The sequence below is a fragment of the Puntigrus tetrazona genome, chromosome 14, assembly GCF_018831695.1.
Source record: "Puntigrus tetrazona isolate hp1 chromosome 14, ASM1883169v1, whole genome shotgun sequence".
Lineage (NCBI taxonomy): Eukaryota > Metazoa > Chordata > Actinopteri > Cypriniformes > Cyprinidae > Puntigrus > Puntigrus tetrazona.
Genome location: NC_056712.1, coordinates 15788147 through 15930519, shown reverse-complemented (window position 1 = coordinate 15930519; position 142373 = coordinate 15788147). Strand labels below are relative to the sequence as shown.

The window sequence follows — 142373 nt, the reverse complement described above, 5'->3', positions numbered from 1 at the left end:
TGCTACAAGAACATAAAAATATTTTAAGAATTGTATAAAACATTTTTTTAAGCTGATATTATATAGACAAAGTTTTATGATTTTTTTATGAAAACGATAAAAAATAATAAAAAATGACAAAGGAAATGTTTGTATCGCTGTGTTATTTTATATATGATTTATACAGATTTACACATTACTGTTCAAAAGTGTTGGGTCAGTTATTTTTAAATTTTTTAAGAAAATATTTTTAGTCAGCAAGGATGCATTGCATGAATTAAATGACATTTAAACACCTTTAAAAGATCTTTGAACATTCTATATTAAAAGAATCCTAAGTATATGAATCATTAAAAAAAGTTAAGCAGCGCAACTAATTTATTAATGCATTTTAAAGTGTATTGAACTGTAATCATATTTCACAATATTGATTAAATAGTCTTGTTGAGTAAGAGGGGGAAAAACGCAAACTTTTTAATGGTAGTTTATGTCTTCAATGCTGATGTTTTGCACGGCACACACTTAGTTTCTGGAATGAACTATGCTTTGGTTAAATTATATAAAAGCTGCTTAGAAGACTTTGGGATTTTATATTGTTTTTGGTTCTCTGTCTTCTAAGTCACTGGACTCATTTTTCTCATCCCTTTAGAAAATTCCAAAAACACTAGAAGCACCCTGTAAGCAGCTGAAGTCTTCCATCTTGTCATATTTTTGTACCGAAGCGGCGCTCCTGCATTTGATTGCCTTGTCTCTTCTAACACCTGTATCTCTCACGTTATTAATAGACCTGATCGTCTATTATAGGGTCCACCACATGTTGCCGTCTCCTGAGCTTACACATTTTCCCATCACAGCAGATGGTGGAATCTGGTATACACCGCGTAACGTCACAGTACTTTTTATCAGCCTCACAATGGCGTTGCTGTATTGTAACATCACACCCTACGGTTAAAAAAACAGCATTATCAAAACACAACTACAACTATAGAAACGGTAGACACGATCAAACATTTGACCAATTACAGATACCAGTCTAAAACGTTGCGTTTCATTCATGTTCATGTCAAAGCAATGCATTTACTCTAAAGTCGTACTAACAACAAACAGACATCATCCCACAAAAGAAATATGATCTCCGTGCTTAAAACAATGTCACACAAGCAGCAATTAATGCCAGGAGAGGAGACTAAACAGTGCTAGGATAAGGGGGTTGCCATTGCTTGTACTTAGCAGGTCTCCTCTAGCAAAAAAAAGTGGCTTAGTGAAGGATTAGTATAATTACAGGCTTAAATCGGACCATTTCAACTGCCCATTCTCTGCTCACAGAAAACAATGGGTAACCAGGTTGACGTACCGTGCCCATATATGTCCGTGAATCCAAGCATAAAACTGTTTATAGCACAACATAAAAATGTTTTGGCCAGTTAGCAGGTCTCAGCATTGCATAACAATGAGATAGTAGAATTTCAACATGTTTAGTCAAACAATCCGAATACACTGTACTTACAAAATAAAAGACTTCATCCAAATTGCAAATTCGTCAATAAAATTTCAATTTTATTAAGGTAAAAATAAGGAGTTGTGTCTCAACACATAAATCAGAAAACATTGCCCCCTTCCCCCTCCTTTCTCAAAAAAAAAAAAAAAAAAAAGTACCATTCATTCCCACTGAGTGTTCACAGTATTGTTAGAATTGCTATTAATCTACATAATCTATTATGGCCTTGTACAGACGCGTTTTAAAGAGTTTCATTTTTTTTATTATTTTTTTTAGTTGTATGAGCTCAAATCTGAAGTTCGGTTATCAGAGCTACTGCTTCTGAACACTAATACAATTTATGGTCCACAACATTGACCTCAATTCAGACGGGGGGACAGGGAAGAACCGGTTGCAGTTAGGGTCGGTTCGGCCAAAAACCTGGCAAGCCGACATTGTACACGGTAGGATCGGTGCCCTGTGTGCGACAGCCAAGCGGAGGGCTACGGCCGTAACCGACAGACTTAAGACTCCCAAGCAATAACAAGTATTTACAAACATATCAGCTGGAAAAGGAGTTGGCACAGTCCATTGACAAAATAGTAACCACGAGAGATGCATGTTTGTACAGCATATTCACATATACAACAAGACGGGAAAATGTGCTTATTTTCCCTTTCAACCGAGGAGCTAACAAATAAATCGAAGAAAGAAACAAATGAAACCGGGCGAAGGCAGCCCACTGAAGGCCAGTCTCAATGATAGTTCTCCAGCTTGCGTAACCGCAGGGGATTGGAGGGCAAGGCCTGGGCGCTGGGGGTGGAGGGCTCCTGCTCAGGAGGGCAGAAGAGTACTCGGCCTCGGTGATTGAACAGGTAGAACGACGGGTGATTTCTCAACGTGTCGAACGTCCTGTGAGAGCGAGAGAGAGAGCTCATTAAAACGCATCGTCGGGAACAGCCAGGTGTTACTTTACGATCTGCGTGTGCTTACTTGTTTTTGAGCTCTGAAGAAGCATCCATGTCTTTGAATTCGCCCGAGATGTGAACTATGCCGTAACACGTGATCACGAACGACAGCAGAGTCTGTAACACTATCTGAAAACACAACGCAAGACAAGCTGTATCGAGGGAAACAAATGCATGCGATTCGATACGATTCCGGTCTTGTACATGATTGCGACTCACATCTATAGGTAATGTTTCGTTCTCTTTCTCTGTCAGTCGCATGTAGGACCGGTCTGGAAAAAGAAAGGAAAATGCATTTATGTGGGCATTAAATCATTCCTTCTAAGCGCCATAGTTACGTGTACTTACTATGAGACCTTTAGTAAATTATGCATAATTTCAAAATGCTAATCCTAAACCAAAAGCACGATGCTTTTTATTCATATAGCACACACAAAGTAAGACCACTCTTGCATATTAAAAATTCTTTAGTAGCTTCTTAACATTTGCATGCTCGCACAGGTTTCTAGATTTATGTGCTTAGCATTTAACGCAAAGCTTTTTGCAAGTGACGTCCAAAAGAATCACTTGTCATGGAAAGCAGGAGCTGATTCTGTGGATCAGTTCTTATGAACAGTCTGTGTCGAGGAATCAGTTGACAGCAACAAATCACATCAGCCAAGTTTTGCATTATATGCCAAGCACATAGAATTATAAACCTGACCAAACATACAATTTTTTGGTCCTTGACATTGCAGCCACATTAGGAACACACTTTAAGTATGCTTTTTGATTTAGGTTTTATTTTTTTTAAAAGCATTTATTGCGATTGTCCCAGTTCGGTGAAGCAATTATTTAATTCATACCATTAGTTAATTAGTCAATAAAACTTGGTGTTTTTATGCAAAACAAAGGTTAAAGTTCTGTATAATATTTTATATTTAGAAATCAGTTTTATTTACACACATTTTGAATAGTTAAAGCCCAAATTTTGTTATATTTAAACTTGGAAATTCCTTCAATTTGCTCTTATTTTCTTTAGAAAATAATTATACATAAAGCAAAATATAATAAAGTTAGGCCTATATTTAAAGTTAACTACACTTACTTAATTTTAATATATCGATGGATTTATTGTTTAATAATAATAATGTTTGAGATGTTTTAACAAAAGGTTTTTAAACAATTTGTCGGTTGTCCGTTCAGTAAGAGTCAGCATGTTCAGAGGAGACGATTCTCGGTTCAGTGAGTCGAAAACTGCGAAATCGGTTCAGTCGAACAGGTTCCAGAAACGATTAGTGAACGAATCAAAAAAGATCCGGCTCAAACGAACCAAACGGACATCACCACGACAGAAATAGCGGATGAATTTGTGTATTTCTCTGCTCTATTTGCTCGGCTACGAGCTATTTTTCAGCACATAATCGTTTAGCTCCTTACTAAAATGTTACACACTGTCTTTGGAGAAAGTTTGAATTCGTAACGTTCACGGAGTACATAGAATTAGTGCCCAAAAAAACCAAGCACGCCGCGTTACATAAAAGCCCCGAAAAACTCCACACAAACACTGATCTTTCCTAAGTCTCAGTCAGACTGCCCGGACCAGTGAGTGATTCATGACAGAAAACAACTTCTTAACCGTGCGTGCTGCCGTTACAACGGCCCCGTCTCAAATCCTAGCGAGCCGCCTACATGTATCGCATTTCAGAACGTAAGATGATGTTCGAAATCTCTCCGGAAGGCAATCTAGATAGTTAGCTGAGCAGGGTTTGAGCGCCGCTGAAGCTGTCATGTTCACTGAGCTCCGCAGAGAGGCCGCACTCACTGGACCGCAATCGGCTCCTGCTTACTGAACAACAGCGCGTCTGTCCGTTACCTCCCGCTCCCGGATCAACGATACTTACGCTGCGCCGCGGAAAAAGCAGCGTGTGCCAAGGCGAAAAGGCCCACACCGACAACACCTTTCCAGAAGGACGAGGCCATTTTCACTTGAGCACAACCGATCGAGCCACTGCCGAAGCGCGTGAAGCACTCTTCAATGAGCGCTGCGTCACCGCCGCCGCACTAATCGCACTTCCGGTTTCCTCTGCCTTTTTAAACATACATTTAAAGAGACAATAGCCTTTAAAACGATTAAATTGTGTTTTTTAATGTATTTATATTTTTTTTACTGGATTTTATATTATTATTAGTATTGTTGTTTTTTACTTTCGTTTTTTTTTACCGCTTTGAACAAACACAGGGTATTGATTATTTATCATATTATGTATTGCGTTATTTAGATCATAATTTAGTGGTTTTAACCTGCCATTTTTGTTTTTTGTAATAATTATTAATTTTCTGCAATATTGTATTTGCTGATCCATTAGTTAATAAAAAAGGCGCAGCAACATGAAAAAGAACAGAATCGTATTTACAGAAATAATGTGAACAGTGAGGTTTGGATTTCAACACAAAAGTCTCACAATAAAATCTAAAATTACAAAAACTCAAGGCTCAGTTTTCCAAAATGTTAACTGTTCATAAATTATTTTCGTCGTTGCACCCATAATACATACATATTACTTTAATTAACTGACAAAATATTTTTAATTAAAAATTAATCTCAATACCTGTAGCCAATTTAAAATAAGAGACAATGAGAGGAAAAAAATCTGCTAGTTTAAACCTAGTTTAGGCCTAAATTAAAAACCTCGAAATCTATCTATCTATCTATCTATCTATCTATCTATCTATCTATCTATCTATCTATCTATCTATCTATCTATCTATCTATCTATCTATCTATCTATCATCAAATAATATATACACTGTATAAAACAAACTAAGGATCGAAATACTGGCTGTTTCTCTGATTGTGTGTGGTTCATATATATATATATATATATATATATATATATATATATATATATATATATATATATATATATATATATATATATATATATATATAAATGTGTGTGTGTGTGTGTGTGTGTGTGTGTGTGTATTGAATGAAATATGAGGGTTTTACTAAAAACAAAAAAACGTGAAATCATGGTTGCTTGAACTTTTAGTGTTAATTAAATCATAATATCACTTAATAATGTACACGCCGATGTACGACGATGACGATGCAGAATAAATGAAAACATCGCCAGTTCTGCGCAGCGCTCGCGCATCACGAGCAGCACGAGCACGCCGCGAGCTTGGCCACGTGACGTCACGCGCGGTGGGCGGGGCGTCGCCAGGAATCAGGAACAATCCACAGCAGCCTGTGATCGTATCCGCTAATGCTCAGCGATCCTGGGCATAGTGCGTTCCTCTTCATATACATTTCCACCCAAAAGAAATGCCGACATGGGCTCTGCGTGTGAGATGAACGCCGCGATGAGTTTTTGGAGAAGGCTGTCTCTGTTTGTTTTGGTGAGCTGCCTCTGCTCCTGCCCGTGCAGAGCTGAAGATAGTGCGATGGAGAACATCGTGACAGAGAAGAAGGCTGAAGAAAGCCACAGACAAGACAGTGCCGACCTGCTGGTGTTTATCCTGCTCCTCACCCTGACGATCTTGACCATATGGTTGTTCAAGCACCGCCGCTTCAGGTTTCTGCACGAGACGGGGCTGGCTATGATATATGGTAAGGATAGGCGTGATCGGAGATCATTAGCTGCTTTGATCGCACATATGAACTGTGTGGTCAGGTGCATGCCTACCGCAGTAAAGTCTACAAGTGCATGGGATGTGTGAATTAAAGTAGGCCGTGCATGATCATGTTCAAAGGCCAGTGTGGGAGTTTTAGCACTGGAGAACAGGGCCTGTCCAGCAGGAGTTAATCTGCCTCCCTGTTTTTCGTGTATGTTGTTGTCATCTCACAATTAGGGCCTCAAGCGAAGGAAACCCTTTTTAATTGTAAGAGGATTAATACTGTGTTTTCCTAACTTAAAAGTTATTAGCAATTAGCTACAACTGGAAATACTACTAATAGGTTATTCAGGAGCTTATTTACACTAGAGTTATTGTACATTTTTTAGATATTATGTTATAGTTTTAACCGTGTTTGAGTGAATTTTTTTGAATGAGCATTTATTTCTATTTTCACAAAACATTATTTGTCATTTAAGTTTCTTATTGTGTGGTTTTTGTCATATTTTTAAATAATAATATTACTCTTTTGGTGTGATATTTAGTTTTTTTTTGTGCATGAACTGAAACTCATTTCAGGTCTGTTTGGTTTATTTATTTTTGTTATTGCAGCTTCATTTCAGTTAACACAAATGTTTAAAAGTTTATTATGCACCAGTAAAATTAACCATAGTAGACCAACAGATGCGCCTCAGTAGTCTGTTGAGGGTTGAATCACTTCAGCTGTTGTGATTCAAAAAAATCTAAGGATGCAGCTCATTCCATTTCGGAATTTTTTGTGTTGAATAATAATTTTAAAAAATGAATAATTAGAAATATGTCTAATTTTAATAAAACGTTATAATGTCCTGTTTCTGTCTCTCATCAGGGTTGCTTGTGGGAGTTGTCCTGCGTTATGCTATTCACGTTCCCAGTGACTTGAACAATGTGACGCTGAGCTGTAACGTCAACGCCAGTCCAGCTACGCTGCTGGTGAACGTCAGCGGTAAGTTCTATGAGTACACCCTGAAAGGAGAGGTCAGTGCCAGTGAAGTCGATGACATTCAGGACAACGAGATGCTCCGCAAGGTAAACGATCACGTCACAACAATCACACTGCAGACGCAACACAGATTCAGATAAACTCAATCGAAAGCTGGACTTAAACCGCAAATGTTATGGGGAACTTATCTGAATATGACTCATACTTGCACCTGTCTGTTTTGCTGAACTCGCTTGGCATTTCAACCAAATTCCTGGTTTCACTTTGTACCAATAATTTAATTTCAGCGCACTACTAATTAAATGTCTGACAAACTAATTCCGTTAGAGCATGCCCTTCACGTAACAGATGCATGAAACCCTTTCTGTGTTTGTCAGAATGTTTAAGAGTTGTCTAACATTCAGCTTTGCATCAAATGGAATACATTTTTAAACTATCTCAAAATAGAAAAGTTATTTTAAATGTTACCGTTTACTGTATTCATCAAATAAATGCTGCCTTGCTAAGCATTAGACATTTATTTCTAAATATCCAAAAATATTACTTAACCCAAAATTTTGAACATTAGTGCCATTTTTTAAAATCATAGAACCGTTTGATCAAAGGCAAATGAAGCGCTAATATCTGAATCATTCCAACTCTGTTTCAGGTGACCTTTGACCCAGAGGTCTTCTTCAATATTCTCTTGCCTCCTATCATATTTCATGCTGGATACAGTTTAAAAAGAGTAAGAGCTGCTTTTTAAATCATTCATACAGACCAGATGTTCCGTGCATAAGACGATGTGCTGCTCAGTGTAGATAAATCAAAGCTCATTATTAATTTAAATGCCTCTGTCTGTGTTTTAGCGACATTTTTTTAGGAACTTGGGCTCCATTCTTGCCTATGCGTTTGTGGGAACTGTGGTGTCTTGTTTCATCATTGGGTCAGTGTATATAATATATTTTGTCAGTGCTTTTTTGAGTGGTTCCTCCAGTGATGATGGTAAGAACCAGCATATAGAGGTGTGTGCTTTATTTTTTTTAGGTTGTTTATGTACGGCTGTGTGATGCTGATGAAGCAGATTGGACAACTGGGTGGTGATTTCTTCTTCACCGATTGCCTTTTCTTTGGTGCCATTGTCTCTGCCACAGACCCAGGTACTACAGTCAGTGCCTAAATGCAGTCCTTAGTTGTTTTAAAGTGTATTAATCAAGCATTACTTTCGAAAAATTAGGCATGTGGACTTGCCTTTTTTACTTTTTTGCAAGAAGGGTGTGTCATGGAGTAGCTAAACAAGGCCTAGTTTTCTTCCTACCACAATTCATCTGCACTTTCTGAAGTCTAGTGCCATGTCTGTTTTAGAAAATAGTTATAATTAAGTTGCATATCAAAGCATTTGTTGTCTTGAATTATCCCATTTAAAAAAAACCCTCAGTCCTCATTGGTTCCCTGTACAGGAATAAATCTAAAAATGATGGTATCAACACAAATTACACAAAAAAAAAAACAAAAAACATCTTTGGTACCTTGTGTCACGATTCTTATGCCCTGGAAACATTTTAACATTTTTAATTATTAAATTTGAGTTTGAAACTATCCAGATACTCCAGACTTCCCTTATAAATTGCATTAGAAAAGCACATCCAGTGAACAGGTTTTAATGCAGAATTGGTCGGTAATGCTTTTAAGGCGGGGCGGGGCTTGATTTGTATTTTGTTTTGCAGTGACGGTTCTGGCCATCTTCAATGAGCTGCAGGTGGATGCTGACCTGTACGCTCTGCTGTTTGGAGAAAGTGTTCTGAACGACGCTGTCGCCGTAGTACTGTCCTCGTAAGTCCTCTGCTTTTCATGTTTGTACGCTGCTGTATTTACAAAATGCCTTTGTCATGCACTAATATTATCTGACTGTTTTGGTTTTTTTATATGCACAATGTGGAATGAATAATTAACACTTTTCGTTTGACATCCGATTCTTTCTCTGCTGGACCTTTCATCTGCTCCAGCATGCTGCTTTATTACGGGAGGCAAAGTGGGGCGGGGCATCACAGCCCTAGAGGTGTGGCTTATGCAGAGGGCGGGAACCAGACTCTGAGAACGCCCCTCAATGGGTGTGCTGCACATGTAGCTTTGAGCCTGCCGAGTGGATTTTTAGTGTGTGCATTGACTGGTCTGTACCAGAATATGCAGAGTAAATGACCCACAGTTATGCTTCACACTAGCACCTGTAACAAAGCTAAAGAAAACTCTGAGTAGCGCATCATTCCTCAAAGAAGAAGAATATATTTCTACTGCCATTTTAACTATGTGTAGGAGAATTCTGCAGTTCCTTATTAAGGAAGGTGTGGATGGGGCAGAGCTGTGGGTATTTGCCGAGTGGATGATAGCCATTTGCTTCATAGTTTGAAGTGATTATGTGGTCTTCTAGAAAGTTTTCTCCTCTTCCTGCCTGTCCTAAATACAAGAAATGTCATTTATTAATTTGAGCTTATCATTTGGACATCAGGTACATTTTACAAAGCGGTTAAAGGGGTCATATCATAAGGAAGTACATGGAAAAATACATATTTAAATGAAGATGAAAAGCAATAAGTTCACTAAAACTCTACAAGGGGAAGTGAAGCGCATAGGGTTCGGTGAATACCAACATTAGTTTTATTTTCAGTAAGGTTCACAATCATTTTAGTCTGAACTTAACCAGTTCTGTGGTATTTTTTAGTAGCAGGTATTTTCTGAATTAATTGTGAAGTTAAAATCTACATTAAGCACAACCAGCCTTTGTTTTAGTAAACAAAAGAGTTGATTTTACATTTACAATCTAAGGATGAGAGATGGGTTGGAAAAGCTAAATTACACAGGGGCTGATATTACACACCTCAAGGAAAAATTAGATGAAATAAATCAATAATATGACCTCTTTAAGAGAACAGGGGAAATGAGAAATGGTAGAAAATAAATTGACTATCTCTGCAGAGCACACCTTATCTGAATCTAATGTGTCTAGATGCTACCGTGTTAAAGTCGATGTTTGTTATGGGTTTCCAGTAGCAAATGGAACTGTTGCATTTTTGTAAAAAGAAGAGGAATCTCTTTCTTTAAAATTCTAAAACTCTTTTAGATATCTGCTGATTTGAGAATAGGTTTACTCTCATGTGTTAATATCCTACGATCTATGTGTTTGTGTGGATGTATCTGTGCTGTTTTTCCAGGTCAATTGTAGCATATCAGCCTGAGGGAGACAACACTCACACATTTGAAGTCATGGCCATGCTGAAGTCCTTTGGCATCTTCCTGGGGGTCTTCAGTGGGTCTTTTGCTCTTGGAGTGGCAACTGGAATCGTAACTGCATTGATATCCTTTAATGGTTCAATGTTGTGTGTCACTCATTTTAGCTTTAACACATCTGACTGTGGTGATTACTATGATAAAGAAAGCAGACCATTTCTATTTTGTCACTATTAATGTTGAAGTTGCTGCATCCCATGGATATTTTCGTTGACTCCTTTCCACGTTACTAAGTTCACCAAGCTTCGGGATTTGCCGCTGCTGGAGACGGCGCTGTTCTTCCTCATGTCCTGGAGCACATTCCTGCTGGCCGAGGCCTGTGGCTTTACAGGTGAGCTTGAGCTGAGTCTTATGAAAACGACATAAAACTGTATAAATGATTGCTGTTTATACTCTTTTTGTTGCGTGTCTCAGGTGTGGTGGCGGTTCTGTTCTGTGGAATGACACAGGCCCATTACACTTTTAACAATCTGTCTCCTGAATCTCAGGACAGGACAAAACAAGTAAGTATTTTAGGCTGTTTCTCATTCCACTCACTATTGTGTATGATAATTAGTAAGATTGCTTCAGTGTCCCAGTGCTTACTTGATCTAGTAAGCACTGGGAAACTGAAGACTGAAGAACCTTATTAATGCATTAACTATAGTAACTGCTCAGCAGCTTTGGTGAACCGAAGTTAATATAAAGAATATGGAATATACGTCATATAAAACATCTCACTAATGTTTCTCATCATTGTGTTTTCTTTCAGTTATTTGAGCTTCTGAATTTTCTGGCTGAGAACTTCATATTTTCCTACATGGGCTTGACATTGTTTACCTTCCATAACCATGTCTTCAACCCGATCTTCATAGTGGGAGCGTTCGTATCCTAAAACTAAAATGAAATGATTGAGCAGAAAACAAAAAGGTAGAATAGTCAAAATGCTCCTAGCAAATGCAAAACAAGTGGAAAATGATGGATTACTACTATTTAAAAAAGCATGTGTGTGTTTATGTTGGGAGGCAGTACTTTGCTTAATGTCATCAAGGAAGTGACAGGCTGTTATTGTTGAGTGATATGTCCAGGGAGTTACGGCTCATTGTGTTTCCCAGAAATCAATGGCTCAGAACCACTTTTTCAAGAACCGAACCCTCTGAAGGCCTCAGGAAGGACAAAATGTCACTGTTTTAAAGAGGGTGTAGACGCTGTCAGTGCAGCAGTAGCTAATTTTTTACAGTCGTGCCTTGACACCTTTTGCCCCAGCTTGCTGTGTTTCTGGGCAGAGCAGCGAACATCTACCCTCTCTCCTTCCTGCTGAACTTGGGCCGTAGAAACAAGATAAGCCCCAACTTCCAGCACATGATGATGTTTGCAGGTTCGTGCATCGAGACTCCTTTAGTCAGCCAAGATCCAAACTATGAAGAATAACATGCCAAACCCGAAAATCCCATTAAGGTTAAAGTGATAAGAAGTCGTTGTTTGTTTATTTATTTATTTTTAAATGTACTTTGTGGGTTTATACTGTGAAATACTCAATCCAAACCAATAGGGTTTGAAATTTATGGCTTGTTCCACTCCTCACCAGGTCTTCGTGGTGCCATGACCTTTGCCTTGTCAATCAGGGACACGGCCACATATGCACGGCAGATGATGTTCTCCACCACGCTGCTGGTTGTCTTCTTCACCGTTTGGATCTGCGGTGGAGGCACAACTCAGATGCTGTCCTGTCAGAAAATCCGGTCAGTTCGAACCTCATTTTTTTTTTTTTGTGACCTTTTTGTGTCACACAAGTAGACTATGGGTATGGGTAACTCATTAAACATGGCTTTTGTTCTTATTTGCATCCTTTTCATTACTGCCTGGAGGAAATAATGTGTAAATGCCATGAGCCATTTAAAGCCTAAAAGGCTGGACTTAAATTAGACAGTATGAAATTGTGACCAACTGTGTTTTTTTGACCTTTTCTGTAATGCTGTTTTGTGTTTGGCAGTGTTGGAGTGGACACGGATCAGGAGAACTCTGTAAGTGTTCTGTAAGACAGAAGTACAGTGGCTTATTTAAATAGAGCTGTTTAATGATGGATTTCCTCTGTGTCCGTCTGCAGATCGGCCCTGATGGAGTGGAGAGGAGGAGCACTAAACAGGAAAGCGCCTGGCTCTTCAGGATCTGGTACAACTTTGATCACAAGTATCCTTTTCTGTGTAGCTTTTATTAGTAAGCTGCATAAAAAACAAAGAAGGGAGTAAAACGCCTTTAAAGGTAATATGCTTAGTAGTGCTAGAATAGGTGTGTCTGCATGCACAGATTTCAGATTTAAGATTCTGTCTCAGTTGTGTTTATATGAAAGCTAAATGTCTGCACATGTGCATCTTGACATTATCACTTAAAATGATAAATTGTGAAAAAACCTTAACCCTGTTGACTTGCAGTTATCTAAAGCCCATTTTGACACACAGCGGCCCACCGCTCACTGCCACGCTTCCAGCTTGTTGTGGCCCTTTGGCACGCTGCCTCACCAGCCCACAGGCGTATGAGGTTTGTACTTCACATGCACACTGTGAGCTAATAATTATCCGTATTTCTGGATTTTCCACTTTGTTTTAGCTAGATTTGGCAGATAACGCTGAAGGGACCAGTCGTTTATGTCTGCGTTTTACCAGATGGCGGCAGACAGAATCTGTGTTTATAGGGACGGACCCCTCACATTCACTCTTAATTGCCATTTAATAGGCTGAAGCAGCTGACTCAAATTACCCCCCTCCTAGAGCTGATTATTCAGTGAGGTGTGAACAGAGAGTGAATGTGGATTGATACAGTCAACAAGAGACGAAAAACCATCTGTTATTGCTGTGTTTATAAGGATAATCAAAAGTTTTCCATCTATTGCAGTAATTACGTTTTGATAGTTGTATGCTTTTTCTATAAATGTAACAAATAATGCCAGATGCATAAATCATATCACTAAAGTCTGTTTTGTATAAATAGTACAGATGAGCAGATCTATGTATTACATATGTATTTTTAATTGTAATTATTACTTTACAGGGTTGTTTCAAAAACCCAGCACTCATGACTTGAGACTCTGTAAACTGGCATTGTCTCCATGTGCAGCATTTTATATAATTAGTTTTTTTATTGCTCATAGCGGCTAGTGAGTTTGTTACACAAGTGTTTTAAAGAAGTTAGAAATCTAAAAGCTTCTCAAAGTTTGTGCGTTTTGTATTACTTCCATGCAAAATATTAGTTAAGTGAAATACCTGAGAATAAATTCACTGTTCATCCTTTCTAAATGACTATTTCTGAGGCTCCACGAGTAAATAGTTATAACTGGCAAATGATCCTCATTCCAGAGTCCACTCTTCATGAAACGTATTTTATTGGACTGTGATGGTTTGAATTCCTAGTGCAGATTGTTTTATTTGGCTGATAAAAAAGCATTTTATTAGAGATGTTACATATAAAAGATATGTTGCATGTTGTTAAATAACCTTCATATACACTACAGTCCAAAGGTCTGAGCTCTGTAAAATGTTTTTAAAAGAAGGCATACGAAGGGCTTTATTTATTTGATCCAAAATATATAAAAACGTATCCCTTCAATCCCCTTTAAAATAACAGTTTTGTATTTGAATATAGTTATTCTTGCGAGGCAAATCTGGGTTTTAAGCAGCATTAGTTGTCTTGAATGTCACATGATCCTTCTTAAATCATGCTTGTGTGCTAAACGGAGCTCGAGAAACATTTATTAATAATATCAGTGTTGAAAACTGTTGTGCTGCTTAATATTTTTAAAGATTAAAAAAACTGCATTCATTTAAAACTTGACTATCGTTACTATCAGTTTTAACCAATATAATGTTCCCTTGCTGAATAAAAATATTTCCAAATGGACAAAAAACTGAACATTGTCTTCTTATCATTGGTTTAGTTGAAGACAATTTGAAGCAATAACGTCTAAATTTAGTTTAACAGGGGTGAAGGGTTACACCACTAAAATTGCTGTCTTTAGTGCCACACACACTTCAGAAATCACTCTATGCTGCTTTTTTGTTGCTCAAGAAACATTTATCATTCTTATCTGTGTTGAAAATAGCTGCTTAATATATTTGTGGAAACCGTGACGCGTTATTTTCAGGATCTGATGAATTAAAAGTGCAAAGGATAAACGATTATAGTCTTTACTGTCACGTTTAATGTGTTTTTGATGAATACAAATGACTCAAAGGAAATCACCACTGTGTGTTTTCTCTCAGAACGAGGGTCAGCTGAAAGACAGCGACTCGGACCTGATCCTGAACGACGGCGACATCACGCTGTCGTACGGTGACATCACTGTGAGCACAGACGCTACGGGCGCTCACACGAGCGGGACGCCCATCGGAGGAGTGGCCGTGAACTCTGACGAGGCTCTGGACCGAGAGCTGGCCTTCGGCGACCACGAGCTGGTGATCCGAGGCACCCGGCTGGTCCTGCCCATGGATGATTCAGAGCCCCCGCTGCCTCTGGACTCCCACCGGCATCGGCACAAGAACGAAACCATGAGTTGAACGGGAAGAGTCTCTTCTCTCCATCACGTCTCATCCAGAGCGATCTCTCTCAGCACCTCTCCTGTCTCTGAAGTGGCTGGTTTGATGTCTCTACCTCATTCGTCACTCTTTTCTTTTAGGCCACCGCAGAAATGTAAATTATTTATTCACTTCTCATCCGCGAGGCTTTTTTACTTTGTACGGCCGCTAACCAGAACACTTAGCATCTGACATCCCGGATCGGAAGCATGTTTCTCTGAGGTTATCATGACAGCAGAATAAGCATACTTTTATTGTCTGTAAAGCAAGGCGTAAAATTGCTGTGGCCTGGCCTGCATGCTTATTTGTGACGTGCGAGCGCTTGTTTAGGAGATGCGAAGAGTCCGTGGCACATTCCCGATGCTTTCTTTTCTTGCCTTCTCTCTTCAGAGGCGTGCTGATTTGTGGCTCTGCGTTTGCTGTGCAGTTACAATCAAGTGCCTGTCGAATGTATCCCCCCCCTTTAGAGCAAAATGACACTCTTTGCCGTCCACTAGAGGGAGGCCTTGTGTTTTGATACGGTTTCGTTCGTCTGAGCTGTGCGGGCAGACAACATTCACTCCGAGTGATTGTGATTGGCTGTAGAGATGTGCTTGGATCTTATATTGTGACCTTTGACTGTGAATCTGTGAAGGTTTTTTACGCCTTGTTTTTTTTTTTGTTCCGCCCAGTCAGAAAATAGAGAGCCATTCATACAGTGCAATGTCTTTTTTTTTGTTGTTGTCGTCGCTGTAACATTTTTCTAAAATGACTAAGAAAAGAGATTATTTTCTTCTTTATGTCCATGTAGTTCAAATCTTTTAAAGAACTAAATGTGATGTTTAATTAAGAATGTCTAGAATAAAACACGTTTACCATTGGGATTACAAACCCCAAAAAATGAAGTAAAAATTGCCCGTACTTTTTGTAGTAGGGCCATCTAAAAAAAAAATATTTTTATTCCAATATTATTATTTTTTTGCATGTTATGTGGAGAATCATAACCCTCCATGTTCCCTCCCAAAGTCTTTTTTGTGTGGTAGCGGTTTCTAACAAATCAAAAACTCTTTTTCTGTCTAGATGAGTGTATAGAGTTGCACCGATCCTTGTGATTTTTTTTTTTTTTTTTTTTTTTTTTTTTTAGAAGAGCTACAGTAATTCTGTAGCTCTTCGGATTTTAGACTCCTTTTTAAGAGGGCTGAATAAATAAAAGAAATTTTAACTTTAACTTTCACACCCACAGAAAGAAAAAAAAAAAAACATTTGTATTGTTTAGACTAATGGTTTCAAGTTGGACAGGCATCTGAAAAAAACGGAGTTGGATGTGTATGCAGTTATGAACGCAGTGAATTCATTGGCATTAGAGCAAGATCTTTATATTTAGAACTGCATCCAAAATAGAACATGAGGATTAGAATAGGTGCCTCAAAAATGTTGAACTTTTTTCATAACTTGACTTTTATTTCAGAATATGTAAGGTGTTATTTTAGATTTGACGAGAGAAACGGCTCCAAAAACTGATACTAAAGTACACCGATTCGTGAAAGTGAAAGATTACATATCCGCGGTTCATTATATTGTTGGCCTCATTGATTCAGCTGTGAAATATAAATATACATTGTGAATTGGGATGCAGCTGCCGACTTGTTCTTAATTTTAAGATGAAGTGAGAGCCATAATAATGAAGGAACACTTGTAGAGGAGCAAACCGATCTTTTCTGAAATCCAATCCGTGTGTTCGTAGTTTCTCTATTGCTTTCTGTCTGTTCGTGGACATTGTGAGAACCGCTGTTGTGTGGATGTTTTCCGGCCAGGGTGGCATCATTAACTGCGGAGCAGGAAGTGTTGATTAGACCCCACCCAGCCAGCAGTGTCCGTGTGCTGGAAAATAACCCGCTGTGGTACGAGAGTGGCGTCAGAGGCCTTCAACACAGATATGTCCTGCTGGGCAGGATCGTGTGAGAGGAGGCCACAGTATTGTAATGCACAGGGACAGTTTGTATGTTTTAATAGATGTGATAGTTAAGCATTATCAGCAGATTTGCACTTTCATTTTTTTTTTTCTTTATTTTGCTTTAAGAAAAAATACCTGATGAATACCTACTGTTTTTTTTTTTTTTTTTGTCAGAGCATTATGAGATGAGCGAATGAACTCTAGTACGGATTATGTGCTTTTTTTTTTTTTGGTCTTTTAAATAAGAAACTCACACATCCTGCAAAATTCTGCTTTTGAGACGTCGAGGAAAAAGTATTTAATGTCTGCAGCAGAATTTCTTCGATATTTGTATTTGTTTGTATTAGCAAATGAGCTTATTGGTACGCGAATCTACGAGGTTAACGAAAAGGTACAGAATAAACTGTAAAGGATTCTGTGCATTGTAAAGATATTGTTACAGTACAAAAAACAAAAAACAAAATCTCATTTATTCGGGGGTGTGATTACTTTGAATAAACCTTTCTTCTTTTTTAACACTTGTGAAATCTACGCTCCTCCAGAATTACTTAAAACACGAACAATGAGAGTTTGAGTGTACGACTAAACAGACCTGTGCGAAGTAGCAGAATCAAGTTGGATGGGCTTTAATGGTGGTAAATGTGCTGTTTGTTCTGGTACGTAGCTGTGTGTTAGTCACACTATGTGCAGCTCTACTCTAATGTGTTGCAGGTACTGACTGTTTACATCTGTGTACATATTCTCATCTGTTCATGTGCGTGCAATGGTCAATAAAAAGAAGCCTGTGCTTTCAATTAAATGATCTTGTATGGCTGTTTTAATCTTCATGTTCCCAGACTGTATTCACAAAAGCCAATTTACAGCCGGAGCTCTTTTCTTGACATCATTCTTAAAGCAGCCGTTTGGAAGCTGTGTGAATGAAATATGTCTGATACAACGGGGTTAATGGCCCCTAGATAAAAGGCCCTTTTGATTTATTTTCTTCTAATGCACTAAATAGCAACAAGCACCATGACAGTGCCTTTCTAAACATGCTTGCCCTTAAGCACTGTGAAAATATCTTGATCCATGTGATCATTGCGCACAAAGACGAAAGGTTCAGTCTGAGGTAATTTGATCTAATGTTTCACACTCACTCATATTTTTTATTTTATTTATTTATTTTTAAATTTTGCCAATCCATGTAGCTTATGAGCATCACTATCACACATAAACTGCAGTTCAAAGGTATGTTTTTAAGTTTTGTTTTTTCTCATTAGGTGTGTATGTATATATAGCGTATATATATATATATATATATATATATATATATATATATAGATATATACAGACGTGGACAAAATTGTTGGTACCCTTTGGTCAATGAAAGAAAAACTCACAATGGTCACAGAAATAACTTTAATCTGACAAAAGTAATAATAAATAAAATTCTATAAATGTTAACCAATGAAAGTCAGACATTGTTTTTCAACCATGCTTCAACAGAATTATTAAAAAAAGTAAACTCATGAAACAGACCTGGACAAAAATGATGGTACCCTAACTTAATATTTTGTTGCGCAACCTTTTGAGGCAATCACTGCAATCAAACGCTTCCTGTAACTGTCAATGAGACTTCTGCACCTCTCAGCAGGTGTTTTGGCCCACTCCTCATGAGCAAACTGCTCCAGTTGTGTCCGGTTTGAAGGGTGCCTTTTCCAGACTGCATGTTTCAGCTCCTTCCAAAGATGCTCAATAGGATTGAGGTCAGGGCTCATAGAAGGCCACTTTACAATAGTCCAATTTTTCCTCTTAGCCATTCTTGGGTGTTTTTAGCGGTGTGTTTTGGGTCATTGTCCTGTTGCAAGACCCATGACCTGCGACTGAGACCAAGCTTTCTGACACTGGCTAGTACATTTCTCTCTAGAATTCCTTGATAGTCTTGAGATTTCATTGTACCCTGCACAGATTCAAGACACCCTGTGCCAGACGCAGCAAAGCAGCCCCAGAACATAACAGAGCCTCCTCCATGTTTCACAGTAGGGACAGTGTTCTTTTCTTGATATGCTTCATTTTTTCGTCTGTGAACATACAGCTGATGTGCCTTGGCAAAACTTCGATTTTTGTCTCATCTGTCCACAGGACATTCTCCCAGAAGCTTTGTGGCTTGTCAACATGTAGTTTGGCATATTCCAGTCTTGCTTTTTTATGATTCGTTTTCAACAATGGTGTCCTCCTTGGTCGTCTCCCATGTAGTCCACTTTGGCTCAAACAACGACGGATGGTGCGATCTGACACTGATGTTCCTTGAGCATGAAGTTCACCTTGAATCTCTTTAGAAGTCTTTCTAGGCTCTTTTGTTACCATTCGGATTATCCATCTCTTAGATTTGTCATCAATTTTCCTCCTGTGCCACGTCCAGGAGGTTGGCTACAGTCCCATGGATCTTAAACTTCTGAATAATATGTGCAACTGTAGTCACAGGAACATCTAGTTGCTTGGAGATGGTCTTATAGCCTTTACCTTTAACATGCTTGTCTATAATTTTCTTTCTGATCTCTTGAGACAACTCTTTCCTTTGCTTCCTCTGGTCCATGTCGAGTGTGGTACACACCATATCACCAAACAACACAGTGATTACCTGGAGCCATATATATAGGCCCAATGGCTGATTACAAGGTTGTAGACACCTGTGATGCTAATTAGTGGACACACCTTGAATTAACATGTCCCTTTGGTCACATTATTTTCAGTGTTTTCTAGGGGTACCATCATTTTTGTCCATGCCTGTTTCGTGAGTTTATTTTTTTAAATAATTCTGTTGAAGCATGGTTGAAAAACAATGTCTGACTTTCATTGGTTAACATTTATAGAATTTTTATTTATTATTACTTTTGTCAGATAACAGTTATTTCTGTGACCATTGTGACTTTTTCTTTCATTGACCAAAGGGTACCAACAATTTTGTCCACGTCTATATATATATATATATATATATATATATATATATATATATATATATATATATATATATATATATATATATATATATATATATATATATATATATATAGATATAGATATATATATATATATATAGATATAGATATAGATATATATATATATATATATATAGATAGATAGATAGATAGATATATCTATCTATGTATATATATCTATCTATGTATATATAGATATGTATATATCGATAGATATAGATATAAGTTTTGTTTTTACCTAGGTACCATTTGGCTTCTCTGACTTTATATTTAATACAATTTCTTAATTTAAAACAATTCTCATTCAAAATCTTTTGTTGGATAAATATTATATACATTATTTTAATATTCGAAGTACGTGAGGGTGAGCGATTTTCATTTTTGTGGGTCTTTTACCATGTACCCTTTTACTTTAATGTGTTAATCATTCTTGCTCTGTCTCTCATTCAGTCGTACAGAGGAGAGGTCAGGCTGAAGAAGGATCAGGTAACATCTTCCTTATACGGTCAGAACTCTTAACAAGAGCACATCTTCACTGGAATCACACACAGTCCAACATTTGCATCACAGGCTAACAACAATGCAGAAAAACATATACATAAACATTTATAAAGCCACTCTGTAATGAACCAGACATGCTTGGGAACATCTCCGAGCTGAGAACAAAGACTCTCTTTAACTCTATTTAACTCATTTCAGTTTGAGGCGAAATAAAGGGTAAAAGCCTCTCTGCTTCACAAGTGCTTTGTGTTTTCTCAGACTTTAACAGCAGAGACAAATATTTTGACATGGTAATGGACTAATGGATGGAAAAATCCATATTCACTCCAATTCTAAACTATTATTTAATCGAATAGAGGCAGAGACTGTTCTGAGAACACAATTCAACAGTTAAAATCATCTAATTATATATCTCAGTGCTTGTCTTTTTTTACTCAACGGCCATTATAAAAACATGCTTGTTTGGAGGATAGAGTTGGCTAGAATTTCCGACTCAGTTTTGCTGATATGTAGCACTTTTAACAACAAGCTCCCCGTCCTGCGTTTTGGAGATTACTAAACAAAATATTATTACGGGGCAAAAGGGAATTGTTTGTCTCCGTGTCGGCTGCCAGGACATAAATAAGCATAGATGTGCTGCTGCTGCCAGGCGTCCCTGTCACTGATGTCTTTAACCGTTTGGAGGCTCTCCAGGAACCGATGACAAGCTGGAGGTTGTTTAAAGGTGATGATATCTGTGCCCTCGGTAGTGCTCCATTAACCACAACACTGTATATATCACACAAGTGTTCAGGATCTGACACTGAACCGTTTATAGCTCCCCAAAAATCCTTCAGTGCGAAGAACAATCTACAAAACTTTTCCTTGATAAGGACACCTTTTGTGGAATGTAAAGATTGTCTTTTACGTATCCTCCTCTGAACCATCAATGCCATTAAGGGATTTTTAAGAATGCACACTAAAACTCATCAAAGCTATGAAATGTTTGTGTTTTCTCTTTTCAGCAAGCATGAACGAAATGTTTTTTTTTTACTAGAGTAAAGCACCTGAAGTGACGCATTAGCAGTTACGAGCTGTAAAAATATTAAAGACTATAAACGCATTCATATTCTGAATGGATCTCTAAACATACAGAATGATTATTTATCACGACTCGCTTGAATATCTGTTTTCCCTAGGCTTTTATACACAGTTGGTTAAGCACAAAGAGCGAATTCCAGTCTGATGTCGTTGTTGATATGAACTATGAGTGTTTGGATAGTATCCTGATTTTTTTTTTCACTCCCCCTTGTGGATGTTTTTAAGCCCAGGGATCCTGCAGACGAGGAGGAGACCGTCTCTCATCTCCGCTGCAGACAGCCGCGACTCACACTGCTCACTGGTAAGTGTGATCTAGGGATTTTGGAAGATAGATGCAGATCTTCTTTCTCTGTGGAATTCTTTAATAGAAATGCATGTATTTTTTTAAAGTAATATAGTAATTGACTGTATGACATGTCTGAACACTAATTTACCTTGTATATACCAAAGTGTTTTTCTACTAAAATATGTAACAGGTAGACTTCACAAACTTCAGCATTTGTGTTTTTATGCAAAATCAATATAAATCGAATGTTTAGTTTTGTGTGTTTTTTTTTGTTTTGTTTTGTTATTTATGAGTTTATGAGTGCAAAAGACAACAAACTTAATGTTAAAGTTAAGGAAAGTGCTTATATCAAGATCTGCTCTACAGGTTATTTTCCCGAGCCACACCTGTAGAGTTTTATACTGTGAAGAAATTATTGCATTTGGAATTTTTAAAACATTTTTTTAATCTAAGATGTAATTTATGACAATGCAATCTGTCCCATGAAAGTCAGGAATGTTATTGGAATTTTTACTCCTTCAGGAAAGAACACTGCTTTACAAAAGTGACGAGATCCTGCTGAATAGACAAATTAATATTATTGTTATTTTATTTAGAATCGCATTATATCCAGCAGGAAATCATTATATTTTAACCACATAGGTTTTTTTTAAAGATTGTACCAAATACGGATTAAAGTAACACCACTTAATTTTTTTATTAATTGTTTTTTATTATTATGATTATTATGAATATTATTATTATTATTTAAAGATACCGTTGCAGTTTTTTCTTTTGGAAGCATTTCTTATTTCCATCCGATTCACGTCCTGTGTATCTTATCGACTTCATGCACATAGTGCCTCTGTTCATGGGGCTTTTTTAACCTAAGAGCATCAGAAGTAAAGTGGCTTTACAGAATGTTTGTTTCGGTAAAAAAAAAAAAAAAACGTCCTGCCATATAAGGGCAAATATTGTTTTGTATCCCACACGCTTATACACTGAAACACTTCAGTCTCAGTCTCATCTTTGTAATCCACTAGGTGGTGTGTATATGTCTAAAACACAACATTTTCTGTAGAGGTCCTAATTAGGAAATGTGTGGCTCTTAGAGAGCGCAGCTTCATTCTGTCCACTAGAGGAGCCACATCTCTCCTGTCCTCTGCTGCTCTCTCTTATCTTCACTGGTGACTGGTGACACACACTTCAAGTTAAACTGTAAACATATATCAACCCCACTGTATGTACATATATGCAACGACCTCTAAATTATCAACATGCTGAAAAGTTTGATGTCTGCTTCATGTCTTTTCTGCTGTCTGATTGATAGCTTATAGGCTACTTTGTCTAGCGAGTAAAAGTCCTTTTAGTATGATAAATGTTAGAATGAATTTGACATTGTTAGTGAGCTTTCAAAAGAAACATTTACTGGGCTGAAACTACCTAGGTCTATACGTTTTCACAATCTCACAAAAATATATAAATTGCTGCATTTTATGTATGTATTCTGTTATAAAGATCTTAATGACATTTACATTGTGATATACGCTATCAAAATGCCATCTATCTATCTATCTATCTATCTATCTATCTATCTATCTATCTATCTATCTATCTATCTCTTCTATAGATAACAGAATGTAGCAGAGCTATGTGTTCTGTATTAGACTACTCAAATCTTGTCAAACCACTTATATATTTGTATTTTATATTTTTACTATATTTTATTTAATTCACTTTGGATAAAAATGTCTTCTAAATGTGATGTGTGTGTATATATATATGTGTATATATATATATATATATATATATATATATATATATATATATATATATATATATATATATGTGTGTGTGTGTGTGTGTGTATATATATATATATATATATATATATATATATATATATATATATATATATATATATTGTGTGTGTGTGTGTGTGTGAGAGAGAGCCCCTTTCTCCAAAGGGACTAAAATTGTAAAAATATATTTATTTTATTATTATTTTTTTACAGTGAGGTTGTTGTCTGGTTTTAGTTCTATCTATTCTAACAAACATGTATAACCACTTACAAAGTCGTCAAATTTATGATGCCTATTGTTTTGAAACCTGTTCAGATTTTGAGTTGTGAATTGTAGCCTTCATTTAGATTTTAAGAAAACAGAACATTGATCCAATTTATACATTTACATGACACTCACATAATCAGATTATGAACAATTTCTGCTGTTAATCAGATTGTCCACGTCCTGTTATCATGGCCAAAGGTTAAAATGACTGTGTTTCTGTGTTTTTCACCACAGAACCACAAATGTGTAAATCTCCGTCCGGTCACAACATTCTTTCTAATAATAATCTGTTATGTAGCACATCGCCATTTTCTCCAGAACCGTAGGGGACCAAATTGTGGATGTGACCCGAAAACGTGTCTGTCAGCAAAACTAATTTGCACCCTAAAGTTCAAGATCGCATGTATTTACACGTAAGCAAAGATCTGCCTAAACTACTTCTTTGAAAATGTTCCAGCGATCTTTAATAAGTGCTAGCCCTCGGTCAACGAGATGGAAAACCCTGGCACGCTGACCTACCGCACACATGTTGTCATGTTCCTGACTGTGTGAGCTCTGGGCGCTCATCAGATGAGTCACTCGTCTGTGAATAGGATTGTGATAAATTGGCTGGATTTATTATCGTAACCGAGAGGCTTTTAAGACACATTCCTGGAAAATCTGAAAGCGGAGCTGCCTGTTGAGGTTATTTGGTTGGTTCCAAATGGAATAGATTTAATACATAGAATCTAAATAACACCGTTAACCTAAGATGCACAATTAATTGTTTACACGTTTGGAAGGACCGGCTCATTCACTTTTATGAGCCCTAATAGTGCTGTTGTTTTCCAGACTGCCCCAGGCTTCCAATTTATTGGTACCTCGCATTCTTCAATGGATGCATCATATCCAGATGAACAAGAGCCTACAAAAAATGTTTTCCTTCACATCAACACCAACCCTCTCTTATGTTAGCATCTTCCGCATCCTCTTGTTGATCGTTCAGGTCGTAGGTCTAACCAGTTCGCTTAAATCTTTAACTCGGAAACGTGCTTAGAGGCACGACAGGGTCCGAGCAGACATATACGCGCTTTTTATTGTCGGGATTATTGCAGGTTTTTGAAAATGTAAGCTGTATTTGCCGCTCACTGTTGTAAGTTACGTCTGGGGATATTTTATTTGTTAATTACATGAATTAGGAGTCGTTTACGAGGCAGAGAGCTGAAACCTTTCATTCGCTACCAGCAACCGAGAGCGTCTTTTGTTGCTATAGCAACAACCACAACAGTAGCCTAGCAGAAATGTCGAGAAAGCGAAAAACGTTTGCTCTTGCGTTGGCTTTTGAAGTTAACGGGGAATAAAATTCACAACGGCGTTTGTGAGTGCACGACATTATATGGAGGAGGAATCATTGCGCTCCGAGACTACTACTAGTTTATCTATCGGCAGCTTCTCCATTTTTTTTCTTGTTGTTATGGAAACGACAGACCTCTACTCGCCTGGTCATTGGTCAACTGTCAAAAGGGCGCCTGACGTAAAAAGGATTTTTTTTTTATTTATTATTATTTTTTTTAAGCTAAACCTTTTAGACTCGAAAAGACGAGCTGAGCTGCAGAAAAAGACGCCGTAGGTGGCATTTTAAAAAACGCTGACTTTTTTTTGAAAACACGGCTTACTCCATCCGTTCATTTTATAAATCGCACTCACATCAGAAAAAAACGATCGTACGATCAAGTTTAGGATGGTTTCCGCTCAACATTTTCTAGACGAGGCCCCTGGAGCCGTCCTTCAGCTGTGATCTGCTCTCTAGCAGGGTTTAGATAAGAGATGAGAGGGGGTTGTTTTAGTGCATGATGCCAGGTTGCTATTTCAAGCCTCCCGCGAGACAGGACTTTAGTAGAAGACAGGTGGATCTGTTTCCATTGTCCGCACTGAGTCAACACCGTCCACCGATTAGTCATTTCTTCAACATTTCGTCTAGACGCACAAAAACACATTTCTCTACACCATCATACACGTTCTAAAACATAAAGAGCTTCTAAAAATATCTGGACGGAACATAAAATATGAAACAAACAAATGAGAGAATCACCGTTCTCAGGACTTATTGCTTTTCGAAAATATTTTAATTAGAAGTATGAAGGCTGTTATATGTACTAGTAGTAAAAATAAACAGTAGTTTGGTGTGAATAATGAAGTGTTGATCTTTCAGATGAGATGTTTGTGGATGAGTCCAGATGGCTTCGATCCTTTCATGAAAACCATTTGTTCCTGTAGCCTTTACTCAAAACTCTGCGAAATGAGTCGTCTGTAATCATAAGTGTGTTTCTGGCTAACGTCACACATATTTGTAAGTCACTTCAGGAATCTTGTCTGGGTCCAAATGAAGCATAGTTTTCTTTATACGTCACAAGCAACCTGGAAAGTTTTCGAAATGAGAACAGAGCTCAGATTTATTACGAACACGGTTTAGCTCGAATGGTCCAGGTCACAGTGAGCATCGAAGGTATCGGAGGCGTTTGTAACGGTGTCCTCTTAAAACCACTGAGACGTGGCATTTGAGAAGCGATGAATTTTTTAGTGTCCCCGTTTCTTTACAACTATCGTTTAGACCGACGAGCCAAAAGCAATGCAAACTTTATTTCTCATTACGAGCACTGATAAACAAAGTAATTCCAGCCGAACTCACGAAGTTATGGACCGTAATTTACTAGTCCAGTTCAGAACAAGCACAAAGCCACCAGATCCAATGAAAGGCCGTGAAAACTCCTTTATTCTGTTCTCTGATATCACAAGCAAGGAATTCAGATGAATTCAGTTCCCTCTCTCGGACTCCCTCCCCTTCACTTATCTTTTGCAGCATAGCCTAACATGGAGAGGGCAGCTGATGCTTTGCTTGGGATTGTTGGGTTTGGGAGGACAGGCCATGGGTGTGGTGGGCAGCCGGGGGCAGGTTTTAAAGGGCAGCTGGGGTCGTATATATGACAAATAACTCAAAGACAAGAGCGGAGTTCCCCGGTAACTCTTTGGCTGTTTGGTGCTTTCCATCCATCTCTTTGGTTTCCTCAAGGATTTCCTGTATTTCCTGAAAGCAGATATGACTTTCTACAAGCACTCAGGTAAAGATGCGCAGTCAAGCTTTTTGTGGATCGGCCCATGGATTTTCCTCATGTGCATCCACTGGCTCTTTTTTTCTGGATATGGTTTTATATAACTAAACTTACACTATTATGGTTTCAATATTTTTTTTTACAGTGACGATAAGAAATGTTGCTTGATCACCAGAGCAGCACATTAAAATGGCGAAACTGAAAACTGGAATAATAATCAATAGAAAACGTATTTTAAATAGTAATGTTACAACTGATATTACTGCATCGAATAAAAGCAGATTTGCATTTCAAATTGAAACATTTTAATGATTTCAAACTTTTGGTAGTGTATATGTTGTTTTTTATGGACATTTAGTATATGCGATTTGTATACGAAAATGCATCGGTTTTGCAGTCTGTGAAGGACTTTCCTGTATAGTTTGTTTGATATTTGCAAGATAGATCAATATTAATCTTATTTGAAGGCCTGTGCAATATCAGTATCATACAGCCTTAGCTAGCCAGGTATAACCCAGTGTAGAAAACCTTGCTTTATTGTGATGGTGAGCTCAAGTATCACCTGGGTTCTTCAGTGTAACTGAATGCGATCTTCTAGACCACTTTAGTCTAAGTCAAGATCAAGTCGTGCGACTACATTCGTTAGTGTCAAATATAGGTGCATCAATCAATGCTTTAATGCGGACATGCTCTCTTTGGTTGCTCTTCTCTTCATGGCTGAATTTGATCTCACACTGACCTTTTGAGCAGCGTTTGCTCTTCGCTTTGGGACAAAGTGGTCCATTTGATAACGCCCTGACAGAGCTAGTTAAAAATGAACAGCTGATGGACGGTATCCCAAAAGGCTTAAGGATTAAAGCATACTGCTCAGGTCACAAAGATATTTCAGAGCACAGAAGGCCTGTGTTCATCTGAAGCCAGAGGAGAGAATGCAGGAAACTGCCTAAATCTAGATACCTTTTCCACCAGGATTATCTTCTCCAAGGCAGTATTTTGTTCTATGTCAGGATGTACTGTAATGTTTTAGATCAAGGCTTATTCTGTCCCACCATTTGCTAATATTAACGAAACGTTAGAACAAATCTTTGATGTTTAGATTTCTTTTTTTTGCCCACCTCCACATTGGATTTCTGACTCGTTTTGTTTCGAGAATCATGTTGTCGTTTCGATTCAATTAGTAAAATTGAATGAATGTAACCATAGCGACGGCTATATTTACGTAAGGGCTAACAATAGGACGTTGACGGAGACAAACCCCGCTGGTAAGAATGAGTCTGCACTCCAAAAATACAGCTTCACCTATCAACAGCCAGAAAATTCAGCTTTGGCACTATCGGAGGTGAAGTGTTGGTGGCCACATCTGTGGGGAGATTTGGCCTCTGGCTTTTCAAGCAGACTTTTCTAAGTTGTTTGGCATGCGGTTGCTAAGCTGCGTTTACAACAGACGTGCAGACAAAACATGCTAACAATATCTTGCAACCCAAGGGCCGCTGTTTGAAGGAAATATCAGTTGAGTCTGAACTATATGTGCTGATCAACGCTGAGCGCAACGCTTTTTGTGACCTCTGCAAAAGAGCAGCTGTCCATGTGGCCTCTTCATTTCCCCAAGAGTATTTAGAAAACACAATCATTGTAATCGAAACAGGAAATTCCTGAAGTTCATTTAAGTCTTTAAGAGCGCCTCTCAGACGAATCGCTCTCTATAGACCCCACGGATTCTTGTTATTGCGTTATACTGGCCTCTTGTGGTGACTTGAAGTATTAAAAAAAATCACTATTTGCCAAAAGCATGAGACACTTAAGAACAAGTAGCACTGAATATAGTAGTCTCTAATCGATCAGCACTGTGTAATATTAATAGTCACACTATTAGCACTATTTTACACTTATTAGATGCTTATCAACAGGCATATTTCTACAATATTAGCCATTTATTAGTGCTAATTAATCGCATAGTAACGCCTTATTCAACATCCCTACAAGTTGTAGTTAATAGTTAACAAGTGGTACCTATTCTAAAGTGTTACCATATTAATTAGCTACATGCACTTACTATATTGTTGGGTTTGGGGTATTACTTGCATATAATTATGCATTATTCATTATTAAAATAGTAAGTACATGTAACGTATAACAAGGACATATAAAGTGTTATTCTAATCTGACTAGTTTTATGGTTTGCCATTGCTTTGTCCCTGCAGGCCCTCGCAGCTACCTGAGCTCCACCATGACCGAGCGTTTCGACTGCTTCTACTGCAGAGATAACCTGCAGGGCAAGAAGTACGTCAAGAAAGACGACAAGCCCGTGTGCGTGCGCTGCTTCGACAAGCTCTGCGCCAACACCTGCGCCGAGTGTCGCAAACCCATCGGAGCTGACGCAAAGGTGGGTGCGGAGCGAAATAAAAAAAAACAGCGTAGCACTTCGCGCAGAGCTCACGGTGCTTTCTGTCCAGGAGCTGACCCACAAAAACCGCCACTGGCACGAGGGCTGCTTCCGCTGTGCCAAGTGCTACAAGCCGCTGGCCAATGAGTCTTTTGCCGCCAAGGACGACGGGAAGATCATGTGTGGGAAGTGTGGAGACCGGGACGGGTCGCCTCGCTGCCAGGGCTGCTACAAAGTGATTACGCCAGGTGTGTGCACGTAAACGCCACCAAAAAAATAAAATAAAATAGAATGTCGCGGGCAGAGCGTTGCAAATGACAGCAAAGTTCTGGCGCTTCTCCGCAGGCTCCAAGAACGTGGAGTACAAGCATAAAGTCTGGCACGAAGAGTGTTTCACCTGCTTTGAGTGCAAGCAGCCAATCCGCTCCCAGAGCTTCCTGACCAAGGGCGATGATATGTACTGCACTGCCTGCCACGAGAAGAAGTTTGCCAAGATCTGTGTCCGCTGCAAAGAGGTCAGGACTTCATAGATGTGACTTCAGTGTTTGTGGCTATTATTACAGTTCAGTACAAGTTCAGGCATAATGCAGGACATTATTGCAAAATAAATGTTTTTAAACAAAAAATATGCATTTATAACAAATATAAAATGACAGAAATATTGTGGTACAAAAACAGTTTTAGCAAATATTTTTGCGTATTTCATAATTTAAGAATGTTTTATTTCATTTATTTTTTGCTGAGTGGGGATGAGTGATCATTTAAGCACCTAATTGTTCAAACTGTTTAGAGGAAAGTCGTGTCTTACCTCTTCGCAAAACCATTAATGCTCTCATCTAAACAATTCAGTTTAAGGTGTCCTTGTTATAGTGCAATTATACATTTAAGTATTGAGTAAAATTAATTAACTACATGCACTTATGGTTAGGATTAGGGTTTGGCTTAAGATTTCTTGCATGTAATTATTATCCATAATTCTGAAGTAAACTAGTATACAGGTACTTTGGCAAAAAAACTAATTAAATTTTTGGGTTTGATGAGATCTCTCATCAAGCCTGCCTTTATTTGATCAAAAATACAATAAAAACAGTACTACTGTGAAATATTTTTTTCATTCATGTGATGCATAGCTGATTTTTTAGCACTATTACTCCAGTCTTTAGTGTCACTTAATCCTTCAGAAATCATTATGCCAGTTTGAACGAACATTTAATGTATGTTTTTTTTTAATTTTTTTTATCATGGTTGTGCTTCAAATTTATATGAAAATCTTGATACATTTTGGTTTTCAGAAATCTTTGAATGCAGTAAAAAATAAATATAATAAATAATAATAATTTATATATATATATATATATATGGATCAAAGCATAATAACACCTCATTGAACAAACGTTCACTATTACAATCTATTACTAAACGTCACAACTATTTACTGAGAAACACCAAGCAACATGTTTATAGTAGCCTTCCATGGTATACACAGAACTCATCTTATGTTGTTTGAATGAATGACTCTTGAAACGAACCAGCTATTCTGAACCCTCTGTACTTTTATCTGATCTTTCCTAATAATCAGGCCATTAGCAGTGGTGGAATCACCTATCAGGACCAGCCCTGGCACTCTGAATGCTTTGTGTGTAACACGTGCAAGAAACCTCTGGCCGGAGCTCGCTTCACGGCCCATGAAGATCAGTTCTACTGTGTGAACTGCTATAAGGCTGACGTGGCCAAGAAGTGCTCTGGATGTCAAAATCCCATTACAGGTATAATCCGCAAACATGCATCCGTCCTAGTAAATATCTTTTCTTTTTCCACCACAATTACAGAACACTCCATATTTACCCCCGTTGTCCTCCTGTGTTCAGGATTCGGCAGAGGGACCAACGTGGTAAACTACGAGGACAAAACCTGGCACGAATACTGCTTTAATTGCAAAAAATGCTCCCTCTCCATGGCCCACAAGCGCTTTGTCATTAACGGAAATGACATCTACTGCCCTGACTGCGCCAAAAAGCTGTGAGGGCCTGATACAGCTGATTCATGAGTTAACATAGAAATCAAGAAATGTGTTGAAATCTCGCAATGCTTTGAGCGCTCAAGTTAAGAGAAACCAGTGAGGGTGTTTGCATGAATAAATCACTGAGATCACCTTCTTAGAGCAAATAAAAAGCGCTTTTCTTATGCAAAACATAACTGCAAATATAAATGCAATCGCTGCATTTACAAACCTAACAATGCTTTTAAGCTTCAGTTGTTGCAAAGTTACGATGAAACAGTGTGATGTTAAAGTAGGATACAACATGCAATATTTTAATAAACTCGTATTGCTTTGTGGGAAAAATGTTTGATTCTTTTCTGAATAATTCCTTTGAAATGTTTCTATGCAAGTCAGTAAGAGAGACAAACTAATGATTCAAAACACTGCACGTGAAACAATAAACGACTCCAAACATTTATCTTCCAAAACTTTATTTTAACAATTTATATTTTCCCAGTACACTTTAGATATATTTACAAATATAATTTGTGGTCAGGGCTATTTCAAGACGGGAAACTGCTCTAACAAAAGCAGATCCCATTCATGACCCTGGTCGAGGAGAGAGTGATTGTCATGGCCGAGGTAAGCTCACGTGACACGTTAAGGTATTAATATATGAAAATAAAATACAGCCCATTCTGCATCTAAGGCACCGTCCTATTCTACCCCTGTATTGAGTCCTCAACATTAAAGAGCAGTTTTATTTCTGATGTATAAAGCGCAAAGGGCTCTAAAGGTCCTGTTAGTGGAAACATCTGCATTGGAGTAAACTCATCTGAAAGTGGCTGTGTTAGTGTATTACGAAAGCAAACGCAACTAACACGTACACACACACACACTCACACCCCTCAGTGATTGAGTCTGCAGCAGCTACACCACAACATGAAGCAATTTTGGAAATGTAAAGTGTTACAGGTATAAAAGGCCAAAACTGAGGGAATCACAATGATCTCAATGAATCGCAACGGTCACTTCTAGCCTCCACAAACACTTTATCCACTGGAGCCTGAGTCCAAAAGCAAGAAAGTGACTATCATACAACAAAAGATAAAATTCACAGAAAGCAGTTGCATATATAAAAAATAAGAAAACAACGTTAAATATATAGTGAGGGATCTACAGTATTTCTAACCGTGGATGGAATGATACAAATAAAGAAATTTAACCACAAACGCAACGGTTTCTTTAAGCTTTGTGGCGTTTTAAACTGGTCTGTGAATAATATTTCAAAAAGAAACTCAACCTTTGACACAACTACAGTACACGAAGCCAGCTAAACTCTTCAAGCATATGGAGACCAATCAGTCTGGGCATTTTAAATCAACAGTCAATGCCAAATCAAGCTTAGTGCATAAATCACTTGAACTTCCCCCGAATCCTCTAGCTGCAGACGTAAATCGCAATTTTCAACCTGCTCAATAGATCCTCAGCAAAGATCCCCCGTTCAAACTCAAAGCAGCTTCATAATCGACTAGCCCTCAGTTCACATTCTTCTTCCCATCTCACTTCACACTCCGCTCAAAAAACGCAAGCTAGTGCTGTGTACGCTTCATTACATCTGGCCTGTCAGACGAGCAACCGCGTTTCTTCCAGTACAGTGCTGTACCATGCTTTACAGTACACTAACCTGCCGCCTAATTCTTATTCCAAACCTCGAGCGTAGCCAGACCGCCTAATACTGATTACATAATACTTAGAAGAGTTTTAAATATATATTTATGCATTTTTAAAGAGAGAACTAAATTTATTGTGATAATTTAGGCCATGAATGGATGCGAGAACTAACAGTAACCGTATATACACGAGGAAACATCAGGACCTGATAGTACAGTACAACCCTGAGGGGACTTTGGGCATTAGAGAATTTGAAGTCATTCAAGTTTAGCCACTGGAACACGTTTCTTCAAACTCCAGGGAACAGAAACATGCAGAAAGTGTGCAAGTAAGAGTTACAGTAATTCTCTGTGTTATGTTACGCAATATAGTATCAGGTAAGATTCATGCAGACATATTGAGGGTCACTTAAATTAGATATTCGCTAACTAGTCATATTTATGTACAGATAGAACAGGATATCAACAATACAGGTATTTACTACAGATCAGGAACGAAGATAAAAACATCGATAAACAAAAGTGTTACGTCGGTCTGCATTGAGCCCTATCCTTCAAGCTCAGAGCTCAAGGCAGTATGAACATGTTTGCACTCCATTTTAATTAGAATCAGTCTGGTAAACGGTTTTAATGAGACTTCTCGAGTGAGATTTGCTATCTACAAGTGTTACACAGTAGGAATGCTCAAGTTGTTGCACAGGGGATATAGTGTTAAACACTATACAGTGGTGATGTTTATGCCTTTGGAGAGGAGAAACATAAGCTTAGAGGAAAATATCCTGAGGTCACATTAATAGCACATCAGAACAGGACTAGCAGCCCGTCTAACCTCATGTTTCTACGTCGGCTCACATTCCTGAGCTGTGCTCAACGGTTCAGACGCAGGGTTTTAATTAGTACGTCTGTGACTAGAACGGATGTCAGCTGAAGATATGCGAGAGTTTCCTTTTTTTAAGAATGCTTCACACCGACGCGACCGACCAGATTATTTGACAAAACGCTATAACGAATTCAATTGTGCCACGTGAACACCTGGAATTTATCGAAGAAAAAAAAAAGTGCACGTGGTAATCGTCAAGAGACCGCAGCTTTTTAAATGTGAAGAAGCCGCGTGAATAAATAAGTTGTCTCCACATTTAAAAGACAAACAAACAACAAAAACATTAAGAAATGCATGAAAAAACAAATCCTGATGTCAATATTATAAAGATGTAGAGCTGATAAACGAAGCAAGCACACTGAAGGAATCTAGCATTTTCCCTGAAGCATTTCTTTAGCTTGTTACTTCCAACTTGTCTTTATTTTCTCTTGCCTTATCCGTCTATTATCTGCAGAGGCTGTGCGGCACTGTGCGCTTTCCCTGGCTGTCCAGACGAGTCTGAGCGCTGACACTCTGAGGCTCAGCTGGACGTGACTCATGGAGTGCAATAATCAGCAGGCCTTAAACAGACCTGCGCATTCACATCTCTGAGAGAACAAGAGAAAACATGAGATCAATCCTGTGAGGTCAAATCAAGATAAACGCCATTTAGATGACTTAAGAGTAAAAAACCCTTACCAGACAGGGCTTCAAAGGGCTGGGCTGGATGAATTGAGCTGGTTTTCTCTTCGAAGGCCACTCTAGGCCCTTCAGGGCCCCCATCGTCCATCAGGGGTTTGCTCTTCGCATGAACACCCAGATCGATCAGCTCCTCGAAGCTCCAGGATCCTCCTTTACCATTCAGCCCTTGCACCAGGTTCACTTTAGAGTCCTCGTTCACAAACTCTGAGTCCTCCATCAGACAGGACTTGGGAGGTGGGCTGCTGGAGATTAAAGCACAAATGTAAAAGAGGAAGTATGCACTAGCGTTATCCAGATGAAACTGGATCGTAAATAATGAAGTAAATAAAGTGAATTTTGTACCTGTCCACTGAGGGATCCTCTGTGCTGGGTCCATTGTTGTTCTCTTTATTGTCCACATCTGTTTGCGTGTTCATACTAACATCTGGCCCATCTTGCTCTGTGTCTGGCTCGTCCACAGATAAGCGACGCTCCTGAGAGTCTGATGGATCGGTCTCGGCATTCTGCTCTGACTCAACAGCCTCATTCTCTAAATTTGAACGAGACATGAATTTTACAGACCTTCATTAAGGGATGCACAATATACTGAAATAAAATTGATATGCCTTAGAGTGATTACCAAACTGTGTGCATTGAGCAAAATATTATGCATGTTTCTTTATCCGTAATAAAATAGCACGTCTATCTGTGAAAAAAGTGCATAATGTTTACAGGATGTTTAATGTTTATAGGATTCCTCTAGCTTTTTATCAAAATGACAGCTTAATAGTTTGTTTTATTAAATGATAAAAAATTTTTATAAAATAATTATAATTATTATTTTAAAGCAAAAGTGTTTTAGCAATATATGTAATATATAATATTGCAAGGTCAATTGTTTTCTGTATCGTGCAGCTGTGTTATATATAAATATAGTCTTACATATAGTGACATATCTTGAGACGTTCGCCACTGGTTGACTTTTTGAATTTGCTTAGTAAATTTTTTGTAAATACTGTGTAAAGCAGGTGTTCGGTTTCATTTTAGCAATACTCCTATAACTTATCAGTGAACCGTCGGTCATCTGCTACAACAGAAACTCACTGTTTTTGCCAACAAAACAATATTCTTCCATTGCTGGCTTATACTGACCCTTATTTTCACAGTTTATTTGGTCCTCGGCCTCCTCTCCGTTTTCATCAGGCATGTCCCTTTCATCATTACTCTGAGCAAACAAGCAGACACAACGTAAGTAACTGGGAGTTGAAATAATGCATCATGCCTCAGTTCTACATAAGCCATAAGCTATCAAATTAAAGCTGGTAAACTTGCCTTAAAATCGATTTGGTCTGTTTTTCTGGTTCTTTTCATAATTTCTTCAATTCTCTGCAGATGGGAGACAGAACATTGAAGCAACTTATATGATTCTTTAAAATACAGCTGCTACTTCGAATACAAATTGTGTTAATGTCAGGGTCATGTGATGGAGCTGGCGTTAACCTTCTTTCTCTCCATGCGCTCCTGTTGGTTCTGCTGCATAATGCGTGCTCTCTCCTGACGCTGCCTTTCTGCTTCCTCTTGAGCCTTTGCTTCAGCCTCCTCACGCTGCCATTGAATGAGCAAGAATCAATTATTCAGAGCAGCTCTACTGGGGTTTGTGTGCAAGGGGACTGTCAACTCACCTCTTTCTGTAGCTCAGCCTGTCTTAGCTGCTCCTCCAGCTCCATTTGCTGTCTCTCCTCCTCTGCTATCCGAGCCTGCTCCTCCTCTTCCCTCTTCCTCTCCTCCGTAAGCCTCTTCTCCTCCTCTGCACGCCTCAAGCGCTCCTCCTCTGCCAGCCGCTTCTCCTCCTCTTTTCTCAGCCTGTTGAGACATGATACCTCAGGGCCCCTGGCACTCCAAAGGTAAATAGTTTTAACACACCAAAGCTGAGGATCACTTCAGCTAACAAACCTGCTCCTACAAGAAAAACAAGACTATGACTACAAGCTAATGCCAGAGTTTTTGTTGTGATTCTTCTGATTAATTAAGGCCCCGTTTACTAGTATGTTTTAGTTTTAAAACGCATGCCACATGACCGCTCCTGCTAGTAACTTGCTAGCAACATACTAGTTACTTGCTAATCATGTTAAGAACAAGCTAATTATAAGCTAATCATGTATAAAAACATGCTAATTAGAAGTTAGAAACATACTAGCAACATGCTGGTAACACGCTAATCATGTTAGTAACTTCAAGTCAAGTAAACCTCGATTAGGTTTAACATCAGTAAATTATTATTTACAATTTGTCTAGTATATTCAGAAGTAGTCAAAGCAGAATGGTGTGCATGGTATAGTGTCAAAGCAGGTTCCTGAGGCTGAAACAACACTGAAGTTTAATAAATAAACACACCTCTCTTCTTCTTCTTTCTGTATGCGGAGTTGCTCCTCTTTCTCTTTCTGCTCGCGTGCTAGACGTCGGTTCTCCGCCAGGATCTTAGACGCCTCTGCAGCCGAATTAGTTCCTGCAATAGCTTTGGAACTAGATTCTGTAAAAATAAAATTGTTACACATATTATCATTACCTTTGCTATTATTTACAGTTAATGAAGAACGTTCTGTAATGATAAACAAAATGCAATGAAAGACAGGGAAAGTCTCTTTCACCAAGTAAAATTATAATAGATTTATCTTTCCAGCAGAGGGCACTGTGTCTCAAGGATAACCCTGCACACTGTGTGAAAACTCAGTTATCCCCAGCAGCATCTGACCTTCTTAGTAGATATCAAAAGTTCGTTACACAAACGTTGCTGGTTTGGTGTAATAGCTAAAAGGTATTGGTTTGGTCAGACATTTAGCAAACCAAGAAGCAGAAATTTCATTTAAAAAAAAAAATCACTTTCAAAGCTTATTATTATTATTATCTGCTATTAAACATTAGAAATAACTTGCTTTATCATGACTGAAGCACTTAATAATCTTATATGTGCTGTAAGCTACATTTAGGGGAGCCTGAAATGCAGTACCCTACTGCTTCACATCATGCTTCATCTTCACCAAAATTGCTAAAAAAAAACTTTAATTGAGTTCACTCACCCTCTTTGGTTTTGGGTGCAGGTGTCGGGCTGGGTGTGCTGGTTTCTGGAGACTGTGGGGTGACGGGCATCATGGGAGACATATCCTTTGGCTTTGAGTCCCTCTTGCGAAGGGTAGGTGGGCCGGTAGGGGTGAGAGAAGGTTTCTGGATGGGTGGAGGTTTGGATGTGGCAGAGGGCTGAGGGGATGGAGGCCGCTGTTTCAAACCACTAGGGGAAGGAGGGCGGAAACGTGGACTCTGCCTGAAGGACACAAACATAGAAGAGAAGTTAGAAGATGGCTTTACACACATTCGTACTACAGACAATGGGAGATGCAATCCGAGCAGCAGATTGTAAAGGTCTGAAATCAAACTATCAATTTAGTGTGAAACCACTGCAGGCTAAACCTGATATCAGGGGTCTTACTTGGCTGCTCCAGGTGAGGGCGCTCTTGTGGTGGTGTTAGCAGCGGGAGAAGGAGACGGGGATCGGTGACGACTGGAGGGTGAGGCAGGGCGTTTTCCTACTGGTGACGTGAAACGCTTCTCCGTCTCACCTTTCTGCTTTTACAAACGCATAAAAGAAAAAAAAATAAGAGCGATCAAACTTCATCCACTCCGTGAACCAATGAGCAAAACACAAACTGATTTTAAATCCCAGATTTTCTCAGTGATCTCTTTTTTTTTGATCCAGAAGTCTAATGTAGTGATAATCACTGTTCGGTGTAATCAAAGCAATTTATCACTCCATTGGAGCTGGGATTTTACGGCTGTCATCAATCGGAAAAAGGCAGTGGTAAACATGTCCTTTCAATCTATTTTTAATCCTCCGTCCACATGCTCAGGGTGTCAATGGGACAAATGAAGTGAATGCAGGACAGGCAGATAAATGCGGAGACGTCTTTCACAGGAAACCCTCCCGACCTGATCACAGCAAAGCAGCGAGCACACCGTGTTTTCTTCTCTAGCAATAGATATCCCAACGACTATCAGGCAGATCAGATATAGAGAGCTGTAAGTTAAGGCCACTGGTGAAGCTAGTGTACAGTATGACCATCAGAAGTAAACATGTCAGATTTAATTACATTCCTCCAGTTACAGTAAGATGCAAGCTCTCGGTCGCCTTCTCCTTGAGACACACTCAAGCTCAGTTAGCATTCATTTATATGTAGGGCAATGTTTCAAATTAACCGTGTCTGAATGAATCACTGAAGTGGGCATTTATAACCCTCTATATGAGGGATCATTCTGTCACATGTAGTTAAGATCTGATTATGTAAAAAAAAAAAAAAAAAAAAAGTTATGAACCTAAATGACCCTAAAAACTCCAAAGATAACCATAGTTTGGGATCTGACTAGCACAGTGTAATAAAGACAGTAAAGATATTTAAAATAAATACAATTATATAAGAACTATATAATCATTTATTAAAATACTAATTCTATTTCTATAATAAATGCAGTTTAATAATAAGAAATGTTTCTCAAGCAGCAAATCAGCACATTGGAATGATTTCTAAAAGATCATGTGACACTGATGTCTGGATTTATGATGCTGAATTCAGCTTCATCACAGGAATAAATTACATCCAAAAATTCACTATAACACAAAAATATTGTAAATGGAAATATTTCACAATTTTTGATAATACAAATTTTAAATAGTGCTGTAAATGAACATTTCCCTGTTTTGCTAAGCTAACGTCACAATGAAAAACAGACAAGCACAGCATGTGCAAATATTATGGTTAAACTAAAGAGTATCCAGCTACAGTGTCACTGTATGTTGTTGTAATGTGCTTAAATGCCACCATTTGTACTCTGATTTCTTATGAAAAGAACAGTCAAAAAGTGATTGATGCAACCCAGTTCCCTGTCTCTCCAGCTCACATTGCTGCTGAAGCGGATTTAAGCCTGGATCAGATAGTGTTATTCAGAACGAACAGCTCACTGATTAACGTCAGGGATAAATCCAAGCTGTTTTGCAAAGCAAACCATAATATACAGACATATAAATATCTGAATGAGCACATATTGTTTTAAGGCTTTTCAACCAAGGAAAACACACAGGGGATTAGACACAGGACAATGTAGTTCTGTTAAATTTAGATGGTGGATGCTCTGGAAACTAAATTATGTTTCAAATTATATATTAATCAAATCAAATTATATACATATACCAAGCTACTCTAGTTTTTGAAGAGTAAGATACAAAAAAATGAATCACAGCAGAAATTAAAATATTTAAATTGAAAACTGTTATCGTAAATGGGGAAAATATTAGACAATATTACTGCTTTTGCTGTATTTTGGAACAAATGAATTTAGGCTTGGTGAAGAGAGGGGACTTCTTTAAAAAACAACAATAAAAAAACCCCGGGTAGCATAGGTGTTCCTTATATATGAAAAAAATGGCACATCAATTTTTTGGGATAAAATTATGTGAAAACATCACTAAAATGCATGTATTTAGCATTTTTCTGATTTTCATAAAATTAGAAAGGAATTTAAACATTTTAAATAAATTAACTTTCTATTAATAAAAAAGCCCTTAAAAGACGCAGCACGTTTCAAACTAAAATATTTGAAGCGGAAAAAAAAAAAATCCATTTAAGCACCAAATCAGCACATTAGAATAATTTCTGAAGGATCGTGTGACACTATTCACATTTTCCATTTTAAAGTGGAAGTTGCCATGCATCATCTGCTCACCTGTGTCATACTGGAAATGGCATCTGCAGACACAGAAGTAGGCGGTCCTTTCTTTCGATCGCTGCTGCGACTGCGTAGTGGTCCACGAGCCGAGGGCTGCATGGGGCTGGCAGATGCTGAACGAGGACACAGGTGAGACTCTGGTAAAGGACACAGTCAGTGGTGCACAGCCAGGGACAGCAGGGAAGAGACGTCACAAGCAGCCGAGTGGGTGAGCAAAGCAAAGGTATAGGAAGGGACAGAAAGAGAGAGATATAAAGAGGAAGGGAGAAGGGGAAAGGGATGATAAAAAGCACAAAACATTGGTGGATGTTAGATCATTCATACGGGCTGATGGGGAACTGTTGCTGATAGCACTGATGGCCTCAGGTAGATTGGGTTTGATGGGTGTGAGACAGAGAGAGACATGGCAAGGGACAGACAGCATCCTGGGGAGACTCTGGTCACCAATAAGCTAAACCACACCATCTGCACCAAGCAAGCACCTTAGACTGCTTACTCATTCTCAGCTTATATCCACATCAGGGACACCAAACAGCATAAAATGTACTCTGAGCCAAGTCTGAAACTTTTTCACCATCTCTGACATTTGTTTATGACTGTTGGATTTCATTGCATTTATTGGCAGTTGTGCTGGACTTTTTAAATTGGTTATTAAGAAGCCATTATATTATCCACTTAATGAATGATAAATGGAAGAACATATATCTAAAACAAATCAGTGCCAACAATTCTTTAAAAAACAAAACAAAAAAACCCCCACAAAAACACATAAAAATAATGAATTACTTTGAACGTAATTTGTCATAACCACCCATTTTTTTTTAATAGTGGTTAAGTTTTTGACAAGTTTCAGATATTTTCTTTGCTTCAAATGAAAGTTTGTAATGTGCATTATCTTAAAGCTGATTGTTTCACTTTATGATTTAAAAAGAAAAATCCCTAAGAAGAAAATGAATGGGAAAAATACTTGAGCCAATGCCAATGAACATGTGGCCATCAATTTTGTGCTCTATAGAGATGGCATCTGATCAAGGGTTGCCCAGTATCTTCTGGCAGAGGTTAGGTGAAGTGAGGTGAGCAGTAAGAGCTGACCTAAGGATTGGGTCTGCTATGACAGTGGGATTTCTGTGCTAATCTCAACACACTATAATTAACTCTGACTGTTATCATCATGGAAAGCCTATAAATGTAATCGATCCATAAGCTGATGATTCATAATTCTCTTGTCTATTTTAAGAAACCAATAAGACAGTCCAGATACAATCAGACTCAGTTATGCTGAAAACATCATGTCAGCATCAAACTCTGCTAAACAAGTCACATATATGGTATGCACTTCGTTGTTTGCTGGGAACCTTAACTGAGTTTGGTAGCTTTGGGAACTGAAGATGTGTTTAGGGTGAGCCTGCTGGTCTGCAGGGGCCGTGAGCTGCTCTGTGTGGATCAGCTGGGGATTGAAGTAGCAACAGCAGGGCGCAGATTCACACCACTCATTCCCTCTCACGCACAGAACCGCTTGGCTAATCAGCTTACAAAAGATCCCTCAGCAATAGCCCTTGAACACCTTGCATATGTGTGCATGTGTATTGTAAAGAATGACAGCAGGATGAAGACTAGTGATGCACTGAAATTAAAATGTAAAATATAACGGTGTGGGATGGTGAAAAATGATTTGGGTGCATTTCTGCAAGTGACCCGAGGCATCAAATGCTTGAAAAGATATACATAATGCTATAAGGTATATGCAAATTATATTTCGCACAGCATTTTGCTGGTTTTCCATTCAAGGAGAAAGCATACTAAAGTTTAGTTCTGTATAAAAGGTAATCTTGCATTCCATCAGCACTTTTTTTTTAACTGATCTAGGTTCACATGTACAGACGTATCTGTCCATTCAATCACAGGACTTCTCCATGTGAGTCACACAGAGATACACAAGAGGTACACGTGCCGAATGGAAAGTAATGCAAGCTAATTTCTGAAAATATCATCAGATGACACCTACATATTAAACCAATTAAAACTGGAATAATTCAAATGCACTTTGCTTTGGTTTATTTTTTGTTATATTTGTCATGAAGAAGAAGAACAAAAAAAAAAAAAAAAAAAAAAAAAAAAAAAAAAAAAGACTGTGTCTGTGCATCCCTAGAAAGTTAAGCTAAGCAAACATTGCTAAACTTAATAAATGTGATTCAAGCCACATGAAAGCATTCCAGCTTGCCCAATACAACACGCCAACCAAGCACCCCCGCAGAGCGCCTTTAATCTACACACAAGTGGAAGGTTCCGGTACGAGCTGGGCCTCCCTTTCTCTCTAGTGTTACCTTGGGTGTCGCCTCCTTCGGCGGACAGGGCCGCAGCACTCTTGCTTCTAGCTAGCGAGGCCTGGGTAGGTGTGAGCAGCCGACTGAGGACACTGCTATCCACGGGAGCAGCCAACGTGCGGCGAGCTATAGACACGGTGTGCCCGTACAGACACGAAAAACAGAGCAGACAAAAGGGAAAAGAAAAGAGATAGGTTGAGGAATAACACAAAAGAGGAAGGAGTGGGGAATGACACCATTGTGATTTCAAATGCAAGTACCAACAAAAACCAAGGAGAAAAGTGCTTTAAATGCAAACAGTGGATTGTCGATTGAGACTCTCAATGCTGGTGAGACAAAAAGAATTAGTGAGATAAAAGGAAGGTGATTGGGAGCAGGACCAGGGCTGTGGGAGTGGAGGTGAAAACAAAAGGGAAACATAAAGCCAGGACTAAAGAGTAACTTGAAGAGCTTTTTGAGATCCGTCACATAGAAGTCAAATGCTTTAAGACAGGCACTTTTAATTTGAGGTATAGATCGAATTTATGTGTATGTATTAAGTGTTAGATTAAGAAACGGACTACTTGTCAGCATTTAATTCAGTCTGGTCTCTACTGCAGTTTTGCAGAATCTAAAAAAAATATGAAAATCAGTTCATTTGATGCTGCTTGTACACTGCAAAACTGCAGCAGGTCTAGCTAAGAGGGTGCAAAAAGCTCTTGCGGTCATGAGATCTGTGTTTGTAATCAGAGTTACAAATCAACAGTGGGGAAAACTGAAAAAAAAAAATGGAGGAGTAAAAATGTATTTTCTTTTCCCCCTTGGCACTGTATTGCCAAGTTGTGAGGAGGGGCTGAGGCTGTGAAGCTCTTGATGACCTGACTAAGGGTGCTGAATAATAAGGAAGTACTCTAAGCACAGAAATCAGTGGTGTCTATCTGAATGTGAACTGTGGTGAAGAAATTTTCTAAAGATTCTAAAGACGTGCTGCAAACGTAAGACCTAGAAATAAATACACACTGTTCCTGTAGAACCATTCAGAATTTTGCACATTTGAACCTAGAATGACAACAGAAACGCGCGCACATCGAAAACAGCCACGGCACCAAGGGCCAAACTCCTTGGTTAATGTCATAAGGAAAGAAAAACAGCATAATGTTCACACAAACAAAAACACATTGTATTTACATACACAAAGAGCTCATTCCTGGTGAGTAGGTCAGTTAGAGAGAACTCCCTGAGAGAATGAAAAAGCAACAAGGAGAGGTTAAGATGAATTGATAGCTCAAGGCAGCAGCACACAGCAACCAACAGTTGGACGAAGTAGCATAGACATTAGAGGATTGTTATGTTTCTGGTTGCATGATGATTTGATGCACGAGTCGAGGGACGTGGCAAGCAAAGAACACAGGGAAAAAGACACTGCGTGTTTATAACCACAAACCAACACAGTAAACCCCATGCTCCCTCAAACATCCCTTATTACCCAAATATCATGTTTTGTTGGCTGTGGATTAAACAAGAGCAGGGCGGACCACAGACGCGAAGACAATTTGGGCTTATTTATTAGTAAACGGCGAACAGGCATGTCCCAGTTGGGATTTAAGCACCTGATTCATCTGCTGTGGATTTCTCTGGTTTGGTGGTGGGCTGTGTTTTAGCCCCTACTCGAGAGAGGGAGGAGCTTCGCTTCTTCAGGATTGGGCCTACAGACAAAGTGGACAGGGAGGCGTTAAAATAATTCAGGAAGCAAGGCCTTTTCTGTGCCTAAGCTTACACATGCAGTAAATGAGGAAATGGATATTTTGATGAGAACAATGCAGCTTGTAGGCTGTATTTATAACAGTTTTCAGTTTCATTACAATGTGGAGGATTGCATTTGTAAAGGTTTAGGAGGTGTGTGTTGCCTGTGTAAGCTCCCTGCATACGCCTGTTTAAATGCTTATTTACACTAAAACTAGATTTTCAGAAAGACAATGTGCAAACTGCTGAGCTAAAATAGGCAAATAAAGGCTCACACCCTTAATTAAATAAAAATATTTTATGAGACCTTATGATTGCTCATCATTATTCTTAGAAATAAAGTAAAGGGGATAGCTTATGCAAAAAATTCTGTCATCATTTTACTCACTGCTCCTAACCTATGACTTCTTTGGAACACAAAAGAAGAAATTAAAAGAAATTGCTGATACTTTTATGAAGCTATTGTTCTTTTCTTTCGAAGTTTAAAAGCTTCAGTCAGCAAATGAATGGGAAATAACAACTAGTCCATTACTGAAAATACTTTCTTTTGTTTCAAAGAAGAAAATCATACAGGTTGGGCACAACATGAGGGTGAGTAAATGAAGACAGAATTTTCATTTTTGAATAAATCCTTCAAAAGAGGAGCAGCACTGGTAGTTTGGCACCTGTCTTTTCCACCTGAGGCTGCTTATTCACTTCTTTAGAGGCCTGAGGAGCATTGCTAGGCAACCGGTTCAAAGACGAACTTCTCCGCTTTGCACCTGAGGGATAAAAGAGAGCTCAGCTCCTGAATCGAGAACATGGGTTTTACTCAAGAGGGACTGAAGACAGACTTCAAAGATAAAACCACAAACACAAAAGTGATCTAAAATCTACAACTTTTGTGGAACCACACTAAAATGTGCCTGCAGAGAAGGAAACGAAGAGGAGACTCCAACACAAACAGTGTCTGGTGTGAAACTGTCTGAGTCATGGCTGGCTGCTCCTGTTAGAGGAAAAGGAAACTGTGGATAGAAACAGCATGTCTGCAAAAAAATCATAAGCTGCCAAGATGGCAAAAACACTTACGGCCCATTTAAATAAACACAATGCTGAATTTGCATTTAAATAGCATTGTAAAACGAAGCTCATCAAGCAAACCACAGGGAGAGGCACCTGTGTGAGACATGACTTGTGATTGATTTCTGCTTGGATCACATGACCAACATTAAAAAGTATTTACTCATGCTCATGTATCAAAAGAACTCATGCTGTATGGGTCAGAAAAGGGCAGGAGAGGGCAGGGAGGGCACTTACTTTTATCGGGAGAATTAAGGAGGGTGGCTGAGGATGAGGAGAGGCGCTTGCTGATGACTGAGTCAGTCTGTTTCAGGTTCGTAGTAGAGGAAGAGCGCTTGTCTACAGGTGAGGGTGAATACGCACACACAGAGACAGACAGGGAGTGGAATTAGAGTTACAGGGGTTTGCACGTGCTAAGCTACTGTTAATGACACTGATACAAGCTGGTTTATCTACATTTTAAAGACAGGGAAACAACTGCATATCAATTTAAGTAAACTCAACAGCTAAAAAATTGTGAAACTGTGATACTAGCTTTATGTCTATCTTACATTCTAATTTTTTTTTCAAAACATTGTGTGTTATATATACATATACATATACATACATATATAGACACATACACTATATATATATATATATATATATATATATATATATATATATATATATATATATATATATATATATATATATATATATATATATATATATATATATATATATATATATATACACACACACACACACACACACACATACATATATATTTCATTTTGATTAAGTAATTAATATTAATAAAACAATAAATATTCAGTATTTTGATAAACTTTCAGCTACAGCAAACTCTAAAACATACAAACATCAAACATAACACTGTTAGTACACAGTCAAAGGGTAATTAATCTTGATAGAAAAGTAAAAAAAAATCTGTTAAAACTCAAAGCATCATGCATCCCCATCCCCACGGTGCTTCGAAGAACACATTCCCTGGCAGGTGAAGAAATTGTATTATTATAAACAACAGTGAGTGAATGAGAAACAGCCAGGACAGGCCCAGTCAGATTAGTGCACGTATGAGCGAAAAGGAGGAGTGGGCAGTTTGTGTCAAGTCACGCCGTGAGCAGGCGAACTGTATAAACCACCTTGTGACGTCTGATTCCTGGGTGGCTTGGAGGCTGGAGAAGCAGGGGAGATTACTATAGCAACCGGGGAGGAGGTGGAGCCACTGTCACTTTGTCCTGTGGGAGGGGCAGGGACAGACAGGTCGCTATTGGAAACACTCTCCCACGATAAGGTGAGAGGTGGAAAAACGCAGCCGACAACAAGAGATTTCCATCCCTGGGGTGTTGCACATAACCACCAACAAACAAACATGACTTGTTAAAGGTGAAGTGTATCATTTTTTTTGGATGTTTGGGAAATACTTTCTGCTACCTCAGTTCAAAATCCTGTGGCCAATGGCATATGTGGGTTCCAGGAGACTGCGATAACAATCATACATGAGTCCACAAATTACACACTTCACCTTCAACAACAAATCACTGTAATCAGGATTGTCAAAAGATTTTGATTATTCATTGCTTTCTAACTCTGACTGCAGGACAGTCAGTGAAAGAAGGCTGTTTTAAGTTTAATGAAGAAAACGTGCTTTTGATGTTTTACCATTTAGGAAAATTAAGCATACCATTTTTGTTGTCAGAATCTGAAAGTCCACCCCAGGACCATCTCTTCTGTCTCTGCTCTACTCGCTGGCTGCGCTCCAGGGTACGTCTCATCACAGCTTCATAGTGCTCCTACACACACGCACGCACGCAGACACACTTTGTTAGACAAATAGAGCCATGATACCTCCTGTGAGCTGTACACCAGTGGACCATGGAAAAGGTGTGGGTGTCAATACTGAAACAAAGTCCATCATTCCAGGCTATTTTGCATGTTAGATACTGAACAGAACACACGACTCCTGCTGTATGACTGTAAGACTAACAAAACCATCCTTTTCAGTTCATCCATTTTCTCATGCTAATGATGATATGGATAAAAGAGTCTTAATGATGAAACCCAAAAATAAACAGGAAAAGTCAGGGAAGAGGCAGTGAGGCCAGCTGACTGTATGGACATGCCAAAACACACATTTCCAGAAATAGACTGGGTGGTGGGTTGTCTAAAAACCTAGTTAAAAGAGTAGTTCACAAAATTTTTTAATTCTGTCATCATTTACTGACTCTTGAGAAGTTCCAAATCTGTATAAATTAAAACAAAAGGATATAATATAAACAAAGGATACATTTATTTAAACATTCAGTAAAATATTAAAATTGTTAAATATTACATACATTTTAAATTATTATTCTATTTGGAATTTAGATTTTTAAATCCAACTTTTTCCTATCATGGAAAGCTGAATTTACATTATTACTTTTGTCTTCAGTGTATTAATTATGTTGAAGACAGCTGTGCTGCTTTAATTTTTTGTGAAAACCATGATTTTTTTTTTTTTTACAAAGTCAAAAAGAATTTAATGAATTTCTGATTAATAAAGTTGAGCGGTAGTGTTTTATAAACGGTGAGGTCCAAGACCCTATAATAATAATAAAAAAAAAAAAAGCAGTTCACCTTTTCTTCTTCTAATTTCTGTTTCCTTTTTTCCTCCACCGCAGCCCTCCTCTGGTCCTCTTTCCTGCGTTGCTCTTCCAGCTTCTTCTGTCTCTCCTCCACCTGTTTCTCTACCTGCAACCGGGCCTTGCGCTCTCGCTCCAGGAGCTGAGTCTCACGGGCCGCTAAATGGGCCAAACCGAGTAAATTAGCAGATGTGATTGTATTAGTAGTTTCAACAGAGAGAAGGAATTATGTCTAGCTCTGTTCAGGGGTTGGCAAACTTTTTGACATCGATGGCTTTTTTTCTTTTTTTAATCACTTTATGTCACATCGCCACCCAAAAATAATACAGTACGGTTTTTAAAGGAAGCTGAACTCTTGCTTCCGAGCATCCACCTCAGCATGAATAAAACATGCAATTGACCAACTCACGGTTTTGTAAACAGTGTTAATATTCTGTCTGAGTTATGTTTTATTTCTCTTGTGCTTATCACCTGTGTGGCCAAGATTACTTATCTGCAAGTTAACCGTCACAGGCACATCAAAAGTTGCCAACACCTGTTGTGTGAAATTTTTTGCTTTGTCACCATGTTGCTTTTCCTGCTCTTCTCTCCTCTCTTTGGCCACTCGGAGTTTGTCATCTATCCTCAGGGCTGCCCCATCAATGACTGCGGCACATAACAGAACACAACATCACTAACTAGTATATCAGGTGAAATCGGAACACTTCCTGGGCCTTTAAAAGTCTCTAGGCAGATTGCACTAGTATCCGTTGCACAGATAATCCTTTTGCATGGTCTTACATAAGGCTCAGGTTACAGATTCAACTATGAGCTCACCGCACCTGATACAGTATTGACACTAAGTCATGGGCGTTTGTGAGGACATGCTACAGGAAGTGCTAATGGCCCTAATGAGTATACAGGCGGTCATGTGGCAGCATGTTAATCAATTAACAAAGCAAGACTGCGGGAAAAACACAATAATAATAATAATAAAAAAAATGAAGGAAAACTGTTCTCTCCTTAAAAATACATTCCTTTTTGTTTCAAGTTTGTAGAAAAGTTTGTTTCAGTTTAACGTTCTGAAAAAAAAAAAATCCTTAAGGATCCCTGCAGTGACAGACAGACTGAGACCTGAGACCATCGTTTGTTACCTGGCCTGGTCTGGCTCTTCACTGTGCTGGCTGGAGCTGGTGGTGTTGGGCTGTTCCCCGCCTGGCTGCGCCGTTCCTCTGCCTGCGCCTGCGCAACTGCAGCTGGAAATGAAACAAGACAAATTGCACATTAAAAAACGGTATCACTACTGTTTAAACAGGGGAAAAAAGGAGAAATGAGGAAACAAGCAAGATCTAGGGCATTAAGATTTAATTATAAACATACTTGTTATATGTTTGTTTGATTCTGTCAAACAGATTTAAAATTCTAGCATAAATACCTAGAGTTTACAAAATTCAGGCAGTTGCTGTTCCAATGTACTAAAAAAATTTAAGTAGCCAAAAAAAAAAAGGAAAAATGTCAATCAAAACATTTTCAATACACAAATATCCTAGAAAGGACATTTCTTTTATTATTTACAGGGTAAAAAAATTAAGGCATTTTATGACCCTTTTTAAGGATTGCACAAATAAAATTAACAATGTATGAATATGGTAACATTTTAAGCCACACATTAAATATGTGCTTGAACACTTACAAAATGAATTTAAGCTTTTAAAAATTCTTATAAAAAGGGACATGTCAAGCATATTATACTAATTTAAAACAAATATTACTGCCTAAATGTTTTTTTAGAAAATGCATTCACTTTCAAATTTACAACTCTGTTTGCTCTGCATTAAAATGAGTCGATATTCACATTGATCCTAACAAAAGATAGGCACAAATGAATTCCAAATTCACTCTCTGCTCCGAGCAAATACAGTGGCTTACGGTAACAGGTGAACATAAAGCAGCACGGCGCTCATATACGCTGCTCTATCCTTTCTGACGATAGTAAGTTCTGTTCAGAGACACATTCACAAACACATCTGTGCCAGGTTTTGCCTTTAAAATGTCCAGCGTTCATATTTATTAATTTTGTCATTTGTCTTTAGCTGTATCACGGTTCTTGACTTTTCGTCTCTAACTGTAAGAGCCCGTCAGGCAAGGCGCTGTTATATTTCGTTAATTCGACTGGAAAACTCAATATCCCTGGGACGTCGTGATTTAGTGAGCCCTAATTAATGTGTTCCACTCGCTTCTCTGCTCAAAACAATAACCTTTCAAATGCTCTTCAGCAGTCCTGTGGCAGGCAGGAGAGAGGAGGAAGGAAGGATATAGAAAAAACGTGGCTAACAAGTCTGTGTGCCTTTGTAGCGGTTCTTTCCCTCCAAACAGAGTGAGAGGGGAAAAGAGAGGGTGTTTGTTGTTCTGGCGATTAAGGAGCATGTGATGTCTGTATGGTGAAAATCAAGATGCTGCTGATAGACCGTCAGCTGAAGAGAGGGCACCACTTGGCACATTTCACTGGCTGAGAAAAAGCCTGTTCTAACTTCTGCTCAAGCCCACGGATTCATGCTCATTAAGAATGTGTTTTGATTTGTTGGTGATCATGTGGTCCACTGTGAGACTGAGACATTTTGAATAAGACATCAGGCTTTCCGATGGGATGTTTGTGCCGAGAGGCTGGCATGTGCTGCAGTGTGAGCATCTATAAAAGCCACAGCAGAAAACATGATGAAAACAAACTCCACCGGAAGTCTGACTACTATAAAACAGATGGGGGTATTAGCTGAGCAAGCATGCAGTATAGAGGGCACAAAAACACATCAACAAACCATCAATGGACATGTTCAAGGACTAACTAGTTGAGTAAAGAACAAAGAGAGCCACTTGTGAGAACCTATTCTGTCATTTTGAGATAATATTGATGATACTAATGAAGCTCACAGCAGAAATCACATTTGCTTGGCTGATTAACGGAAGTATTAGCTTCCCCTTTAGTCAATTCCTAAATATACTAACCACACTGACAACATATAAAGTAAATTTTGAAATTGTATTACTGTTATTATCATTTGTTGTTAAATTATATTATGTATGATGACTTTTTAACAAAAAGCTGCCGCAACTGTGGTAACACTGATGAGAAGTTAGTAAAACGGCTTTAAAATTGTATTTCTACTGATTACGGTTGTGCCAATAGACAATAGTATTGTGTATCGATGATAGTCAGAGATACTGACAACAACAGATGTCTTTATGGATAGGCAAGACGATATAAGGCTCATTCTCCTATTACTGTATAAAACTATTATTATTATTATTATTATGATCTCACAGGCTGGTGACGATATGAAAAATTACCATATAATCACACTTTTTTTTTTTTATCCAATCATGACACAAGCTTCTTCCTTAAATTTCAGATGGCATTCATCAGATGACTCTTTATCTCGATATTAATCAATTGTCATTTTTACGGAACAATATTGATTCTTAAATCCCAAAAATTGATTAATCTGGCCTGTTATCAGTTATTGGACGAAACATTGAAGGGCATTTCCTTTCGAATATAATCACAACAAGCATTGTGCTTTGATTCTTTTATAATGAAAAAAAGTCTCCGATTTCAAATTCTATCCATTGTATTGCAGTATTAAAACAATACATGCTGTTTTGGTGCGGTGTAATATGGAGTGACAGATCGCTGTAGTGCCTCAGTTCAACAAATGAGGCACACGTAAACCATTCATCTCCTCCACATTAATACCAGTTTCAGCACAAAATAAACATGACTCATCCGAAGCTAAGCTAAAATAAAGAGTACAACTTCACAATCCGTATCCATGTTTCAAAGACGTCAATATATCGTCTTGTTATATTCACATTCAGTCTACCTCAGAAAAAAACAAAAAACACATTTTGTGACCCTAAACTCATTAGTCAGATAGAAATAACTGATATATCCAAAATAATACATACCACACCTGATATCCAAAATAACTGATATCGAACCAAATGGCAAGCTTGTGAATAAGAATGGAATTGAATTGTGAAATTTGTGTCAAAATCCAGCCCCAAAAATACATATAAAAAAAAATAACAACAAGAACCTGTTGCAGGTCGGGCTCTGCCTAATGAGCACTGCAGACTGCAGCATTATGATTGTTCAGGAGAAACACAGGAGGATGTTATGTCTGAGCTGTCAGACTGTAGGCTTCTAAATAAAGACCAGCAATTCACCTCTTGCCAAAAAAACTAAATCAAAAAACAAAAACATCATAAAATGAGTAAGACATGTTTCAACGCTTTAATAAAAATGTAAGAGCCTGCCTGAGTCCTTCTCGTGTGGAAATTGCATAGCAACTGTTGCTGAGTGACGTAAGACAAGACATAACATGCATCGTTGTCCTGTATTACAACAATAAGAGCACTTCAATCAATATTTTACATTTACACAGGCCGGGAAGGAAGATTATTTAAGTTTGGATATCAGCTGGTACTGAATTATGACCTGATATGCAACATCAATGTATGTTTTATTAAAGTAAAAAAAAAGAAGAAATAACGGTACAAATAGCATAACATAACTGTCTTGCAGACAGACTAGTTTACCAGTTCTTTAATGTTTGCTTGACCTTTAACACTTTTTATGTGCATTAACAATATTATCATCAAAATCATCTTGGCTATTATATAAATATGACCATTGAGTAATTGTTCAGACAACCCACGAAGCAGCCAATTGTTTAAAAAGTGCAGTTTTGCACATCCCTATATTAAAATAGCTTAAGCATTTCTACTGCAGCTACTGACAGATGCAAACAGACGAGACTGGGTAATTCCTGCTGAAGTGAAAGTACCATATTCACCTGCACAAAGTGCATCATTAAAGCACATGGTTACATTTAAAGAAAGTTGCTTTGAAATGAATTTAGCATTGTACGTTTGTCGTCCTTTTTTAATGTCTCATCTAAAGCTCAGAATGACCAAAGAGGAGGAGAAATGTGTCGAATGAGCAGTCAGGCTGTAGTCCGTCAGACTTATTGAATATGCAAACGCCATCTGAGTCATACTCTGAACCTCACACTGTGGGCTCTGCGACACGCGGCATGCAAATGAACACCGGCCCTACATTGTATAAAAACAATGGAGACATTGTCTAGACCGTGCACATACATTCATGATGTAAAGACAATGAAGCCAAGCCCAAGCTGACCTCATATTGTTTCTTTCTCTTTCTGCAACTCTAATAAGTCTGCATGTTCTTTACGGGCCACTAAACCACAACGTTTCAATAGAAAAAAAAATGAACATCTGTTGAACTACAAGCAGCAACTAAGACCTATGGTACTTACAGAGGTAATAAGACCGAAATCAATGAGCACAAAGCAAACAGTTCATCATCGTGGACCACCAATTACTTGGTGAGATTTAACATTACACTTGCTCACTGATGGATCCTCTGAAGTGAATGGGTGCCGTCAGAATGAGAGTTCAACCTAGGGGTCAACTGATTATCGGGGTCGATATTAAGCATTTTTATGATTATCGGTCATTTTCAAAAACAATTTGCTGATTAAAATAGTTTGATTTTGAAATGCGCTAGTTGGCACTAACTGGAGTTGCTTCAGTGACCAGCTTTCTCTCAAAGAAAGCAGCAGAATCACAATTCACTACAACGAAGTTGCAAGACACATCAGTATTACCTGTTTAAGGTTTCAGCGGTGGGGAAAACATGGACAGAATCACAGAATCCAGCCCTATGAATGGAATTTACTGTATAACACGAAATGTCACAGAATTTGTCAAAGTTTGGATGAATTAATCAAAAGTAGGTCAGTACACTTGAATCGACTAACACTATGGACCACTATTAAATCTCTCTTTATTGTAGATGGATGCAAGTAGGAAGACAAGAGTAAAAGGTGCAACCAACCAACAACAGGGTTATTCGTAAATTTTTAAACCAGACATACATTCCGCAGAAATGCAGTTTCATGCTTTCAGAGTTGGACAAAGTTTCAAAAAACAATCAGACATGACATGACACATAAGTAATGTGTCAAAAATCAAAAAAGTTTCAGAAGGTTTTTTTTTTTTTTTTTTTTTTTTTTTTTTCTCGACCATTGGTCTTCATGATGTAGACAATGGCGGAAACTCTTTATATAGGCATTTCTCCCGGAAGAGAGAAAGAGTGAGAAACAGAGAGAGAGAGCATCAACACACTTCATTTGGCTGCACTGCATGGGAGTCGCACAGGAAGCAGGCCTAGTTTTTCCAAAAAAAGTATGCACTTTTTGGTTGTAAGGTGCAAAGGCTCGGTTTTTAATCAGCTGTTTGGACTCTCACTCTAACAGCACCCATTCATTGTCATTGGTGAGCAAGTGATGCAATGCTAAATTGTTTTAAATCTGTTCTGACAAAAAAAACTCATTTGCGGTTATTTGTCAGAAAATTTGAATATCAAGGGAAAAATCTATTTAAAAATGAAATGTGTATGTTATATTAGTATAAGTAATATTTCAAGCCATTATGTGTTTCAATTTTAATGGTTATAGATTAAAGATAATGGACTTACCCTTGATATTTTAATTTTTTGGCACCTACCTGTATATCCTTAAAGTGAATTTCCAGCAAATTTGTATTTATTGGTGAACTAGCACTTTAATCTGTACCAGGAGGACACAATGCATTGTGTCACAATGTGTGATTAAGGTACTCCAGATCTAGTTGTCAAAACACAGTTATCATATGGTTGGCTATCAGATCCTTCATTATTTCCTTATGTCATGGCCAAAGACAAAATCAAACGCCAAACTGCATTGTCCCCAATATAATAAACAACTATGACTGCTGATTATTGAGCTTTAAATAAAACCAGACTAGGTTTGCATCATGCCTCCTGATAACAGCTGCCCAGTTCAAACTGTCAGATGACAAGTGGGGCTGTTCAACAAACCCTCATTCACTCAGTCTGACAGTACACAAAGAACGGTTATACAAATAGCAACACTATGCTCTCTATGTCCTGCCATGCACATCCAAGGAGAGCCAGCAGTCAGGGAGAGTCAGTGCTCAGTGGGTCAGTGGGGTCCTGTTACCATCCACTGTTTGACTCACTCTCTTTCTCTTTTTGCTGCAGTGGCAGCCCGTTATTGGGACAACAGGAAGTCTCTAGGGCAGATGCCTGGGGAGAAACGTGCCTGCATTTTCCAATTATTCAGGCCTCAACAGAACGCACAGCTGTAGTTTTACATACATTCACATACTAACTCATAATATCAAACAATACACATTTTCAAAATTAGCTGGACAACTAATTGGCCATAAGGAAGTTATATATATATATAGTAGGTTGGTTTAGGGTTTGGCTGATCTATTTAACATTTATAAGCACTCCAAGGGTCACCAATTTGAAAGCATTATAAAAACAAAAGCCCTTTTAAACGGACACTTTAAAAATAAAATTAAATCTCTAAAGAGATCTATGTGAAGGTGTGCCTAGCACCTGGTGCTTAAAGACTACGAATTAAAAAAAAAAGCAACTTTTCTGAGTGGGTTATTTCAAGCAAACTATGTCAGAGATATATTACAGCACATTAATTAAAGCAAAAAAACAACAACAACACTGCTGCTAAAAATATCACAACATTTAAAAGAGCTAGTCACTCTCGTACTGACTAATAAGTTGACACAACCCAATCCACAATGCAGTTCTTGTACAGGATTAGTGGGGACACCTGGACTATGTGAGCTTGGGCTATTTCAAGAGGTAGAGCGATGATGATGACATATAGATAGAGTGTGCCTGCTTCCTGGAGGATAATGATAAGTGTTCTCATCAGCAGTGAACCTTTAAGCTAGTATGCATATATACTATTTACAACCTAGGTAGCTCACCTGGTACGTCGCTGCACATGCAATGTTTGGGTATGAGTCCCGTGAATTACAAGTCATGATGAAAGGGCTCAATGACTTGTAGAACAAGCTAAACTAAATACACCACCACTCGCTAGACACTTCATTTTGGCAGTGTTGTGAAATGTGCACAAAGCACCGTAAATATAATTTTAGAGAACACACGTTTATCCAGTGACCCTAGGTCGCATATTTGACTGCTTTTGCACTTAAACAAATGTCTTTACTAGAAAAACAAATAAAAAAAGTCTACAGGTCAATATTCAGGTCAACGTAGGACTAAAATACAAATATTAGCCATTTTGCTTTACAAATTTGTTCCATACACTTGTGTGTCTAAAAGCCATTGCTCTTAAAAACTACCACTCAGAGAGGAGAGGCACAGACTATTTAACAAGGAGACAATTCTGTATGATGTATGAAGTATGATGAATACGCCCAAATAAACAAAGGTGCTACCCATTTAATATTGACATACTGTTACTATTGATAACAACAGCTCAATATCACATGCATTTTTCATGCTCTTCGATAATAGCTTTACAAATGCAAAGCAATGAATTCCTTATCAAAAAAAAAGTAAAAGAATTTGAGCATTCATTCTTGCAGACACAACCAAATATGTGCAGTTACTGACCACTGGGATACACCCTATATTATGTTTGCAGTCAGGCCAGGGTTAACACCGACAGGATGCAGATCTTTGAGGTTTCTAACCACAGTGTGATCCGTTTCTAGCAATTTCTTGAACTGAACTCAAGCTCTACAACAACGAACCGTCCAGAAAAGAAGCTAAGAGGACATACAAAAAGCAGAAGCCTTTCAGATCGGTTATGTTTCTTACACAAGAACTTTTAACACTCCGTAAGATTAACCACAGGCTACAGCGAAAGCTACTTGTTTATTAAGTGGCACAGGCTAAACACATCAAAAGTGCAACTCATGACTCATTAGCAAGGCAGAAGAGGATGCAAAGCAAGCAGCCCAATGCGTGTTTTCCTTAGAGGGAGGAACTGGTAAACAGAGCTTGATGGTTTGGTGCACACAGCAACTGCAATGATGCTGATGGCAAGAAAATGACCATTTATATTCTTCCCGAAACATCAGGCGGTAAACGACCAAGTTACGGGTCCATCTCCAGCTGTAATGAGAGTCATGTGTGTAGACATCCTGTTTAGCAGTTCCTGACCAAGATGGCCAACAAGCCAGCAGGACAGTAGCTCACCTTACACACTAAAGAGAAAACGCCGCTAAACATTCACACATCAGTATACACCACTTTAGTAACGCATGTGTAGTTTATTGTTGCACCTGAACTAGACACCTTGAAAGTTTCACTTATATAGCTCCAAATCCATACAAAACACTCGCCTCCATTAAACACGAAGTTATCCGACTGGTTCTGTAATTTAACTTACAAGTGAACTATTTCGACATCAATTTTAGTCTCTTTTCGCCATGTACGGTTAATAGGAAGTGTATGTAGAAACCATCTTACGAGTCTGCTAAGGCTTTATACATGTTTAAAAGCATTAGAGTAAATGAATATGTAGTCAAACAATAAGTTTTAAACAATAAACGAACGGATATAGGCTCTGTAACAGACAGGAGATCAGATGATGTGTCCCTGTCAAACCAGACATCACTTATCAAACCTCCCTACAGACCTACCGAAAACACTAAACACCAAAAAACCACGCATCCCATCTAAACGTTAAACTGTACACGAACATAAAAGTGAACAAACACAAACTTGTCGTCTGCAGCTGCAGTAAGTTTAGCAGTTAGCTGGCCGTTATCCGTCCATCTGAGCCCGCTAACTCTCCCCCTCAAACCGCCTCAATGAAAGTAACGGATTTAAGCCCTCGGTCGTCCAAACAACCTCCAAACAAAGCCCCGGCACTAAAGATTTGTCACACGACTGGTTTACGCAAGGAGAACCTGTCAAAGCGGGTTGTAAATCAGCGAATTCTCACCCATTTGCGCCCGCAACCCTTTCAGAGACGTTGCACCCTCCGCCATTTTTGCCGAAGTTTTTTTTTCCTGCTGTTTGGCGCTGACACATTAGTGGCGCGCGAGGACGCCGGCTGCGGAGGGAGAGCGCGACATCTAGCGTTCACCGGCGCGCACGACACTTTCCGGCGCTTTCCGGCGCTTTCCAACCGGTGTCCGTGACCGCCAGACGGCGCTGTACGGAAAAGGATCAAAACATATAATGCACATTACTAATCAAAAACAATATATATATCAAACATTTTTTTTTTTTAATATATATTTATGGTAGGAAATGTACAAAATATCTCCATGGAACACGATCTTACTTAATATGGCTTTTGGCATAAAAGAAAAATCAATAATTTTGACTGATATTTAGCTGATATTTTAAAAAAACGACTTCTTATTCAAATCACAATTAACATTTTTCTCACACATTATCTTATTCTTTTTCATAAACTGGTGAAAATGTTCACTGTCCGTTTTTTTTTTACCTTGTCCGAAATAGCAAAAGTAAAAGAACTGGCGTTTAAGTAGTGTTTAATTTACCCTTATTTATGTCTGCATGTTGATATGCCATTTATTTAGATGAAGCTTGTTGGTTAAATGAAGCCCCACCCACAGTTCAATTTCAGGCACTTTTATTGCAATTTCAATAACTTGCATAATCAGATATTTGGAAATACTACAGGCACGGGCTTAGCATATTTTCCTTGTACCACTGGAGCTTTGACAGTACGTTGAATGAGAAACTGACAGGATCAGCAAAGCTGTGGCGAACCCCTCCCTTTAAGAAAACACCATATTCCCTTTGGCAGTACTGCATTTCAGGCATCTCGAGCTGCTTCCTTTCATTTTAGCTACAATTTGCAGGCCCCTCATTCATCTTTTATAGCTAGCTGAGCCTTGTATCGGTTACACATATTAAATAATGCACCAGCACTCGTGTTATTTAACACTTACCGTGAGCCATAACGGATGTGCCTGTGAGGGACTTATACAGATACATGTGAAGCTCTAGCCCATATATCCCACAGAAATAGCCACGATCTATGACAATAGCTGCTGTGACTAATTCATTAACCAGTGCGGGGCAAAACAAAACTGGTTTCACAAACTTGTGTGACCTGAACTAAAGTTGCAGATGAAGATATGCTAGTGTCTTACACTTCTAGCGTAAGGTAGTATTTATTTGTATTAGTTATTTGCACAATGACTGTGCTTTGACCACTATTGTAAAAATGACCATGCAAAGATAAGCAGTGCTTAATGTATTTTAAATAGGGCTGTCAGTCGATTCAAATGCAATTTAGTTCATTCCATAATGTTTCAATTAATTACTTTAATATATTTGACTGTGAAAAAACTCAACAAAAATTATTATTTGATAGATATTTTTTGTATTAAATGAGAAATTATTAAATAAACATGACAATTTGGTCACGTTGCATAATTTTTTTTTTTATTATTCAGGATTAGTTAACACTAGTTAACAAACTAAGAATGAACAATACTTTTCTAGCATTTAATCAGTTATTAAAATCTTAACCTGTGTTTGTTAACAATAGTTAATGCAGTTAATGCACGTGTATTGCTCATAGTTTATTTCTGTTAGTTAATACATTTAGGCCTAACATAAAAAAAATCTTGAATTTTAGGGCACGCCTGGATTTATGTAGTTGATGTGCGGCGTTAAATTTCATAACTTATAAATTACGTTATCCCGTTAAACTGACAGCCTTTAAATTTAATTGAACACTGATGGTATCTAAACATCAATGCCTTGACAGTCTTTCAATGAGCGTGAAACCATCATTTTGGTGTTAGAAGTATGCGTGAAACCTATTACACGGGAACTGTTTTCACAGTCTTGTGGTAAATACTTCTCGTAGAAATACCCTGAATGGGAAATTTACAGGAAATGGCGAGGTGGAGGCTGAAAACGTTCTTTCCCCTTATGTTAAAATACTCTGAAGTACAGAGAGACACAAAACCAGAGGCTGATTAATCCCTTTCTTGAAAACAGGCAATCGAAAAACACACAAAAATGAAAGTTTTTGGAAATATAAGAAAGAAACTATAAGAGCAGTCAGAATGATTTTGCCCTCTTAACTTTCTGTACGGTTATGTTATTTATGAGATGAGTTAATAGCACACTGACTATATATAACTACTATAATGTTGTTGCTCTTACATAATCTATAATCTAAACTGTGTAATTATTGTCTGATGAATATGCTAACATAAAAATTTCTCTTTATTCATTATGTATGTTATGTATGTTAGCTAGGGTACCATAAATATAAGTGGGCTATATAATAGCAATAAACTGTGTCATATCCTTTATTCAAATTAACCATGATTTTTATTACACTTAAATCTAAAACTCCGTAGGTCTATAGTTTAATATAGATAAACCACAACAATAATAATTTTGTAAAGATTTATTTATTACAAAATTATGCTAATTATACATTATTCAATGGTATGAGATGAATGGATGTTTTCAACTGATTTCCCGTAATTGATTTGCGATATGCATTTTCAAAGACTTCTTTATGTAATCTGAAATGATGGTTTGCCAATCATTTAAGAGGGAAATTCAACTGTAAATCCCTTAAGAACTACAGTATTATAGCTAGTAAAATATATTTGTTTATTTATATATTCTTTCTATTTTTGCTGTATTTATTTGTATACTTATTTTTATCACAAATACTTTTTTTGTAGTAAAACCATGATTCATTTTCATAAGGGATGTTTTGCCAGGTAAACAGAAAAGTAATACATTTACAGCTAAAGAGGACACATACCGTAGGATGAATGTAGAGATGTGTTTTCACTAATTTAGGCTTATCAGGGCTTTGCAAAGTTTATATATAGTTGTCTAGATCAACTTTGGATAAAGAAAAAAGATGCTGAGGCTCAGATTTATTTGTATGTATATGGAGCAGGAATAATGTAGTTATTGTCTGCTGTTATGTCCCCAGCAATGTCAAAATCAAACCCTATTCTAAGAGCCTCATATGAGATAATAGAGCGCTAACATAAAATCAGTAACTACACCAGTATGTTAAAAAACACTGACATGAAACATTAAAATCTTTTTTTTGTAATTTCATTATAATTAAAAAACCTTTTGAGGCCATTCATTATAAAACGTGTTTTATGTCATTTAATATCTAAGTTTAATACAAGAAAAAAATATATACTACATATAAAAACATAAATATAAGTATACTATATAACAAAAAATATGACTATAAGTGAAAAAATACTAATATCTTTCCAAATAAAAATTACGTAATTTGGGTTGCGTCTATAAAATCTAATTAAATTTGTTTGGTGAGGACCAAATCTAATCTAAACACCTGAGGAGGAACATTACCTGAACTGTTTGCTTAAGATCTGAAACAACTTCCTGTTAAGAAGGTAGACTCGTACCGGCCACACAAATATATGAAGAACTGCTCATGTCATGAAAACATGAACAGTTCCGCACATTCATTGTCATGTGCTGTCTTTTGTGACATTCTTATTGTAGCATTTCCGAAAATACGGTACGGGGATTTCGCAGGCTTTAGTGATCAATCCCTCCAGCTTCAGTCACATGCTTCACTTATCACTAAGAATTGATTCTTTATCAGAAATATTCTTCATATGTAGCAAGAGTCATGCCTTTGCTGCAGTATTTCATCACACAGCGCGCGCCATTAATCTTTAACCATGAGGTGTGTCTTCTCCCACATTCACGAGGCATAATCAAAAACCAAATAAAAAAACAAGCACCCGATCTCAATCAGAATTACTAATCTGGGTTTTAATGGTGTGAAAATTAAACAGTTCCGTGACAACGAAAGGGTTAAACTAACCGGTTCTTCGTGAGATTAACTGGTTCCGGATACTGTTCCTTATTGACCCATGTACGGATCCTTTTATGTTTATTACTGTCTTTATGATTAATAAATAACTTATCAACAAGAGATTGGGCGTGGATTTTGTCTCCTTTGAGGAAAGGTCCTGCGCTGGATATAATTAGAGGACAACATACCCTCATATCATTGTTTAGCTTGAATTGGGTTTCCATCAGTTATGCTCTCTTGTTAATATTTCTGTGTTTTTCATTTGAGAGAAATGTCATAACACAGTAAGTATCAATTTAATTTATGTAAATACACAAGACGGTGATACAATCAATGCTTCTGTTTATTATTGGTTTGCCTTTTCTAACTTTTGAAAGTCTTCTTTTAAGTTTGGACACCATAGAAATACTTATTTTTTGTATTTATTCATTTATCTTAGATACATCATGCATACCTTCAATAAATACCTGCGTGTGGCTGTTTACATGTGGATCTTGGGCTCTGCTCTCAATTGTGCAGGTACGATATTTCTCTGAACTCTTTCTTGTAATGATCATTTCTCCATGTATTACTCTGTTTCTTGGAAAAAGAAATATCAGTGAAGGAATTTGCTAAAAAGGACATTCTTGGCTGATTGTTCTTTTTTTAGCGAAGGGAAATAGTTCTGTTTAACTCTGTTCGACATATATACGCGTCTGTTAAAAAGTCACAAGAGCTATGAAGGACAAGTAACATTTTGCTTGTTAACATGTTAGTGGTCAGTAATCAGAAAAGACTGATTGGTTTTGTTCAACCAAAACATTGAGCTTAGCTAAAAATACATGCCTAATCTGTGATCTGTAACTTTTAGGCTCAAGCCTGTGGGGGATGAAGAAGGCCTTTACTACACGATCCTGTGTTTGGCAGCTGAATAAAAAAGCTTTCATCCCACCATTAGATGAACTGAGTGTCTGCATCGACCTCAAGAGAAAGCTTAGCACTTCTGAATGGACTGCTTTTGACTACAAAGGTCCAGGCCAGCAGCACACGGAGCTTGGCTTAGCTGGGAATATGGGCAACGTAATAGCCTCTCTTTTCGGAAAAAAATGGACAGTTGCTTATGACATGCCCATAAACGTGTGGCACAGAGTTTGTCTGACATGGTCGACTCATAATAGGCTTTTCCAGGTTATCATTAATAACGCGGTTTTTGATTTTCCCTTGAATGAAACATCACCCAGGTTCCTTGCCGCAAATGGTACCCTGAGTTTGGGAATGTCACATCATTTTGTTGGAGGTTCTATTGATTTTGAGACCGGGAAGAACTTCATGGGGGACATGTCCTTGTTCCGGATGTGGAGAGAGCAGATGAATAAACAGCAGCTGGATGCATGCAGCTGCGTAGATGGAAATATTGTGACTTGGAGAGAGCAAGATTGGGATTATCAGTGTCCACCTATTCCAGATGACAGCTTCATTTGTGGTGAGAAATATGGAATGAATGTATAATTGTGTTATATTATGAGATGCATTATTGCCATTGCATTCTAATGAACTGTATCTTCCCCACATTTCAGAATCGTCAAAATATAAAATACAAATGAACACAGCTATTACACGAAACATCAATAATGATTACACTGAAAAAGATATCCAGGAGATTGTATTAATCTGGGTAAGATAATAACTCTGTATATGTGTGTATAGAAAGTTATAATATACACATAATATGTGAACACATTGGCATTTATATACTAAATTTATATATTTCTAATTTCAGCTGAAGCATGTTTTTCCGCAAAAAATATCAGTGCATTCTGTGTTCGTGTCAAATTTAAGGTAAAAACCAACTTAAAAACCAACTTACTAACGAATATTTTAACTTGCATTATTTATGTAAGCATGTTTTGTTATATGGTAATTTTCTGTAATTTTATTGTTTATTTAAGAGAGGTGCCATGGATTGGCCCTCAAACAGGAACTGGTTTAGCTGGACAAAATATGGAGGAAATTCAGGTACAGCATAATTAACAATTAAGTGGACGTGTATAACTTATATCCTTATAGTATAGTGCTACAAAATATAAAACATTTAAAATATATAACAAATAACCATGTTTCAAACATTATGCTTCTTTGAAGGGCACTATAAAGTCACCAATCAAGACACAATGGTAAAAATTCTCATACACCTACAATGCACAAATATATCACAGGTTTATAACAAACCATCTAAAGGAGGATTTGTCCCGTTTGTGGTCTTAGGTTTGATAGTGTGGTGTTTGTGAAAGTGATTCCTTCATCTGATGTGAATGAAACAGTGTCTATGATACAGAGTCTGTTAATACCCATCTTTTTGTACAACGACAACAAGATCCTCCTGAAAACAAACCCAGCATCTATAAACATCCTCTCAGTAGGTATGTAGCTGTATGTAAGGGCTCGGAAGAGGAGCATTCAGTCAACAAAAAAGCTCACTGTTTTCTATTTCACAGCTGTCTTTCCCAACGTGACTTCAAACCCTGCTTTGACCACCGTTGGACCAATCTCCCCAAGTACAAATATTACGATATCAGGTCTGTGCCATTCAGAGATTCATAACTCACCAAGTTAAAGCTTTTACTAATCCAGAAGACTTTTCACCGTAATCGATATAAAAAGGTACTAAAAACTCACATTCCTTTTCGAGAGCTCATATGTAAAACATTTTGTTTTTCAGGAACGCGCACATCAATACAAACAAAGGCGATGGGAAACATCTGTTTAATCGCTTCAGGCTTGATTTCAAAGAGAGGTGAGTCTATACATTGTGGATATACCAAAATCTCATTTGAAAAACAAATAAAATGACAACATATTTGAATGCAGGTTAACAAAATATAGAATCATAATGAACTTGTAATTAAATTAAATGGGCGATATTATTTTCTGTCCAATAATGTGTAAATAGTTTGCAGTATATTATAAATTATATTTTAAAATGCCACTGTTACACATTTGACATGCACTTTCTATTATAATAATATATATGAACTATGGATAATTACATGCAAGTAAACCTACACTTAATCCTAAACATATAGTAAGTAATATTGCTTAATACTTAAATGTATAATTACACTGTAAGCGCAGGATAAGAGATTAATTTACTACTGTTTCACCAGATTTTGGAGATGTTTTTTATAGAGTTTATCTCAATCTAACAATGAGCGGCAGCATCACAGACCCTCAAAACACTGTACAGCAATGGGTGAGTACGACACATATTATAAAATGTCATTTGGACCATATCTTTGTATTTGACGTTCTTCTTTCTTCAGCTCCAGCAAACACTGGGACAATGCAACATGGATGTTTGGAATCTAGTTATAAAAGGAGCTCCTAAGTAAGCGTCCCAACGTGGAATAGATAAAACGGAGCGTGCAAATACAGATGAAATAGATGCTGTTTTGTGACTCATATAAATTCTTTTTCAGGTACATCACTACTTTTCAGGTTCAGGCTATGGCACCAGTGAATGTCACAGCAACAGAGTGGCTGATTTTTGAACTTTTGACACAAGGATACACCAATGATAACATCAGTATCAGTGTCCCCTCTGGTGAAGTCAAGATCAGCCATATAGGTACTTTTACTGGAATCAAAAAAATATTATTGGAGTCAAAATATGTGTTTACTTTCTCAATGCTGTTTATTGTTACAGATCCAGGCTTTTGTCCAGAGGAAACCATGGTTACAGTGTATGGTATATACGCGTGGCCTGAAATGACAGCTCAAAGTGAATATACCATGGGGTGTGAAAGAGGCAATAAACTTGCTACAAGGTTTTGGTAAGTTATACACATTGTGCAGTGGTTTTGCAACTAATACACAGATTATTCAAATATGAGCATCAGCCAATTAATCTATTGAGGTATTAAAAAACTAATTTCCGATTAGTTTCATGTACATTATCATTTTTGTAATTACCATTGCATATATTTGTAAAGTGAAATACTGCTTTGCTTCTATAGATACAATTCAGTGGCCCTGGAAAAACATTCAGATAACACTAGCTTGCCATGTTTTATTTTTACAGCATTTGGCACACAAACTAAACAAACAATCCTGTGCTGCCCTGCTGATTATTATGCCTTATCTTTTTCTTGTGGAAAGCAATATCCTTTAATTGAATAATTAGCTTGGCAATACTGCTTGGACTCCTGTCAATGCAAATATTAACTCCCAGTAGAGCAATATAACACCAGTCACCATTGCATAAAATAATTTCAGGAGTTCAAAGAAACCCCAGGAAAAGCCGTATTGCAATAATTTATAAAGCCTTGTAAATAATATTTACTTGGAGAACGCATTAAAGGGCTAATTCACTGCTGCCAAAAATAGGTTTTAATTAAATAAAAAATGAACATTTTTAACAAATGGCTAAATGAGACTCTTTTTTTCTTGTTACGTTAAGTAAGTTAAATGGTGCGACTGACAGAGCAGAGTGGGATCATCCAGACATGAGCAAGTGTATTCGGACAGTTTCAGATTTTAATGATTTGGAAAATATCACAGTTACAGCTGGTAAGTTATGAATACATGTTTTTATTTGCCCTTATTTGTAAAAGAAGATAGAAGCGTGGCTCACTTTAATGTTCTCCACATTGCATCTGTCTCCAGACAATTCAGCAGACATCGTGGACATGATTAAAGATCTTTTAAATGAACAAAACAATCTGAGTGGTGCTCAACTGGACATTGTGCTTGAAAAACTGTCTGACGTCACTGAGATTGGAATCCTGACCACAGATCTGTCCAGCGACATAACTAAAATTATTTCAGACATCTGTTATATGAAAAATAGTTCTACCCAAACCAACAAGTAAGTATGCAGGTCAGAGAATAGTATTGTGATACATATAAGACATAGCTGAACCGAAAATGGACTCACTCTCATGTTATTTCGAACACATTTCTTTCACCTCTGGACACAAAAAGAGAAAATGTAAATATAATGCCTAAATTGGGGTGGTATTAGAAGATTCCACGCTATTTTAAATGGATAATGTTTTTTTTTATGGAGCAAAAACAGTTCATAAAAATATCATAGTAAAGTTAAAGCATCTTGATGGATTTATTACAAACACTCATCTTATGGACTTTTTAGTTATTTGGATTACATGAGGATTATTGTGATGTTTTTATCAAATGTTTGGACTGAATGAACAAACCTATCTATATCTTGGATTACCTGAAGAGGAGTTCATTTTCACTCAATTATTTTCAGCATTAACTTTAAACAAAAGTTCATCCTCAAAAGTCATCAGTACAGCAAAAACAATATGTCCATAAATATGTCATCTCATTTTCCTGCTGTATTCACTCCATTGTGGCTTTCTGTTTTTGCGTGCGGTAGAATTCTTTCAATTACAGACACTATGGGAGACAGGACGGTATTTAAGGGAAACGCTCATAACATGACAGCACCTTCATTAGCACTTCAGCTGATCAATCCTGACACCTCTCAGTTCCACGGCCTCACATTCGAGGTGTCCTCCTTGCTGAACGATAGCACCCCTGAGGTGAGAGACAAAGAGAGACTGTATATGTAACACTGCATGAGACCAAGATCATAATGGAAACTTTAGACTCTTAGCGAAAATAGAAGTGTGATATTAAATTATCACAGTACCTTTGAGAATGTGTTTTCACACCATTGTGACCACAAGGTTTCCGTGTCCTTGTGTGCGTTAGTGGATCACGGGACACAAGTGGTTATTTTAGCACCATTTACATGTCAGGTGTGTGCTCGCCCTGACCACCAAATGACTTTGAAGTAAGACATTTTTGCATGTATTAAACCGAAGTTCAACTGTTGCAATTATAGCGGCGTTACTGAATGAAACAGCATTTTGAACAAATTGGTTGAGTGAATGATTAAGTGACTCATTCATAGTCACTTGTCGCCACCTACTGGCATATCAGTATAATCTGTACTCGCAGCCTGGAACAATCAATACATAGAACAAAATCTGAAAATGTATGATAAATGGTTATTAAAGTTTCATGTGATGTTTTCTCCCCTTTTTTGTAGATATTGTTTGACAGTAACTTTGCAGTGCATCCAGACACAGGAACTTTAGCATTCATTTCTTTACCCCCTGCAATTGAGAGCTTTTTCCCGGGAGCCACACCTCGTGTACAGTTTCATTTTTACGGCAAAGAAAATTTCTTTGAGGTAACTTACATTGAATTGGTGATCACATTTTCCTTCTGTATTGTTCTCACTTTCTAAAGAATAAACCACCTCAAATCAATTTATATCAGCTCAAGTCTCTCATGCAGAGTTTAGCTCCAACCCCAATCAAACTCACCTACATCTGATTTTTTGATGATGCTGAAGACCGATGTGTGTTTGATTTGGGTTACAGCTAAACTCTGCAGGAAAGTGGGTCTCATGGACCACATTTAAGGATCCTTGGTTTACATAAACATCTGCAAAATTACAGAAGTAGCCATTTTTAACTATTTATATACAGCATTTTCAGTACTTGCTTCTGATGGCAGACTTTTAACATCTAGGACCCTACCGCCGACATGAAGCTGAACTCTTACGTAGTATCTGCCAGTGTCACCAATGCCACAGTAAGCCACCTTGAGATCCCAGTGATGGTCATTCTCCGCCATCTTCTAAACAAAGAGGTCCGTACGGATACAGTCAGCCAACACCAATACAAACCACAAATCATTTCAGCATCATTACTGAAACAAACTATAGTAAAAAGCTACCATAATAATGTAAACCACCTATCTTTTGTCAACTAAGAATATCATTCTTGGCATCTGTAATGTATTGAATATGATAACCCCTGACATTATCACAGATTTACAGTCTGATCATTAATATAATATTTCACCAAACTCTTTTTTCTCTGTAGGATCACAACATTGTTAAGTGTGTCTACTGGGACTTCAACAAAAACAGTACGATTTTTTGAAAACACTCCAATTCAGACCTGTCTACGATAAAAGTGTGTTTAATTTTGGTAATATACTCATTATAGTTGTTGAATGAATGTTTTTTAGATGAGAAAGGTGGATGGAATGATACAGGATGTGAGACAGTGACGTCTAACGCCACTCATACGTCCTGTTCCTGTGATCATCTCACACATTTTGGAGTTCTTCTGGTGAGTTAAGTTTTTTTGCCCAAAATGTGGACGGCCAATTAAAAATGTTATAGTGCACACAGTTTTACTTCACTTTCACGGTTGCGTAAAGCTAAATTGCCCTTGCAATAGTACAAGGTTAATGAATTTTAACTGACATTATATTTAACAAAGGAAACAATAATTACCAGTAAAGCTGTTATGAAAACAGTCGGAAACTAAAGGTCATAGATTTTTAATTTATGGAGGACAAATGATGGCAATGTTTAATATATGCATTGATTTTGATTATTGTAACCACTATGCATGTTTCCCTGAACTTTTTCCAGGATATCTCTAAAACCCCAATAAGTGCAAAAGATGAAAGGATTCTGACTATCATCTCTTACCTGGGCAGTGGCATATCCTCCATCTTTCTTGGAGTCACACTGTTGACTTATGTGGCCTTCGAGTGAGTTCGTAGACACTTTGCAATCTGCTGTCTAAATCAGAATACCAGTGCGGACTTTCATTTGGTTCATTTGGTTTGCTTACATCCTTGAGCAGCTCAAAAGCATTCATCTTCAGAAGTGTCATTAAACGTTGTCTTTTTACATGTGTTTTCTTACCGCAGGGAAGTGAGACGAGACTACCCTTCAAAGATCCTTATTAACCTCTCCATAGCCTTGCTAGGGTTGAACATGCTCTTCCTGATGAACTCTTGGCTCGCTTCTTTTAACAGCAGTGCCATCTGTATTACTGTAGCAGCCTTTCTGCATTACTTTTTCCTGGCTACCTTTACTTGGATGGGACTGGGCGCAATCAACATGTATCTGGCCTTGGTCAAGGTCTTTAATTCATACGTGTCATCTTACATCCTCAAATTCTGTGCACTTGGATGGGGTGAGTTTTGTGTTTTTCTCTTCAAATGTACTGTGTAGTTTCAGTTCAATTAAATGTGCTAGGATTATTCGTGCATAACAACTAAGAAAGTCAAGGAAACGTTTTGTGCTTAATTCTTGTACGGTTGTTTGCAGGTTTACCTCTGCTGGTTGTAAGTTTAGTGCTCGCCATTGATATGAATTCATATGGCACCAGCCTCTCCAGAGCACACTTACAAGAGTCCAATGCATTGTAGGTGCCATACGAATTTAAAATACATATTTGTAAATGAATATGTTAGTGCACACCAACAAATATAACTATAACCAGTTAGAGCAAGAAGATTGGAATTTGCAGTTTCTTACAAATTCATGTGATCTACGATGTACTGTGGCGAAGGGTACACCCTGCAAATAAAAAAAAAAAGATCGCTATTTACATGTATTTTCTGAAGTTGCAGATCGTAAAGGTCTCTAGGCCACCATAACAATGAATAATTTCGCATTTTTCCACGTTGGTAATGTTGTATAAAACCGTATGAATGAGATTTTGCCAAAATTTGACAAACCTAAAATATTTTTAAAGACACTGGAGGAATAATGACGTTGAAATCTCTTAGAGCAAATTCTGTCCAATAAGAACTTTTAAAGCAGAACATATCTACAATCCACAATTAATAAACTGAAAATGATCATCTGTTGGTGTGGACGCCAGATTATTCATAATATGCTTGTCATTACAATTATCTTTTTAAAATTAATGGGCCTTTGTGGTCATACTATTTCTCTTCTGTACTCTTTAGCTGCTGGTTTAACAATGATGTGGCCTTTTACGTGACCGTGGTTTCCTTCGTGATCCTGGTCATGGTCTGTAACCTCTGCGTCTTTGTCGTGGTGCTGGTACAAATCCGTAAAATGCGGGTCAATAAGCCTTCTAGCAGCAGGAAAGGGTTCCTGCATGACCTGAGAGTGGTGGCCAGTCTCACCTTTCTGCTGGGACTTACCTGGATTCTAACCTTTGTCGCCTGGGGCCCAGCCAAAACACCCCTGCTGTACCTGTTCTCCCTCCTCAACAGTCTTCAAGGTAACAGCAAGGACTGCTTATGTCTGTGAGAGAAATATTTGTTTGTGTTCAAATATAACACTGTATATATTTTATGTGTATATATATATATATATATATATATATATATATATATATATATATATATATATATATGCAGTGGTACATATGGTTATAATAAATAACAAATAAGAATAAGAAAAAATAAGGATGCATTATTCTACTATTCTATTATTCTACATGGAGTCCTCATGGCAAATTTAAGGGACCTTTGGACAAGTGTTTTGCTTTTTGCTATATTTCAGGTTTCTTCATCTTCTTGTTTTATTGTCTGATGAAAGACAATGTAAGGAAGCAGTGGAGGATACATCTCTGCTGTGGAAGATTCAGACAGTCTGAATATTCAGGTGTGTCTCATATAAAGCAAACAGCTAGAGAAAATATTCTTTCTTGTAATAATATTGCACAATGTTTGAATTATACATTAAACACCAGCCAAGAGTAATAATAATAAAGGACGCGCTCTGCATTACTTAAAAACACAAAAGTTATGAGTTAGAGAGAATTTTTTTTAAATGAATAAAAGATTATTTGAATTTTGACAAGACTGGAGCCGTTCTGTGACACAAGGGGCCAAAGCGAAAGGTGGTCTACAAGTCTCTACACCGTCCATGAAGTCAGACACCACCAGTGAAAGGAAGAGCTCCGATACCTCAAACTCAGGGACCGGCCTTAGTGGTGTCTTCCTGGCACAGGACGGGAAACTATAAAAAAAGAGAATATTCTGTGTTTTTCAATTTCTTTTTGTGTTTATGTTAAATTACACGTTTGTACATTTCTAGCAGAAATTCATGAAAGGCTTCATTCGGTTGTTGCCTTTTTATTGTTGTTAACTATTCTGTCATTATTTAATTGATTTGAAGAAAAATTGTTTCAATGATTCTTTTATTTCTTCCACGGAGGTCATCTGTTTAAATGTGTTATGACTTATACCGATACCTATACATCTGTATAGATAATGACAGCACTTTAAATTACTAGGCTAGTAATTTTTGCTTCAGACTATCAGTATTAAAAAGGACTTTGCATTTGTTTGCTCATACAGCACTCTACAGTAAGTTTTAAACATATGTCTAAACTATATGTTTATGTTACGGTTTGCACACATGTATTAATGAATGATTAATAATGAAATCCACATGATTGGTCCACAATGTCAACTAAAAAATGAAGTAAAACTTCATGTCCTAAAAACATTAGTTCTGTCGGTGTCTTTTTTCCAAAGGTGACAGTTAAATTGTCTAACTTGTTCAGTCACATTCTCCTCGTGCTGGTTAAAGTTCACAGATTAACGCCCCACATTTAAGTGCAAAACGTGAAGTAAGTAGTTTCTTGTAGTCGAGCTGCAGCGTGTTCAAATCTCGCGCAACAGCTGATATTTCGCTTTTACTTTATCGGTGGAATTGATCGGGTTGCACCGTCAGATTGAACTCTCGAGATTTCGTGACTGTTGCAGGGTGAGTAAAAACGGTGGCTATTTACATTACATTAATATTTCATCGTTTTAAAGCAGCAAAACAAAAAAACAGTTAAAACTACTAAAGCGTTAACGCTGAATTCTAGCAATCTAGAGGCAATCAAGTGATATAACCTGCTGCCCAAAATTAATTTTTAGTATTAATTAAAAATTAAGATTTAAGATTTAACATAGATTTGTCTACATTTTCGTGCAGATGTATTCTTCAATTAGAAATGTTTATACACATAAAAAAATTTAAATAAATAAAAATAATACCCACCATCAACCTATATGTGACCCAAAACCTCAAAAGAGTGATACAGCTGAATAAACCTTCCATTGATACATGTTTGTTAGTATAGGACTGTATTTAGCGGAGATGCAATTATTTGAAAACAAAAAACTAAAAAACAAAAAAAGAGCATTTAACGTTAACAAATTAAATTTTGCAATCCGTATTACTACTAAAAAAAGGTTGTGATATATTTGTGGTAGAAAATTTATCACATATATTGATGGAACATAATTAACGTTAAAAAAAACGCATAAAAGAGAACGTTTTACCTTTTGGTTATTGCTACAAATATACATGCAATGAATAAAGATTTTTATTTGGTCCAGGGTCACATATTACTAAATATTAACATAAAATGTAAAATATGTTTTATTTTACATTTATTTTAAATATAGTTTGCAGACCTGTTCCCAAAATTTGGTTTTGTTTACCCAGACAAAATAAAGATATAATAGATAAAATCTGTTTGACACATGTTGACACATTTTGTTAAATGCCATCCACTTTTAATTTATTAAACATATCTAATAGTTCTCAATTGTCCCTCTAATGCATTAATAAATGTTTTCTGTGGAAAGTGCAAGATTTTGTTGTTTAGAAGAATAGTTTTACCAAATGAACCAAAGAATGCATACAAATTGATTCTGTCACATGTTGATCTAAATAATATATCTTATTGCAGCAATAGAAGATAACACCTAAATCCTAAGTTATTGATGCCAAAATAATCTAAATCCATTTAGCAAATATATATATAACAGCTGTGATGTATTTACATACTGTCATATATTAATACCGTAGAAAGAATGCAATAATGCCATGCTATTGCAATTTTACATTAGTTTTAGAAGACATATAATTAAACACACCATAATCTGCCGCCACGGCAGGACAGATGGATACATGATGTGATGCACACCGTTTCTACCTAGATCAGTGATGGAGGAGGATCTAGGGCACCTTGTGGCTAAGAAGACTAAAGAGGAGTCTGGTAGTGTCCTTTTCACCTACTTCCAAGGAGACATCAACAGCATGGTGGATGAACATTTCTCCCGTGCTCTGAGTCAAGCAAGTAAACCAAAGGAGGAACGCTCCAAAATCATAAGAAATCATAAAGTCGCTCAAACAAGTAACTGTTCCTCTTAAATTTTGCTTTTACAAAAAATATTTGACTTACTAAATGAACAGAAACATCGAATTCCTGTTTGTTTGTTTTTCAGATGGGCTTTCAAATCAGTGGGAATCACAAACCAGGTTTCAGCCCTTGTTTCCTCCAGAACATCTCCGGCAAGGAACAAGCAGCGAGTCTCAATCAAACAGTCATATGCCACCCAATCACCCTCCAAACAGTGCTATTCTGTGGTCAGGGGATTCTAGGCAGGGGTTGAGTGTTGTTCTGCCCCCCGTGATGTACCCCTCAGCTGCATCCTCTGATGGTTTGATGGTGGCAGAACATCAGTACTCTAATTCTCTGTTAAATTTCCTCCACAACGATAACCCTGACTTGGGTACGGTGGTGCGACCCTCCAAACAAGACTTTACACCTAGATGGGCAAGGTATCCTGGATTGGGCAATCAGATGACTGACATGAATCTCAACTCTGGTAATCGTCAGCCAAACATTTCTCATTATTAACGTTCTTTTTACATTTTATTAGACATTACCAGTCTCAAGCATTTTAACGAAGTCGCTTGCGATTGTCTTTTAGGTGTACAGGTGATCGAAAAAAAGGACCTTTTTTGGTATTAACAACGCTTTACGAGATTCGAAGGAAAGAACAAAGAAGTCTTTCATGGCTTTTTTCGTTTAACTGAACAAGTGACTAATGGATCTTGCAATGCTTCACCTGGAGGCGTCTGTGCATCCAACCTGTTCAGAAACAAGCTCTTCGTGTACCACAGCACAGAAGAAGATTGTGCAGGAGATTGGCCTCAGGCTCTGTGGTTAAAGACGTTTTACACGCACGCAGAAACACACGCTAAATCTAAAAAGTCTTTCTCGGGGTGTTAACAACTGATTTGAACAATTGTTACAAACATACATTGATTACATAAGGGAATATAAAGAAGTATAAATGTAGCAAAACGTAAACTATAAAGAGGTTTTTATATGGGCTTCATTATAATATAGTAAAGTGCAGATGTTTCAGGTTGTAGTTTGCACAAACCATATTTATTCTCATGTCTTTTATGTTCGGACAAGAGCATTATGCAACGTATCTATGTTGTCATTTGTCAAATTTAACTGCTTTAAGTGCCGGACAACACTGAGACTGGATGCACATCCTTTAATGTCCACAACAAAATAAATCTTTCTTCTCTCTTTTCAAAATTAATACTTTTTTATTTTGCTACCCTAATACAGTTAGTCACATTTTATTATTTGGCATACTTTTTCCCGCTATCTTTGATGATCAGGACAGAACTGAAAGACAGGTCAGTTGAAAACCACTTTGGCACTGTGTTATACGAATGTTGATGTATTGTATTTCCATAAATAGCACATCACAGCATTTCTTCAGTGCTACTTAAATACGTTTCATTTGTACATTGCTATATTTACGGCAGACTTTGTTTAAGTCGTTGGTCGAGCTTAGCATCCTAGCTAATTAAAACAACAACACTGCACCCCAGTGGGCGACAACAACACTGCACTGCGTCTCGCTGTAAAAACACATTAATTATAGCAGCGTGATGTGAAGCCCGTGTGTCTTGGAGCCAATCTTAATCTCACACTATGATGTAGGTATCAAACTCCACTCTCACACCACGAATCCAATTCATGGACGCAGATGGAGGAACAGCCATCTCTCCACACCCCTGCTTGAGGATTATTGATGTCCTTGCGCTATATTTAGCTGTTACCCATCTGCTGGCACACGCGTCCCTTTCCAAATAAAAATGACCAAAGCCAAGGCTAAACTCTGCACTCAGACTCACCTCTGGCAAGAAACGTTCGGCTCAATGATCGATCGCTTCGCGTTTTATTGCATCCTCTCCACTTTCTCCCTATACTAGCAGCCGAAAAGCAGCATGCTAAATATGTCAGAATTCCCCTTCTTCATAAAACCTGAAGCAAAACTCACGTCACTTTACGTTACCGTAATGATGTTGAACTTTAGACAGTCTCGTCAAATAAAAACGAAAACTCGTGGTACTGATACGCGAGTGTTTGGCGTGCATATAACACGCAGCTTTCGCGTGCATATGATACGAAATTTGTTGGCGTGCATGTGATACGCAGCACTCGCCTACATATGATACGCATCCTATTCATCGAGTAGCATATACAAGCCAAAGACTTTTTTTTTGCGTATCTATACCACGTGTTTTCGTTTTTATTTGGCGTACTATTTATAGGCACATTCATGAGGTTGGGTAGCATCGTTTAGACACTGTAATCAATTTTTATCAACAGATAATATACAGGCAAAATAAGGAAAGACAATAATTTAAGATATTATAAAGATTAAATTATGTTTTTTTTTCCAACTAAGATTAATATTTAATAATATTAATACTATTATTAAACACAAATAATATTAATATTTATTTTTATTTAGTGTTTGTTGATGGTAAATATATACAGTCAGGTCTTGGACTACATTAGACTATTCCTTACTCCAGTTAACAGGAAACATTTTCAGAAATTCTCTCACCGTTGTAAACAAATGTAGGCCTACTTGTAGCAAATTTAATAGAAGTCAAGGCTGTCTGGTCAATGATGTTCTTAAAATGTTAGCACAAAAACATTTATGCACCGAATGCTTTTTTTTTTTTTTAAATTGACATTTTTAAAATGTTGCTAATTGTCCCAAAATGTTCAGAAAACAATTAAAAGTAACATTATTGTGCATTTTTCAAAACATAATAAAGCTTAAAAAGTTTTGGAGTCAAAATAAGTCATCTATCTAATGCAGTGATTCTCTAAGTAGAAAAAGTCTCACTTGTTTAAAAAGGACATTGTGTAAAAGCCCTTAGTGTTATTGTGCATAGGATAGATTGGAAGCATTTTATAGCTCCTCTGGCATTTCGGTGTGACTTTATTATTACACTTTTTCTATTCAAGCCTCCTCTATCCTCTTTACTCACACTTAATCTGTAATTCTAATACAGTCTGCAGTGACACCTCAGAGAATCCACAGCGCACAGCTCAATTAGTGCTGACCTACAGAGGTGTCACCTTTAAATAGGACATATTTAATTTTTGGCTTCATGAAATAGTATTATTATCTCTGTTGTCAGTGTTGCCTAGCCAATTTCCATGATAATGTGTCGTTTCTAAAACAATACTGCCTGACAGCAGAGACTAAATAGCTTCTGTTAACTATTATGAGCTAGCTGATAACACTGACCCACGAGTATCTATGGATTTTGCCAGAAGCCCTCGCGTTAATGCTGATATGCCTGCGTTATTACCCTTTTTGTGACCGCATTTTTACTCTGACAGCACTCGTAGCCGTTGAGCGTGACATAACAATGTGCTGCTGTTTTATGTGTGTCATACTTATTGAGAATCATACTAATATTAATTAACAGTAAAACCCCCGTGGGCTCCGCAAGGGAAATCATCTTAAAGGTGGTTGCAAAATGTTTCTCAAAGTTTGCTGACAAGAACATGATCAATAACTGTATATAATGACAGCGCTGATCAGACATCAGGGGCAAACTGAAGATTGCATGCTCTCCAAAGAGAGAATGGAGAATTGTGAACGCTGTCTGTGGAATATAGACACGCATGTGGTGATAGCTATCATACAAAACTTAGGTTTGCTTTTGATTCTCAGGATATCTATTACATGTTGGCTCTTTGAATTATACATTATGTCTAAAGCGTGCTTCACATGGTCTGACTGGATAGATAAAAGGAAAGATCCATAGTCATAAAATTCTATACAGATATTATAACTATAAAAAAAGATCTTTTATAGGGAAATGTCATGACACAGTGTGGGCTGTAACATCATCAGTTTTGAAAAGTTAATTATTGGAATAAAATCACTTATGTCACAGTTATATAGCCTAGTGCAAGACTAAAAAAATAAATAAAAAATGATATATTGCCTTATTTGCAATTATGTAAATGATGAAAGGCGGAAATTATAGTATTTCTGTGCTCAGGTTTAAGGCACAACAATTAAATCCTCTCAGTTTTGGTTTAAACAGTTTGTCACTCACTGTAAATTTCAAAATGTTACTTCAAAAATCATGCAAACTTCCCCCAGAAAAATGTTAATAAGAATTGGACTAATTAGGACCTTACTACACATAATAAAAGCATTTTCTTAAGAGACTTGTGTCTGTGAATTCTTTCTTTTTTTTTTGATAGAAACGTACTGCCTTAATGGCTTTATGTTTTGTACTGTACAATAAAATCTGAATATTCCAAAATATTCCAGAACCTGCTCCAAAGTTCCAATCTAAAATAAATTTGCGAAAACAACGTTTCGATCTGAGAATCAGAATAGGCCTATATCCTGAACATATTCAGATATAATCAAATAATCATATTTAACCTTTAGTTAATATTTTCAAAAATAACTAATAAATATGCCATAAAATAAGCCTACTTTCTCGACACACCGCATTCTGAAGCGTGTGAGCGGCGCCACGTTGCTATGGTTACTTCGTGATTCCATTAGAATAGAGTACTTTGGAGAGCGGTGCAAGCTATACATATCTGTGGCAAATACAGTCTCTGAGTTCAGTTATAGCATGTATCACTGCGAAAACGATATAGGCTATAAGTCCATAAGATATAACACAGCCCAAAAATGATATGCAACCCCTCCCTCCCGGCCCTCAGAACTCGCACCCTGGTCAGCCAGTGCTCAAAACGCGCCTCTCAGACGCACGGAGGTCAGCAGAGGCTGGGTGTTAATGGAGGGCTGCGCGTCAGTGAGGAGGGGGGGTGAGAACTGTGAATCCATCCGTAAGGAAAGTCATAGTGTAAACACTATTTAGCCGTGCAGTCAAGCTGCTATGGTCGTCCACATCTGGAGTTTGAACGTTAGCCACAAAGACACTCCTGCGCTCAACCAAAGTGCAAATGCCAGTTCAGGAGACCCCCTAGAGCCCCACGACGCCCCACCTGGCCTGAGCCGGACCGGCCACACGGTGATAGCCGTCTGCCTCGGGATCATCCTGGTGTTCGGATTCCTCAACAACCTGTTTGTCCTGCTCGTCTTTGCGAGGTTCCGCTCACTGTGGACACCCATAAACCTCGTCCTGCTGAACATCAGCGCGAGCGACATACTGGTGTGTTTGTTTGGGACTCCCTTCAGCTTCGCTTCCAGTCTCTACGGGAAATGGCTTTTGGGATACCACGGCTGCAAATGGTACGGCTTCGCCAATTCGCTTTTTGGTAAGTTTTAACGAAGTTCACCCAGTGGTAAAGCTGCACGCGTAACAGGTTTCGGGGGAGGCTTTTTCAGAGGATATCGGACAGCTGAACTTTCTTTGGCGGTGGGCGTCGTTGCGCGCGCGTTGTTTTCCTGCGTTGGGTTGGGCGAACTCTATACGGATTTGCAGATCAATGAGTTACGATTTAAACGCAGTATCCATGATAAATATATTTAACAATTCATTATTAATAACGTATTCTAGCTACGAGCTTAATGATGTATTTTAGTCGGTTTTTGGAGGTGAACACTGAAAGCCTGAACCATGCATTTTCTGAAAATGCACAATTGATTGAAAACGTAGGATATGCTGAGGAATGCGGAAAGGAAATGTTTTGTCCTGAGGGAAGTATATGTGGATGGCTAATTTTAATCAAGCGTTTGATTTGTGTCACTCAAGCTCAAAAACTTAAAAATGTGAAGTTGCTATTATAAATCATAAATAATCACATTTCAGTTGCAGTTAAACAAGTAAATCAACGATAATCGTAATACATATATCATATGCAAAAAGAACACACATGCATAATTCTCTTGCTGGAAAGTCAATCTGTAGCCCGAATAAAATTAACTAAATTAACTGAATCTTTGTAGCATCTCATAATCATAAATAAACAACAGTTCTGTGTACCATTGTTGAATTTTTTTTTTTATTTTTGTGTAAACATTGTCCATTTCTCCTTGTTATGCAGAAAACCATCTCACATGTCACTGTCATTAAAAATAAAATGCCTCTGTATTTTACACAAAGTTTGGAATTTAAAAAAATCTAAATTAACATTTAAATCTGAAAGAATACTTGAGCTGAGTAAAATTCCAGTTTTCTCAGTATAATTAAGTACACTATAAAAACGTATCTTATACATTTAAAGCATACTGTAGCAGTTAGGGTGTGCTGTGAAAAGTTATTAATAAGTGAAATATTTCTTTATTTAAAAAGGAAACGTGGTTCTTGATCATATCAAGTATCATGCGCTTCTTCTTCTTCTTCTTTTTTTTTTTTTTTGGTCCGTTGAAAATTTTCCACAAATGCTCAAGACAGGCAGAAGCCGGAATCACACTGATTTTGTCTTCTTTGGGGGTTGTCTCAGAAGTCACAGTCTTCCCCCAGTGATCTGACATTTGAATGAAGAGCCCATTTAAGGCCGATAATTACTCTAGTGGGAGTGTTGTGACACCGCATTTCTCTTCCTGTGATGAACTGCAGGGACAAGTGCAGAGCGCTTTTGTGCAGAACTTGTGAACCTGCAGTGCAAACCCACTGAAGGAGAATGAAGCCCACAGTTTGTCTCTGTGGTTACTCAAACATTTTTAACAATTAGACAGGAGAAATAATATGCTGTCAACAGCTTATTCCAGCTCTATCATCTTGCGTCAAGTCACTATCTGCATTGATTATGGGTTGTTACATAACGACATATCTTTATACATTTGACCTTACTTTCTTTAGAAAACACAATCTGTGCCTTTAAGAGTTCATTGAGACTGCATAACAGAAACTTTATTACATTTTTCCAGATTTCAGATAGCTGTAGTCTGTTTGAGCAATATTTTTGATTATTACAGTGTGCACTATATATTTCAGTTTTAGGAATCTAAAATACGCATTCAATTGAGGAAAAAGCAAAGCCTGCGGTCATACAATAAAATTGAAAAATATATGCACTCACTGTATTAGACGTATGTTGATTCTTCTGCATTTGTCAAAACTTTTCAACATACAAACGACAAAACGATTTAATGATCTCTAAATTTACTAAAATGAATTATGGTTGTTTTATTTTTTATACGTTTTTTCAGTTAGTTTATAATCACTATGCATTGATTATTTTAAAGAAAAGTTTTTAATCAATAAATAGTTTACACTACCATCACTTTGGCAGTTTTTTCTATAACAGATGGAGGTTGTGCGATCCAGGAACAGAACAGGATGCATGATCATTGAGAGCTGTTCTTTGCACTTAACCTCAGACTTTTCTCCAGGGACTGGCCCGGATGCTTTGTCAAACTTGGGTTTGTTGTCGTTTTTCCCCTGCGCAACAGAAAGTCGTCAAAATTGCTGTCATTGCACTTGGTGTAGACTGGCAGTATATTACAAAGAAAACACAGTTACAAATGAGTCGTTTTGTGATTGCAATTTTTACTTATCTGTTTTCAGGAATAGTGTCTTTGATGTCTCTGTCCATTCTGTCATATGAACGTTATGCCGCCCTCCTGCGCCCCACCAAGGCAGACGTGTCTGACTTCCGCAGGGCCTGGCTCTGCGTGGCTGGATCCTGGCTCTATTCGCTGGTCTGGACTCTCCCGCCGTTCCTGGGCTGGAGTAGCTATGGCCCCGAAGGGCCTGGGACAACATGCTCAGTGCAGTGGCATCAGCGCTCAACCAACAGCATGTCTTACGTGATGTGCCTGTTCATTTTCTGTCTGCTTCTACCCCTCATGCTCATGATTTTCTGCTATAGCAAAATCCTGTGCATTATTAAAGGGGTGAGTGAGAGAGGATTTATTCATTATTATATGTAACATGTAAATGTTATTGTAATACTGGAAGAGAAATATAAAACATTGACGGAACCTTTCTGTTGCAGCTACAAAAAGATTCAATATAGTGGGGAAAAAATTCTTTAGATCACAAAAATTCTTTACAACAAGAAAAATGGTTCTATTAATTAATTGTTTTTAAATAACATCACTGGAAAAACACCTTTTTAAGAATGTACAGAATAAAATAATTGTGATTATTGGTTTCATTTCTAGAAAGCGTAACAAAGTAGTCATAATATAAAATTATTATTTATAAGTAAAAATATTTCAGTCTAAAAAGATATTTTGGTAACATTTTTTTGTTAGGATCTCTCAACTAGTTGCTTATTAGCATGCATGTTACTGCAAAAATACCTAAACTAAACAATTACTTCCCTAACTATTAATAAGCAGCAAATTAGGAATTTATTGAGGGGAAAGTTCTAGTTAATAGTGAATAAGTGTTCCCTATTGTTAGTTTTATTTTATATTACTATTGTTTTTCCCCCTTTGTTTTCATTTTGTTCCGTCGCTGAATTGTGAATGGTTTCAAATTAGCCAAATCACTTCTTTCCAAAACCTCTGGAGAAAGAGTCACTGTAAAACTCCCATCACTAACACACAGACTGAACGGAAAGCGCAAACATCAGCAAGCGTAGTGATACCGATGCTGTTGTGTAACCCCAGTCCATACAGTCTCCTCTCAGCGTGTTAATGTCACTTCTGTGGAAATAAAGCCCTTGTACCCAGAAATCTGCAATGATGTCTCATAGCCAGTGTCCAATTAACATTTCAACCCCGGCGAGCTACAGATAACAGAACCTACGCTCTCTGATTCTTTATTTATCCATTTGATATCGATTTGTCCAGCTAAGGGAATAAAATCAAAGCACTTTGGGGCATCGGGTTAGACAGTGCTCAGGGTGAAGAAGGTTTTAGGTTTTTGTGACTCATCCATGCCTGAGGCGGATTTCATAAACACATCAGCGTGTGAAGGAATATGTAATGAGCGTTTCCAGCAGGTCGTATGGCAGCGAGCTTCTAGTCACCAGAGCGATTCTATGAATGAATCACCATCTGAGCTATTTTTAGGAAGCAGGGCCTGTTACTATTGGTGACAAACTGTTATGTAACAAACGTATTTCCTCCAGGATTCGCTCTGTTCAGTAGCAGACGCCACATTGTGTTTCTGACAAATGGAAAGAGCTGCTTCCATTACACGTATGAGTGGCCCAGTCACTACGGCCCTCTGGCTTTTCTTAGAAATACAAACATGGAATTCCGAGGGGATTCAAAAGCAGGGAATTACAAGAAGAGAGCACTGGGAAAATCAGGGGGATAGATATGTTTGCGAAAGTAATTGCATTCCTAAAATAGAGTCACTCCAGACATGCGGCATGAAATCGATTTCCATTACACTATTTGATGGAAAGCTGAATGAAAATGTTAGCTGATAGAACATGTTTATGAATGAAGGAGACTTTTGTGCGCATTAAATATTTTTTTAGGAATAAAGATGTCTAGGCAGGCAATGGAAACGGAAGGAACTGCACTCTACTGAAAGGATGTTTTGTTTATCTTGTTGCTTCAAATTAATATTTTTTTTTATCAGTGTCATATTGATCTTACAAATTGCTGAAGGACACTTCCAGAGGATTACATAGGTGAGAAAACACTTAGCCGAGCTGAAGCTGTCAATACAATCACAATCATCTTGTTTAGGACAAATGGAGCATGTAAAAGGTGTGAATGACGGCATGAGCCAGTGCAGGGAGATCTGCTCCACTCATCAGCTCTCATTTGTTGCCTTTGCTGATTGGAAGTTCACATACTGTTACCAACCGGCAGGAGATCTTTATACAGAGAAATTGCTTCATGATGGGAAGGAGATGAGGAAGGTTAACAGGCTCCAGAGGGTAGAAGTCACGACTCTAATGTTTTGACGCAAGAAGGAGCCATCTGCCAGTCTTCCTTTAATTTGCAGACAGCTTACACACAGCAAGCTAATTCATGAACTGTAGGAGAGTCCTTGTTCTCTAGAGCAAGATGGCATTTAGCTTGATTTAAATGATAAATGAAAAGGTCTTTCTGTGTCAAGATGTAAACTGCACATGCATTAAGTGATTTCTTTTTCGGCTCAGGTAAATAAAATCAACCTGCTGACTGCACAGAGGAGGGAGAACCACATTCTTCTCATGGTTATCACAATGGTCTCCTGCTATCTGCTGTGCTGGATGCCGTACGGGGTGGTGGCTCTGCTGGCCACCTTTGGCAGGAAGGGACTGATCACTCCCATAACCAGCATGGTGCCGTCAGTCCTGGCCAAGAGCAGCACAGTGGTCAACCCGGTCATATATGTGCTTTTCAACAACCAGGTCAGTCCACAGATGTTAGGGTGTAATTTGATTTGACAGTAAAAATTACGTGCACTTATTGTATGAATTATGCATGATTGGCATAATTTCAGTTTATATTCATAGACATGCACTGCAAAAAATGGCCGTGATATGAACAGAAAAAATGCTACAGTAAAATCTGTTAAATGGTTAATAGTAAATTCCTGTAAAATTTACAGGGAATAAACGTAAATTGATGTTCCCAGAATTCCCTGCATTGCATTTCAAATTTAATTTGAATTTCATGTTTTTTTCTTTAAAATCACTGTTTCCCCTTAGTTTATTCTTATCAGTTATGTTCATTGTAACATTGTTAAATTAATGTTTCTGACCATGAGTCTCACCACGATGATGTTTAGTGTTTAGCTGCTTGTGATAGGCTTTGGTTCATCATACCTTTATTATACCTTTATGACCCAAGTATACTTCATTTTTCACAATCCACTCCATCTAGTACAAAGTTAAGCATGGTCACGTGTGCATTACTGGACGCTGGTTTTCGAGTGCTCATATTGCGGTCCATGAACAAGTCTGTGCAGACACAAAAAATAATGTTGTGCACCGTGCATCACACAAAACTGGAACACATTATACAGCATTCAGCTTGTCATTTGAAGGACAACATCTGACCTTATCCAGCATCCAAAAGGTCTATATTAGTGAAATTAAAAGCAGATTCCTTCATTATTTTTTTCCTTTCAGTTCTACAGGTGTTTCTTAGCATTTCTGAAATGTCAAGGAGATCCATCATTTCACAGTCAGAATCCTCAGCCCAGCAGCAAAGAAGATCCTCACGCGCTCAAGACCTGTGACGGGCCCTCATGGCATCGCGGCCTCAAGGGCCCCCAGAAAAAAGAGCAACACACTCTGGCCTTAGTTGTTCATTACAACCCCTGACGCTCTCAAAGACTGACAGTGTGACGATATCTTAAACCACACCACAAAGTATATCAAAATCACTAAGTAGTGCCAGAAACTCATGCTACTGAGACTTGAAATGAATGTCAGTTCAATGAATGTGTTTTTAAATATGTGTAGGTACATGCAACAGAAATGCTGATTATATAATGAATTTCTGAATGAAGACTAGACATTGCTAACCATGCAGTGAAGCAGTTAGTGTAAGTGTCTGTCTGTGAATGCTGTATGTAGTGTAGTTACACTCATCACCATCAGTAGGAGCTACTGCCCTATATTCATATGGTAATGAGAATCACTAATGTTTATAACGGAATTCATAAAAGACATAGAACAGAACAAAGCAAAGTTTACTCCTTATGCTGCTTGTGACAGATTTATTTGAATGTGTAATTTATTCCTGTAGTTTGTTAGTGGCACGTTAGTAAATGAACATTTTTCCGTAAGCATAGCATTTAATATTTTTTTATTGATTAAATCCCACTGCTTTATTGATATCTCCATATACTTAAGTGTTATTAAGCTTCACAAAACTATAAAGTGAAGGCCTACATTTTTGTGCGTAATTGTGAGTCATGGTATAAGACAGAGACACGTAACTACGTTATTATTCCAACTAAAGCGTTTTCAGTCCTCCATCCTGCACCATTTGCACATTTTCCAGAAAGTGTTAACATTTTAATGTGCCATTCTCATAGTCAGTTCCACAGGCCCACAGTCTCTTTTCACCAACACACACACAACATGCAGTGAGTCATATATGGGTTACGAATCATTTTTCCCATCCTTGGAAAAAGAAGCCGCGATTACAAGGTTTGCTATGTATGTCTTGAATTCTTTCTCCCTGTAATAATTGTTAAGCATTTATTTTTTTTATAAGACTAATATTCACTGTAATACTAATTCAAGACTGTATAAGCCAGTTTAAAAATATCAGACATATGGTCCTAAAAATGCTAAAATGCCGTTTGATTATCGAAAACTGGCATTTCTTATCATATTACTGTACTATTGTAATTATAAACACTGGTTTGTAGTGTTTATAATACATTTTTTGCCATTTACTGTACCATTTTGTTATTCTTTTAATCATTTAAAGAATGGCTAAGGCATTGGAAGTCTATCACAATAGCTTTCTTCCTCATTGAAAATATAGGCTAGTGAAAATGACATAAAGCAACAAAATCATGATTATTAGTATGCACAATAACTAATAAAGTCTCGATTTTTAAGGAACGCCTAAAAGCAGATGCAGAACTTGCAGAAAGAAGTTTTAACATGCTTTGTGTAGTTTTTGTGACACAGTAACTGAGCAATGACAATATTTTTCACTGTAAATGACCTCACATCACTCATGAGCGCAGCATATTCAAAACAGTGAAATATATATGTACTTCCACCCACATCTATTCACACACAGAAAGCATGTTGTAATCTATCTCTGATGTTTCGGTTAATAAAGGTTGTGTCCTTTCATGCCTCGTGGGTGAAGATCATTTGCTAATGCATAAAGCATGCGTCCAAAATAATACTGATGACTTCGGAAAATGTGAGCCCTGGCAAGGGGACTGAAAAAAAAAAATCAGTGGGGGTGGAACTGAGGTTAGATGCTTCAGTTTGTGTGAAACCGGTTGTGTTTTGCAAAAAAAAAAAAATTGATCGATACTAGATAATCAGCAGTTTCTATTGTCAACAGTCAACATTTAAATGAAAAACGCTTTTGTTTTGATGTAATGCACAGTTAATAACCAACAATATGGTGGTATTGAAGGTCCTATAATTATGAATAAACTCTTTCTCATGTATACCTCTCTCTCTCTATATATATATATATATATGTGTGTGTGTATAGCTATAGCAATTCTTTAAACAGACGTCAAGAAAGATCAAGTGGAGCTATGAGAATATTCTGTGACCACCAGTTGGTGGTTGAAATGAGGTCAGAAGTCTGAAACTATTATAGGCCAAAAGTAAAAACATGTCTTTCAAAATGTTTCTTTCATGGATGTGGTAAACTAGTAACTTATCGACCCTGTTTATCCAACTAAATGGCTATGCCTTTTAAAAAACTGGTTTCGTGTTGTGTTTCTCCTGTGTTTACGCACAACTGAAGTATCTCCATTTTCTGTTGTTTATCACACATGCTGCTTCGCTGTGGTCAGATTTCTTTTAAAGAAATATAGATACATACAAGGTGTGACTTTATTTCCTGTGGTTTACTTGCAAACCCAAACTCTGTTTGAATTGCAACTCACAATGTCGGTAATAATCAACACTCAAAAATAAAGAGACCCTAAAAGCGTTTAGAAGCTTAAGACAAAATGCATTCATATCCTCGCATTTAACTAAATCAAGGCAAAAAAAAGGATTTGGACATTTTGTGGTTGCCAAATATTAGTGGATCATGTTCATATATAGATAAATTATGATTCTTCTTACAGGAACATCTTCTTACATCATTAACTAAAAATTTGCAAAATGACTATAGCTGAAGGAAGATCTAAAATGATTTTTTACGCAGATTTTGAACGTAAAAAAGACAACGACCTTTGGGCAAAAATGTGTGACCTCATGGAATAAGGCCTTTCTAGTAGCCAAATTGCGCATATGCTGTAAAAAGGCCATCTAACAAAGGTGACATCTTTCAGGAAGTTGCATTCAAATGAGCTTGCTTGCGTTGAGAGCGGCTCTTCAGAACTGCATGGGTGCCACTGGAGTACACGTCTCTTCTCTAATCGACTCGTGCTCTGTTCATCATGATAAACACCTTTCACACTAGCTACAATCCTCCGCCGGTGCCTCCACGGGCAGGATACAGCAAACCCCATCCAGTGGGCAACACATCTTTAGTCAAGTTTTTGTCAGTGATGCTGCTGCTGTTAATGATACTGACCTTCGGAGGCTTCCTCTACCTGTTCCAGAAACTCAGCACGGTATGATCGGCTCTTCTCTTAGTGGTCATTGGCGCTCAAATGTGTATCTGAAGGTTTCAGGAGTTTACAATTGAAATGAAATTAGGTGCAATATAATGTCGAATTTGAAAAATCTTTGATAGTTGTTTACTATTTTATTAGAGGTTTACAGACTTTTTGATGGAAGATTATCCTGTTGCTCCAATCATTTTGGTTTTTAGCAAGCATTACTGCTATCATTCATTTTTTTTGTTGTTGCTAGGCAATTATTAATAATGGTTTTGTGGTAGAAGCGATGTAAAAAGTGCATTAATGAGCTTTCAATTATTTATAAAGAATGTAAAAAGTGTCTCTATATCAAGTTTACAAATAGATTTGGAAATTTACAGAAGCAAAAAGTTTAAAGTCAAGAACAATATTTTATGTAATTTTTTTTAAATACACAGAAAAGTTTAAACTTAAAAAAAACCCCAGAGGCCTAATCTCATGGGTGTATTTCCTGGGGTGTGTGGTTTTATGAGCAAACATGCAGCATGCTCTGCATCAAAGAAACAAAGACAACAAAAACCAGCCTTTCTGTCTCAAAAGGAAGTTAAAACCAAATAACCCAACAAATTATGCAATCTCACCCTATGATTGATTTGAGAAAGGATTGGCATGATTATCCTTATATAGTGAGCATTATTGATCATTTATGCATCATTAGCATCAAAATTAATTAAAAAAAAGTGCATTTTCAAGACAACTATGTTTCATGCATTTCCGTGAATCAAACAGACAGACTGATATAACATACACAAAGGTGTTAGTTTCAGTAGTGTTTTTAAATGTTTCAGTAACGATAAAGTGCAAGTTAAAAGTCTGTATTTCACCAAACAGATGTGTTAACGTAAGTCACATTCACAAGAAAGCTAAATACAGTAACAGTAGACATTCCATTGTGATCAGCTGATAAACATGACTTATTAAAGATGTACACACTGCTTTATCATTATAAAGTATATATATATATATATATATATATATATATATATATATATATATATATATATATATATGTATGTATATATATATATATATATATATATGTATATGTATATATGTATATATATATATGTGTGTGCATATGTGTGTGTATATATATATATATATATATATATATATATATATATATATATATATATATATATAATACACACACACTTTAATATATACACATATATTAATAATAATAATAATAATAATAATAATAATAATCTATTATATTTAATTGTAGTGTTGCATGAAATAAACTTTGACAGACAGGATTGTGTACATTTATAAAAACCTTTTTCATTATTGTATTATACATAAAATGTCAAATAATTCACATTCTGTTCTCTGTGATCATGTTTTCCTCTCTGTATATATTTAACTACCCATTCTTTATACAAGCATCAAGGGAAACTAATGAATAAATGTCTTTTCCTTCAGCTTAAGCAGCTCCAGGAGGGTTATCTTGACGAAGTCAGCCTAGAGAGACTCCGGGAATGTGCAGACAACAGTATGGGAGAAGGCTCAATGGCACAATGTGGCAAACTGATGGAAAAATATAAAGCTACCATAGCAAAGGTACATGTTTATGGCATACGTTTAAAGTCACGGTTAAAAGATTTTTTAAATGCTGTTAGATGTGAATTGTACAACATAACCATCATATGAAAACATTGTGTAAAACTCCATGACTTCCTGCATCATTAATGTTCTTTTACTTCCTCCCAAAGGTTTCACAGCTAAATGAAAATTGTAAGTATTTAAAATTATTTTAAACAGATTATTTTAAATAGATTGTTAAATACTGACTTTTAGGATGCAATAAAATTTAAATATATATACTGTGTGTATATATATATATATATGTATATATATATATATATATATATATATATATACAGTATGTATATATATATATATATATATATATATATATATATATATATATATACACACACATACATACATACATACATATACACTGTATGTATATATATATATATATATATATATATATATATATATATATATATATATATATATATATATATATATACATATATATATTAAGCTTTTATTGTTGACTGTATCCTGACTACTGTTGTGTATTTCTCCTGCAGTGTCTAAGTTAACTGGAGGGCCACACTTTATTGGACCAGCTGCACACATGACTGCACTGAGTGAGCATAAAGGTAATAGAATGCATTAGAATAATTTATTTAGTCAATTAAACTTAAGCCCAGACATATTGCGGTGATAATGGGTTTCTCCTTGTTTTAAAACCACCAGATAAGCTCTCTCGCTTCTTCAAGAAAAGCAGTCTTCTTTGGGATGAAGAGCACTCTCTGGTGCAGGAGGTACGACTCAGCAACGAACGGGACAAGTTGATCATTCAGTATCCCGGAATCTACTTCATCTATTCCCAGGTCACCTTCTCCAAAAATTCAGCTTTGTCGTCATTAAAGCAATCCATAAGGATCACAGTACCCAAGAAACAAGACAAGGAGCTACTCAAGTCTTTTTGCAGTTTGAAGCCAGGCACGCAGAATTTGTGTACAGCTTCTCAGGCGGGGGTGTTTCATCTAGAGAAAGACCAACAGCTCTATGTTGCAGTAACAAACACATCCTTGGTGAACCGGGACTCCTGTAACTTTGGATTATTTAAATTGCGGTAAAGAACACTCTAGAACGAGGGAGATGGATGATACGAGACGTCAGGGATCGACTGGATCGAGGCACTATAATTAAACGGATAATTATATATTCATCTCAAGGGAAAGGACAGAAGATCAAAACAAACAAGGAAGTCATCAAACCTTCTGAATATGGAACATCTTTTCGATTATATTGTTCATTGCCGCCCCCCATAAGAATACCATGAATGTTTTTTAATCCACTTGTGTTTGGTGGTATTTGTATGAAATTATTTATTAATTCTTTTTATGGTATATGGTTTGATCCAACAATAATAATAAACCATTGCTCTAATAATAAAGATATTTATATTAGAATAAGCTCGACAATTGTAATTTATGGTTGATTCCTAGTACTTAAAAAATAAATCAATCATTTCAGTAACAAATTCCCAATAAAATTAAGGGTTAATATTAACATATATATTATGTTGGTTACATACTGGTAACTCTGGTTGCATTTTATTTTGATAGTCCACTTTAAACATAACTACAAGTAACTTTGTAACCACGTCAACTGATTCACATTCATTTTTATGTCTATTAACTCTCAGAGTAGACTGTATGGGGCTAGTAGAATAAATTAACATACACTTGCAAAGTTTCTGATAGTTATTATGTTGTAGAACCATTAAAATAAAGTGTTAGAAATGATTAAGCAGACAGTTTACTAATACTAACTGACGTAGTTGCAAAGTTACTTAGTAGAATGTATAAAGTGGACTATCAAAATAACCGCAATTTGAATAAAAGCGCCCAAACTGCCCCCTCCCACTATTATACTATTCCTCGTTTTTTATATTACGAATGTTTCCAAGCGCTCATGAGATGTGTAAGTGTTTCCTAACATAGTAGATTGTGAGACGCTCTAATCTTAAAGTTTGGAAATTACTGTGTAGGATGAATTCGAAGAGAAAAGAATCACAAGCCTACCAGTTCTGTTTTTAACTTCAGTCTGATAATACGACCCTGAACCGACTACAGCTTGTGCCTATTTTACAGCATTCCATCCTCCTCCATGGAAACAGTGAGTTTTAGGTGACAAAAGCGTGCCCGTTTGAGCTACGCGGATGCCTCTGCTTACAGGAAGTTGTCAGCCTACTGATCTCTCTCTCTCTCTCTCTCTCTCGAGCCTATCTACTTAACACACCGTACTGAAAACACACTGAATTTCGCAGGATCCAAATGAAATCAAACGTATAGCTTATTAACATGATGTTATTTTATTAAAAGAAATCCATATTGAAATGAGGACAAAATAAAAACACAAGCACTAGGAACAAAAAACAAAATTATATATATAGCCTTTATATTGCATAGATCAGCTCCGCAAAAAGTAAAACTTGTGTTCTGCAGACATGGGCACTTTTAAAAGGAAACGTGGACATTCTTCAACCCTCATTTATGATCTCCTGAAAGTGCTATTCTTTTCTTTTTTTTTCTCCATTTTCTCCCCCCAGACACATTCATGACACGACAAAGTAACTTTCCTTTCAGTGAGATCAGTACCACCTAGCGCTAATAGTATATATACTAGCATAACTTACTGATCAGTTCAATCTTTTCCATATTACGCAAACACACACACACACACACACACACACACACACACACACACACACACACACACACACACACACAATCAGAAATATAACATTTACAGCTGCAGATGTCAAAGAAGTTTTAAAACTTCAGGAGTTTCCTTAACAACAGCAACAACAACAACAACAATACAATCAGGGTTAACACTTTAAAATAATATTTAAGGCTATGTGTAACACATGGCATGCAGGGTTAATTGCTGGGAGAGCAAACACGCACACGAACATGAAACAGATTTACACACAGTACCACAGTAACAGCATTATATGGTGTGCACCTCAGAGCACATCTTATTGCCTAATCGGAAGAATATATTATACCGTATACTCCTTCCAAGAGAAAAACTGGCTCTTGCACAGCAATTGTAACAACAAACCAGTCGCGTATTGCATTGAATTGCCACAGCAATGCTCCGGAGGTGACTGCTGGTGGGTTTAAAAACATAAAAAATAACAAAAAAAAAACTCCCCACCCAAGTTTTGCTCAGCTTTACAGTTCTTTGCATGCATATCCTAACGGCTTATGATTTTCACATCGAATGAAAAGGTCAGTCACGGTTAAGATCGGTAATATTGAAAGGTTTAGCACTCCAGACACGGTGTCATTTGTGTAACTGCCTGCGTAATCATTTGATGTAACTGGTTACTGTTCAAATAGCAAGAGTTCGAGAAAATAAAAGGTACCGCGCGTACCATGCGCAGCTATGACAGAATACGAAGGAGTAAGAAAATACACCTCCACTGTAATAGACTTTATTTAGATTAGATGCTGTATTAAATTTAAGGCGGATGAAAACAAGTCTGTGAGGGATAGAGACGTACTGTCTTTACCACGCCGTCCGCTACACAAAGCTCCTACGTTACGGACTTCTCAAAACGTAAATTTCTTCGGGAAAGATGTTATGCGAGCTAAACCAATCGTACGTTATTGCACTAAATGCACTGTACTTCTATCCATCACAGCTTCCATTTCATTCCTGTCAAAAATTAAATATGCCACAAGCCTAAGGTTTATTGCTATGGAAGCCCTTTTCAGAATTTAAATTTTTACTAAATTAAAAAAAAAAAAAAAAAAAAAAAAGGTTTTTGCGACTTTTTAATTTTACAATTCTGAAAACATAACAGTCTTTTTTTTTCCTAGTTCATATCTCACAATTCTGAGAAAATAGAAGAAAAGAAAACTCAGAATTGTGAGTTTGTATCATGCAATTCTGAGAAAAAAAATGGGAGAACTGTGAGAGGAAAAGCAGCAATAACCTATTTTTTTTATTTAGTTGCGGAAACGGGCTTCCATATATTGCTGATGGGGAGTTCGAAAAAAAAAAATTAAATATTAGGTTTTAAACACATTTGTTTGTCACTCTAATCTGCGCCTCAAATATATGGTAAGTGAGAAACAAACATCAGTGCCTAAAGTACCGTATGTTTCCATGTACACTTGGTTTTCGAGCCCTAAAAGGACTTTTAGTACCAAACCTGTAAACATACTGGATTTTTTTGGTTTAAGATACATTGTTTCAAGCCTCTGAAAAAAAGAGAATGAAGTTTCCTACTGTATTTTTGTTATTAAAAAAGGTTCCTTTTGCCATATATATACACATATTTATACTGTATATACGATATACATACATTTATATAATGTATAGTATTAGTATAGTATTATAAACCTAATTCTGACAACTATATCCCTGATAGCTTTAAACTAGCGATGATTATCAGAAGCATGATTATGTAGTATTATAATGGCTGTTTTAGAAATACTGTGTACCCATTGCTGATGTGAGTGACTGTCAGGGTAACACATATTTGGAATAAACTGAATCTAAACCTACGGTCCAATGACGCATTACAGGCATTTCATTCAAAGCCTTCGAACTAAAAGGAAAAACCAAACTCATTTCAAGATGGCAAGTAGGGCATCTCATGTCAATCAGGTGCAAACCACAAATCTAAATTTTGTTCATTTGTGACCTAAAAGCAAGCGTTTTCACATTATAAAAGCAGAAACAGGTCTAAAAAGAGCAATACTTGTGGATATAGTGGAATCCTGCAATGTTCAGCCACAAGCATCTTCTCTTACGCCATAAACAGAATATTTTCACTTGTGCGACAGCGGAATGCGGTTCATGGGCTGAATGTCATCGGATTTCTACTTTTGTCCATAACCAGTAACAGTCATAAAGTGAGGCAGATATTTGTTCAGTTCAAACGCAACAGATTCCACCATCTTTTCTGTGGCGATTCTCGTTGGAGTGGAGTGAACCCGGAACGAAAAATGGACAGGATCACGAATCGCGAAACACTTAAGAAGCAGTTCACTTGGTCTTCTAGAACAGTTGCCGGTTTGTTCTCAGAACGTCACGTCACAGGAGCGTGAAAGTTAACCGCACAGTGATATTCTTCAGCATGGCAAGATAAATAATCGCTAATCACAGATTTGATCTTCTTATCGCATCATGTCCTTAAAAAACATTTGAAGAGAAATGGCTGAAAATCCCCAGCACGGTGACTTTCCAAAAGCAACGTTCAGTGTGTAATGTGATGGGGAAAAAAAAAAAAACCACTTAAAAACACATTTGTGAGGACACACAGACACAGAAACACATACATGCGGCTGGCAAAGGGAAACAGGCGAGTGTCCAGAGTGTTTTTAGTGACCTCCTTCATCCCAGGAACAGTCATTCTTTTGCTTGGCCAACTTTCTGACTATACGCTCTAGCTCCTTGCGGGACTTCTGTTCCTCTTCCAGACATTGCTTCATCCATTTATTCTCCTGCATTCACAAACACATGGCATCAGATGATTACAGCCCGATGCATGTGATGGTTCAGGCCAACACAGGGGTATAATGACATAAACATATCTTACCTTTTTTAATTCATGGACTTCATCTTTTAGAGCATAAACAGCATCGACAAGGCTTCTGCAAAGCAGTAAAATAAGAAAATATTCAAAAGGGAATTTTGCAACTGTTAAGTATATATAGAGCAAGTTAAGATCTGTACTATTTATAGGCAACTAATAATAATAATAAAAAAACATATATATACAATTCCACACTATTTTTAGTCGTGCTTAGGAGGGTTACTTTGTGTATTATATTACAGTTACAAATAACCTAATAAACAAAAATATTTAAAGTAATGTAACCTGATTGCATTTGGATTCTTTAAAGGACCCATATGTAAATAAAGTCAAGTAAAAGTAATATTATCCAAAGCAGTTATGTATATGATGCAGAATATAAACTATTTGATGCGCAATATAAAATATAAAAAAAAAAATTCTGCTTCAACATCTCAGTCTGCTAAATGATTTCATTAATTTCAGGAAAATAACCATAACCTTCAATGACAATGACCTAACAAATAACATATTAACAATAAGATTAAAATGACAAATTCCACCGCTCTGCTGATTTTATTTGAATTTACAGTTCTGCTATTAGTAGAGACACTTAACATCATGGCCGCATCATCTCGGATCATTATTTTTTAAGACTTCAGTGGCCTGTCTCCAATTATTCATTACTTATATGAAACCTCTGTAATCCTAATATTTCCATTTTTTACTAAATGCAACCGTAATCTTATTACCTTGTTTTTTTTAATTCAACTTCTATTTTATAGTAGTTTCTAACATAAAATTAAAATAACAAATGGAAGGCACATTTACCACTTCTATAATACTAATAAGGCAAATAACAATATAAGAATTTTTCTTAATCTTCAAGTAATTCTAAAATATCGGGCAACTGAACATACTTTTCCTCAATGATCGTCTGGCCATTGCTCTTGATCTCCTCAACAATAATCTTCTCTTCCTCTGGAAGCAGAACCTGGGGGATGCACTCCTTACGAACAGCTGTGCAAACAAATTAAGTCTTCTAATGAAATCACACTGTTAAACTGTATTATATCTTAGTTATACAGTACGTCTGACAGGCAGGTCTACCCGTGGTGGACTGGTGGAGACTGGCTCCGGTGCAGTAGGCCTCAATCACTTTGAGTATCTGTGCATCCTCCTCCAGAGCCGCAGTGCCTGCATGTGACAGAAATAACATTTCACAGTGATGGTCCACCAATTTATTATGCATCTGTATTTCTTTTTGATTGAAGGTTAAATATATTTCGGCAAAGCTACCGTTTCGTTTATTTTCGAACCCTCACAATTCTACCACCACACTATTTTTGTAAAAAAAAAAATCTGAAAGCACAATTAAACGTTATTTATCGTTTTAATACACCTACTTTTTCTGAGCAGGAACTCATCATCTGATGGTTTTCTCTCCGTTTTTCTCTTTGGGAGGAACTTGGGTCTGGGTCTGGGGCTTTTACTAGAGTCCTGAGGAAACAGTCTGGTGTTAATAAAGTAACAGTCTGCTGAGCTCTGAATTAAAGCACAAAACCACAGCTAGGGGACTTTAATGTGACTTCAAATCCTGAAGAAATTAGGTCAATAAACGATAGCTTATATAAGTTATGACGCCATTCAGGATGATTTAACAGCACATTACCAGGGACTAATGAAGGAAAACAATTTGCAGATGAGAGACCCCTGTCTGTTTGTGAACTAATTATTGCAGTCTGAGTCATTTGTTGACTGTCACAGCAGTGTCACAGGGCTGCCGCCACCTTTTTTTGTCACAGCGGAGTGAGTCATCTAAATTGGACTCTTCCAGAATGAAAGCTTTATTAAAGCTTTATTTACATTTATTTTGACTTGACTGAATTGTTTAAATGACGGCCGTAAAACAAGTTACGTGGGCAGCTTTATTAAATAAGAATAACTAATTTGCCACCGATAACCAGTCAGTTCAGTCACAGTTTTAGTGAGAATCCGTAAAGCAGAAGAAGTAAAAATGCTACTGAAAGTTGTTCGACCAAGACTGTATTGAATGGCGTTTGGCGTAAATGGCGTTTTCAGTTTTTTTGTGTTTTACTCATGACATCAAACCGAAAGTAAATGGTGGAAATACCTGAAGCCAAGCGTGCACATGCACAGAATATTTTTCACTAATGAATCGCTCGTTCGTGAAATGAATGTATAATAATCATTTGAATCGACAAATATTAGCGGAATATGAGGAACAATGAATTCACGTCTTGGCTGAATAGTTCTCCAAGTTTGTTGAGACAGACATTTAGCCTGGAAAATGACGTGAAATCTAGCGGAAAGACCTGGCTTATGAGAAGTCTATTTAGCCTTTAAACGAAAACGTGCCATTATGCTATGCGGTAGTTGTTGCTCAGAATACTGGGACAAAAGACAGAATCACGCAGCATGATTGGAAAATAATATTCCTTCTTATGGCAATGTAAGCAGCGTCACCTCACCCTGCATTATGAGTCATTTTCCCATTTATATAAACAGCTACTTGGCAGATACTGATTCTTTTGCTCATCTAAATTTAGCTTATCGGTAGACAACACAAATGCATTTAACAGGTTCATTGCGCAGGTATAAAATTATTTTCTGAACTCTAGTGATATCTGGATTTTAAGATGTGAAACAGTGTTTCTTGAATGGCCAAATAAGTTGGAAGCAATTAAATGTACGGGTTTGGGTACATTCTTGACTGTAACGATAAAAGTCATGTTTTTAACACTTCAGTAACTCTGGCAACAGATACCGTATGCCTTGATCCCTTCTGAATCTCTTGAGACAGTCTGCAGGACAATTCACTATCCCAGTTATATTTATTTTATATCCCTGGATAACTGCTGCAGGTTATTAGAATATTGCCAAATAAAGAACCAAATACTGTGGTTATGTTTTTCCAATATGAAGAAATCTCCACTCTTGATATCTTCAATTGATTTATATTTAGTTACAAATCTAGTTAAAAACTAAAACAGGAAATATAGCTTTCTCATAATACAGTTTATTAAATGCCCACATATCAAAACACCTTATTTGTTCCTATTGTTCCACTTCCTATTACATTCTATTTGTTAGTAGCACGTATGGGCACAAATTTAATACAATTACTTAAAAACAAAGCATCTAATCATACCGTCTTACACAATGAAAACTCTTGCTACCATCAGAACAAGTGAAGCGTCAAGTACAGTACCACCATACGGCAAGCAGGTTTTTGCGAGTCTGCTACCACACTTGTCGAGAGCAAGCAGCATGAAATGAGTAAAGAGCTGTTTGCAGAAGAACCGTTGCGCTTCGAAACAGCTGGACAGAATGTAAGAAAGAACACAAACCAGGGCTTGTGAGGCACATTTTTTAACAGCTTTTAAATGGTATCTTAAAATGTGGTTCAAATGACATGGAAGCAGACGGAGGAACCACCAAAGAAGAAATATATATATATATATATATATATATATATATATATATATATATATATATATATATATATATATATATATATATATATATATATATATATATATATATATATATATATATATATGAGAATGTTTACTCAGATCAATAATTACAAAAAAATAGCATTAACTTCTAAAGCCAATTGTCTGCCACACTAATATAATATACTTAGGGATTTCTCAACAAATTTGATTAAATACTCACATTTAATAAAATGTTTATGTTTTGACTGATTTTGATCAAATTGAAGCCCAACATTTCTTTATACTGTACGCATGTGTACACCTTTGTTGTTTTTGGTTGTATAAGTATCACACCATCTTTGTAAATATGACAGCAGTTTTTTTCATGCAGGAAAAGGCTTGGTTGGGTTTGTGGGTATATTGATTAAAAACGATAAGCTTTGAAGGTTGAGAAGCAGGATATGATTCAGTGCATTGTTTACTGCCTGCCAACATTTTGCCATTGTATCTGAACTCCCTTCTCTATTAATAAAAACGTAGCATAAGATCACAGATTTCGAATGAATGCGTCTTAAGCAGAGATCACTGGAGAGGGAGTAGAAGATACTACCGCAAACAACACCGGAAATGGGCGGCTCTCCACAGAATTGAAGAGAAAAAGACAGATGAGCATGGATCCAGCGTGCAACACCGGTGCTAGCCGAGCACACAGACACACGTACTCACACAAAACACACAGACACACATCTACTCTTACCTTCAGGATATAAGACATCCTCTAAAGAAGCAGAAAATGGAGAGAGAATGAAGATGTGTATGAGAATAAAAGAACGGCCTGACAGGAATATGATGGAAAGATCAGTGAGAGGTGAACATTAATTGTTGCAGAGAAACAGAAAATTTCACATGCATTTCATGGTCGTGACTTACACCCTTGGCAAAGAGGCCATGCACATTAATAAGATGTTTGAGTGGGCTTTGGGTAGAGTTAGCTAATTTGCAGCTTACAGACCACTAAACATTCCACTTAAATCTGATATAACAACACCTCCACCGCAACTTGTGGTGAAGGCGATGAAGAAAACAGTCAGAGTAGCTCTGTGTGCATCGGTTTCCTGTTAGGACCACCAAGAACACACAAAGGTAAATTACGCTCCCACTCAAGATCTCTTATGACTGTTTTCCAGAAAGCGTACCTCTTTATATCCTAGCGCCGCGGAGGGCTTGAGGGGCGGTGCTGGTCTCAGACAACTCAAGGACCATGGCTTGGTGATCTTGGGGGGTTCAAGAGGGCCTCGGTTAGCCACAGCAGTACCGAAACCGTGCAAGTGGTGGGACGGTGTGCCAGCCATAGGTGTAGGCTTTACCTCAACACTCTGTTCATGCGAAATACACAAGAAGTTAAAGATTCACCTGTAGGCGGTCATCAAACTGAGAAACATAAATATAAAAAAAAATTTAATTACCTTAAATATTGTTCCGACTGGACTTCCTAGCTTGGTGTAAGGGTGAAGATTTTCCAACCACTCCAGCAGCTCCTGTGCACTACTGCAGAACACCATGGTGCGGTCTATTGTCCCACCTACAAAGACAAACAAAACACGGTCAGCAAGATAGAAGACACAACAACAATGCTGCAACGGTTCAAGCATGCTTCCTTAAAGGAAGAGTTTGCCCCAAAAATTAATATTATGAGTATAATTGACTCACCACCAAGCCATAATGCCGGTGGATAGTGACTAATCTTATAAAAACCCATCAATCTGCTTTAGAAGACAAAAGCGGAAGGCATATAGGTTAGTTTTATGATGGATATATGCGACTTATGGAGCTTTAAAATAACGGCCACTATCCACCAGCATCACTAAGCTCGGAAGCCAGGATAAAAAAAATGTTAAAACTCAGATTGTGTTCGTCTGAAAGAAGGAAGTTATATACACTATACATCCTGAATGGCTTGGGGGTAATAAATTATTTGGTCAAAATTATTTAAACTGTTCCTTTAAATTACAAGTTTTGTGTGGAAATTAGTACCAATCTAATATGCTGATTTGCGGCTAAATGTTAAAAACAGCTGTGAAGCTGAAAATAACAATGCAACATTTAAAACATCTTTACTGTCACATTTTATTAAGTTAACACATGCTTGTTAAAAAAAAACCCACCCATTTTAATATTTTATATAGGGATAATATTCCCTTTATTCTGTTAACTCAATAAGCGCTGCAACCAGACCAAGAAGTCAATAGGATTTGGAACAGAGTCAGTAAATAAAGTGATACAGAAGAGCTATAAAAATGGCTTTAGAAGACATGGAATGTAGCATACAAAATCACATTGATTACTTTTCTAGTGATTTATTCAGTCCTTTCTGGATTTTACCAGATGATCTTTATGTAAAATATCTACATAAGAACTTCCTTACTTTGTGTTTCACGAGTTAAAAAAGCAAGCGAGCAAAGTGCCAATTTTCATTTTCGGTTGAACGATTGCTTTAATAACTCAAGTGCACATGCTGTCTGCTTGTTAATGTAAGCTCCAATGCTGCCCGCGGCTATAAAAACAGCTCATACGAGCAGCATTCAAGTGCACATTGCTCTGTGACCTCTCAAACATTGCCTGTTTAAAAAAAAAAAAAACACACCTGTGAGCTCAAACGCATAATGGCCCGTCTCTGCATCCTCTGGCTGTTTGGTTACAGTGGTTCCAGTCAGTGGAAGACGTCCCTACGAGACGAGATTGGGACACAAAGGAAAGCAGTTGGCACTTTTTCATACGTAACACATACGGATATCATGTATAAAGGGAAAAACTCACCTGGTAAATGAAACCACTCATTCTTGGGCTGGCAGACAGCATGACTACCACATTGGGAAACAGCATGAAGTATCGCTCTTCCTTTTCCTAGAAAAAAAAAAAAAAAAAAAGCACACGTGCACATTATATTAAATTCATTACTTCTGCAAAAATAATATGCAATAGCACTATCATGGTCACAATCATGGCACGGATGCAGGTGTATGGCATTACAGCACACCCTTACAAACACAAACATCAAATGTCTGTACTAACACACGATTTTGGACTGGTGTACAGCTTTATTTTTTGCTACATTGATTACTCATGATCAACACACATCATACCTTATTTCTAGCAAGATATATCTCAGCTAAGCAAAAGAGAGAAAGAGAAATGGAATACGTTGAACAGAAATGGCAGGAAATCACTTAATACTCATAATACTTTCATCGGCCTACAGCTAAACCCCTTTTTGATATTATTAGTGGCTCTATCAGGCCCTCAAACAGCACAGTTTCCGTTAACCAGGCCATCAGGTTCACAGTGGGCTGAGGTTCAAACATAAAAAAAAAAACATTTAGTGAAAACTTCGCAGAGGGGTTAGAGCTGTTGACGCTTAAACATTTTCCATTGGTTAGCTAAAACAAGTCACAAAAAAAAGTATCTTTGCTTCTGTCTGTTATATTTAAAAGGCCCCAATCAGAACTTTTACACAAAACAATCTTGTTTTGCACATTTCAAATAATCTTGATTTAATAATGCCTTCACTGATTATTTTGACACGGTGCCACATGCAGTTTTGCACAAAAAAAAGTGATACAACCACGCAGATGTGAAAACAACTTGTCAGGTCGAGTTTAGCTGCCACACTTTTACTTCCTGGTTCTCACCCTCCTCCTCACCTCATTTGAGCTGCTCTGGATGTGGACCTGTGACATGTAGACCACCTGACCCAGTAACTTCATGCTGTCACCCTCCCAGGCCCGCACCGGCTCCGACAAGATCTGCAACTCCAAGTTCTTTCTTTTGCGCAGATCTTGACACTGAGTCTAAAACGCACAAGCAAATCAACTCAGTGAAAGCAGAATCAGACGCATTAATCTGTTAATAGGCATTTCATAGCACGAGTCAGTATAAAGATAAAGCGATGACGCATAATGGTTCAAAACAATACTGTTTTACATTCAAGGTTTACAGATAGATTCATTTAGAAGATTCATACAAATGCCTGTCATCTGAACGTTCAGAACGCATACAAATCTCATTTATTTGGATCAAAAATGCAATACAGAAAAAAACATTAAAAACTAAATATTGCAACTTAAAATTATGTTCTTCTATTTTAATATGTTTTGAACTGTAATTTATTCCTGTGATGCAAAGCTGAATTTTCAGCATCAGAAAACGTTCTAAAATGCTGATTTCTGCTACTACAAAATTCCGAATGTCAAACAATCGTTTCGTGAAAATAGGCACATTCAAAAAACGGAAAGCGTTTACTAACACAAAATAACCTGGAACATGTTCCTTTCGGAGTGGGAGGTCACTCCATATTTCCAGGCATTACATTCATGTTCCTAACTGATGCTTACTTATCAAAGCCATTTACAAAAAAATGCCCAAATCGTCTCATCTGCAAATACCAACATGGGTAACTGAAAAAAAAAAAAGCATAGGTAAAGGGGGAAGACCAAGTCTACGTGACACCCCCACTATTGAGATCGTAACTATGAAGATGGGACTCTCCCTTACCTGTCAGAAAAAAACTAAAAGAACAAATGAAACTGTTCCACAGAACGCAATGAGTAAAGAAATCACCTACTACTTAAATTTCTTAGCAGAGACATTTGACATGAGAAGCCATTATGGCATGACTCATCTCTCCTCAGTCTTTTTCATGTTATAGAGGCACTCTTGCAAAACCTTAACCTTTACATTTCATGTAACAGCTAAATCTCCTCCAACCTGTAAAGTGCAGCGAACCTGTTGTGCGGTTTAGAGATGAGGGTGAAAGGCAATTAGAGAGAAAGGTTTTTAAATGTTTTGCAACATGACAGGAAACAACTCACGGTGGTCAAAACTGAGAAGTCAAAGTGAGGAATGGATTTTATGGAAAGCCTGAGCTGTCAGACAAGGACAAAGACTTAAATGGCAAATATGACGGATGGCGGTTACGTACCACAAGATTTTTAAAAGCAACAGTTGCTTTGAGAATGTCGTTGTAATCTGGATGCGCTTCCTACAAGAAAAAAAAAAAGAAAGGAAGAATCTGTAAATATTATAACTAACACGAAAAGACTGACGGGCATTTATGACCTAAGGGCTTACCTCCACATGTCTCTCAAGCTCCTGCAGGAGTGTGGGGTATTTGTCGAGCCTCATGAAGGGTCTGCTCAGGCTGGTGGTGAGGGTCAGGATACCAGGAGAGCTGGCGCCCTGACTCTCCATAAACTTGTCCAGCTCCTCACTGTTTAAAAGGTAAAAGCAAATATTGGAATTAGGCGGCTTTTTTAATCAATTCGAGTCTAATCATATCAGTACTGAAAACAGTCCCTTCATTTTAAAATGTATTTTTAAAATAGATCACACCTTATTGCACATAAGTATATACATAATAACTACTATTTAAAAGTTTGGGGTGAGTAAGATTTTTAAATAACTTAATTGTTTCATTTAGCAAGGATTAATTACATTTATCAAAAGTGACAGTAAAATATATATTTTTTTCTACTTTAATGCTGTTTTTTTAAACTTTGTATTCATTAAACAATCTTAGAAAAAATATGAAAATATTAAGCTACCTAAAATAAAAAAACTTGAAAAACTTGAAAACTATTTAAAATTCACCTTTAAAGTTGTACAAGTGAAGTGCCTTTCAATGCATATTACTAATAAAAAATTAAGTTTGGGGAATTTACAAAATCTCTTCATGGAACATGATCTTTATTTAATATCCTAATGTTTTTTTGCATAAAAGAGAAATATATCATTTTGACTCATACAATGTATTGTTGGTTACTGCTATACGTATACAAGCATGTCATGGCATAAAAATAAAAAAACTCAAGAATGAGTGTCGACAATGCTTCCTCATATAACAATAACAATAGCAAGCGTTTGGGAAAGGTGACAAGACGGGCGTGAAAAGAATACTAGATGCTGAAATGTGATAAACTAAAGTTTTGTACAGATGAATCATCGAACGCATGCCTTGAATACACAATCAAACACTGGAAAAATGCTGCAACAATTCTGCAGTTATATGCAAGTGAGCAAACAATCAAAAGTGTTTTCTGCCTCCATCAGCACAACCACAGCTATAGATATCCTGTCGGGTTAGTGCTGTTTCCTGTGTGTATGAGGCATGCCTTTTCACTCTCTCCTTCTGTCGTGGAGCATTCTGAGGTGGAAGGAGAAAACTGACAGAAACCCTGATGTAGTTCATTGTACAGGAAGTGTGTAAAATGTGGCTCAGACATTTATGTATACCTGTGAAGTTTACTAGTACAAACCATAAAAAAAAAAAAAAATTGTAAAACTGAAATAGGGCAGCGGTGTTATACTTAAAGGCAAGAGGGAGATTTGTTTGTTTAGTCAGTCACTCAGCTCAGCGAGACTAAAGAGGATCAAAGCTTTGTAGTGACACCTGGTGGTTATCTTTATATATACACATACATATATACATATATATATGCAAAGATAATAGTGACACAAACTCTCAATCAGAAAAATGTTTTGTAAGCTTAGCAGAGGTAAATTATTAAAACCAGCTAGGAAGTCAAATTACGTACTATATTTGATATTAAATTGGAACATACATGGACATTAAGTTGAACAGAATATTGTAATTTTTCCCTCATATAAATGATTTTTTTGCCCAGAAACCACTCTTTTGCATGCCTCTTCATGGACTATGTAGAGTTGTGCTCAAAATCTGTTCTTTTTAGCTTTTTGAAACGCAATTCCGATTTTACACTAATTCTTTGCAGTTTGTGACATGCTTTTTAAAAAACGAAATTACTCTAAAAGAAATGAACCATTTTAACCCTTAATATTCAAAGTAACATTCAAAATGTTTGCATTTTACAGCAAGATTCAATTTGTTAATTATAGGTAATGTACAGTACATTAGTAATAGTTGAGATTAACAATGAAAAACAGTTCTAAAGCATTTAGTAAACGTAGTTATTGTTAATTTCAAAATTCACCCACGCATAATTCAAATCAAATGCCGTCTCTTAAGATTGTTGAAGGGACCTGAGCTAACATAGAACAGCTGTATTTTTTATTAACTATTGTTAACAAGGAAAAAATACTTTAACAAATATACTCTTCACTAATAAAGTTAGCTGATTCATTAACCAATTTTAATTAAATGGAACCTTATTGTAAATAGTTACCAGTATTCATTTTAATAGTTGATCTATGAACATAGCCACAAATATTAGTGGTTAACCAATGTTTTTTTTTTTTGTTTTTTTTTTGACTGATGCTGATATTTTGGAAAGCATGGGTGGCTGATATAATTTTATTTATTTTCATTAATATTTAAGAAATTTGAAATCATTTGAAAATGGAAGTACCAGTGTAATCAGCAGGTCACTCAGTATTCTGGGAAGTTTGTGTGCATTGGAAATCTTTTTTTGCTCAAATAAAGCCAAAGTAACACTCATTTTGCATACAGCACACAGTGACAATGGCATGAATAAGACAGCGGGCAAATGCATAAAGCACAGCATAATTAAATTCACGAGTTTAAAGGTTGTTGCGCATGTCCAGTGAAGCTGAACTCTCCCCCTGTGCACATTCCTCTCCCACTCCCAAAGTCCTGAAATAAACAGCTTGATTCATCTGGATCACTTTTACAGTGTATTTTTGGTACTTTTTGTGGAATGAGCCCTCAATTGAAAGTTTAATGAAAAATATCTTAATGTGTGTTCTGGAAGATTCACAAAAGTCAAAAACATGTTGATGATCTTGTGAGCGCTGACCTGTGATCAGTCAGCACACAGACTGCAGAAGGATGGCTGGAGCAGTAGGACAAGTACAGTGTTCTGATCTGACACATCAGGTTCAGGTAACAGCCGCCGATCCGCTGCTGGCCCTCTGATATCCTGCAAGGCAAAAATATACATATAAGCCCTGATACATTATCTGACTTGACACACACACACACGTCATATAACTAATGTTGGGGCGTAACTAGTTACATGTCAAATTGTTATACAATCCAAATGCAAAGTAAATGTGTAATATAATAATGACAATATAAAGTCTATGGGACGATAGTTGATAGTTAATAAAATTAGTAGGGCTCGGAAATCTATTAACCTCAGAATGATCTCTAAATGAAAAGAGGTCCCAAAGTCTGATTTTGTGGTGACTGTGCTTTAAAATGAAATTATTATAATTGTAATTTAAGCAACGTTTTTGAAAGTCCAACCATAACCAGTGCTGAGCACTACTGTACTTGTAAGGTTTTAAATTAGTACAGAATAGATGTGGACATGTTACAAATAAGTGACTCAAAGCCACCACCAGACGGCACTGTAATATCAAAGGGTAAGACTTCCACAGAAAAAAAGGGAATCGGGTAGTCATTTGAGTATATAAAGACGGAACCAAAAACCCTGAAATGCAGATCTTACTTGGAGCACTCCTCTAAAGCAAGACACAGTCCTTGCTGGAAAGAGAGGATGTCCTCTAAATTCCCATTCAGACTGGAGCAGTCCGAGCTAGACAGCCTGCAGAGACAGAAGAGTCATTATGCGCATGGGTTTATTTATTGACCGGCCCAGTTCCTCAAAATGTCAATCGGCTTTGATATCAAAGGTTCCCTGGTGCCATGGTAACATCTGAATTGTCCTCTTACTTGTCGCTGGCCTGTAGAGGGCGCAGATAGCAGCCCAGTACCGTCTGCAGTTCCTTGATAAACTCTCTCTCATTCTCCAAGATGTCTTGCACCACCTGAGAAACAAACAATGCATTCAAAAAATAAGAAGTTCAAATTCCTTTACATGTCTTTTTGGAGCCTGATCACCGGTTTGGAGGAGCTTACCACACTGTAATAATTTTTAGTCAACTGAGGAACGTCGAGACCTTTTACCGCTTTGGGAGAAATCGGTTTTTCTGCCGAAAAAAAAACGAAAGTTTTATTTCATCTTGTTCAGTAGAGCAAAAACGTTTCGAACAAGGCAAAGACGTAACTCGATATCTTGGATTGCCCACTCACCACATGGCTTGACCTCTCGGACGTAATTGCTAGGGAACCAGCCGGTTTTGCCATTAAGGGTTCCCTCCCACCATCCACCTTCCTCCTGGCGTGTGACATGGATCAGCTCGCCCTTGCTGAAAGACAGCTCGTCCTCATTGTTCTGCTTGAAATTAAAGCGTGCCTTGACCACCAGCTGCCCGCCACCTCCATTCTCAGACATTTCCTGGACAGCAACAGGTGAAGAACCTCAGTAGGCAGTATTCTTTAACACTCTAATTTCTGCCAAATATCTACAGCAAAAATTGCCATCTATTCACATCTAGAAGGAAATAATTACTATTAAGAAAAAATACAAAAATCCTGAAAGAGCCCCGAATAAAGGTAATAAGAAGTCTATTGGAAGCTAGTTGTAACATTAAATTATTAGGGCTGGGAAACATGTGTTCATTTTTTGTGATAACATAATTATGACAGAATCTAGTGATTTTATTATTTATAGTGAATAATGAACATGCAAAACTAACCATCTCTCAGCTCTCATTTAAAATAATTATAAATAGAGACCGAAATATAAATACGCAGCTAAATTTCACGTTCATTATAATTGGTTTATGTGAATATTGTTTTAAATTCACTTTAAACTCAAGCTATAATAATATTTATAATGCTCTGTAAACTGCGGTTGAGGCCGGCTTTCAATTACATTATACAAATTCATCATTACATTATACCATTAAACAATTACATTATCATACGTATAAAAAATATCACAATCATTAAGAAATTCAAGGTGAAAATGTTCGTGATTACAATTTTTTATATTAGGGTTGATTATTTGTAACTAAAAAAACATGCAAATTTTATGACGTTATAAAAAAAGCAGTCATTCTGAACAAGTAATTAAAATGAAATGCATTGAATGAATCAGAATGCATTGATGGGAGTTATTTGCATATTTGACGCACATCTTTACAATACAGAGGAAGCGGCTTTTTATTAAGCCTATCCAAAATCAAATCTTCTCAAACTTTCTAAAAAACCTACTAATAAACTTGCTATGCGTGTTATGTTTAAGAGTGATCTGTATAGTATTCGTATAACTTACCACAGCTTTGGACTGTCTCCGTAGAGACCTGCTGTACTTTAAGTTGGGAACAGCTTGAGAAGGGGCTGACAGGCTAGGAGCAGAGGCACTGGGCTGTGGACATGATCTATTAGGGGTCTCTGGACACCACGAGAAAACAAAAAATATGTTTTAAAAATAAGTGCATTTCTCACTTACTGAAAGCATATACATATGTTGGTGGTATATTATGGGGTTACTGATGTGAGTCTACAGTTCAGTGGTTCTGTCTGTACCCGTAACAGCATGGCCTGTTAATCTTGAGAAATAGATGAATGACAAGCATAAAAATATGAAGCAGCGCTGGCAAATGTTGCTATCTTTGAGTTTTCATACAGTGTGACCTTCAAATTACGGCATGCCATTTGACTTAATGTCACAACGTATATTATGCTCCATGATTTATTGTCACGTCATATTTCACATCATTAGGTGTCGGAATTTGTTGAATTTAACATTAGGGGCATAAAAATGACTACTATTAATAAATTAAAAAAAAACACACTACTGTATAAACTTTAGGTTTTGGGGGGTTTTTTTCTTTCGAGAATGCATTCAATTTATCAAAAGTGACAGCAAAGTCATTTATTAAGTTACAAAAGATTTCTATTTCAAATGAATACTGTTCTTTTGGAATTTCTCTTAATCAAACTATCCTCAATTTATAATAATACAAGTACATCAAATCATTTTTACTTTTAATAATATTTCAACATAATTATCCATGCTCTATTTTTTATTTTAAAAAATGCAGCCTTGGTCATCCTTTTCAAGGGGAGTGTATGATTTTTTTTTTTATGTAAAGCAAGGCAGGGATATTTATTTACATAGCACATTTCACAAGCAATGGTAATTCTAAGTGATTTACATAAAATGAATTAAAACAATTCTAAAAAAACGAACGTAAATGATTGTCACCCAAAATTCCTAAAGCAAAAACTGCTAAAAACGTTTTTTTCTATTATGCATTACACCTAGGACATGTCAAATGGTCTGTTGGACTTCTTAAACGTTAGACAGAGTAAAGCCAGGCCACTATTTTAGGTTTTCTTTAAACCTCCAAATTAGAGCACTCACCCATTTGTAATTCTGTTGCGTCTGTGAAGTTAAACCACCAATAACCCACAGCTCAGTGCACTTGCATATGGGTCACAACTAACAACTGCTAAAATTAGCCAGACACATTCTCTCTCCAACGTATGATGACAAGCATCAAAGAAAAAAGTCAGTCTACAGACATAATGCGCGCTCCAGTCTAACCAAAAATCAAGGCCCGAAACCCTAAAAACATAGTTTCTAGCCACAAAAATTCACAAAATCCACTTTGCTTACTCATGTCATATCTCAGCAGAGCACGATTAGCTTGTATTAATTTGCTAAGAGCAATCTGTCGCTCATAAATAAAAGGAGATAAGGTATGAGGAGGCATGCAGCATTCGGTGATAGAAGAAACAGTCAGGTGCCCCGTTTGCTGCACTCTGGGTCCTGACAGATCTCCAGCACTGCAGGGGCCTCTGGGGCTCTTCACTGACTCACGCTTTGCTCCATCTACACAATAAAAGCTCAGCATGTCTGCTGGATTTCACGGCAGGCACTTTCCGAACACCCACAGCGTACAAACAGTGTGTGTGAACCGGCTCCAAGCGTTCCTCAGCCAACACAACAGAGAACCCAGATAAGGCAAGACGAGGGAACGTCTTCCCTATGCTTTAAGCGCACTTCAGAGTGAAAACCTCACTGTTTCATCATAGAGATCGTTTTAACACAAATCCAGTCAAATCTATCCGCCCTCGCTTAATCTGCACTCATTAATGAGTCATTCTTAAGAACTAACACATCATTTTAAATCTTACTTTAATATAGAGTTTGCAAAGCTATTTGCAAACATTTAAAAGTTGGATCGACAGTAAATAAGATTCCATATTAATAATTTAATAAAAAATAAAGACAGGAGAGCTGTTTGGAATGACAAGAGGTAACTTAGTCAAAAACTGAAACTTTTGAAATGTAGTATAATCCAAATAGTGAATTTCTTTTTAACAATACCCAAATATTAAGAAACTTCAAACTATCATTCATAATATATTTATACATTAGGTTAAGAATGCCTTAAATAACAAGAGTAACTTTAAGATAACTTTATAATGTTACAGAAGATTTATATTTCTAACTGAAGCTATTATATATATATATATATATATATATATATATATATATATATATATATATATATATATATATATATATATATATATATATATAAAATAAATATATATATATATTTATATATAATGTATATATATAATTTTATATATATATATATATATATATAAAATGATTAATTGCATCCAAAATAACACTTTCATTTATATACATATAACATATTGATATTTATATCATAATACAAATTACATATATTAATATAATGTCAAATATAACAATGTGAATAACTAAAATGTATAAAATAAAATTGTTTTTTCAAAATGTTTAATGTTTGTATTCATATAGACATAAATGTACAATCATTTGACAGCATAAAAAAAACGATATATATATATATATATATATATATATATATATATATATATATATATATATATATATATATATTTATTTATTTATCAAATACAGTATTAACTATTTTGATCCAAAGTGTGGGCCTCCCTTAAAAAAAAAAATCCTCTACTGTATCGCTGATCTGTAAAACTGTTGTAAAGCAATCCTGTGGGACTCGAGAAAGACTTGTGCAATAATAAGGAGGACACACTCTCCTCTAAAGGCAACAGCCGCAAGGAGCTGTGGGAAACATGACAAGAAAGCAAAACCTGAGAATAACTACATGCCTCACGGATTCCGCGTGCTTATGCAGATGCAGTCAGCCGCCCGAACAGGCCCTACAAAAAAGCAACTGTCTGTTGCCTCCAGTAGTAGAGAGCAGCTGCAGCTGAAAGACACAGATGCGGGTATACGACCCCAGACAAATCACCTCTTGACGTTCACAGAGCAAATACAAGAGGTCAGTCATCCTCATCCCGAGAAAAATGCGATTTGTATCTCGTGTTTACAGTGCATTAAAAGCCCTGCTGTGTATTTCGCTGAGATAAACGTGCATGGGCATGTGATATCCTCCCATCCATATTCACACGCTTCTAAAATGAACTGATAATGAAGTTAAATCACATTTACTGAACCACTTTGGAATTAAATCATTATACCTATTTAGACAAACAAAACGCTCAGGGGAGGAAGGTAGACAGTTGTTGCGACAGGTCCTAAGGGAACAAGCAACAGGAAACCTACGGCTCATTTCCACCAAAAACATAACACTGAGTGATTATGGAGTGCCTACGATCCTGCTTGTAAACAGAGACATTCCTTTATCGTTCATAAGTGACCATCAGGAGCTAATTTTCTAAAAATGTCCCACACACTACAGCATGCGTTAAGACCGTCCGAACATGATGTGAACAAATGCAGGCTACATGGCTTTAGACAAAACACGGTTTTTATTTTCTTCCAATTTACAGCTAAATCCAATTTGTAAATAATTGATGGGATTTTTCAACAGCGTCGCCGTTATTGAGCTGAATTGAATCAACACTGAACTGACTGAAGAGGAATAACAACATCACTGTTTTCCGCAGAGCAGCTTATCGCTGAACTGAACTCGTTTTATAAATGAACGAACGTCACACTATTAATGAACTGAACCAATACTGTACCGTCAGGAGATGCACGCGTTTAGATTTGCCTTATTTTTGATGTTTGCATTAATGATTCTGTTTAATACTGTGAAGCTGCTTTGAAACTCTCTGCGCTGTATAAAGCTAAAAAATTTTTTTTTTTTTTTTTTTAAATGACCGAGCGGTAATTCCCCAGTGAAAAGACAAAGCTGACGCATGCAGTACTCAAGAAAAGAAAAGACATGAAATATAAGCGGAGAACACATGATTGTAATGTTATGAATTACCTTGAGTGGCGATGTTTATTGCTGAGAGCGTCGACAGAACCTTGCTGAAGTTCTCCCCGGTATATAAGCTTTCTGGATCAAAGCCCTGAGAGAGACAGACAAGTCAAACACAAGAAAAACTGTCCATAGAAAGTGCCAGAAGCAGAAGCTGCAGAAGTAGGTCAGAAATCAGGGGAGAGTTGAGTTTTATATCTACATTTTAAAAAAAAATAGGATTTTCATCATGATATGAGGATACGACATAGATCGTCTTAGCTAGCAATATTATATTTGCAACATGATATTCACAATAATGTTTCAATATACTGATATCATGACATAAATGTGCATATTTTGCGTAACCGGGTTAAATTTTTATTAAAACTGCACACAAAATATGACATGAAGATTTAATTGAACTACCTGAAAACCCGGGACATCCACAACAAAAACGACGCTTTTTTTTAACCAATATAAAAAATGAATCATAAAAGATGATTTATGAAAAAAGCCTATAGATTTTTTTGCATGCTCCATCGATATACATAATCTCATCCGATAGACGCAATGATCTATATTCATCATGACTCCCCTATAAAGAACCCCGATAAACAATTTCACTGCTTTAGGAAAATAAACTTCAGCGTGACCCACATTTCGAGATGCTGGTTTGGCGTTTGGTCTGCAGGCCCAGTCAGACGCTGGGTACAGACAGCTATCCCCTTTCTTGCTTAGGATACGGTTTCATGTTTTAAATAAAACATAATAGCGTTTACACAGCAATGCAATAAGCATCTGTTTTTTTTTTTTTTTTTTTTTATTTGCCCGAGAACCGCTTCGCTACGGAGGATGCAGACGAGTCAGTGCAGTTTCACGATTATATTTACCATTTGCTTTGGGACATTTGTTATTTGCTGTTTGCATTTGTCTCTCATCAATAATGTAACAAGGCTCATATCAAGCTTTAGCTTGTGTTACAATACTTCTCATTTTCAGCTCATTTAAAAGCAGAAGTGAAAGTTATGCGACTTGCTTCTGTCTAGTCACATGACTTCCACCAACCATATGTCCCATTGGGCCTTTCATAAAGACATATATATATATATATATATATATATACACATATATACATATACATATACATATATATACATATAAACATGCATTTTTTATGTTCGTTCCGTAGTATACATTTTAGCATCACAGGGAACTGTGACAGAAACTACACTTGAAAATTGACAAGGGTTAGCATATTTTCTGCCGGTCTTCAATTTTAACCAGTATATCGCCACATATTCTCAGCTACTCTCACCCTCAGCCCTCCTTGTCAAGCTCTTGTTCATTCTGCTGCTTTACAGCATCACCACAAATTATAGGGGAGAAGAGCAATCATCTGCGCTGCTGAGCGAGACTTAGTCTAGCCAAAGATCACAGCATTAAAGTTTAATATCAACAACTTATATTGATTTAATTTTAGATATTTGTAGATACTGTTAATTCATTGGCATTGGCTGCTACTTGTGCATGAATGCCATAAAATTCGGAGAGCGTTGTCCATGCATAGCTCACGTTTTCTGTTTTTAAAAGAGTGTTTGTTTGTACTGAAATCTCTGTGCATTTAATATACTTTCTTTACCTGCATTAGAGCATATCGATAGAAAGAAATAGTCTACCGCTGGCCTTCTGAACAGATCACAGGCAAGACGTTCAGTTTAATACTTACACAAATGAGCTGACCAGAAAAAGTGAAGCTGTATTAAATGAAGATCAAACAAAACCACAATTCCATTAGCAAGCTTACTAATATTAAATCAAAGCAAAACATTACATACAAACGAGTAACTAATGAGTCACGTTCACCATATATGAACAGTTTATCACTATATAACCAGGTTCTGATCACAGTTTTAATCCAAAAATACTGTGATTGCAGAAGGTGGGGCATCATAGTTAGACTGACAATGTTTACAGTGATAGTTATAACACCCCACCATCTTCCTGAGAGGTCTGTAATGCTGCTGCAGGTCCGGACCGTAATAACCGTGATAAATTAAATGCACAAGCGAAAGAGCTAGTATTATGTGCAGTCTTGTTTACTGGCATATTTTAAGATCACATGCGCAAAACCAAAACAAAACCCTGCTATTTATTTGCCTGTCCTCGGGGAGAGCTAAACTAAAATAAAAGGGCTGAAGCAAGGAGCACTCTTTATAAATACTTAATATAAATATGTGATTTAACATAAATTATGAAGACCATGTTAAGCAAATCATCCCTTCATAAAAATCAATGTTTACATGTATTTGTATGCACTATAGAACACCTATAGTTTAGGTTGTCTGTGAGGTACTTCTATCTAAAAGAGTAATATATGTTAAATATTAAAACACACTCAGCTGTATTTCTCAAAGGCATGACCCTTCATTAGCAAAACGTTAGATTAGTGTCATCCCAGCTCACTCGTGCACAGAAACAGACAGAAAAACGATCTTACCTCAACCTTTAGAGACTGGCATCCTTTTAGAAACTCTCGAATGTTTGCAATGCAGTCTGCTTCGCATCTGGGTTCAGCCGAATACTGAAAAGCAATGGAAGAACTGCGATGTAAATAATCCCAACTTTGATTCGAGCTCACCGCAAACGCACAGAACCACCTGAGATCAACAAGATCTCGTTTTTTGGAAGTAAATGTCAGCCTAGCCTATGAGCCACATTGTACCCTGCCACTGCCGTCCAGTATCGCATGCTAAATGCTTTGGCGTTGAGTTCACTAAATAACTGTTTCTTGGCGTCTGCTTCGTCCTGTTACTCAGACACACAGCCAGTATCTACGCTAGATCTCATCGGGGCCTGTCGCACCAGGAAAAAATATTTTGGAGGAAGTGACGATGTTTGCTCAGCAAGATTCTACTCGGACCGTTTACTAGTGGTGGCAAGTCCGAATCATTTCCGCGAATCGGTTCCCTCGATCTTTAGAACTGTTCCGTTCAAAGAACCGGATCAAAAATTAATTATTTTGCGCACTGACGTCCATGACGGGACATCCAGGCGTGGTATATCATATGGCATTAATAAAACATTCAAATAAAACTATAGACGTGTGATGTTGTTTATTTTTATTTTTTAACGTTTTTTTTTAAGTTGTGCACTGTATGTGTCATGGTGCAGCAATAACTCAACTCGTAATAAAAGCCATTTAGAAATCAAATATAAATTGCAGTAACATTAAATCACGTAAAAATTAATTTACACCAATTTGTTGAAAGGTTCCCCCGCGAATCGTTCAGTCCGACTAATTCAACTCATTAAAAAGATCCGAGTCAAAATAACGATTCGTTTACTAATAAAATGTAAATACAATCAACTATATAAAATCTATTTTAACAGCGACGTGATAAAATCAGTAAAGAGGTACGAAACAAACTTAATCAAACTGAAGAGAAGGAAGACAAGAACAAAGACTTAAAACGAGCCTTATAAAACAGTGAAACTTTTACAAGTTGTTGAATTGATCAGCACATTCGTTACACTTTTCAATGAGCTCTATATTTTCGCCCCTTGAGCATAGCACGTATTTATACCGTTTAGATTAATTAAATGTTCTAAACAATTTTATTCCGATGAAAATCAAATTGTAAGCCGTAGGTTATCTTATTAATAACGACCCTATGGACTGGTTAGCAGAAGAGGCGTTCAGACAGACACAATAATTCGAGATCTGACCGACACAGTTAAACATGACTTTTACAGATGAGATAATAAAGTTGCTTTACAACTGATTTTGGCATTTTATACTAAAGTGAAGACGAACAAGGTTTTTTTTTTTTTTTTTTTTTTTTTTTTTTTTTTTTAATGTGAGAATGCGGAACAATTTCTCATGTAACAGGAAGTCAGTTTCTCTCTCTCGATTAAAATATATCCTGATTAAACACAAATGCACTTTCTTTGCTAAAGACCGTTTCAAAACGTAACGTATATTTAGCAAACGCAATGCATCTCGAAGTATTACTTCTAACAGCGAGTAATCCTGCATTACGCAGCGCGCAACGTCGATTCGGCACGGCTGCAACATTAACTCATATTTTAGCGTTTAAGAAAACATTCAATATTCACTACACTGCGACTATTTAAATCAAGGACGCATGCATGTGCGCATCGATTACCTTTAAGATGGCTCCAGGTAGCACTCGCTCCATAAGCTTACACAGGACGACCCCATCTCTTAGAGACGTTTTCAGAAATTCCTCCGGATCAGCGATATTCTTTTTGGGTGAATTAAGCACGCCTAATGTTATTAGCCACGTAACAGCCTGCTCCTCGGGGTTCATAGTTTTAGGCTCAATGGGCCTTTCAGATTGAGCTGCACCCTTGGTGCGCCAGCTCTCACTATGTGTGTTGAGATGCTACCCACATCCGCCGCGCTTCTGCTTTTTCACTGATGTTACAACGACCATTCAGCCCGGCAACTAGTTCTCCAGTGGACGTCTGCCATATAACCAACATAAAGGCCCTTTGACATTTCAGCGACAAAAGGAACTGTGATCGCTTTAAAACGCCGCAATAATTTTCCATATGGCTCAATTGCGTTTTTAGATGATATCAGCCTGTAGTAGAGTGAACTGGCAAGATCATAGTAATACAGCACTTTGATAGTGGGAATTAAATGAGACACAAATGCGTTCATTTCAATTTTCAATAAGTTTATTCAAAAGAATAATAATAAAAAAAAATAATCTGTAGCACTCCTGGACTCCAACATCACAAGCCTCGATGAACAGCAGCCTCCAAAGAACCTGAACAGCCTGGATCTAGGTGAAAACGAGCAATTAATTGAATGAAAACATCAAATTAATTTGCAAAAGTTTAAGATCACATACCTGCATCTTACTTGACACCATCATGCATCACCCAAAAAAAGGCAAAAAGGTGCCGATCAGCGATAAGGAATTACCATCATACTCCTTTTCTCCCCATTCAGCCTGCAATGAGAGTTTCAAATCAGCAAAACTGTTGCAGCTCAGCCTAAAAGGAACATTTTTAAAAAAAAAAAAAAAAAAAGGGTAAATTTTACAAAAAGAACTCAAATGACCCAAACTGATTGGTTTTCCAGGTTTGTTGACAGGGTGGCTGTCTTTCTCCACGTGGTCTCCTTTGTTAGAAACGGCATGCTTGAGAGCGTTCTGGCTTTTTGTTAATACTAAGTGAATTTACTACATTTTCAAAAGTGTTCCACTGGGAGGTTTCAAGAGGTTTTGCAGCTATGTGGTTTACATTTGCCTGTAGATATAGATCCATTGAGGAGACTCATCTTAACATCCTTTAAGAAAAAAAGGGGCCATTTCTCTTTTGAAAGGGTCAGAAAAAAAAAAATCCAGACATTTTCTCCTTTAGTGCAACAGTAGAACTGGCTGATATTTCTGAGACTAAGCCCTCCTAAACTGAAGTGATCCAGTGGTTGGAGAGAGGGATCATAGACTCCTTTGAAGGCAGAAGTGAGGTTGTGTTAATAATGTTGGAAATTATATGGTTTCAGATTGCATTTGAAAAACCCAGGGCAACCAAGTCGATGTTTGACTAAATTACTCTAAAGCTGCAAAATAACACCACCGAGACTTGACTTATACCAGAACAAAAGGGTTTGCTTTGCTTACCAGCTGTTGACAGGTTTTATCTGTGGTGCTGATTTGTTTCTTGCATTTTGGTTGTCTTTGGATTGGTCGATGCAAGGCGTCAATGTTTAGGCTTTGTGATGAAGGATCCATTTGCACTGAGGAAAACTACACCCATAGAGAATTTGGAAAAAGGTGACATTTGCCCAGTCCCCAACAATGTGAACAATCATGCCTACATGAATATTCTGCATTAAGTGGAATTTGGGGTTGCTCACCATGGAAAACTGTAGTGGTAAATATTTATGCATCATTTTTTTTCCTAAATAGATTGTTGTTGCTCACGATCTTTGATTAAAAACACTTTATTGGTAAATGAAAGCCATATGTTAGGGCATTGCAGGTTTAACAAGTCACTAGTATACAAAAAGAACACACTTAGATTTGCAACGGTACCATTAAATGGGAAGTGGGCAAGAGAAAAGAAACTCTGAATTTAAAAAAAGGACAAAAATAATAATTAAAAAATAAAAACCTTCACAAGTTTGAGTACAGCTTGAAACTGAAGCTCGAAGTCCAGAGTTTAAAAGGGCGCTTTTTTTGGGGGGAATCTTAAAGTCTTTTGAATGTTTCAACGAGAAGCCAACATTTCTCCTTTTTTAAATTTTTTTCTCCCCAGAGTCCATCTCAGTATCTGTTCCGGGCCATTCCTCTATCTGCCCGACCGCTGCCTCGGCCACCTCCTCGAGGCGCCCCGCGGCTCGAGCTGCTGTATTCACGAGGATAGCCTCTCTCAAGAGGGGGTGGCCCTCGCTCTTGCCTACCCGGGCGGTCACCACGACTAGAGGAGTACGGGTCACTCCGACTGCTGGGATAACTGTCTCGACTGCCATATCCATCCCGGGAACTGCTGCCATAGTCGTCATAACGACTGCTTCCGCCACTCCCACTGTAGGACGGAGGGGGACCCCTTGAGGGTGGGGCGCTGCGTGAGTTACCTGCAGGGTCAATGGGTCATGTAATTGGCAAAATTAACTTCAACATTCTTTGCAAGATACTGCGTTGTCAAGTGCCCATTTCCCTAAAACGTAATCACGACTAGTTCAAAATGTTAGAACGTTTCCAAATGAGGATCGAACAAATTTGGATCTCGAGTTACGGGTGGGACTAGTTAAACCTAAGACACCTGAACTACCCAACTGCAGTGTTGACATTGCGCACTCAGAGCCCTTTGGCACATCACTGTTGAGTAAGTGCACTTTCCTTTGTTTGGATTGAATTCCGTTTAGATTGTAGTTTGGATACTGGATCTCTGTTGGTTGTTCGGACAGAGCTACCAGAACGTTTTGGGGGCCAAAAAACAGCTCGCAAGAGATTCCTTGTTGGTGCATTTTTTTGGGGGGAAGGGGTGGAACACTCAGGATGAAAAGATGCCGCATTTGATGTGTCCATTTTTTGGCAATGACATGAGGCGGCCCTTTCCAGGCATTTGAGTGGAGCCCCTAAACCCTTTTCGCCACACTAAAGGTGTAATCTTACCGTAACTGTCATAAGGGTCTCTATAGGAGCCTGAACTGGGCCTATCCATGTAACCCCTAGGCTCTCTTCCTCCATAGCCATCACGGTCACTAAACAAAAAGACAAAAGATGTTTGGCTGAATTCTCAAACTGCCACACACATACACACAGCTGTTGTAGGTTGTTCACTCACCTGTAACCTCTAGATCCTGATCCATAGTCATCCCTAGAACTGGAATGTCCCGAATATTCCCGGTATGGGTAATCACGTGGTGGTGGGGCATAGTCTCGACTGTCCCGTGAACTCATATAGTCACGACTGGAGTAGCTGCAAAACAACAGCTTGTGTCACTGAACACTGTACAATCATCTGCAGAGTGTTCATAACTTTTGAACATTTACACATTTAAACAAAGTCTTCGTAATATTAGTTTGATATCAGCTTTAAATAGTCCACCCAAAAAAATGAATGGGAAAAAAAAAAAAAAATCATCCTCATGCCATCCTAGGAGTATGAGGGTCACTAAATTATGCAGTCATTTTCACTTTCCCTTTAATTTGTATTTCAGTTAATTACTAAAAGTGTTAAATACAAAAAAAAAAAGTTTTTTTTTTTAAATTCAGGATTTCCCCATCTTCAATTCCGCATCATGCATGCTTTTTATTTATCCCACCCGTCTTTACTGTAGTGGTCATCACGAGGCGGAGGACCATCATCCCGACGTGACATCAGAGATTCTCTGCGAGGAGGACCGTACGGGTCCCTGTCTCTGGACATTGGCGCTGTTAAACATTGAAGAAAATAATGATTTCACGGTTGACATGATTAACACTACATATCTGTGCATGTTTGCTAAACTCACGTCTGCCCATTGGCCCAGAGGGTGCAGATCTCTTCGGTGGGGGTCCTCCATTCCGCACTGGGGGGCCTCTTTTCAACGGTGGCGGCCCTCTGGATGACATGCCTTTAAAAAAGGGTTCTACAATACCTACGTTATCTTGGTAATATTTATTTTGGTAGCAAGCATGCATATTAAGCATAGGCTCAGAACTTCTTAGAGAACAATCAGTTCAAACAGATCATCAAAAGTGTGTCATCATGGCCCAAAAAAACAAAACCCAAAAGTTCTGAATGGTACCTCTGCTAGGTGGTCCCCGCATTCCACTTGGTGCTCCCCTGGACCCCCGCGGGCCTCTAGCAGGACCTCGACTCCGTGACGGTGGTGGACCACGGCGTCCTGAAGACTCAAACTGAGGTTTTGTAGCCTGTTCCACTTTTATAGGTTTTCCATCAAGGGGCTTTAACACAAGAGACAGGTGCTTAGACAATTGCTCTCATGCAGAAAATAGATACAAGCAAATGTGCAGATTTATTATGCAAGCTCAGAACTTCTTAGAGGACAATCGTGGGCTATATCAGTTCAAACAGATCAGCGCCGCAAATCTTCACAGCTCACAAACAGGAAGTTCACACCATTACTACTCACCTTTCCATTCATTTCTCTAGCTGCATCTTTTGCGTCGCCTGGATTTTCATAAGTCACGAATGCAAAGCCTCTAGATTTATTTGTTTCACGATCCTTCATCAAGAGAACTACAGAAGACATGGGAAACATGGTTACGCCAAATACTTCCAATAACATTTTTGCTCTTAAGACATTTTAATAACATGCAAGATTGTTTAATACAGTAGAAAAACAGGTCGAAAAGCAAGCAATTTAAATAATTCAAAAACTACAAACACCTTCTGATATTCTGCCAAATTTGCTGAAATATGCTTCAAGGACCTTCTCGCTAGTTTCAGTGTTCAGGCCACCGATGAAGAGCTTCCCTGGTCGGTCTGCCTCAGCCATGCTTTCCACTATTGCCACTGCAGGTAAGAGACATTTAAGCACATCATTCCAGAGTATTTTGTCTCAGAAAAAGTTAAAAATTAACATCTTAAACCAGCATAAGCCGGTCTCTCATGCAAACCAGCAAACAGACCAACCTAACCACGTTGGGAGACTCGAGCACTACATTTTAACACTACACGTTTAAGGGCAGCTCAAGATGTCTGTGCACGCTGTTGCACGATTAAGGAGTTAGAAAACCTATTTCGTGAACGAGAAACATTTAAATTTGACAACTTTCTGGAGTGGACAGTTGTAACCATTCGCTGTTAGGCCTAGCTAGCTAGCTCAGCAACAGAACACGTGCGAAGACTAACTTATGAACCTCCATTTATCCAGTTACAAAAAGACACTTAACGTCTCGGTTTACCAGTTTGCATTACGTTTACATATGCATTTTAATACACGGTTCACAAAATGGCGGACTCTTAAAAATTGAAAAGCTACAGGCAGATGCAGCAGCTTGAGACCTCTTCAGGTCGTATGGCCAAGTTACAACATGTGTTTGCTTATAAACACCATAAAGGCACGACGAACACATTTAACCACAAAACTCGACTTGCATTAAGCGCACAAGCAAATAACGACACATGCAAATTCAAAATGGCGATTGAAATGTGCGTTTAGAAAAACATCTTGTCGTCTGCCATCTACACGAGGCCATTTTCAGTCACCATCACAGCTGCTAAATATACATGAGCGGGGAGCTAAGGAACCGCCAGATAAAACGTACACTTGCTAATTAAAATAACATGAGCACATTCAGACGAATCTACTTCGGTCATACATTTACTCACCTCAGGATCAACAGACAGAAACAAAAGCGCCTGCTGGTTTATATGTATCTAATGTGTTTCGACCCGCCCAGCGCAGTCGTTCACTCTACGGTCAGAGGGATGAAGTTAACGGTTTAAAAGTCTCTCGCGCCCCCTATCGGCAAGCATCCGAACTGCACGAAAAACGCGCAAACCACAGCTTCGCTCATTAATGAATAGTAGACGGAGGAAATTAATATTGATATTTTAATCGAACATTATTATTTGCAATTTGCAATTTGCTTCAGGAACATTAATGAGCATTATGACAAACTTTACACGTAACAGAAAAGAGGGAAAGTAAACAAGAGAAAAAATAGATATAGATATAAAATATTTATAATTAAATAAAACAAATTCATTAATTAGTTTGGACAGCTTTTCTCAATATTTTGATTCCCTCAGATTCCAGGTTTTCTAATATCAGTATCTCAGGCCAATCTTTTGTCAGACAATGTATAAATCTTATTTTTTAAAAACTGACCATTATGTCTGGTTTTGTGGTCAAATGTGTAAATGTTTCAAGACTTTGAGTTCAAGGTTCACACATGCAATCTAATGTAATATAAAAAGAAATGTGACTATATATATATTCAACATCAAAATATATTTACAATTAGTAAAGTACAGTAAATAATCGTATATTATGGTGCGAGTGGCAAAAACACAGTATAAGATCAAGTACTTTAAATATACTATCAAGTAATTTAAATAAATTAATAGTATAAATTGTATTAATTATTTTTTTTTTATATAAACTAACAGAAACGCTAGAAACACATTCAGGAAAATGTTTGGTAACTCCCACTACTTTGCCTGCAGAGACCTGCGCTTGAAAGGATGTAGACGAACTGGAGGCGGGGCCAGTGGTGGGCGGAGCTATGGGCGCAGTGAGGAAGTGACTACAAATCATTCTTGAGTCAGTAGCCGCCGCGAGCTCGTTGTCTTGGTGATATTTTTTTGGCGAACTGTCACCGGTTAGTTTTATGGTTTGCTACAGCGGAGTAAACCGGAATCCCAGCAGGACGCCGCTTTGAAAAAATGAAGCCTTTAAATCCGCGTTTTATATTTTTGCTGAGTTTAACCGTAGTCAGCTCAAGCTTTGGATTCTATCTTCCGGGTTTGGCGCCGGTCAGTTTTTGCGAGCAAAACTCGAAAGGAGATGCGGAGGAATGTAAGGTGAGCTTTTGCGGTCCTCTATTATACTTCCACGCACAGGCAGTTGACGCATAAGAAGTAAAACAAATGCTTGGACGCCGAGTTAATAAGCTGATTTCTGGTTTCTCATTGCAATCAAAATGAAAACAGTCTAAAGTGTTGATCTCTGAGATGTGACTAATAGTCGGCTGTCCCCTTGACCCCACTCCCCTGCTGTCAATCCCACAGACTGAGATACAGCTGTTTGTGAATAGACTGGACTCAGTGGAATCAGTCCTGCCTTATGAATATGATGCGTAAGTATTCTTGACCTTTACGATAAGCTTTATTATTATCTGCATTCACACAAGGACTGATCAGTGAGTGAATGCTTTTTGGCTCAGATTTGATTTTTGCAAAGACACGGATGAAAAAAGACCCTCAGAGAACCTTGGGCAGGTGTTATTTGGTGAAAGAATAGAAACGTCACCTTACAAGGTAAGAAATTTATGTTATTTAAGAAATTTATCGTAATTTAATATTATTGGGGAAGTGACGTTTAGAAGATTACACGCCTTGTTCATTGAGAGCTGGCATCTCGCTTGTCAGGTTTCACTAGGTGTAGCTGCAACAGACACTTCTCCCTTTTGTGCGTTTTGTCTTTTTGTATTGTCATATAATGATAAAGTTATTATTCGGGCAGTGTATTCCTAGTCGTTGCTATCTTGCATTAATGTGTTACACTTAACTCCAATGCATCTCGCGTGATGGGTGGGATTTTTCGTAATACTGACTTTCAAAATTTTCCTTAGTTTTCATTTAAGGCTGACAAGGGTTGTGTGAAGGTCTGCACCAAATCATATGATACCGGTTCAAGAGAAGACAAGCTGAAGTTGGACTTTCTAAAGAAAGGAATGGAGCTGAATTACCAGCACCACTGGTAAGTCGTGATTTGGTGGCTACGGTAGGTGTGGTACCAATAACAAAGTAAAAGTTGTGTCATCATGCGTTAACAGTTAAAAGACACAATATCGGAGGGTTTGGCATAGAATACTTTACACAGCCGCTAATGGACATCTAAGTGGATTTGGTTTATCTTGTTTAAAAAAACTTGTTTCACAGGATTGTTGACAACATGCCAGTGACGTGGTGTTACATTGTGGAGGACAATCAGAAAGTCTGCAACCCCGGATTTCCCACTGGATGTCTAGTGAACCAAGAAGGAAAGCCGAAGGACGCCTGCGTGATAAATGTGAGAGAGACGGCTTTTTTTTCCCCCACTACTTTAGTAACTAAATGTGATATAATAAAAAGCTGGCATAAATGCAATGAACTTGGAATGTAAATTCTGTGAAGCATGTTAAAATGATGTTATTTGCTTTTGTAATCATTTTATAAAAATCTGTGGAAAAAAAGTCATCGGTGAAAAGGGTCCAAAGGGTCTGTTAAATAAAACTTTATATATTAATTTGTTCATTCAGATTTAACGTTATTGGTAAAATTTTTACAGCCTAATGTAGTAATATATATAATACATTACACATAAAAATACAAATAGAACTGTATATGTTCGTTCATTCATTCTTGGTTACTTTTTTTGCAGCATAATATGATAATATAAAATACATCACACATAAAAATACAAATAAAACTGTTCATTTGTTCATTCACATGTTTAAAAACATTATTGGTTAAATCTTTACAGCATAATATAATAATATAAAATGCATTACCAAGAACAGAACATTGACTCAATGTGTTGCTGATTAATAACTGTTCATCTTTTTTTCTTTTTTTTCTTTTTTTAAATAAGTCTATTTAGGAAAAAGGTTAAAAAGATGCCTTTTTGATTCTGACTAGCTTCTGACATTATTGTATCCACTCTTTTAGGCTGATTTCAACAAGAAGAACACTTACTATGTTTTCAACCACGTGGACATCACCATAGTTTACCACAGTGGAGATGAAACGAATGGGATGCACGCTCGACTTGTGGCAGCTACATTGGAACCTCGGAGGTGTGATTTTTGCGACTAAATGTCTGTCACTAACTTGACTTGAAACGGTGTACTTAAAACCTAATTTTAGCTCTTGCTCCACTTTCTGTGGGCCGATATAATCAGTTTGAGATTTAACTAGAATTTAACGTTAGGCATAGTGACACCTGTTTGCAAGCACACTGTAATAAGCTCACATTTACTGTAATGCGCATAGATTAGAGCATTATCTCATATGTAGTATAGTTCGTTACATAAAATGATGTTGTTTGTTGGACAGCATAAAGCATAGCAATGATGAAAACCCGACATGTGAAGGATCTCCCATGGACATCCCAGCAGAGTTCAACAGTAATCTCAAAGTCACCTACACTTATTCGGTTACATTTAAGGTACGTCTGTTTATAGAGTCAGAACAATGAGATGGTCGGAAAGAACTATGTCCAATAGAGTTTTTTTTCTTCTTCTTTTCTAGCAAAACGATGATATTAGGTGGGCTTCTCGATGGGATTACATTTTGGTTTCCATGCCTCACACGAACATCCAGTGGTTCAGGTGAGCACATGCTGGATGTAAATATCATACAGTCAAGAATAGAAAGCTCTACATACATATTAATGGCCCCTATTTTTTTTTTTTTTTTTTTTCAGCATCATGAACTCTTTAGTCATTGTGCTCTTCCTGTCTGGCATGGTGGCCATGATCATGCTTAGAACACTGCACAAGGATATTGCCCGGTACAACCAGATGGACCAGGTACCTTGAATTTACTTTGTTCTCATTCCAACTTTTATCTAGATAACAGAACAAATGAATGACTCTGTAACGTCACCAGAGTATCTTGTGTCAACAGAGCTGACGCTCCCACTGTTAGAGCAAATTTCCAGTTTACTGTTATTTAATTCCATATATTGTTCGATTCTTGGGTTATGTGCATCTTAATGTTCAAGCATAGACAGATTAAAAACAATTTTGGTCTTGTTTTTCTCATTTTAATAATCATAAGAATACCTCCAGTCACTGAATCCTCTGTTGTGACATTTACAGGCAGACTGGGTTAAGATCCCTCCAGCTGCAAACATTACCTATGTAAGCTTATTAGCTTATGTTGTCATGGTGATTATGATATAATGATTGTGTGGGAACTTGGGAACTTTGTTAAAACGAGTGTAAATATACAATGCCATGCTCACCAATCAAGGTAAAGAAATGAAGGAAGCTGTTTTGCAATGAGTAGATAATGTCACTGATAAAGCATGTGTGGCACACACCATCTGCTTTTTTTTTTTTTTTTTTTTTTTTTTTTTTTTTTTTTCTTCCACACGATTTCAATAATTGAGTTTGACGACTGTCCATTTACCGGATGTCAGTCATGTGAGGTGATACGAGTTTTATTGTTATCTCCTGCAGGAAGATGCCCAGGAGGAGTCTGGCTGGAAACAGGTACATGGTGACGTGTTCAGGCCGCCCAAGATGGGCATGCTTCTGTCCGTCTTCCTCGGACAGGGCTCTCAGGTCTTCATCATGACCTTCATTACCCTTTGTAAGTGCATTGGAGCAGAAATGAAATAAATGTAATGCAGATTTTGTATTGTACAAACTAAACCTAAAGGATTCATTCGATATTTGAGTGCAACGTGAACATTACCACTAATCCTTTATTTTTAATTAGTTTTAGTGGTCAATTAAAAATGGTTATACACAGTTTGGCAATTTGCCCTTTTTATATCACGGTTATCCTAGCATGGTTATCCTAGTCTAATCAAGTTATCCTTGCCTCAGTAAACTCTTAATTTACTTTACTTTATTAGTACTAATAACAGTCCATATGTTAATAATAGGCATGCTAATAAGCAACTAGTTAATAGTGAGAATTGCTCCCTTACCAATAGAATTAAATGAACAAAAGTGACAATCCTGCTTTTCTCTTTAGTTTTGGCCTGCCTTGGTTTCCTGTCTCCAGCCAACAGAGGGGCTCTCATGACCTGTGCAGTGGTGTTGTGGGTTTTGCTTGGCACACCTGCTGGATACGTGTCTGCCAGACTCTATAAGAGTAAGGAAATATTGCAATATGGAACGCTTATTTTCCCTTGCTTTCTTCTCGAATCATTGCAATTTTTCATTTGAAGAGCTATTCAGTTTTACTTCAGTTAATTTCCTCAAATTTAATGCGGGGAAAAATACAGAGTTCACCTTCAGTCTGTTAAAGATTAATCAGAACGAGCTTTTTTTCCAAGGACGCTTATGCAAACAAGGCGTTTAGCTTTGTGCAGAAAAAAATATAGACATACAATAAAACAAAATAAAGGCAATAAAACAGAATTTTACACAATACTAAGAAATAGGAAATTAAATGTGAACATGATACAAATCAATACCGTGATTAAAAATATAGACAGTGTGTTATTTGTTATTAACAGTTTTAAGAAAATCTGCTTTAATTTTAATTGCTTCCTCAAATTCCTTCATCAGCTTTCGGTGGTGAAAACTGGAAAACCAATGTTCTTCTCACCGCCTTTTTGTGTCCAGGGTGAGTTAAATACTGTCTTTATTGCAAAAAGTAATAGATTTCCTCGCAACATGAATAAAATGATGTGCCTGTCTGCAGTTTCAGTATGCTTTGTTTTTGCAGGATTGTGTTTGTGGATTTCTTCTTGATGAATCTGATCTTGTGGGTAGAGGGCTCCTCCGCTGCTGTTCCCTTCGGTACACTGGTGGCCATCCTGGCACTGTGGTTTGGCATCTCTGTTCCTCTCACATTTGTGGGTGCATACTTCGGTTTCAAAAAAACAGTGAGTATGCCTTCTTCAACCGACCAGTTTTTTTTTTAGTTCCTGGCATTCTGACATGTGCTGATTCCATAATACTGAAAAAATGACATTCTCTCGGCTCTCAGAGACTTTGATACTCTTTTGCATTCTTATTTTTGCATTGCTAAGTATGTCTTTGAATCAGCTGTTATTGCGTTTTCAATCTGTGGGAGCTTTTCTTTTGGCACGCTGTCACGCACGATATCATGAATGTGGGTGTGTTTTTGTTTTCCTGTTTTAACAGGGCATCGAGCCACCAGTGCGAACAAATCAGATCCCACGCCAAATTCCTCAGCAGTCCTTTTTACCAAACCCGTGCCGGGCATCATCATGGGCGGCATCTTGCCCTTTGGCTGCATCTTCATCCAGCTCTTCTTCATCCTCAACAGCATTTGGTATGGTTTGAAACCATGTCATGCTGAAATGAGTTGATTTAAGGACCGATGTTTTGGTTGTAACGGTGTATGCAAATGTTTCTCTGCAGGTCTCATCAGATGTATTACATGTTTGGCTTCCTTTTCCTGGTCTTCATCATCTTGGTCATTACCTGCTCTGAGGCAACTGTTCTGCTCTGCTACTTCCATTTATGTGCAGAGGTGAGATTTAACATCTTTTAAACAAAACTAATTTCATTGTAGCATTTGACATTTTGTATTTGCTGGTTCTTATGTTAAAAAAAGATTTTTTTTTCATTTCATATGTGCTATTATTATTTTTGGTAATAATGTCAGGTGTTTTAACTTTTATATAAAGCCTTCTTATTTGTGTTTGACAGGATTATCACTGGTGGTGGCGATCGTTTCTGACCAGTGGATTCACAGCGGTGTATTTATTTGTCTACGCTGTGCATTACTTCTTCTCAAAACTACAAATCATAGGGGCTGCAAGCACCTTCCTCTACTTTGGCTACACCTTGATCATGGTGCTCATTTTCTTCATTTTTACAGGTAGGTGAAAGACGACATGATTTGCTTTTAAAAAAGATACACACCCTTTGATGAAAATATTTACTGTAATTACCCCCTGGGATTGTAATATTAGCATTTTATTCATAATAATAAACAAATAAATAGTGTATATATATATATATATATATATATATATATATATATATATATATATATATATATATATATATATATATATATATATATATATATATATAAGAATAAAATGTAACTGTAAACCTGGATTTGTCTGAACTAATATATATATATATATATATATATATATATATATATATATATATATATATATATATATATATATATATTGATTTGCAGCCGGCCAGTTTGTGAAACCCTAAATTAGAGAATAGATTTGTGTCATGACCTAGATCAGACAAAACCAGGTTTACAGTTACATTTTATTCTTTTAGCACAGATGAATAGAGTAAAGGCAGAGCGAATCTACAGCAAATAGCAAACTAGATTATACATTTGGCAAATAGCAAAATAGATAATGCATTTAGTTCTAGCTTGCAGTCTGAATTTAAATTCAGTTTTTCTATTCAGCTGCAGTCTTCCTGTTGTGTTTTCTTGTCTTTACTAGCTGTAAAGAAAATCATGTATACAGCATCTGTTAACTAGTTTTTATAAGTTAACTATGTTCTTTATTTGATCTTAAGTGGACAGTTTTCATGAAAATTCAGTCATTAATTACTCATACTTTTGTTCAACTGAGGAACACGTTTTTTTTATGCATTCAGGGAGCTCTGGCACTCTCATAGACTTAAAGAAAGACCTTTACACGATCAAGTCTCAGAAACATAGCATGCTCTATTTAAAGTAATGTGAAGTCACTAACCCTCAGTGATCCAATTGCAGCCTTGAAATATGCGATTCTAAATGTTATTCACAATAAATGTTATTTAAAAACTTTCGGAAACCGCAATGAATAAGGATGAATAAATCCTGAAACACCATGCACACAACGGACTGATGCACAAATATGTGCATAGATCTCAACATTATTATATATTTCTAAAGTATTGAAGCCTGACAAGTAAAACAAGATGGATACAATCTGCTGTTTTACATATCTTACTACTGATCGCAGCCTTCTGTAAATAGTTGCAATGTAATTCCATATATAGATTAAATAAGTTAAATGGTGCAATGCAAACATAATTAATAGTGGCTTAGTTGTCAATTCTGCACAGCTGATGAAACCGCTCCCCTTTAACGTATCATTTCAAAGCTACAGGATTTGTATCCTGTTCCTGTAAGTCAATGCTTATTGTGGTTAGTGTAACCTGCAAAATGCTTGCCTTGTTTTGCTTCACCAACAATATCAAACGTTCAGAGTTCCTCAAGGATTTGGTGCTGCAGTGTCTCCTTCTGGTCCTTTTGTTTGACCAGTCTTAGTTGGTTTGTTCCTGCCCAATGGGTCATGCTGAGGGTAATTGGGACACCTATAAATATTCCTCATCTTTTATTGTTGTTGTTGTTGAAAGCCAGCGGCGCACCTTAATCAAATCTCTGTCGCTTCCCCTCATTGATATGCTGAGGCAGAGGTGATAAAAGATGGCCAGCTGTCTGCCAGCCCTAAACAGCTGTTGGTTGATGACATCTACACATGCTTACATGTTTCTCTACAAATGGCATGTAAATATCTGTGCAGCAAGTGTTTTCCTCAACCGGCATGAAGTAAAATGATTTTTATATAACTATGAGTGATCGACTGGGTAAAATAGCTCAAGCTCCTCTGCTACACTTCATGATGAACTTTACAAAAACCCTCCAGATTACCAGCGTTATAGCAGCCGTTCTGGCGGCTTTGCTTTGAATGATGGGAAACCACCGTCATCCGTTTTCTGAGTAGATATTAGCCACAATCTATTTGTTGCCATGGATTCTACTAGATGCTTTAGGATGCCTGGCTACGGCTGTTATGGCAACTTCCTTGCACGCTTGAGGGGTGTAAATGTTAGGCGTGATCGAAACAAAGCTTACTGAATCGCCATTATGCTCTCAGTCCCACATCTTAAAGCAACCGTTCCCAAAAAAAAAAAAAGAGGCTTGTTTTAACCCAAACTAACATGAGCATAGAGCCAAGTGAAGATACAGCGAGAGCGTGTGTGGAAGGTGAGGGGGAGGACAGAGAATCGTGTGTGTATATAAACGCATCTGAAAATAGATTCTGAGCTAAAGATTTCAATCAGACCTATTGTTGATTGGCTGTCACTGCCGCCCCAGCGATGATTAGATTTAATCCTGTGCTTCATTACACTCAGCTCAGTTTGGCTCTGTCAGATAATTTGCTGCATTGAAACGGCACTATTAATAGATGATTATCTTATAAAATGCCACTCGAGTGACTCCAAATGTGGTTTTAATAGAAGCACTGTGTACACAATTAGTTAGTCTGGCACATTTTTTGACATCTTTTGTGTTGATTGGTGCTGTTCATTTGATTTCTAAACTAAATTCTCACACATTTCTCCTTCCGTGCAGGTACTATAGGCTTCTTCGCTTGCTTCTGGTTCGTAAATAAAATCTACAGCGTGCTGAAGGTGGACTAAGGAAGGGACATTTGGAGTACACAACATCATCTTTTAACAGATCAGACTTCCACGTGAATAGACATTTATATGAAGGTTAAAGAAGAGTGTGTTTGGCTCAGCTGTAATTCACTGACAGTGTGTGTGTGCGTGCGTGCGTGTGTGTGTGCGTGTGCGCGCGCGTGTGTGTGTGAACTCCAAAGACCCTTTTTTTAGTGCTTTACTTGTCTCGCGTTGCCTATGACTTCATTCCAGCTACACCTACTGCGCTGAGAGAAGAAGCCCATATCTATAAAAATTTACTTATTATACTTTTATACTGATCCAAATGTATGTTTTACATTGTATGTTTTATTTCATCATCTGTAAAGACATAATTTGAATATTTAATACAGTTACTTCTGTCCATGTTTTAGTCTTTGTACATTTTTGAAAGATCAGACACGGTTTTAGGGTGCAGTCACATTTACAGTGAAATTCTGTGGGCTAAAAGTAGCGATCGTAATCTGGAGTGAGACATGAAAACATTTCACACGCAGATTTCTTATGGGATTCAAGTTTAATCAATGTTTGGTCATTCTGATTAGAATCCACATGTTTGGGAATTTCGCTTAAGGACTAAATTTTTTTCCCCACACAGATTCATTGTAAAGTTGGTCATACGAAAATGACATGTTGAGAACAGAAAATTGGTATGGAAGTGACGTTGAAACTAGTGTTTTTTTGGGGTTTTTTGCCTGTGCATTTTAGTTGTCTTTGCACCTCTAACAATTTAAGTCATTTAAATTTTTACTACAGGTTGAAGGCGAGCTGCTTTGTTGTGTGAGCTCTGCATTATGCATCACGTTATTGACAATATAAGAAAACTTTTTTGCCAATAAAATTTCACCTAAATTTCACTAATGTGACCGCACCTTAAGCCATGTAAAACCACACCACAGTAACCTCTATAATGTCATCTATTTTGTTGTTAGTATCATATAATTACTTTTTTTTTTTGTTTTTTTGTAGTTTTATCTTGCTAAAGAATTGTTTTTATTAATAGTAAACTGAATGGTTAAGAAGCACATTGTTTTTGCTACAGGACTCTTTTATACAAGTAATAATATCTAAATAGTGGGAGATATTTAGTGTTTTTTTACTTTGTAAATTATTTAAATGTGATTATGTTAGAAAAAGTACATGCTTGCACATCTTTTCCCCTAATCGTTTTCATTTAAAACCCACAGAATGTACTGAGCTTCAAGTTTTATGATGAGGTATACATAAACATTCTTCACAATGTCATAACGAAAGAAAAATAAATCACAAAGTACATCATTACAAAAATGTCTAATTCTAAGCTTTTATATATATATATATGTATATAAAAACAGTCGGTTGTAACAGTTGGAGTAAACATGATGACATGTTTCAGCTAATTTGTTTTTTGAAAGTGAATGTCTACAGTTTTGTAAGTGCTGCAGACATTGCTGGAAACTGGTATACATTTGATAATATCTGTGATATGTATTGCTGTACTCACTGGTTTCAATATAATACTTACTGTAGCAGAGGAAATTGCAGGTTTGACTTATGATTGATTCGACTGACTTCTAAACGCCCCAGACAGAAATTAATATTGAAGCACTTGCAGTCCTGTTTTGTACAGGGTCAAGCTAAGTGCTCAAGAGCGGATAACATTGCTGCCTTGATGCAGTGGTTGAACTCCATAACATAAAGTGCTTCAGCAGTTTTCGAAGCCTGCTTTTTTTTAATCATGTCATCATGTCAGTTTGGCAGTGTGAGGGGATTGAACATCTCATATGACACAGAGACGATGTACAATTCATCTAGGGAGGCACTCTTAAAGAGAGCGGACTCTTCACATCGGTCAAGAGGTACATCATAAATACCCTGAGATCCTGGGCTCATTAGCTGCTTTTGGGTGAATCTCATGAAAGCATGTCCAGGTCACATTTCACACACACAAAGAAAAAAAATCCATCAATAAATAAATAAAATGGCAGTTCAACAAACACTTCCATTTTTACATTAAGGTAATGAGAAGTGTTTGGATTGGTGGGAACAATGCAAAAACATTCATCTTCCGAAAATAATCATTATTTTGTGGTGAAATATAAACAGAAATGATCTTGACCATTTTCATGTGACTCACCCTCTTCAAAACACTGAAACCCCTCCACATTACACATCTTTTAAATACAAACAGAAATACATTGACCCATACCCTAATGCTGATGTGATTCATCGCTTAAGTATTATTGGTGCATGAACAATAAATAAATAGAACCTTCTTTTTTTTTTTTTTTTTTTCAATTTAGCTTCTTTTTGCTTGAAATGACTCCTACATTTACAGTTTCTGTAAGAGAACTTTGATTCCAGTGACAATGATTCAGCTGTATAACAAAGTTCATATGTATGCTTAGAAAAATAGACCAAAATCTCTCCACATGTATTCTAAATTCATTTTAAAACAACGTAAGTAATACTTTGTCTTTAAATTGTAAAGTAGCAATACATTTGATATGGATGTATACAAAGAACATTCATCTTGTTAGACATATTATACACTATATATGCTGAAAAAAATATTTTTCCAACATTTTACTCCATAATATTATAAGTATTATATTAAAACACTAAAAGAAAACCAATATTCTGTATTTAATGGAGCACTTTATACTATGTCTCCAATAGTTGATATTTTAAACCACACAAGGAAGGGTATTAGATGTCAAGCCTTGTGTGTTAAATGTTTATTCAGACTTTGTTTCTACTCTGTCCATATAACCATGACAAATACTGTAACTGATGGTATATTTCCAACCACATTCCCATTCAAAGAGTAAACACTATTCAAAAATTTTAGGTTGATAAAAATGTATTTTTTTAAGTCTCTTATGCTCACCGTGGCTGCATTTATTTAAATACAGCAACCATATTATTATGAAATATTACAATTGAAACACATTTTAACTTATTTTAAAATTCTATTTAATTCTGTGATGTCAAAGCTGAAATATTAGCAGCCATTTCTTCAGTCTTCAATGTCACACGATCCTTATTCATATGCTGATTTGATGCTCAAGAAACACTTCTTAATATCGATATTAAAAACAATTATGCTGCAATTCAATTAAATGCATCCTTGCCGAATACAAGTATTAATTTCTTTAAAACATACGTTGAACATGTTAAAAATTATGTTACTCTTGACTTAAAGATAATTTAAACAGTCTATTATCCAGCCAATAAACTTTTTGTTTTCTTGGCTTTTCTGTTGTTGTCAATGTTATTTTTGTAAATACTAACCATAAAGTAAATCCATAGCATAGCTAGGAGCACATATGGTTACATATAGCAGAACAAAAGGTACATAAGCTATCACCTTTTAAAAGGATATTTGCCCTGTAACAGTTTTTGTACCTTTTTGTCTGTGATTGTGGTTACAGTCTATTCAGCGAGATTGTGTTTAAAGGCACAATATTTGATTCAGAAGTACCAAATTGTGCCCTAAATGGAAACCATAAGAGATGTATATACCCCACCACTGACAGAAACATGTTCAGAATTTGCCTGTAGGTGTTTCCTCAGGTTGTTTGTTGGGGTTGCTCTGTACATTGAGCTCCTTCTCCGAGCTCAAACTGATGGAGGTGGTTTCCTTACGGCTGTCTTTGGACCTCCTCTCTGTAGGAGAAGAAGATGTGGTGCCTTCCTCCCAGGTTCGGAGGGGACACACTCGGGCAGCTTGGCTGGAGAGATGCGTGTGTGCCAGACGTCCATCTGTCACCGTGAAGCAACTGTCCACGGCCGAGCCCTGACTGATCCGGCCCTGCCCACAAAACGGCCCGCAGAGCAGTGCCAGGAACTCCTTGCGTACGCTGCGGTGCATGTAGCCGTAGATGTACGGGTGTAAGCAGCACTGCAGGAAGAAGAGAATGAGCGCCATGGAGGCCAACCAGGGCGGCACCGCTGCACTAGAGTAAATAGATATCGTGCTTAGTACGCTGTACGGGCCCATGCTGAGCACATAGGACGCCATGATAACAAACACCACCCGTGCCGCCTTACAGTGATAATGAAAGCGTCTATGGCGGGTCCTGATGGGATAAGAGGCCGAAAAGGGGCCTTCCGATTGGGGATGTCTTTGGGGGCTAGAACAGGATGCTTGGGAATCTGGAGGGGGGTTGGATTGGATGGGGTGGACGAGGGCGTTCTGCCGCCTCGCCGCCCTGAATACCATCCAATAACAGCAAAGCATGATCACAACAGGCAGCCAGAATGACAGCGCAGACACTAGGGCTGAATACGAGTAGCTTGAGGACCACACAACAGTGCAGGCGTTGTGGCGCCGGTCAAATTCGATGGTTCCCCATCCATAAAGCGGCGGAGTGCTCTGAAGTACACTGAGGAGCCATGTAAGAGCGATCAGGTTGGTACCCAGGTGAGGCGTCATTCTTGTGGGGTAGGACAACGGGTGGATGATGGCCAAATAGCGATCTACCGATACCACAATGATGGTGTTGACGCCAGCGAATGCAAACAGGTGCATGAGCACCACAAGGGCCTGGCAGAGTCGGGAGTCAAGGGGCCAGACCTCAGGCACGGTAGCGGCGATGGCGAAGGGCATGACCAGCACCGTCTGCAGAAGGTCTGCCAGGAGCAGGTTAAGCACGAAACGGTTGGCGACGTGGAGAAGTTGGGGCTTGCGCTGGAATACCAGCAGCACCACAACATTTCCGAACAGCGACGTGCATACGATGGCTGATATGAGCACCATCTTCACCGTGCTGTTCACCAGAGAAGGTGCGCCGGGGTCCCAGGGTACTGTGCTGGAGTTACTGCCCAGAGGTGGAAAGGTGGGCATGGTGACAGAGACAAGGTGGGAGATAACGCATTAGGAGCCTCTCGGTTATCGCCAACACCAGCCTGGAGGTCTGACAACTGTATTGTCACTCTTCACACCTTGAAAGAGGATGTAACACAAGAAGACATGTTCAGCACATCTTGATCCCTCTTAGATGAATGTTCACACTTGTCAGTTCTGTAATGATATTTGAGTCATAGTGAAACAGACTGAAAGAACTATTGTGTCCAGCCTACACATACATTTTACATATTTATTTTTAGTCATTAGCAGAAGCTTTTCATGGATGCATAACATATAATAAAAGTATATATCAATACCATATCTGTAATTGAACAATATTAGAGATCTTTTAATCTTCCAATATTGACTGATAGCTGTTAATTAATAGTGCTAGCTTTTTTTAATTACATTTAGATGATCTTATCTACACTAAAAAAAGAAAGTAAATATAATATAATATACATTTAAAATATTTTAAAGTACATACTATAATAAACCCTCTTGGATAGCCTACTGCATGGTGCTCACTAAAGGCTGCAATGCATATACTGTACATATACATATACAGAAATGTTCTAGTGTGTGCTACATCACAGTGCTCACTACACAGTATAGCATTTATTGTGTAAACGTACAAATCGGTACGCGCATTTATCTGAAGCAGTACATAATTAACACTTAAGATAAGCAGTGTGTCTGTACACGGAGAAAAAATATTAACCCATTTGAACGTTTGCATCGCAGCTTACCTTTTCTCGAGTCCCTGTTGGCAAGCACAGGCCAAATTATATGCACGCATCTACCTTTCATGCGAACAATGAACAGCTGGAAACCGCCGCTGTCATAATTCCATTGTTAACCGCGCGCTAAAAGTGGCGCTGGTTTCTCTACGGTGCAAATATTACCAATGAATGGAAGACGTTTACCGTGTAACGATCATTGAAAACGAAGCGTTCGTTCGGCTCTTTTCGAATGGCTGTCTGTTGTCAGTCTCCTTTGTGTCTGTCTCTCCGCTGACAGGGCTCCAGCGGTGCTCTCCCATTTTAGTCTTCTCACTGTCATCAATGGCAGCCGCGTCCTCTCGCCGCTGCTCGGCTTCATTCAGAGATGGAGAAGCATCAGTCAAGCGCTCGCCGATGGTGTCGGAAGGGATATTGCTTTAATAAACCGCCGTGGGTTTCCGTAACCTGCCCGTGAACATGCGGTGGCGCACATACAGCAGTGTCACAGCGGTTACATTAACACTGTAACGCCTTCGGTGCTCTCGAGTGCACATAAACACAAACCTAACACCATAAATGATCGCGCTGGTCACATCCAGTGGGTGTACTATCACCAGCGAGCGGGGTTGCAGGCAAAAATTAAATAAATAAATAAATAAATGCTTGCCAAAAAAGATTCGGTGAGATTTTTATCCAAGATGGAAAAGGATGGTCACACCAAATGCTGATTTAATCTCGTTAATAGGAATTAATTGATCATCTGTTTTGCGGCAGCATCATCCTTTTGCATTTGGAGAGGCTGATACAGTTCTTCTGGATTTAGTCTCAGTTGGTTTTGTTTCTTGGTGTCATTGGAAATGTAAACTGTATTTCCTACTGACACACTACACAAAAAGACTAAATAACTTATTTAAAACCATTGTTTAGCTGGTGAAAATACTAGTATTCTAATCATTTTGGCCACCACTGTGTGTGTAGTGTGTCTAATATATATATATATATATATATATATATATATATATATATATATATATATATATATATATATATATATATATATATATATATATATAAACACACACACGTATTTTTAAGGGTCTATACTCATAGAGTATATATTTTGAATAGTCCTCTGATATCTAGCCTAGATAAGGGCAAAAATGTACAGGAATGGATTTACATGTCACTTTAGCACCCTAGGATTTGTCTTTAGAATGAAATGATCTGTTTCTACCTTATTTGGAAGGGTTAAGATTAATTATATTAAGCCCTGCTGTGATTGGCTGTTTCACAGTGCAGCTAATTTCATATGCTCACAAAGCAGGAAGGAAAATATATATTTCAATACTTTTTCTCGCAGTTACATTTTTGGGAAATTATATTGTATATAAAGTGCTGGCATAGGGGAACTGCTATTAATATGCACAAATGTGTTTCAGTTTCACAATTGTTCATAACTTACTGAGTTACACTTATGAGCGACAATACTTAAAACACATTTTACAAGATCTTATTCTTGTCAGTGGTGCTCAGGATTTGTAAATCATTCGCCATCATCCTCAGTCATTTCTCCTTACCCTGTTTATGATAAATTAAAGATTTACACAAGGAGGAAACACTGGTGTTTTAGACTCACGCAGTGTAGTGAAGGTTACATTGGAAATGTAATAGGTTACAGATTACAAGTTACCGTATTCAAAACGTAATAAGTAGTGCAACTTTTCATGTACTTTATTAAAGTAATGTAACTTACTCTTGTACATTACTAATACTTTGAATTGTTAATAATTTTGAAACACAAGAAAGCAGTTGCTAGCAAGCTGTAAATTCAATCTAGATGGCCATTTAAGGCAGACATACCACTTTTATTACACAACCTTTCATAATAATGAAGTACAGTACTAGTTTCTTAGTTATCTTATAATCCATTATAGTGGCCAAAACAAAATGGCAGCAGCTGTATTTGTTTGAAACAGAGAGCGACTCCACAATATATAAATAATAGAATGAAGAAATTGCACACATAACTGAATTGAGATACCAGGATGTGTCTGTAGCTTTTACCAGTTGTTAAGAGCGAATAACATATGTATCTTGGAATGTCATGACTGACCAATCAGTACCAGGCAATAATTTAATTTAAAGCACAGCCAACACAAAATAAGGCTTAAAACCTCTTTTTTTTCTTTGAGATCATTCTGAGGTTAAATACAGATTTAAAATCATCTGACAATGCCATGGAAAAAAAAAACAACTCCTCTTAAAAAATAAAGCACATGCCATAAACCAAAATAGGAAATAAAACAGTTATTTAAGTTAAAGGCCACGTGTGTGAAATAATTCAGATGTAAACTCCCTTTGTAATCATTAACATTTTCAAAAGTAACTGTAATTTAATTACACATTTTTACAGTAACTGTAACTAATTACAGTTACAAATTATAATTACATACTGTATTTTCTATCACCCTAAGCCAAACCTACACCTAAACCTATAGGAGACTTTCTGCATTTTCGGACACACACACAAACACACTTGTAAATATAAATTATATGCTACAACTACAAATATACTACAACACTACTGTACTTATGAGAAATGTACTATTACATACTATAGAATGGAGCATGCATTGATATTACTTTAAAGGTGTAGTATGCTCAGAGTGCATATCTACTAGACATATTAGGCATTCGGTCAATACTAGATGGATGAATATTTGTAAAACTTCATTTAAGCTACATTTGTAAAATATTCTAGATGTGGAAAAATAATAACCGTTTTCAGTGACAAAGTATTAAACTTCCATTCATCTTCCATTGTTTACTCAAACTCGCACCATTGTTTGCGCCAATGTTGTGTCTCACTTACTCAGGCAGCCCAAACAAACAGATTGCAAAAAATCACAGACTTAATGTGTTTTCCACATTGTCCCAAATATAAGTGATTTGCATTTTAGTGTACTTTACTGATGCACACAACTTTAAATTCCCTGTCTATTTTTTTTACGAGGTTCTGATCAGGATCCCGGTAATGGGTTCATCTAGACCAGGACCTGTTATACTACTGATATCAAACTCATATATCAGCGTGCTGTTGGTGTTTAGCACCATCTAGTGTATTAAAAGACAAATTACAACCGAGATTTTTTGCGTACGTAGATGATCTGTCCGTTAAGTCTAGTCTGTTCCTTTATTTACGCAACTCTGATGAAAATATCGACTATTATTTCCATCGTCTAGCATGGATCATTGGCGTGCTGTATTTGCAAGTCTATGAGATACAATTTACCATTTCAAATTCCCTTTTATGTAAAATTAAATGACCTGGCCATAATATGGTAATAAAACGAATTTAAATCCCATTTCTCATTTCCTCTAAATCCCTCTCTTTGCTATTCTCAGTGAGATGTATTTACTGAATAATGTAAAGAGGATTTTATTAGTACACGCTGCAGGGTTGTGTAAGAATGCACATTGTGAATAATAATTGATGACTGCTTGTTTCTTGTGAAGAGGCCACCCAGCGACTGATCGAGCAGGATTACGGAAACATCTCAAGTCAGGTTCCTCCCTGTTTGGTAATGATGGTAATTTCACTTCAAGGAAATGAAACGCTTTCAAATGTAAAGTCAGAACTGTAAATTAAACCAGAAAGACAGCTGAAGAGGTTATTATTTATTGAGAGCAGTCATAAGCATCGATTATGTTGTTGCATACACGGTTAGTTCTTTTATCTGCAGCCGCTCTGTCGTACCCTGCATGTTTACCTCCATTGCAAAATAAAAGTGATGGCCACTTCCTGGCCACTTTCTTCTCCAGTGGTGACAGAAAGATTCTGGTCCTTACATATAAACAAACAGAAGCCCTACAAGCACTACCACTTTAGAAAAGCTCCTATTCACATTCCCAGATCACAAAATGCTGTTTGTATGGTCGCTCAAACAGTTTAGACGTGATTACTTATGTTTTCCCTGGAAGGTGATTACTTTGCCACTCTTGGCAGCCATTGTCACAGTCTGGTGCTTCCCATTCATACAACCGGACCACCGGCACAAAGGAGCGAAGTGCTCGATTGATGACAGTCCTCAGTGGGCCAAAGGAAGACATTAAAACTACTTGTATGGGGTTCTTTCAGGAGATTAACTTACTATGAGGGCTACCTGCCATGGACCCATTGCTTGTATTCATGAAGCCAGTACAAAGGCCTTTATTTTTTAGCCAAGGCCACAGCTGCATGAAAGCCAAGACTGAATAGGGTAATGACCACAAAAAACAACAAACCTCAAGTGTGTAAAAATAAAGTGTCTTCTTAGATGTAAGCCTCCTTTCAGCGGAAGGTGATTCCGCCATTGAGGATTGCAAATACCGCCGGTCTAATTAATTTCAGAGGAGTGGTGTTGTAAGGAAAGACGACATAAAGGAACAAAGTAGACTTTAATTAAATCTCCCTATCTGACAGGCAGCCCTGAAACATACACATCACACGGCTGGTCTAGCGGGAGGCGTCTGACTTGCTGTCTGTCTGGGCCCCAAACATACGACGGGCCGAGCACAAAGACAGCGACGGAGCGGCGTTACAGAAGATTTACACCGACTCCCGAGTCCCAAAAGAACAACCACCTGAAAGGAAAATGAAATTTCTGCTTATAACATCAAAACCAACCAGTCCACCACATATTTATTTAGCCATTTCCACAAACACACTTTAAAAAGCCAGTGATAATGATGTTGTCGTCGAGAGCACCAGAAGAAGAGCAGCAAAGGGTTGATCAGCAGGATTAGCGCAGGTCACCCTTCTCCCCTTTACACATAAAGACTATGGAGAGCTTTGTGCCGGCACTCAGAAGTCCATCAAAGCCCTATTCGCCGTGTCCATCTCTACCTCCTGGAGGGTGTGCGCGACCACCCTGGCCTCAAAGAAAAACACGGCACCCACAATAAATCCACACACCACCATTTCGGACAATAGTAGTAGTGTCTGTCTGAGAGCGAGAGAAAGGCGGGAGCTCCTCAGAGGCGACCGAGAATGCATGTGTGTGCACATTGCGGTGAAATTACGCCATTATCTCACGGTCGTAGCTGAGAAAGCAAGGCGACTGAATAGAGTCTTCTTGAAGACACGCAGCACCACGTAGAGAGCGCACCAGAGGGAGGGCCTGGACGCTTTGCTCGTGCTTACTGAGTGGAAATGCTCTGACAGGTGTGCCATTG

General features: G+C 37.4%; 13 protein-coding genes, 1 long non-coding RNA gene and 2 other non-coding genes across 44 annotated transcripts in view; 8 read left to right on the top strand and 8 right to left on the bottom strand.

Annotated features, from left to right (window-relative positions):
* The window catches only part of ints6l (integrator complex subunit 6 like), a 23830-nt gene extending 23710 nt beyond the window's left edge, over positions 1-120 (top strand). Inside the window, exon 19 of the mRNA XM_043256927.1 lies at positions 1-120. This exon is cut by the window's left edge and continues 1115 nt beyond it. The gene's annotated coding sequence lies outside the window, so the exon portion shown is untranslated.
* A 1395-nt stretch (positions 121-1515) lies between these two features.
* On the bottom strand, positions 1516-4475 carry mmgt1 (membrane magnesium transporter 1). Its single transcript, XM_043258013.1, has 4 exons — positions 4308-4475; positions 2644-2696; positions 2450-2553; positions 1516-2368 (listed from the first exon to the last, which is right to left on the bottom strand). The coding sequence occupies exons 1-4, from the start codon at positions 4384-4386 to the stop codon at positions 2212-2214; spliced, it is 393 nt and encodes a 130-aa protein (XP_043113948.1). The 5' UTR covers positions 4387-4475; the 3' UTR covers positions 1516-2211.
* Positions 4476-5613: 1138 nt separating this feature from the next.
* Positions 5614-17549, top strand: slc9a6a (solute carrier family 9 member A6a). Its single transcript, XM_043257234.1, has 16 exons — positions 5614-6019; positions 6893-7092; positions 7656-7733; positions 7855-7931; positions 8033-8145; positions 8713-8818; positions 10195-10336; positions 10496-10601; positions 10685-10773; positions 11022-11135; positions 11516-11627; positions 11838-11991; positions 12243-12273; positions 12357-12439; positions 12682-12787; positions 14506-17549. Exons 1-16 carry the CDS (start codon positions 5743-5745, stop codon positions 14797-14799), a joined length of 2082 nt encoding a protein of 693 aa, XP_043113169.1. The 5' UTR covers positions 5614-5742; the 3' UTR covers positions 14800-17549.
* A 3967-nt stretch (positions 17550-21516) lies between these two features.
* On the top strand, positions 21517-31460 carry fhl1a (four and a half LIM domains 1a). 2 transcript variants are annotated; one of them, XM_043256647.1, is made up of 6 exons: positions 21517-21610; positions 28935-29116; positions 29187-29364; positions 29462-29631; positions 30696-30882; positions 30985-31460. In XM_043256647.1, exons 2-6 carry the CDS (start codon positions 28961-28963, stop codon positions 31137-31139), a joined length of 846 nt encoding a protein of 281 aa, XP_043112582.1. In that variant the 5' UTR covers positions 21517-21610; positions 28935-28960; the 3' UTR covers positions 31140-31460. The 2 variants fall into 2 exon arrangements, with proteins under 2 accessions (XP_043112582.1, XP_043112581.1); XM_043256646.1 differs by lacking the exon at positions 21517-21610 and adding an exon at positions 26589-26742.
* A 111-nt stretch (positions 31461-31571) lies between these two features.
* map7d3 (MAP7 domain containing 3) lies at positions 31572-57770 on the bottom strand. Of its 24 annotated transcripts, none has more exons than XM_043256620.1 (21): positions 57669-57770; positions 48945-49046; positions 48376-48456; positions 47807-47970; positions 46875-46983; positions 46333-46428; positions 45425-45526; positions 44794-44889; positions 43996-44091; positions 42407-42532; positions 40080-40219; positions 37795-37931; positions 37388-37629; positions 36705-36840; positions 35993-36173; positions 35811-35915; positions 35643-35696; positions 35463-35535; positions 34674-34860; positions 34329-34573; positions 31572-34237 (listed from the first exon to the last, which is right to left on the bottom strand). In XM_043256620.1, exons 1-21 carry the CDS (start codon positions 57712-57714, stop codon positions 34230-34232), a joined length of 2526 nt encoding a protein of 841 aa, XP_043112555.1. In that variant the 5' UTR covers positions 57715-57770; the 3' UTR covers positions 31572-34229. The 24 variants fall into 24 exon arrangements, with proteins under 24 accessions (XP_043112555.1, XP_043112557.1, XP_043112556.1 ...); XM_043256622.1 differs by having other exon boundaries at positions 34329-34570; XM_043256621.1 differs by having other exon boundaries at positions 37795-37928.
* A 3936-nt stretch (positions 57771-61706) lies between these two features.
* adgrg4a (adhesion G protein-coupled receptor G4a) lies at positions 61707-71825 on the top strand. The gene is made up of 27 exons (XM_043257939.1): positions 61707-61834; positions 61990-62069; positions 62401-63012; positions 63107-63204; positions 63310-63368; positions 63479-63545; positions 63672-63703; positions 63795-63949; positions 64025-64105; positions 64249-64323; positions 64694-64779; positions 64850-64914; positions 65006-65154; positions 65233-65359; positions 65986-66095; positions 66192-66393; positions 66928-67093; positions 67606-67749; positions 68094-68213; positions 68450-68495; positions 68598-68701; positions 69010-69131; positions 69294-69562; positions 69697-69793; positions 70344-70624; positions 70909-71010; positions 71210-71825. The coding sequence occupies exons 2-27, from the start codon at positions 61997-61999 to the stop codon at positions 71371-71373; spliced, it is 3606 nt and encodes a 1201-aa protein (XP_043113874.1). The 5' UTR covers positions 61707-61834; positions 61990-61996; the 3' UTR covers positions 71374-71825.
* On the bottom strand, positions 70528-76163 carry LOC122358159. Its single transcript, XR_006252585.1, has 3 exons — positions 75358-76163; positions 71316-71367; positions 70528-70647 (listed from the first exon to the last, which is right to left on the bottom strand). It is a non-coding gene; the product is annotated as an uncharacterized LOC122358159 (long non-coding RNA).
* On the top strand, positions 71977-74740 carry vgll1 (vestigial like family member 1). The gene is made up of 4 exons (XM_043257942.1): positions 71977-72120; positions 73350-73546; positions 73638-74021; positions 74127-74740. Exons 2-4 carry the CDS (start codon positions 73357-73359, stop codon positions 74165-74167), a joined length of 615 nt encoding a protein of 204 aa, XP_043113877.1. The 5' UTR covers positions 71977-72120; positions 73350-73356; the 3' UTR covers positions 74168-74740.
* A 2119-nt stretch (positions 76164-78282) lies between the features above and the next one.
* On the top strand, positions 78283-86420 carry tmtops3a (teleost multiple tissue opsin 3a). Its single transcript, XM_043257940.1, has 4 exons — positions 78283-78781; positions 80977-81305; positions 83483-83716; positions 84440-86420. The coding sequence occupies exons 1-4, from the start codon at positions 78400-78402 to the stop codon at positions 84632-84634; spliced, it is 1140 nt and encodes a 379-aa protein (XP_043113875.1). The 5' UTR covers positions 78283-78399; the 3' UTR covers positions 84635-86420.
* Positions 86421-87332: 912 nt separating this feature from the next.
* Positions 87333-90634, top strand: cd40lg (CD40 ligand). Its single transcript, XM_043256764.1, has 5 exons — positions 87333-87588; positions 89041-89178; positions 89331-89352; positions 89721-89792; positions 89890-90634. The coding sequence occupies exons 1-5, from the start codon at positions 87412-87414 to the stop codon at positions 90273-90275; spliced, it is 795 nt and encodes a 264-aa protein (XP_043112699.1). The 5' UTR covers positions 87333-87411; the 3' UTR covers positions 90276-90634.
* Positions 90635-92996: 2362 nt separating this feature from the next.
* On the bottom strand, positions 92997-116708 carry arhgef6 (Rac/Cdc42 guanine nucleotide exchange factor (GEF) 6). Of its 2 annotated transcripts, XM_043257073.1 has the most exons (22): positions 116448-116707; positions 114779-114862; positions 112306-112390; positions 108318-108436; positions 107231-107435; positions 107057-107127; positions 106871-106965; positions 106647-106742; positions 105990-106112; positions 103327-103465; positions 103178-103237; positions 101901-102047; positions 101017-101103; positions 100844-100925; positions 99666-99781; positions 99396-99575; positions 98957-98977; positions 96145-96238; positions 95849-95935; positions 95659-95758; positions 94763-94817; positions 92997-94667 (listed from the first exon to the last, which is right to left on the bottom strand). In XM_043257073.1, the coding sequence occupies exons 1-22, from the start codon at positions 116610-116612 to the stop codon at positions 94545-94547; spliced, it is 2334 nt and encodes a 777-aa protein (XP_043113008.1). In that variant the 5' UTR covers positions 116613-116707; the 3' UTR covers positions 92997-94544. The 2 variants fall into 2 exon arrangements, with proteins under 2 accessions (XP_043113008.1, XP_043113009.1); XM_043257074.1 differs by lacking the exon at positions 98957-98977 and having other exon boundaries at positions 116448-116708.
* Positions 116709-116963: 255 nt separating this feature from the next.
* Positions 116964-122221, bottom strand: rbmx (RNA binding motif protein X-linked). 2 transcript variants are annotated; one of them, XM_043257411.1, is made up of 10 exons: positions 122101-122221; positions 121156-121281; positions 120899-121005; positions 120551-120710; positions 120275-120391; positions 120086-120194; positions 119605-119739; positions 119433-119521; positions 117162-118891; positions 116964-117092 (listed from the first exon to the last, which is right to left on the bottom strand). In XM_043257411.1, exons 2-9 carry the CDS (start codon positions 121262-121264, stop codon positions 118581-118583), a joined length of 1137 nt encoding a protein of 378 aa, XP_043113346.1. In that variant the 5' UTR covers positions 121265-121281; positions 122101-122221; the 3' UTR covers positions 116964-117092; positions 117162-118580. The 2 variants fall into 2 exon arrangements, with proteins under 2 accessions (XP_043113346.1, XP_043113347.1); XM_043257412.1 differs by having other exon boundaries at positions 117162-117263; positions 122101-122220.
* Positions 120453-120515, bottom strand: LOC122358307. Its single transcript, XR_006252592.1, has one exon. It is a non-coding gene; the product is annotated as a small nucleolar RNA SNORD61 (small nucleolar RNA).
* Positions 120791-120864, bottom strand: LOC122358306. The gene has a single exon (XR_006252591.1). It is a non-coding gene; the product is annotated as a small nucleolar RNA SNORD61 (small nucleolar RNA).
* Positions 122222-123002: 781 nt separating the features above from the next.
* On the top strand, positions 123003-132893 carry LOC122357827 (transmembrane 9 superfamily member 2). The gene is given in 18 exon segments (XM_043257418.1): positions 123003-123297; positions 123505-123572; positions 123660-123753; positions 124068-124195; positions 124378-124507; positions 125146-125273; positions 125533-125644; positions 125728-125807; positions 125903-126008; positions 126663-126795; positions 127186-127305; positions 127725-127782; positions 127885-128044; positions 128307-128364; positions 128367-128457; positions 128547-128658; positions 128838-129009; positions 131518-132893. Coding segments are annotated over 18 exon segments (1956 nt in total). The 5' UTR covers positions 123003-123159; the 3' UTR covers positions 131586-132893.
* gpr101 (G protein-coupled receptor 101) lies at positions 131515-137785 on the bottom strand. Of its 3 annotated transcripts, none has more exons than XM_043257422.1 (2): positions 137187-137785; positions 131515-136611 (listed from the first exon to the last, which is right to left on the bottom strand). In XM_043257422.1, exon 2 carries the CDS (start codon positions 136432-136434, stop codon positions 135133-135135), a length of 1302 nt encoding a protein of 433 aa, XP_043113357.1. In that variant the 5' UTR covers positions 136435-136611; positions 137187-137785; the 3' UTR covers positions 131515-135132. The 3 variants fall into 3 exon arrangements, with proteins under 3 accessions (XP_043113357.1, XP_043113356.1, XP_043113354.1); XM_043257421.1 differs by having other exon boundaries at positions 131515-136532; XM_043257419.1 differs by having other exon boundaries at positions 131515-136532; positions 137364-137785.
* Positions 137786-142373: the final 4588 nt, after the last annotated feature.

Bases quoted from the DNA above. Each gene is read 5' to 3' on its own strand.
- tmtops3a (XM_043257940.1), top strand. From the start codon at position 78,400: ATGGTCGTCCACATCTGGAGTTTGAACGTTAGCCACAAAGACACTCCT. The intron at 78,782-80,976 runs GTAAGTTTTAAC...ATCTGTTTTCAG, and splicing joins CTTCGCCAATTCGCTTTTTG to GAATAGTGTCTTTGATGTCT. The intron at 83,717-84,439 runs GTCAGTCCACAG...TTTTCCTTTCAG, and splicing joins ATGTGCTTTTCAACAACCAG to TTCTACAGGTGTTTCTTAGC.
- adgrg4a (XM_043257939.1), top strand. From the start codon at position 61,997: ATGCATACCTTCAATAAATACCTGCGTGTGGCTGTTTACATGTGGATC. The intron at 64,106-64,248 runs GTCTGTGCCATT...TTTGTTTTTCAG, and splicing joins TACAAATATTACGATATCAG to GAACGCGCACATCAATACAA. The intron at 64,780-64,849 runs GTGAGTACGACA...TTCTTTCTTCAG, and splicing joins AAAACACTGTACAGCAATGG to CTCCAGCAAACACTGGGACA.
- fhl1a (XM_043256646.1), top strand. From the start codon at position 26,721: ATGACTTTCTACAAGCACTCAG. The intron at 29,365-29,461 runs GTGTGTGCACGT...GCTTCTCCGCAG, and splicing joins CTACAAAGTGATTACGCCAG to GCTCCAAGAACGTGGAGTAC. The intron at 30,883-30,984 runs GTATAATCCGCA...TCCTGTGTTCAG, and splicing joins ATGTCAAAATCCCATTACAG to GATTCGGCAGAGGGACCAAC.
- mmgt1 (XM_043258013.1), bottom strand. From the start codon at position 4,386: ATGGCCTCGTCCTTCTGGAAAGGTGTTGTCGGTGTGGGCCTTTTCGCC. The intron at 2,697-4,307 runs GTAAGTATCGTT...TTCTTTTTCCAG, and splicing joins TGCTTTTTCCGCGGCGCAGC to ACCGGTCCTACATGCGACTG. The intron at 2,554-2,643 runs GTGAGTCGCAAT...TTGTGTTTTCAG, and splicing joins ACGAAACATTACCTATAGAT to ATAGTGTTACAGACTCTGCT.
- vgll1 (XM_043257942.1), top strand. From the start codon at position 73,357: ATGGAGGAGGATCTAGGGCACCTTGTGGCTAAGAAGACTAAAGAGGAG. The intron at 73,547-73,637 runs GTAACTGTTCCT...TTTGTTTTTCAG, and splicing joins TCATAAAGTCGCTCAAACAA to ATGGGCTTTCAAATCAGTGG. The intron at 74,022-74,126 runs GTAATCGTCAGC...ATTGTCTTTTAG, and splicing joins TGACATGAATCTCAACTCTG to GTGTACAGGTGATCGAAAAA.
- slc9a6a (XM_043257234.1), top strand. From the start codon at position 5,743: ATGGGCTCTGCGTGTGAGATGAACGCCGCGATGAGTTTTTGGAGAAGG. The intron at 10,337-10,495 runs ATATCCTTTAAT...ACTCCTTTCCAC, and splicing joins CTGGAATCGTAACTGCATTG to GTTACTAAGTTCACCAAGCT. The intron at 10,774-11,021 runs GTAAGTATTTTA...GTTTTCTTTCAG, and splicing joins CTCAGGACAGGACAAAACAA to TTATTTGAGCTTCTGAATTT.
- map7d3 (XM_043256620.1), bottom strand. From the start codon at position 57,714: ATGGCGGAGGGTGCAACGTCTCTGAAAGGGTTGCGGGCGCAAATGG. The intron at 48,457-48,944 runs GTAACAAACGAT...TATGTGCCGCAG, and splicing joins GAAGAGCCAGACCAGGCCAG to TCATTGATGGGGCAGCCCTG. The intron at 42,533-43,995 runs GTGCTTAAATCC...CCGTGTCTATAG, and splicing joins ATCCACAGCAGATGAATCAG to CTCGCCGCACGTTGGCTGCT.
- rbmx (XM_043257411.1), bottom strand. From the start codon at position 121,264: ATGGCTGAGGCAGACCGACCAGGGAAGCTCTTCATCGGTGGCCTGAAC. The intron at 120,711-120,898 runs GTGAGTAGTAAT...CTTGTGTTAAAG, and splicing joins CTAGAGAAATGAATGGAAAG to CCCCTTGATGGAAAACCTAT. The intron at 120,195-120,274 runs GTGAGTTTAGCA...AATGTTTAACAG, and splicing joins CTCTGGGCCAATGGGCAGAC to CGCCAATGTCCAGAGACAGG.
- arhgef6 (XM_043257073.1), bottom strand. From the start codon at position 116,612: ATGAACCCCGAGGAGCAGGCTGTTACGTGGCTAATAACATTAGGCGTG. The intron at 114,863-116,447 runs GTAATCGATGCG...ATTGCTTTTCAG, and splicing joins TACCTGGAGCCATCTTAAAG to TATTCGGCTGAACCCAGATG. The intron at 94,818-95,658 runs GTATGTTCAGTT...ACTGCTTTGCAG, and splicing joins CAGACGATCATTGAGGAAAA to AAGCCTTGTCGATGCTGTTT.
- cd40lg (XM_043256764.1), top strand. From the start codon at position 87,412: ATGATAAACACCTTTCACACTAGCTACAATCCTCCGCCGGTGCCTCCA. The intron at 87,589-89,040 runs GTATGATCGGCT...CTTTTCCTTCAG, and splicing joins TGTTCCAGAAACTCAGCACG to CTTAAGCAGCTCCAGGAGGG. The intron at 89,793-89,889 runs GTAATAGAATGC...TAAAACCACCAG, and splicing joins TGCACTGAGTGAGCATAAAG to ATAAGCTCTCTCGCTTCTTC.
- gpr101 (XM_043257422.1), bottom strand. From the start codon at position 136,434: ATGCCCACCTTTCCACCTCTGGGCAGTAACTCCAGCACAGTACCCTGG.